At 56.6% G+C, this 116,862-nt stretch overlaps 2 protein-coding genes and 1 pseudogene across 46 annotated transcripts; 2 read left to right on the forward strand and 1 right to left on the reverse strand.

The window, feature by feature from the left end:
• Positions 1–11,889: 11,889 nt before the first annotated feature.
• On the reverse strand, positions 11,890–64,852 carry SLX9 (SLX9 ribosome biogenesis factor). Of its 38 annotated transcripts, none has more exons than XR_012431899.1 (10): positions 51,194–51,382; positions 47,032–47,140; positions 35,063–35,253; positions 33,659–33,770; positions 30,940–31,008; positions 24,151–24,298; positions 17,987–18,055; positions 13,839–14,011; positions 13,052–13,695; positions 11,890–12,641 (listed from the first exon to the last, which is right to left on the reverse strand). XR_012431899.1 is itself a non-coding variant. In XM_074033909.1 (10 exons), exons 5-9 carry the CDS (start codon positions 33,717–33,719, stop codon positions 13,888–13,890), a joined length of 471 nt encoding a protein of 156 aa, XP_073890010.1. In that variant the 5' UTR covers positions 33,720–33,770; positions 34,389–34,441; positions 35,063–35,253; positions 47,032–47,140; positions 51,194–51,382; the 3' UTR covers positions 11,890–13,695; positions 13,839–13,887. The 38 variants fall into 37 exon arrangements, 24 of the variants coding, with proteins under 24 accessions (XP_073890010.1, XP_073889998.1, XP_065397356.1 ...); XR_012431908.1 differs by adding an exon at positions 34,389–34,441 and having other exon boundaries at positions 11,890–13,695; positions 17,987–18,052; XR_012431907.1 differs by adding an exon at positions 34,389–34,441 and having other exon boundaries at positions 13,052–14,011.
• Positions 53,786–56,796, forward strand: LOC102117221 (uncharacterized protein encoded by LINC01547-like; annotated as a pseudogene).
• ITGB2 (integrin subunit beta 2) lies at positions 59,524–106,040 on the forward strand. Of its 8 annotated transcripts, none has more exons than XM_074033894.1 (17): positions 73,732–73,810; positions 83,587–83,647; positions 84,032–84,120; positions 86,257–87,336; positions 87,445–87,625; positions 91,024–91,194; positions 92,785–93,026; positions 94,030–94,185; positions 95,328–95,423; positions 96,839–96,928; positions 98,319–98,459; positions 99,767–99,954; positions 101,772–102,016; positions 102,501–102,720; positions 103,101–103,303; positions 105,096–105,262; positions 105,566–106,040. In XM_074033894.1, the coding sequence occupies exons 5-17, from the start codon at positions 87,505–87,507 to the stop codon at positions 105,626–105,628; spliced, it is 2,103 nt and encodes a 700-aa protein (XP_073889995.1). In that variant the 5' UTR covers positions 73,732–73,810; positions 83,587–83,647; positions 84,032–84,120; positions 86,257–87,336; positions 87,445–87,504; the 3' UTR covers positions 105,629–106,040. The 8 variants fall into 8 exon arrangements, with proteins under 8 accessions (XP_005548577.3, XP_073889995.1, XP_005548575.3 ...); XM_065541278.1 differs by lacking the exons at positions 73,732–73,810; positions 86,257–87,336 and adding exons at positions 80,560–80,661; positions 80,958–81,048; XM_065541281.1 differs by lacking the exon at positions 73,732–73,810 and adding an exon at positions 82,823–82,981.
• The last annotated feature ends 10,822 nt before the right edge of the window (positions 106,041–116,862 follow it).

The raw sequence follows: 116,862 nt of genomic DNA on the forward strand, positions 1-116,862 counted from the left end.
CGTGGCAGCCCCAGGCTGCCAAGTCTCCTCCAGGTGCCAGAAGCCACAGTCTAACCCCCAGGTCTGGAAGTGGCCTCCCTTGTGCCTGCCGTAGGCTGTGGTCACACGGTCACCCTAAGACCACATGGGCGGGGCTGCACCAAAAATGTCTACACGGGGTCAGGGCGTCCGGGCTGCCACAATGCCGGCTCCTGCAGTGCTGGCCACGTGCCCGGCAAGGAACCCTGTACACAGACCCTGCTCTGCCCATTCCCCAGGGGCCACACCTTCCATGGCAGGCCCAGGGTCAGGGGTGCAGCAGGAACTGTGGCCTTGAACCCAGAGGCTCCGCCACATCTGGGGCTGCTCTCGCCAGCCGTGCAGCCTGGGTGACTCCATGGCTCCGGGTCGTGGGCCGTGCTCCATGCCTGGGGGGCCTGGCCTTCTGTGTCTCAGTTTCCCCTAACCCTCCGTACATCAGGCTAAGGACGCCTGATCCGTGGGACTCAGGGAGCTGAGTGGGATAATTTTTGGAAAGCACAGCCAGGGCTGGCATCAGTGAGGGCATGAGCTTCTGGCCGCCTCTGCCCTTCCCATTCACAGCTGCCTTGCTGGTGCCTGCCGTGGCCTGGAGATGCGGCTGTGGACGCTGTCTGCTTGCGGTTTTTCCCTTTTTTAGCCCAAGGCTGAGCGGTCCTTCCGGACTGAGGTGTGTGGAGCCTGGCTCTTGACTGGCAAGGGAGACGCTCTCCTAAAGCTCCTGGAATGTTACTGACGGCCGGGCTGGGATGGCGCTCACATTCTTCTAGGTGTGGATAGTGGAACAAAACCAAAATATTAGCACAAGGCTAAGTTTGTTTTACAGCATCCCGTAACATATGAGGTACTTGTTTGGATTTTATCTAAACAACTTTCCCTGCACACGCAGCAGCTGCTGAGTTTCAGCTCCCGGCCCTTGGAGCCCCTGTGGCTGAGGCTGGGATGGGGGCTCCAGAGGTCACTCCTCCCCTGGAAGACATACGTTGGCCTCGGGCCAGGGGACCCTCAGCGACGGGGTCACCCCAACGTACTGGAGGCTGTGGCTCTGCTTCCTCCTGGGTCTGAGCTGAGCAAGCTTTAGCTCTCGGGCCGAGTGCAAGGAGGGCAGGAGCGACGTCTCCGACGGTGCTGAGGTCTGCCCCGGGTGCAAGGGACCTGTGTTTTCAGCGCTACTGTGCAGCCCATGGATGCCCCAGGCCCTTGGACAATTGATATCTGGGGTCCACACTCCTGGACAGGGCTGAGGAGGTGATGTCCCCAGACTTGCCCCAGCACCGCTGTGGAGGGCACCCCGGACACCCGCCCCGGCCTCAGGCTCCCACCCCAGCTGGCCCTGACATGGGTATACGTGACACCTCCTGGCCTTGGCCTCTCAGGCCCAGCTCAGCCACGGCCATCCAGACCCTTGGGCTCTGGTGTCTTCCAAAAGCTCTGAGACGCGCCCCCTTGGGGCAGCCGGGGCCCTGACTACCCTCCGACCCTCAGCTGGACTCCCTGTGGCCCAGTCCGGAAGGTTCTCCTTAGAACAGAGGGCAGATGAGGCAAGAGTTGGCTCTGAGCTCTGCCCTCCGGCACCAGCAGCGCTGTGAAGGCCCACAGGGCGGGTCAGTGGTCCCCAGGGACCTCGGCCTCAGGGGAAGTGCAGCAGAGGCCTCAAGTCCCCAGGCGCTCAACTAACGTTGCCCTCGCTCCTCCAGGGCACAGCCCGAGCTGCAGGAGGGCAGATGCTCCGCCTCTCGGCCAGTGTCCGTAACACCCGTGTGGAGAAAACAGCAAAGGCCGGTGCGGGACGGAAAGGATGTGAACGGTGTCGCCAGCAGTGAGCCCAGGGGGACCAGTCCAACAGCCAGTGCTCCCAGACACCGGCCAACAGCAATGCCCCATCCTCACCACAAACGCCGCTGTGATGCGCTGACAGTGGACACGAATGCGTGACAGACAGCGAGTGCCAGTGTGACCGTCACGGCTGATGCTGAGCACTGCACCCACACACCACGGAACCCGCAGGCCCAGGGCTCCGCTCCTGCTCGCAGGGTGAAGGCCGGGCCTCACCGTCCTACATACACAGCAGCATGGGCACTTCAGGCTTCTCCAGCCTCCTCCGTGCAGAGCCTGCCACCATCCGTGTTGCACAAGGGACAGGTGCTGCACAGAGAGGCCACGTGCCTTGCCCCGGGCTGCCAGCTCCAGAGAACGGTCCGGGGATGCCAGGGTCACCCGGCCCCAGGGCTGCTCCTGACCCTCCTGGGACGAATCCTCCGGGCAGAGACAGGATGAATCACATTCCGGACGGTGGCTCCAGGTCAGAAAGCTGCCAGGTCACCCAGGTGCCATGCGAGCCGCTCCCCGGGGACAGTTTTCAGCCTTGGATTTATCACGGCGGCTGTTCTCCGTCTGCCAGGCCAAGCCCAGCTTTCATCTCCCATTGCACAACCCTCTGCTTCCTCAGGCTCTGGGCTGATCGTGGTTTTCTTTTTCTCCTGTCTGGAACTGAATGTTTAGTTCATCTATTTTGTATTCTCTCTTGTTTATATTAAAAACATTTTAGATGAGAAGTTTTCCTCCCAGTAAGTGTGTTTCTGGCCACCTTCTGAAGCCACGGCAGCATCAGCTCCTCTCTGACCTCACAGTGGCTCTGGAGGGCATCGGTTGAGTGTCCAAGCACCTCTCACCTCAGTGCAACACAGGGTCTGTTTCCAGCCTTCCTGCGTGCCTAGGGGTGCCTCACGTGTGCATATCACAGCTGCAGTGCGCCGTTCCCGGGGGGCCGACCTCGGCTGCACGCTCGCCCACCAGGGCGTGGAATCCCACGAACAGGGTTTCGTCAAACAGTGACAAGGAGACATGAGTAGACCCCACGGTAGTATGGGAGGGGCCTGTCTAGTGAGAAACTCAAGGGAACAACCTTGCCAGAGGCCCACAAACCCAGAGAGCACAGGGACTGGGCTCATCCTGCAATGTCAGGAGCAGGACAGTGGCCCGAACATCAGGACATCCAAGGGCCAGACCAGTGCTGGGACTCCCGGGAGTAGCAGGAAGTAGTGGGCAGCAGCCTCAAAGAACCCCAGGACCCCCACCCAGGGGGCAGTTCCGGGTGGGGACAAGGACAGACAGGACACCTGGTCAGTCCTGAGAAGCCACACAGAAGCCTTGCTCTCAGACAGGCCTCCCTCAGGCCTGGGCTGCCTGGCTCTGAGCCCCCAGCAAGGTTTGCAGTGCGGGGAGGGGAGAAGTTAGGGGTCTTGACCTCTATGCGGCACCAGGTCGGGGAGCAGCAGGGCAGGCAGGGTGGGGTCCCACCTTGGAGGACCACCTGCCAAGGACGAGGCGGGGCAGGGAGGTGGCCGGCAAGCACGTCCCCCTCCCTACCAGCTGCAGCTTGGGGTAACGCTGCTGAAAACCGCAACCCCAAGGCCTCAGAGACACGACCTGCAGGACGGGCCTCTGTTCAGCCAGGCTGGACACCAGCCAGGAGGAAACCTCTGCTGCCCCGAAACACGAAACTGGAACATAAGGTTACGGGCCAGTTCACTCATGGGCAGAGGACAACTCCAAAACGAGGCCCTGGCAGGCAAAATACAGCCCGGCCCAGGAATTCCCGTCCCTGAGCTCGGACTTCAGAAACACAAGGCCGTGCGGCACACCTGCCCCCAGGAAAACCAACACCCAGTTTTCTCAAAGGGCACCGAGAGGGAAGTCAGTAAAAGCTCCTGATAAAAGTGTTGCAATGACAGGTTTCATTCCTACTTGACACAAGTGAGCATATAAAAGCAAATGCCTACGTACTTGTTGAGAATGCTTGGGTTTGCCCCTAAAACCACACACACACACACACACGTGTGCACACGCTCAAGTGTGCGCACACCCCCAGCTCTGCCCCGGAGAGCCAGGGCGAGGCCGTGTGTCTTGACTTTCCAGGTGCAATGGTGCTTGTCAGCCGGCTTTCCCCTGAGGACTTCAGGACACCCTGGGGCTTCCTCCGTTGGGCTGCAGGAAGGACTAGGCCCCTCGGGTGCCCCCTCGGCAGGGGTCAGTGGCGTGTGCCCATCTTCTGCAGCTGCAGCACCTCCCCTGGGTCCCACCTGCCTCATCTAAATCTGGATGCCACCCCACCCCCGAAGCTTGAGTGGGAAGTATGGGGCCCCCCGGCCTAGGCAGACAGTGGTCAGCACGGTCACTGCCCCGGCCCCTGGAATCACCCCCAGGCAGGGCCTTGTCTGAGTGGACCCAAGTGCCCACTGGGCTCAGCTGTCCCCTGGCCTGAGTCCTTGGCCACTTCTCACTGAGCCCAGGGCAGCCAGGATGCTTCTGGGGAGGAGGAACATGACCCAGCATGGCGCCCCGGAGCCTGGGGTCCACGGGCTGGGTCCTAGGGATCCCAGAGCTCTGTGCCACCCCGAGCAGAGGCGGGCGCTGCCTCGTGGCTGCAGGCCTGGAGCCCCAACCCTCCCCGCGCACCAGGTCACAGAGGTTGGCTGACACTGACCAGCAGCAGTGCCCGTTGGAAAGGATTTTGGGTTTTCGAGACACCCATGCACAGATACCTCCTGGTGGCACTTTCAGCAGTGCCCTGAGGGTCAGTCTGGCTGGGCTTGGCCATGGGCCCACTGCCCAGGGCAGGGAGGCCCAGGCTGGCTGGCAGCGGAAGGGTCCAGTGGAAACAGGTGGGGAGCAGCAGCCACCAAAGGTTGGGGGTGGGGCCAAGGCAGCCCATCCATTACAGGGGCACAGAAGCCCCAGAACAGAGCTGCCGGGAGGGGCTCAGGGGTCCACTCCAGCTCCCCTGTCTTATAGGGTCGACTGAGGCCCATAGAGGGAGCACGACCTCCCCAAAGCCTCAGCCACCAAGTCTGAGGCCAAGCCAAGAGCAAATCACTCACTGGGCCTCATGCTGGGGCAGAGACCTCGCCCTGGGTCCTCTCTCCAGCAGGCTGCGATCGTGGCATGTGGTCGGCGGACACAGGAACCCAGGACCGCAGGCTGCAGAGCTGCCAACGGGAACAGAGAGGTCCCAGGGCTCCCTCCCAGCTCTGTGGAGGGCTCCCCTGAGTCCAGGCCTTCCTGAGGCTTCGATGGTGTCCCCAGAGGCCAGCGATGTCCTGCTGGCATGGGTTTTGGCCACCCCTGCCCAGGCTGGCCTGGGCCCCTGGCTGAGGTGCCCACTCTCTCCCAGAGGGGTGGGGGCATCTCCCAGGGGCACAATGGGGTGCAGGTGAGCAGCTGTCTTCTAACAGACACCAGGGTGTGCCTGTGTTTCTGCAGTAAACAGGGCACCATCCCTGCTCCTTGGGACAGGCACCCTCTCGCTCTAGAGTGCTCCAGCAGCACCAGACCACAAGGGCCTGACACAGGATCAGCCCTGGTACGCCTTTCACCCCCCACCCGCTCTGGACTTTGTCTCTCTCTGGAAAATGCGAGCTGCTGCCTGCAGGGCTGGGCTCGTCTGTGACATGGGGCCCCTGCCCGAGCCCAGCCAGCCCCGGAGGATTTGCAAGCTGCTTTCCTGTCCCTGTCCGTGGTCTGGGTAACAGAGGACAGATACTTTCCCCGGACGGCAGGGAGCTTCCTGCCAGCTTCCCTGCTGCCTCCACGCTCAGTAGCTGTAAGCAAAAGCGCCAGCCTTGTGGGGCCCACAGCCTCATCTGGGAGACTGGGATGCAGACGTGATAGCTGGGGCTCTGGCAGCTGCTCTGGCATGAGAACGAGGGGAAGGGTGGTGGCCCCTGGGCTACCGATGGCATTGCAGAGGCTGGGACTGCCGTGCCCAGACTTCTCACTTTGAGACGGAAAGGCCCACCGCGTTTTAAACACAACCTGCCAGGACTTGGGTCTTTTCTTAACAAGCAGCCTGCCATGAGACTAGGAGGCCAGCAGGCCCTGCTTATTCCCAGGACCGGTGAGCCCGTCCCCGCCTGTTCCACGTGGGCCTGAGTTCTGCCTACCCCTGGGCCCCACCTGGCAGAGCTCGTCCTAAAGCAGCAGAGTCGGGAGTGGGGAGCCTGGTCCCCGAGCACCTCCTGGCCGGAAGCTGCCTGCTGCCTGCCTAGCCTGGCCTCCACCCTCCTCAGTCCCCACTGGGGCTGTCTCTCCAGGGCCCAGGCCTGACCACCCTCCACTTGGAACTCTCCCACCTCCCAGAGGTGCCCCTTTCCCTCCCGGGAGACTTCAGGGCCCGCCCAAGGGGACAGGGGACAGGGGACAGGGGACAGGGAACCGAACTTCCTGTGGCCGTCCTATGCCCCCGTGGCTGAGCTCCGAGGGGGCGGGCTGGAGCAGGGATCACAGCTGTCGCACAAATGAGACAGAGCTCGTGGGCCCTGCCAGGGACAGGCTTCAGGCAGCGGGAGCCAGGCCCTGTGTGGGCAGGGGCAGTTTCGCCGGGGATGGAGGGGTCGTGGGGCAAAGGCCAGGTCCAGTCAAACCCCAGGCCACCCAGGAGCCATGCAGAGTCCCAGAGGGGAGAGACAGGAGGCTGCCCCCATCCCATAGGAGCTGCACAGACAGGCCCGGCCGCCTTCTCCAATTAAACATCAGGGTTAATTAGAGTCTTCCGGGCCCAGGGGAGGGGACCGAGATGGAGTAATCACGGCTGTGCCAAGAAATCCAGAGCTAAGGCTGGGGGAAGCGGAGAGCATGCTGCCCACTGGGAAGGCGGGAAAGCCAGGGCTCTGCCACCCACGAGGGGTGCTCCGGCCACGCCAGCTCTGGGCTGGAGCACACACAGGTCACACTCGGCTCAGCGGGGCCCTCAAGCCACCTGTCCTCACGGCTGTGTGTGGTCACCACCACCATCGGGGCCGGTGGGGGATGCCAGAGCCCGAGAGGCCACAGGCTCAGCATGGCGGCTTCTCCTGAGACAGCAGGGTGGGGTGTTTGAGGGGGTGTGTGGGGTGTGTGTGGAGGGGTGTGTGTGGGGCTGTGTGGGGTATGGGGGTGTGTGTAGGGGTGTATGTGGGGTGTATGGGGGGTGTGGGTGTGGGGGGGGTGTAGGGAGGGGTGTGGGGGGTGTGTGTGGGGTGTGTGTGAGGGGTGTGTGTGGGGGGTTGTGTGGGGTATGGGGGTGTGTAGGGGTGTATGAGGGGTATATGAGGGGTGTGGGTGTGTGGGCGGGTGTGTGGGATGTGGGGAGGGGTGTGTGTGGGGGGTGTGTGGAGGGGTGTGTGTGTGGGGTGTGTGGGGTATGGGGGTGTGTGTAGGGGTGTATGTGGGGTGTATGGGGGGTGTGGGTGTGTGGGGGGTGTAGGGAGTGGTGTGGGGGATGTGAGTGTGGGGTGTGTGTGTGGGGTGTGTGGGGTGTGGAGGGGTGTGTGTGGGGTTGTGTGGGGTATGGGGGTGTGTGTAGGGGTGTATGTGGGGTGTATGAGGGGTGTGGGTGTGTGGGGGGGTGTGTAGGGGGTGTGGGGGATGTGTGTGTGGGGTGTGTGTGTGGGGGGATGTGTGGGGTGTGTGAAGGGGGGTGTGAGTGTGGGGTGTGTGGGGGGTGTGAGGGGTGTGTGGGGTGATGTGTGGGGTATGTGAAGGGGGGGTGTGAGTGTGCGAATTCCACCCCTGAACTTGGAGTTTGGGAGGGAGGGGCTCAAATGGAAAACATCCGGTCTCGGACCCTGCCTCCGGCCCCGTGACGCCTGGGGTGCTGCTCCTCCCGGGACACCGGAGTGTGTGCCACAGTCCCCCTCACACAGACCGGAGCACGGTGGGAGGTTCAGCAAGTAAGATGGGGTCTCGGGTGGACGCTGACCTTGAGAATGGAGGGGAGAGCCGGAAGCTCCGTGCTCCTAAATGTCAGCGCCCATCACCTGGCTGGCTGGGGAGGGAGGCTCTCTCCTCTCAGGCCTCAGTTTCCCCACTCAGGGCTCCAGGGCTTTTTGTCCTAAGTGGCTCGGGCCACCGGGAGATGAGGCCTGTGCTCCACGGCCTTGCAGGGACTCTCAGGCCCCAGGCGCCTCTGCATCTGTGTCACCAGGAAGAAGTATTTGGAATCAGAAAACATGTCATCACCGGTTTTCTCTAAGTAACATCCCACCAAACATTTTTAAATGAAAACTCCTTAATCTTCAGGAAGACTGAAACAACCCAGGAAGAGGCCTGTCGTTATCATCCTGGCCCACAGTATTTTAACATCTCTGGAAAAAACGCTTTAATTTGGTCTGTTTGACTTTAAAAAAACGGAGCTTTCCGTACAGACCCGAGGGTCTCAGCGCCAGGAGGCAGGACCTGGCATGGAAGCCCCAGGACGGCAACTTCAAAGGGGAAAAGGCAAGACCAGCATCCTGCCTCCCCACCCGCCAGGGGCCACCCCGGCATCCTGGAAGCACTGGCTGATAGTGGCGCCCCTGGAAAACCCTGGTCACCGTGGCAGCTGAGAACCCACCAGGCTGGAGGGGCCGCCAGGGGCTGCAGGCAGACAAGGCCTGGGCGGCAGCCAGCACCCACCAGCGTCTCGGAGCAATGACAGTGGCTGCCGTCACCGGCTTTATCGCCACACAGGGAACATTCCAGAAGCAACACGCCTGGTGTTTGTACAACACTTGGCTTCCAAGCAGCACAGAACCCTGACTCACCAGCTTGGGGGCCGCGGCTGTGCCTTGCCTCTGCCCGATGCGGCCCCAGCCACCACCCTCCCTCCCCACGCAAGACAAAGGTCAAAGACCTGATGTAACCCTCATGGACAAACTCATGCTGGCGCAAGGGCGCTGTGGGGCCTGGACAAGCCAGGTGCAGGCCTCATCTAGACAAATCCCTCGTGTGGGACGCTCTCAGAGCCCAGCGATCCGGGCAGTGGAGCAAAGGACCCGAATGCAAGCCAGCCCTCAGGGCCAGCACAGGGTCCCGCCGCCTCCCACAGCAATGCCGCACGGACACACCCCTTGCCGGGAGCTGACCCACCCACACGTCTGGGGTGATCCGGGTGGACCCCATAGTGCTTGCCCGCAGGGGAAGGTGGAATGGGCAGGCTGAGATGGACAGTTCAGGGAGAGGCCCACCAGCACGCTGGAGTCGGCTCTGTGTGCAGGGCCCGTCCAGGCCCCGCTGTCTCCTGCCTCCCATTCGTTCGGTGACACTCATCTGTGCACAGTCCTGGAGCTGACCACACCGCACAGAGCAAAGACCCTGCTCTCAGGAGCTTTCCTTCTGATGAGGAAAGAAGGAAAACCAGGGCCCCAAAGTGTCCAGGAGCATCGTGGCCAGGCCAGGAGGGTGCGGACAAAGGCACGGGCCGGGTACTTCTCTTTGAACTGGGAGATCAGACCCTGAGAAGGGGCCAGAGGTCCGGCTGGGCAAGGGGAGCCGGCGTGGATGCCCCCAAGGGCCCTGGAACAGCCTCCACCTTCCTTCCCTCATGGTCCCATCCCAGCCTCAGCCCACTCGTGGCCATCAGCAGCCACCCTACGGCCGCCCAGGCCCCCGCTTCTGGCCATGAGGCCCACACCACCTCTGCAGCCCCCATCACACCCACGGTGCTCAGCTCCAGCTCCAGCTGCAGGCCCCCTCCCACCTGCAGCAGGGGCATCTAAAACCCTGGTGCCCGAGGGTTTAGTCCACCCCCTAGATCGGAGATTTCCCAAAACTCACGTCCCCCAGAACCTCAGAGTATTTGGAGCCAGTCAAGGTAAGGCCACATCGGAGTAGAGAGGGCCCTAGCCCAACGTGGCCTGTGTCCTCATAGGACGTCACAGACACAGGGACGGGAGCGACGTGGCCACAAGCCAGGACGCCAAGGGCTGCTGGCATTTGTGGCACCAGGAGGAAGTGTCTGGAATCAGAAACACAAGTAATCACCAGCAGCCGGACAGGCAAAGAGGACCCTGCCCTGCAGCCCGAGGGAGCGCAGCTCTCGACACCGAGTGCAGACCACCGGCCTGTGGGACACACACAACGTGCTGCTGTCTGACGACCCCACTGTGTGCCAGTTAGCGCAGCTCTCGACACCGAGTGCAGACCACCGGCCTGCGGGACACACACAACGTGCTGCTGTCTGACGACCCCACTGTGTGCCAGTTAGCGCAGCTCTCCACACCCTGAGTGCAGACCACCGGCCTGTGGGACACACACAACGTGCTGCTGTCTGACGACCCCACTGTGTGCCAGTTAGCGCAGCTCTCCACACCCTGAGTGCAGACCACCGGCCTGTGGGACACACACAATGTGCTGCTGTCTGACGACCCCACTGTGTGCCAGTTAGCGCAGCTCTCGACACCGAGTGCAGACCACCGGCCTGCGGGACACACACAACGTGCTGCTGTCTGACGACCCCACTGTGTGCCAGTTAGCGCAGCTCTCCACACCCTGAGTGCAGACCACCGGCCTGTGGGACACACACAACGTGCTGCTGTCTGACGACCCCACTGTGTGCCAGTTAGCGCAGCTCTCCACACCCTGAGTGCAGACCACCGGCCTGCGGGACACACACAACGTGCTGCTGTCTGACGACCCCACTGTGTGCCAGTTTGTCACGGCAGCTCCAGGAAAGGAACTGTTCAGCCAGCGAGGCTGGTCAGGGTGTGCGGAGCCTGGCCCGGAGCAGTGGGGATGGTCCCTGCTTGCATGAGGACCAGGGCGGCAGCTGGTGACAGACACACAGCTCCCGGGAATAGGGACTGCTCACTCAGCGAGGGGCCCGAGAGGAACGGGAGGAGGGCCGGGGGCTTTCTTGGGGAAAGGCGGATCCAACAGCTGCTGGGTGTGGGCATTGCAGAAGCCTGGTGGGTGCTGCGAGGGGTTTCCTCAGTCCCCCTTGGAGTGGCCACACTAAGTGCAGACTGAGGGCAGCCAGGGACAAAGGAGACCCTGGGCCCCTGGAAGGAGGACCTGGGCCTGCCCGGGGCTGAGGACTGAGGACAGCCAGGGACAAAGGAGATCCCAGGCGTCTGGAAGGAAGACCCGGGCCTGCCCGGGGCTGAGGGAGGGTGACCCCGCAGGGCCTGCTGCTGTCCCAGCCAGGAGCCCTTCACCCTGGACCTGGCATTTGCTGTTCCTTTGGCCAACACCCCACACCCCGGGCAACCAGACACTGCCCTTCCTGCGGGACTGGCGGCGGTGGGGGGAGGGGCGCTACTCCCACTGCCTCTGCTGTCTCCCACTGTGCCCCACAGCCCCCCATATGCCAACACTGGGTCTGGGGCTGAGGCACCCAGGATGTGCCCAGGCTGGGTCTGTGGGCCTCGAGCCCGACATCCACCGTCCCAGCCCAGAGCTTCTCAAAGGGTCATGCAGGCCAGCGTCAGGCACCTCCAGGCCCCAGGAGGCTTTGACCTGCTGTGTTAACCCTTTAACTCCGAAAAACGCACCGAGGGCCCCAGGGTCTAAAAGGCATGAAAGCCCAGTCAACTGTAGAACTTGTTTAAATCGATGACTGGGGGATTCATGTTCCTTCTCCTGAAGCTCCTACAGTCATCCTCTCTGACCTGCTGATGCAGGGGCTCTACCCCAGGTGTCTGTCCAGAGAACACACATGCCCCATCCTCTGCCTCGAGCCTCCCTCTCAATGGTGGCCGGGAGAACTCAGCTGACAGCCACGGCGAACCCCACACTTGGACGCTCTTCTGTCACGGGACGACCCCGTCCCAGCTGCCGCCATGGCTGAGGGTCGGGCTCTCTGCACCTGCAAAGAATGCTGGGGTGGCACCCGTGGGAATACCATCAAGGGCTACTTCCCTGGGACAATCTGCGTCCATCTCAGCCGATGGGACACCTGCTGCCACTCCTGCCCGTCGCTGTCCTTCCACAGCACCCTCCTCCACGCGACTCTCAGGCACCGCCAGGGGCTGCTCGCCCAGGGAGGAGTTAGAGGCCCCTGAGCCCGCAAGGATCCCTAGAAGAGGGGCTACGAGCCACAACCAGACAGGAGTAATTTCAAAACCAGGAAGCAAGAAGGTTTTTAAATTTTTATTTTTTAGAGACAGGATCGCTCTGTCACCCAGGCTGGAGTGTGTGGCGCAATCTTGGCTCACTATAGCCATGGCTTCCTAGGCTCAAGCAATCCTCCCACCTCAGCCTCCCCAGTAGCTAGAACTACAGGCACGCACCACCACGCCTGGCTAATTTTTGTATTTTTTTCGTCGAGATGGGGTCTCACTATGTTGGCTGGTCTTGAACTCCTGGCCTCAAGTGATACACCTGCCTTGGCCTCCCAAAGTGCTGGGACTGCAGGTGTATGTCACTGCGCCCGGCCAGGTTTTTCACAAGAAACCCAGACCATGGGATGAGGATGTTGGAGAAAGTGGAAGCCGCCCCCGCCCGCCTCCCCACCACGCTGCCCTGCCTGCATCCCACAGACGTTGTTCCCAGCACTCGCTCTACCACAAAAATGGTTTTGTTGCAAGCACTGGTTTGTGACCAGCTCCTCTGAAGCGAGAAGCCCGTTCTCTAAGGAGCTGGAGCTGGGGCTGGGCAGCCAAGCCGGCCCCACCCGAGGGAGTGTGGGATCCGCTGCCTGTGGCTCCTGTACGCCCGTCTGTCCCATCATCGGGGCCTCGGAGGGTGTCCAGGCTGTGTCTGTGGATGCTGTGTCTGCTCGTGTCAGGGAAGGGCCAGGACACTGAACAGAAGGGATGCAGGCTCCAAGTCGTCTCGGCCACCCACTCGCCAGGAAGCCTTTGGTGGGGCTGCTGGGGCTCTGAACCCTGAGCAGGCGGCAGGGCCGGGGAGGTTGGACCACGGGCGCTCACGACAAGAGGGGCCATGCACACAGGGGCCACCCACATGTCCTGGAGCCAGAAGGCCATGGAGCCCCTGGGACTACCCCCACCCCAGGCAGCCTGGGAAGGCTAAGGGTGCTGGGCCCCTGCCTGGGAGCTGAGAGTGGTCCTGCTCTGTACTTCCCAGACCCCCCGAGTGGGGTACACCACCACGCCCAGCCTGCCCAGCCCTGCTGCAGGACATGGGCCAGCGAGGTCCCACAGAGCACTGGGGTGGGGGAGCAGGGGCAGGGGGAGCCCAGCTGGGCCTCAGGGGCCTGGGGACGCACCACCCCCTTGCTTTCCACACCCTGAAAACAAGGACTGATCAGTCACTGATTCACAGTCCAACAAACCTTCAAATACCAGGGCTTCCAGCAACAAAAGAGGCCCTCTCCTGCTTCTGGGTCAGCAAGAGCTTCAGGGCTGGGCCCACTCCGCGTCTCCTCTCTGCAGAAGAACCCTCTGCTCTCCGCCCCCAGAGCAAGGCAGTGGGCTGCCTGGGTTTGGAGCAGCTGGGAAGGGCGAGGGCAATGGTTGGGGTTGGGGGCACAGCCCAGGGGGTGCATACACAGGCAAAGAGCAGGCTGGGGCCTTGCCAGGGCCATCTGTGTCCCTGGTCACTGAGGGTGGCAAGGGAGACTGGAAGGGAAACAGACCCCCAGGTGCGGAGGGCCCCAAGCCAGCCCCCATGGCAGCCCCTGCAGGCCTCAGTGCTCCTGGATCCCACCAGGGCCACAGCAGGAACCGAGGCTGAAGCAAATCAGGGTGGCTGGTGGCACAGCTGGGGCCACACCCAGGCACAATTCCCTCCCAGGGGGCTAGCTTGGGGGCACCGGTGCCAGTTCAGGGACGGATTTAGGGCCTCCACAACTACAGTCCCCACAAACCCTGTGCACGGCCCGCCCTGACTCAGCGTGGGGGCCGCAGCTGCCAGCGGAGGGATGTGGCTTGTCGTCCTGAGCAGAGCAGGGGCAGCTGTCCCAGGGTGGGCCCAGCCCTGTGAATCAGGGAGCAGCTCATGGCAACGGCCCTGGGGGTGCAGGGTAAGTTCACAGAGCCCTTTATTGAGTCCCACAACCGACCAGAGGGAAGGGCGTCCACCAGGCTCAGATCATGGTCCTCAAGGAGCTGGCGCTCTACCTGGCCCACACGTGTGTCCTGAGGAGTTGGGGCATGCCCACTGCCCTGGTCAGAGCTGGCCGCCACCTTCCAGCTGCATCTGCCGGGCCAGCGTCTGCCCGATCGCCACCAGGGGTCTGGCTCTGTAGGCCGGACTAGCCAGCAGCTCCCGAAACCGGGTCCTTTCTTCTTCACTGAAAGAATGGAGACCACAGATCAGCAGGCAGGAACCCCCAGGCCCCTCAGCACCCCCAGGATCCGACACAGCTCAGCCCCTCAACACCCAGGCACGTCGGACACCGGAATGAATGGCAGAGGCCTGGGGCCACCGCTGGACTGAATGTCGGGGCCTTGGAAACTTCCAGCAGGAGGGGAGAGGCTGCCCCGGGCCCGCAGGGCCACATGCGTCCCAGAGCCCTGGCAGTGCCCACTGTGGGGTGTGCCGTGGAGGTGTCACCCGGCCCTGGCAGTGCCCACTGTGGAGTGTGCCGTGGAGGTGTCACCCGGCCCTGGCAGTGCCCACTGTGGAGTGTGCCGTGGAGTCACATGCGTCCCAGAGCCCTGGCAGTGCCCACTGTGGGGTGTGCCATGGTGTCACCCGGCCCTGGCAGTGCCCACTGTGGAGTGTGCCGTGGAGCCACATGCGTCCCAGAGCCCTGGCAGTGCCCACTGTGGGGTGTGCCGTGGAGGTGTCACCCGGCCCTGGCAGTGCCCACTGTGGAGTGTGCCGTGGAGCCACATGCGTCCCAGAGCCCTGGCAGTGCCCACTGTGGAGTGTGCCGTGGAGGTGTCACCCGGCCCCGGCAGCAAGTCTGGGGCTGATGGGGCTGCTATGAAGGCTGAGAAACGGGACGGCAACTCACAAGCCCTGCAGACCACACCTTACATAAGAGACGGCTCCCTCCACGGGCGACCAAAATAGACGCACACGGAGGAGAGCTGAGAGCTGGACAGCCTGAGCTGGCACAGGCCTGCAGCAGAGGGGGGCACGGCAGCCCCAGATGGGTGCCACGGCGATGACCCAGTACAGCACCAGCTCACCCCAGCCACCACCCAGCCTGGCAGCCATTCAGCTCCTGCTGTAAACACAGAGCAGCTGCCGGCATCCCAGAGGGGTGCCCGGTGGAACACAAAGGTGACATGGGTCCCATCTCAGGCACAGAAGCCTCGGGGGCAGCTAACAAGGCTCCTTCACACCCCACTGGATGACCGCCTGGGCAGGGTGCCCACACACCAGAGCCACCGAGGACAGCGGGGCTGGGGCCATCTCCACAGCAGGAGGCAGTCAGGGCTCTGCTAGTCACTGACCACCGCCTCCTCCTGCCACTGCCACCCTAGCCCCAGCATGGCAGCTGAGACACTCCCCGTAAAGTCAGGGTGAAATGCCTTAGTCACAGCCTGGACATCACTAGTGAGCTCTGGGGCTATCAGGACCCAACAAGGCCCCACCAGGGGCAAATGAGGAGCCGAGGCCAGGGAAGGCCCAGGCCAGGTTCTTAGCACTATAGTCCATTGGGCAGAGTCCTGGGTCAGAGCTCGGGGGGAAAGGAGCCATGACAGTGACGCTTGGAAGCGAAGCTGCACAGGGAGGGGTTGCAGGGGGAGCCTGTGCCTGTGCCCGAGTTTGGACACGGTATGGGACACGGGCTCAGAGCCCCTGGCACTGTGTGACTGCCACGCTGGGCCAGGCCTCCAGGTGCCATCCTGGACAACCGTAAACACAGACTCACAGACAGGGCCCTCCCACCTGAGAGAACAGCCCTTTCCTTGGTTTGGTACACATGGGAGCAGCCGTGGGGCACAGACCACCAGCCCCAGGAGCTACAAGGCTCACGCCCAACACGGAGCCCCCAGGGGAGCACGACCCAGGGAGGGGCCACTGTTGCTTCCCACTGGAATCTTGGGATTAAAGGATCCAAAGCCACTCAAACACCTGAGCCCTGTCCACACATGCCAGAAAGTACCACGGACACAGAACACGGAGTGAACAAGGGGCCTCCCGCTCTCCTCTCAGAAGCAACAAGAAACCAAACTCAATCTTTCATGAAACCAGGAGACCTGTTAACCTGAGCTGCTTCGAAATGCAGCGACCCCAAGGACGTGGGGGCACCAAGGGGTGCGGGCCACAGATACTCTGCGAGAGGAAAACCCGTCGCCCTGTCCGGGCGGGGAGGGGCTCCCTGGACCAGGCTGTACACTGGGGAGAGGTGGAGAGGGAGGCCAGGCAGGAGGATGGCCACAGGGAGAGGGCTCTGCCGTTTCCAAACTGTCTCCAGACAAGACTGACCTGGGAAGAACTCAGTTCATAAACAGAGAAGCACAAACCAAAGAGGACAAACATAAAGATCTACAGGAAGACCCCGCTCCTGAGGAGGCCGAGGCAGGAGGATCACTGCAGCCCAGGAGGCGGAGGCTTCAGTGAGCCTTGATCACACCTCTGCACTCCAGCCTGGGCCACAGAGCAAGTAACTGTCTCTAAAAAATAAATACAAAAACATTTTAAAAAACTAAAAAGACAGTTTACTATACTGTCTATACTTCACTCTAGACACGACGAAGTGTCTAGAGTTAAAATGGATTAGAGAACACGAGATGGAAGACAGATTAGAGAGATGCAGTAAATTCGTAATTGGTGCCCCTGAAGAAAAGCCAAGACAATAAAGAAATCTTTGGAGCTACCATTCGACACCAGCTTCTAAACACAACCGTACTCACGAAACAGACTTCAGATTCTACACTGGAAGGGCACAATGGGCCTCAGTAGAAACTGACACGGAATGTTCCCTACTGAGAACTATCTTAGCAAAGTTAGTTCGAAAACAAAGAAAAAAATCATTCCAGTAGCTTAACTAAAACCATCTTATAAGGGCGTAAAACGTCCCTCAGTGGAAACTGGAGCTGAGTCTACAAAGAGGCAAGAGCGTGGTCTGCAGGTTTCTGTACCCCAAGAGGACAACTAAGTACAAATTTCTGCCAATTACAGGGTCCTAGCCCTGCTAACTGGGGGCCGCAGTGCCCAGTCACAGAACCAAACATGACCATCCGGGGTTCAACCAGCCAGGGGAGGGGAGGGGCGGAGCGGGGGCTGCGTCCACCCGTCATTTTAGATCCATGACTCTCCTTGGAAGCCTTCCTGGGAGGCGGGCCTTGCCCCAGGGCCACAGGACCTGACTGCACTCAAGAGCCCCCCTGGAGTGGATAGGCAGGAGCTAGTGGAGCAGCATGGAGGGGACTGGGGGGGACGGGGGCGGGGTTCTCAGCCGCTGAACCCCTGAGAGGGCAGGCCGAAGGCACTCAGGACCCTTGGAGAGGGCAGGATGGGGGCACACAGGAGCTGAACCCCTGGAGATGGTGGGCAGGGTGAGGGCACTCAGGAGCTGAACCCCGGGGAAGTGGATGGGGTGGGGGCACTCGGGAGCTGAACCCCGGGGAGGTGGGCGGGGTGGGGGCACACGGGAGCTGAACCCCGGGGAGGTGGGCAGGGTGGGGGCACTCGGGAGCTGAACCCCGGGGAGGTGGGTGGGGTGGGGGCACTCGGGAGCTGAACCCCGGGGAGGTGGGTGGGGTGGGGAGGTGGGCGGGGTGGGGGCACTCGGGAGCTGAACCCCGGGGAGGTGGGCGGGGTGGGGAGGTGGGCGGGGTGGGGAGGTGGGCGGGGTGGGGGCACTCGGGAGCTGAACCCCGGGGAGGTGGGCGGGGTGGGGAGGTGGGCGGGGTGGGGAGGTGGGCAGGGTGGGGGCACTCGGGAGCTGAACCCCGGGGAGGTGGGTGGGGTGGGGAGGTGGGCGGGGTGGGGAGGTGGGCAGGGTGGGGGCACTCGGGAGCTGAACCCCGGGGAGGTGGGTGGGGTGGGGGCACACGGGAGCTGAACCCCGGGGAGGTGGGTGGGGTGGGGAGGTGGGCGGGGTGGGGAGGTGGGCAGGGTGGGGGCACTCGGGAGCTGAACCCCGGGGAGGTGGGTGGGGTGGGGAGGTGGGCGGGGTGGGAGCACTCGGGAGCTGAACCCCGGGGAGGTGGGCGGGGTGGGGAGGTGGGCGGGGTGGGAGCACTCGGGAGCTGAACCCCGGGGAGGTGGGCGGGGTGGGGAGGTGGGCGGGGTGGGGGCACTCGGGAGCTGAACCCCGGGGAGGTGGGTGGGGTGGGGAGGTGGGCGGGGTGGGGGCACTCACAGAAGCTGCTGTCTCTGGGCTGTGCTCATCCGGCTGAGCTCTGAGGGCCGGGGCTTGTTGCTCTCCCTGCTGTGGACACAGAGAAGCCACGTCAGTCAGCACCCAGCATCCCCTGAACACCTTCCCGTGGGCAGAGGTTGGCTCCTCCCTTCCTGGAGCAGACATCGTGGTGGCCGAGGTGACCAAACCGCTGCAGAACCACAAGTTCCATGCTGCACTGTGGCTGTGGAGGCGGGACCCGGACAAGCAGTACAGCTGCCTGACAGTCCTGTGACCGCCGGCCCCAAGCTGCTGTGCATGGAACCTGGTGACTCCTGCAGCTCCTCCTGGCTCCGTGAGGCATGGAGGGAGTGGTCAGCCAGGAACACGTCTCACGACACACAGCATCTCCACCCCACCTGCCTGGCCAGGGCAGGCTGCACAGACACCTCACGCTTCGGGCCAGATGACCCTGGCAGGCGGAGCCGGTCCCACTCCCACAGCACAGGCCACTTCCCAGGAAGGCTGAGTCACCCACCCATGCCGACATGTCCCCAAGTCCTCTCTCTAGAAAGCACATGCTATTCTACAGTGGGGAGCTGCACCTGCCCTCCTGATGACTGAACTTGGGGACAGGGACACAGACCCCCCATAGATTCTGCCCTGCCTGCATCTATGGGGAGGGGGTACCAGCGAGCGCTGCGGTCCCCCATGGACAGGTGGAGGAACTGAGGTTTCCTGAGTGCTGCTGGTTATTCCCTTTAGTTCTGGGATCTCCAAACCACCAAGCTGGGCCCTGACTCAGGGCGCAGGCGGGCCAGGACACTCTCATCTCTGACGTCTACCCCAGGCAGGCTCTGGCTCCCTGCGGAAATTCTCACCCTCAGGTAACCGCGGGAATCTCTGGGAGCTCACTTGCACTCCCTGTGGTCAGCTGGCCAAGGCAGCTGCCCACCTGGCTGAACGTTCAGATGGGACAGCGACCTGGGCCTTGAAAGGAAGAGAAAACCTTCAGGGCCACACCAGGTGCCTTCCCAGACCTGCCGTCCACACAGTGAGGTGGGACCCAGAGGACGGCGGGAAGGTGGAGCCGCGGAGTCCTCAGGCCAGGAGACTTGATCTTTTATTCATGGATCTCTTAAAATATGAATGACAGACATTTTGTGTCTGCCCAAAATAGCCCTCAGCGCCCGCTTTCTTTTAACCCTGGCTCTGTGCTGACTTGGGGAAGGACTCAGTCCCCATCCCTTCCTGCTCACACCGGCAGATGACAGCCCCTCGCGTCTCCCGTCCCCTCCGCCCGCTCAAAGCCACAGCTCCATTCATCCCAGGGGCTCTGCCAGGGCCGATGACATCTCCCCACAGCCTCTCCTGGGCCAGCCTTGCCCCGACGCGGAAGCTCTGCCCCTCTGGCCGGCTGACCCCCTCCCTGAGTCCACCCCTGAGCAGCAGCTCCCTCAGCGACTGCCCAGAGCTGTCCTGGGTCCCCACCCTTGCAGAAGCCATCAGCGTGGGGCCCCCTCCTCTAGGTGCACCCCTGGTGCCAGGACAGAGCCCTCAGTGGGGGCAGCCACGTGCTGGTGTCAGGAGACCTGAGCTCAGGCCCAGGGCAGCCTTCCTGGTTGGGGAAACCTTGGGCCCCGGAGCTGCACCCTCACTTTAAGAGATGAAATAGCAGTGGGGGCAGGACCAATGCCTCCCAAGGTCGCAAAGCAGAGGAGCTGCACCCAGGGTGGCTGCAGTGCCCACAGGGCCAGGCGCAGCACCTCCTTCTCCCCACTGCAGGGACCGCCCCCCATCCACACGTCCCACACGCTATCCTCCCAGGCGGGACGCACAGCCTCCCAGTGGGGTTTCCCGAGTTCAGGGTCCTGGGAACAGAGTGCTGGGCAGTCACTGTCACGGGCCAAGGTGACCCGTAGGGCAGCACCGGCAGTGACGCGACTCTGAGAGGCCTAACAGCAGGAAGCCGTGGAGGAATTCCAGCCTAGCTCTGCCCAGTGTGGACCCTCGCCAGTCCCCACAGCACTCCCTCCAGGCAGGAGCAGCGACATCACCACCATCCCCCTCCCGACAATCGCCCACAAAGCGCACACAGGAGGCCGAGGTCCAGAGCTTGGGGGGTCACCGGGGTCAAGTGTCACTCGATGCCTGCTTCCCAGCCAGGAGCGACGTGATCCCCAAACACGGGCCCTGCCCTGGCCTCTGAGATTCCAGCTCTGCACCCCGCACCCCAGGAGCATGAGGCCCTCAGGGCAGGGTGCCAGGACGGGATTGAGAGGACTGAGGGTAGGGAGGGGCTGCGGGGCAAGGACCCAATGCTTGGGTTCCACAAGGACGGCTCTGCCAGCCCAAGCCAGATATTCTCCCCGCTAGGTGGGAAGGGGAGAAGTGGGAGACAGGGCTCCAGGCTGCGAAGGAAGGGCTGTCCACCCTCCAGCCTCCCAGGCCACTGGTGCTCGCCTGCTGACCCCTCAAGCCCAGAGCACATCAGAGTCCATGAGTGGTGGTCAGTGGGGCAGAGATCTGCCTGCTGGGACCTAGGTGCAGTTCCCAGAGACATGGCCCACCGCCCAGGCACGCCGCGCCCCAGAACCCAGGGTCTCACACCTCCTGCAATACCAGGGTCAGAGCTCCCTAGAGAAACAGCAGGACTGGCAGGAGATGTCCAAGACGCACCTGGCGTACCTGCTGGTGCTGGGCAGTGGGAAAGAGCTAAAAACACAATCCCCACCTCAATGGGGCTAAAGGGAGCCGGAGGCAACTGCAAGAACTCCCAGCGGCCAACGCTGGAACAGTTTCAGCACCGAAATCAATAGTGCTGGATGACAACCCCGAGTGTAAACTAAACATCCATCTGTCCAGACCAACACCAAGGCATGACCGATACATATTCGGGGAGGACAGACAAAGCTCCTTTCCCAGCAGAATTCCAAGCAATCTTTGTCACTGCTCTGTCTTCCAGGAGGTGGAGCACAACCCCCACTCCAAGCCCGGGCTGCAGAGTGACTTCCTTCCAGAGAGGACAGCATGGAGGGGGGGCCTCAACCCACCAGGGGTCAGCTCAGCCTCACAGTGGTCAGTCACGGTGACAGGGTGTGCCCGATACAGTGGAGTGACAGTGGGCCTCCACCTCTGGGGGCTTCGTCCCCACACTCAGTCCCTTCCTGTACCATGAGAAAAACATCAGACAGCTCCCAGCTGAGGGACAGCTTCCTCAGAACAGTCAAGGTCACCAAACTAAGAGGAGTCTGAGAAACTCACAGCCAAGAGGGGCCTAGGAGCCGTGACGTCTGTCACCTGGGATCCTGGACAGATCCTGAGGCAGAAAGGGGTCGTTAGGGAAAAATGAAGGAAACCTAAGGTATGGGCTTTAGTTAACTATTAATTACTTACAGCTCACTGTTTCTCTTTTGATACTGGTTCCTTACGTGACAAACACACCACACTCACGTCACAGGAAAAGCACGCGGGGATGCCGGAGCTCCACGGAGCTCTCGGTACCATCCTTGCCATTTTCTTTTCTTTTTTTTTTTTTTTGAGACGGAGTCTCACGCTGTTGCCCAGGCTGGAGTGCAGTGGCGCGATCTCGGCTCACTGCAAGCTCCGCCTCCCGGGTTCCCGCCATTCTCCTGCCTCAGCCTCCTGAGTAGCTGGGACTACAGGCGCCCGCCACCGCGCCCGGCTAATTTTTTTTTTTTGTATTTTTAGTAGAGATGGGGTTTCACTGTGGTCTCGATCTCCTGACCTTGTGATCCGCCCGCCTCGGCCTCCCAAACGAGTCTAAAGCCTGTCTAAAACAGGGCCCATTCCATGAGCTCCACCAGGGTCAGGAGGCACTGCTTCCTGAGCCGCATCTGAGGAGGGACAGGGACTTCCGGCGACAGGAGGCTCTCAGGGCTGAGAGCAGCCCCGCACAGAGCCGCAGACAGCCCTGAGGCAGGGGCACATCCTCCTCGGCCTGGGGGCTGGGTGTTTACACAGCTCTCTCCCTTCTGCGAGCCCCAAGCACATTTTTCAGATGAGAAAACTGAAAACAGGGAAACGATACTTGACCAGGGTCACATTTTTGTCCAAGAACCAGGAATGTTCGGTCGTCACATCTCCACTTCGGGCGGCCGCTCCTAGTCTGGACCCAGTGCTCCACCGTGGGATGCCAGCTGGAGCTGCCTGGGCCTGCAGCGCGTGACCTACCACCCCCGGGCCTGGGCAGCTGGGCCATGAAAGGATGGACCCCAGGTTTGACATTGCACACAGCCCCTGCTTCCTTCTCAGATGGAAAGTTAGTAGGAGAAAGAAAATTATTTTTAAAAAGGCAAAATAAGACCAGGTGCGGGGGCTCACGCCTGTAATCCCAGCACTTTGGGAGGCTGAGGCAGGCAGATCATAAGGTCAAGAGATCGAGACCATCCTGGCTAACACGGTGAAACCCCATCTCTACTAAAAACACAAAAAATTAGCCGGGCACGGTGGCGGGCGCCTGTAGTCCCAGCTACTTGGGAGGCTGAGGCGGGAGAATGGCGTGAACCTGGGAGGCGGAGCTTGCAGTGAGCTGAGATCGAGCCACTGCACTCCAGCCTGGGCAAAAGAGCAAGACTCTGTCAAAAGAAAAAAAGAAAAGAAAGGAAAAGAAAGGAAAAGAAAAGGAAAGGAAAGGAAAAGGAAAGAAGGAAAGGAGGAAAGGAAGAAAGGAAGAAAGGAAGAAAGGAAGAAAGAAAAAGAAAAAGAAAAAGAAAAAGAAAAAGAAAAGAAAAGAAAGAAAGAAAAGGCAAAATTAGAGATGCACAAATGAATGAGGAAGGCCCGGAAGCTGAGACAGAACAGAGCAGCCCGGCCTCTTTCCAGCCAGCTCTGAAAGCTGGGCTGTGACTACACAGCTCCTGCCTGAGCCCGAAGCCTCAGCACCCACACCTGGGCGGTGCCTCCCACCCCCTGGGGAAGGGCGGAGGCTGCTCTCCTTTCGCCGGCATGTCACCCAGGCACAAAGAGCCGGAAAGAAAAGCTGCCGGGAGAGAGGCGCCACAGGCAGCAGCTTATCGGCAGGCTGCATCCCCTGCAAGGTGACAGCGAGGGTCACGCAGCCGCCGCCCTCCTGGTTGAGCTGTCCTGGGTCGCACACACCACAGCAGGCTGGCAGGGCCACATCCACATTGCCAGGGCACAAGGAACCTGCCACTGGCAAATGGCTCACTGGGTGACAGGGTTCTGGAGGGAGCATCTCAGTGCGTCAGGAGGGCTCATGCTGGGGACCAACCAGGCCTTGCCCAGGGCAGGAGGGCGGAGGGGCCTCACTGAGGCCCAGGCCTGCTGGCTCGGCCGTTCACGCACTAAGGGTCCAGAATCCACCACCCCAGCTCTCAGCAGGGGGCAGGGGAGGGGCACTGTGACGCCAGCAGCCAAGGGTGGGGCAGGGGCCTGCCTCTTCCCTGAAGAACAAACCACATCCAGACCGGAGGTGAGGCTGGGCAGCATGTGCCTCCCACACAAGTAGGTACAGCTCGGGAGAGCAGCCGCACTCACACCAGGCCCCGGCCCTCCTGGGGAGGATGCACGAGGCAGCTCCCACCCCAAGGGGACAAGCTCCAGGGATGTGTGTCCCAGGGGCCTGCATGTGTGGGTCCCACACCCTCAACACGCCTGACAGCAGGCCTGAGCCATCCCCACGGGCCACCCTCTGTGGGACGGAGTAAGGGGCAGGGTAGGGTGTGCAGCATTAGGCGGGCGTCAGGGAAAGGTCCACTCCAGAGGGGAGACGGGAGCCCCCGTTAGAGGCACGGGAAGAGCATGGTAGGTGCTCAGGCGCCTCGGCTGAGCACAGCGGGGTTTCTGCAGGACGGAGGCTGTGGCAGAACAGGGAGCTGCGGGGACCCCCAGTGGGGCCTGGCAGGAGCTGTGGCCAGTGTGGGGGGAGGGGCACTCGAGGGAGCTCGGCATCAGCAGAGTCACCAGGCTCCTCCCAAGGGTGGGCCTGGGTGCCCCCGAAACATCCCCCACAGCCCCCGCCAGCCTCACGAACTCACGCCCTGGGAACGGGGTACCTGCGTGGAGCACCAGCTGAAGCCCCAGCTCCTGGCCTCTGCAGGGTCAGGAGCCACCGTGGCCCACAGGTCCGGCTCATATCCCTCCACCTTTGGACCCGGGTCAGCCCCACAGCTCAGACAAGGCCACCCCTCCCAGACACTCACCTGTGGGCTTGGCGTCGGCTGCTAGCCTTGAGCCCCAGCAGCTCGGGCAGGGCGTCCCTGAGCGGGTGCAGGTCCCCCACCACCACCGTGGCCCTCCGCCTCCGCTCCTCCCTGTGCTTCTGCTCAGCCAGTTTTATGGCTTCGATTTCTAAGGAAGGAGAAACGACGTTAGAGGCAAGCAAGAGGCGGAGGGAGGAGCCCAGGCCCAGAGCCCCTGGCCCACGAGAGACCTGGCGGGGTGCCCAGCCCTGCTGCCTCTCTCCTTCCCGCTGTCGCCCCCATTCCGCCCCGGGAACCTGCAGGGTGGGCAGGCTTGAGTTATTTTTTTTCCCCTTAATGACAGAGCTGTGCTTTTTAATCGCAGGGCTGACAATGAGGTGGAGCTGCAGCCACTGAGGATTTCTCCTGCAAAGGGATGCTGGCAGCCGAGGCCGGAGCACGCATGGGGGAGTGCACACAGCTACCGAGCAGAGGGGAAAATGAGGAAAGGGGTCCTCAACTTAAGATGGCAAGTCACAGCCTGGGAGGCTCAGCTTTGTTCCCAGGAGGAAGAGGGCTCCTCAGAGGGAAGAGGAGGAGCCCCAGGACAGACCTGAGGGCTTGGGGCCATGGGGGGTGGCAGGCAGGGCTGAGGCCTCCACACTACAGAAGGGATTTGGGCAGGGTCTGGAGAGAAGGGGCATGGCCTTGGGATTTGATTAATTTAAAAATTTATTTATTTCAAAATTGCTAAGAGAACACATGCTCGGACATGCTGCTCGCTGCACGTGGCTCCTGGAGGCTGTGGAGTGCGGACAAAGCCTGCTCTCTTCAGGGCAACCCAGTGGGACAGGCCTGCAGCTCAAACACTGCCAGCTCGTGACACAGGCCCGGGCATGGCAGCACCTGTGCCCCCCGGGAGGAGTGCCCAGGTTTCCAGAGGTGCCAAGAGCCAGCTCCTCTCCAATCCCGCTGTCTGGGACGGCGGTGCCCCCTCTCAGCCCCCAGGGCAGGTGACTCACGGAGCAAGGACTGAAGGGCCCACCCTGACCAACCCAAAGTCAGGGATGCCACCCTGCCCTGGGTCCCTGTAGCAGGGAGTGTTTACCTGGCTCCAAATCGCTGACAAGAACCTGGGACAAAGACCGCCCTTCCTCTGGGCCCTCAGCCCCCAGTGCAGCTTGAGAGCTTGGAAGGTGTACACCAGCTCTCCACAGCCTCGGGAATCATAAACATAAAGTAAGAATCCAGCACTTCTCAATCCTGCCGGGACTGTGGCAGACACGTTACACGGCACCTCATCCAAAAGAGCCAGGGCACCCTGGAAACCTGGGGTAGGGAGGGGCGGGCCAGGCCAGGTGGCTCCTTCACAGGCTGCAGACCCAGGCCAGGGAAAGCAAAGCAGATGCGTGTGGCTCCCGTGAGGACAGACACAAAGGCCTGCACCTCTGCAAGTCAAAGCCAGAAGCCTTTCAAAAGAATGATACTTGTGCCCAAGCAGGGTGAGCCTCAGGCATGCAAGGATGGTTCTCCCGGGAAATGCCTCAGGGTGACCCTCCACAGTGGCCACTCAAGAGGCAAGAAAGCCTATGGTCACCACCACCAGTGTCCAGAGGATTCTGCACAATTCACTGCCCACGAATGAGAAAAATTACAAAACCACAAACGGAAGGAAGCTCCTTGACAGAGATGAGCTGCTAGAAACCCACAGTGAGTATCGCATTTCAGGGCAAAACATTAGACACTCAATGATAAATCAGAGCAAGGAAAGGACGACCACAATATCGACAGTCCCACCTGGCCCACTCCATTCTGAGAGGGGAGGGAGGTAGCGAGGCAGTGGCGGGCGGGACCCACGCCCTGGGAACACTCAGCACTGCTCTCATCTGCGGCACCTGGGGGAGGGGAGGCCCCACACAAACACCAGCTTCCATGCAGCCAGGAGAACCCACGGGAGAGTGCAGTTCTTCTCTGTCAGCTACTCCAGAAAAATCTGATGCTGCCTCAATTAAAATTTCAACAGGATTTTTAGTCAAAACTGTGCAGCTAATTCTAAATTTTATTTTTTAAAAACAATTAAATGCATAAGAATAGTAAAGACATTTTTTAAAAAGAACAAGCAATAAGAAAGTAGGACTATCGGATATTAAAGCAAATGATGCCGCCTAGGAGGACAACCAAGGGTTGGGAAAGTCAACTGGGACATGTGTGTGATTCCAACTACCCACCCTCCCGCCCACGGGACGTGGGGAGCCACTGCCTGCGGCATGGTTGGGGCACAGGCTGTGTGGTGAAGCATGGAGGCACTACCCGGGCACCGGGCAGGTGTGTGGACAAGACAAAACAAGGGACACAGAGTGACTAGGGGAGGCCTCCAGGAATGGGAAGGCCCTGCAAGGCGGAGGAACAGCAAGGATAGTTTGTGAGCTTGTCCTCACAAAGACAACGGGGGGTGACACGTGCAGATCTACAGCAAAAATTTCAACATATGTTGGGGAAAAAAAAGCAAACTGAATGAAAAAATCCACACATAGAGAAACTCTGCATTTCTAAAGATCCTAAGGAATCTACCAAATGACTACCAGACCTAATCATGATATTAGTAAATTCATAGGATACAAGATCAATATTTTAAAAAAACAATTGTGTTTTAATATACTAGCAGACAGCTGACAAAAAACTGCATTTATGATAGCATAAAAAACTATAAAAATACTTAGCAATAAGCTTATTACAAGATGTAAGACCTCGACACTGCAACTATGTAACACTGATGATGAAAATTAAACAGAGAGATACCCGCGTTCACGAACCTGAAGATCTGCTTTGCTAAGATGGTAATTCTGAACTGATCTATACATTCAATGAAATCCCAATCACAGCCCCACTAGGTTTTTGTTGTTTTTAAAGAAATAGACAAGCTAATAATAATTTATGTGGAAATGCCAAGGACCTAGAATATCCAAAGCAACCTTAAGACAGACAAACCAACAGAAAGGACTTGTGTTATCTGACTTCCAGACTAACGCTAAAGCTCTAGTAATCAAGACAGCCTGGTATTTGCTAAGGTGCAACAAACAGATCAGTGGAACAGAAACAGCCCAGAAGCAGATCCACACTCAGGAGACTTCCTGATTTTTCAAAAAGGCACCAAAACAATCCAATAAGGAAAAAAAGTATTTATAACAAATGGTGCTGGAACAACTGAATATCCACATTAGGGGAGACAAAGGAGCTTAACCACTAACATCACACAGACAAACAATTCAACATAGAAAAAAAAAAAAAAACTCTAAATATGAAAGTTCAAAGTATAAAGTTTTAAAAGAGGAATAATATCTTCATGGCTTGGGATTAGCCAAAGTTTTCTCAAACAGGACACACATACACATACATACACACACACAGTAACTAATATAAATTAAACTTCTCAAAATTAAACCCCCGTTTATTAAAAAAAGAAAGTTCTCACGCCTGTAATCCCAGCACTTAGGGAGGCTGAGGTGGGCAGATCACGAGGTCAAGAGATCGAGACCATCCTGGCTAACACGGTGAAACCCCATCTCTACTAAAAATACAAAAAAAAAAGCCAGGTGTGGTGGTGTGGGCCTGTGGTCCCAGCTACTCAGGAGACTGAGGCAGGAGAATCTCTTGAACATGGGAGGCAGAGGTTGCAGTGAGCTGAGATCGCACCACTGCACTCCAGCCTGGGCAACAGAGCACGACTCTGTCTTAAAAAAAAAAAAAAAAAAAGTTAAGAAAATGAACAGGCAAGTCAGAGTCTGGGAGAAAACATCTGTAAAACACATATCCAACCAAAGACTGGACTCTAGCACAAAGAATTCTTAGAGCTCAATAATAAAAAGGCAAAAAGCCTCATGAAAAATGAATTTCACTGACGCTGAAACACAAACGGGCAGGGAGTACATGAAAATGCTCTTTTGGTGGCAATGAAAACGAGCACCACCGTGAGACACCATTTCACGGTCACCAGACGGCCAAGGCTGAGGAGACAGCGCGCCACGCACCACCGTGAGACACCATTTCACGGTCACCAGACGGCCAAGGCTGAGGAGACGGTGCGCCACGCACCACCGTGAGACACCATTTCACAGTCACCAGACGGCCAAGGCTGAGGAGACGGAGTGCCACGTGTTGGCAAAGCTGCAGGGCACGGACTCTCACAGGCTTCTGGTGGGAGCGTGAACGTACAACCGCTCTAGAAAAGCGTCTGGCAGCTGCTTATAAAACTAAACATACACCTACCCTATGACCCAGCATTCCATTCCTCAGCATTTACCCAAGAGAAACGAAAACATGTCCACAAAAAGACTTGTGAAGAATGTTCAGAGCAGCCTTATTCATAGTAGCTAAAAATGGAAAAAAGCCCAGGTGCCCATCAGTAGGAAAGTGAATAACCAATGGTGTATTCACACAATGAAATACTTCTCAGCAATCAAAAGGCATGGACTGCTGCTACACGCAGCCTGGATGGCTTTCAAAACTATCACGCTGAGCAAAAGCAGCCAGACCCAGAAAGAGTGCATCCTACATGATTCCACTTATATGAAGTCTAAGGCAAGAGAAACTCAACTGTGGACGAGAAAGGACGACACAGTGGTTATTACCTCTGGGGCAGGCGGAAGAGGTAACTGACTGGGAGGGCGCGGGACTGCCAGGGAATGGTGGTGACGGACCGTAACATGAACGGGATTTCAGCTGCACAGGTGTCTACAACATTTGTCAGAAATCACTGAATGGCACACTTAAGATCTGCATCTCATTTTATGTAAATACAATCTTCAAAAGAAAAAGAAAAAAAAGCACCATAAATTCTAGCAGAATTATTTGGGGTGGAGTGTACTGATGTCTGCAATTTACTTTGAAACGCATTTTAAAAAACCCATGTTGGTACATGGACAGAAATTGCTAGATGAACAGTTATGTAATAAAGATTGTAAAATCTGTATGGTGGGTACAGGGTATTCACTATAAAATTCTTCCCACTTTCCTAAATAAAATTTTTCATAATAAAATACAAAGTAAAAGTAACTCGGGAAATGTAGCTAAGGCTGTATTTAAAGACAACTTACAGCCTTTCATTCCTGAACAAAACATATACAAACAGATGAGCAGAGCAACTGAAACCCAAAAAAAGCTAGAATGGGAGAATGATCAAAATAAAAACAAGTAATTTTGAAGACAAAAGAGTAGAACTGACCATTAAACATTAATTATTAAACGGAAGAGACATAACTTCTTAATCAGAAATGAAAGGGGGATACAAATAAAGAACGATAAATAGAATATTTAATAAGAAAGCAACTAACACATAAAGACTGAGCTCTGACTAAATTTGATTATTAATATTACTTACAGACAGGGACCCACTCTGCCGCCCAGGCTGGAGTGCACTAGTGCAATTATGGCTCCCTGCAGCCTCAAACTCCTGGGCTCACGCGATCCTCCCACCTCAGCCTCCTAAATCACTAGGACTAGAGGCTCAGAGGCACGCACCACCTAATCTGCCTAATTTTTACATTTTCTGTAGAGACAAGGTCTCGCCATGTTGCCCAGGCTAGTCTGAAACTCCTCGGCGTAGGTGATCCTTCCACCTCAACCTCCCAAGGTGCTGGGATTACAGGCATAAGGCACCATCCCCAGACAAATTTGATCATTTCGTGAGTGGCCAAAATTGACTCAAGTCGTGAAAAAAGAAAAAAAAGGACCAAGAGCCGTGGAATAAAATTTACACATCATCAAAGAATTATGGCCTAGAAAATCAGGGTCCAAATGGCCACAGTCCAGGAGTCCATCCAAATCCACTTTCACAGCTATGCTAGGAACTGTGAAAAAGAAAATGGAAGAATGAATCATTTCCCTAAGAAATATCCAAAAAGGGACAGAAATCATAAAACTAATAATCACGAAATAAACCGACAAAGTTTTCTAGGTCCTACCTCTGAAAAACATAACCTCCAAAGAAAAAATAAAGCAGATCATACACTAACGTATAAGAACATAAAAAAGAAAATATTTCAAATTAATTTCACAAAGTCAGCAGAATCACACACAAAAAAATAACCAAAAAATACAAAATAATTTTGACGAGAAACAATCTTAGAACAACAATGGCAAATATCCAGCATCATGAAAAATAAGGAGATATTCAAAACAACCTGAGTGGGAAGTGTGGCTTTCAGCCCTCAGAGACATGCGGCTGCGAGCACGTGGCAAGGCTGACCTCCTACGTGGAGCCTCAGAAAAGAGGGAGCCACAGGCCTGAAAGGGTCTGGGGACCCCAGGAGCCCCGCCCACACCCACATCGCTATGCGCAGACACTGGTTTTCACCGCGGGCAAGGCCTGAAAGGATTTCACACACCACCACAGGCACTTCTGAACCATAAAGACTCCACAAGCACAGGTTACTTCCATAACAAAAAATTTCACAGTGGGGAACAAAAATAGGTAATTTTTACAAACAAGGAGCCAAGAGCAGCAGCTTCCCAAGGCCGTCCTCCAAAGGGAGGCAGCCCAGCTCTGCAGGTACCCACAGGGATGGGGTGGCAGTGCCACCCGTAACAGGCCAGACCCATTTGGCTGTGCTACCCAGTCTCCATGGCACCCTCTCTGTGCCTCCACTGTCCTTTGACCCCCACAGCTGCCTCTAAAGGGTCTTGGGAGATCCCCTTGGGCACCCTGGAGGGAGTGTGGCTGGTGTAGGCCAGACGGTGCGGCTGTGGGAACAGGAGGGCCCACGGGATGGGACCTGGGCCGGCAGCTGCCTTGAGATGCAGGCATGGACTTACTCTGCAACCATTGCTCACGCCTTAGCTTCATTTTCTCCTTCTTGGGCAAAATGGTCTTGGCCTCTGCACCTGAGGAAAGAGAACATGGGAGTGAGAAAATGTGTCCAGGTGGCACCCCCATGACCTGAGAATGGGCTGGGGAAGGTTCTGACGGTGGAGCCACCGCAGTCACTGCAACTGGTCTGGCCTGTGCCAGCCTCTCAGGCTCCAGAGCTCTGGGCAGCACCAGGGGCACCTGCAGCCTCAACCCGGCCTTGGGAGGCTCTCTCAGCAGCGGCCCCCCGCAGCGATGGCCTGGCCACTTACTCCTGACCTGCCCCGGAAAGCAGGTGTCCCAACACGGAGGCCTCCTCCCCACCCATGCCCCGAATGACTGTCAGGGCAGGCCACAGCAAAGCCATGCAGGAACACCCAACGGCTCATGAAGGGGGCCACGAACAGGGCAGAGGCCCCTACGGGGACATCCCCAAGATCCTGCACGGTCACGTGAGGCCCAGCGATGTACCTGCTCCCTGCCCCCTGCCAGGCCCGATGACGTGCTCAGTGGACCAGAGGCTCCATCCCTGGACCCCACAAAGCGGCCCTCTCAGGGAGCCCCCAAAAGTGAACTCCACAGGTGCCCCTGTGCTTGGTCCACACGGAGCTCAGGCACCTGCCCGGCAGGTGGGGAAAGGAGCCTCATTTGCTCGGGGAACGGGGCAGGGGCGGGACGAGCCTGCAGGGCCATGCAGGTGGGGACAGCTGGAGAGGGCTCTGGCCGCTGTGTCTCTGACTCTAGTCTGCTCTAAAATAGAGGGGACTCAAGGGCATCCCCGTTTCCTCGGCCAGAACTGATTTCCAGGACGGTTCAGTCTCCGCCGCATTCTCCCCAGAACACACCTCCCAATTTCTCTTCTAATGCATGCAGACCTTCCCGGCTTGTCCAACAAATCCGCCACGCAACAAATCCGCCACGCAACAAATCCGCCACGCAACAAATCCGCCACGCAACAAATCCGCCACGCAACAAATCCACCATGTCGAAGGAAAAACAAAGCAGAAGCAAGCCCTGCCTGGAGAAAGGCAGTCACTGCGCTCAGCATTTCAGACTTCACTTTGGGAGCTGGTGTGAAACCTCCAAGGCCCAGGGCTCCTTCCTGCAGGATCTGATCCCCTCCCACAGCTTCCCGGTGTGCCTGGGCTGACCTACTTTCCTCCACTGCATCCCCGACCTCTCGCTCCCGACCACAAAGGGGAGGGGCTGATTCTGCAGCTTTTCTGTAGTTCTGAAATTGTTTCAAAAGAAAAATGAATCTAAGACCAGTGGAAACTGACCCGGACAGTGACCTGTGTTGTGTCGGAATGAAGAAAACGAGGCCCGGGCGCAGGCCAGGTCGGGAACGCAGCACAGTGACCCTTCCCGGCTCTGGCCCCAGGGAGCTCCCCAGCCCCATTGCCATGGCACCACGAAAACAGGAACCAAACACGCTACTCCTGCAGGAGGAGAGGGCCTGGAATGCTGCAGCCAGAGCAGAGGCTGCCTGGAACTGCTGGCGGCGGCCCCACGACCCCCAGCTCCCCCTGCTTTCTGGGCCCAAGGCGCCCTCACTGAAGTGCCCTGGCACAGGTTCATGCCTCCTCCCCTTCCAGCCTCTGGACGGGCTGACGGGTGTTCACGAGCTACGGAGGGGGCTCGCCCTGTGAGTCCCGCTTCTCTCTCCTCCGTGGGCCCAGGGCCACAAGGACAGGGCAGGTGGGTGCACCCCCACCTGTGAAGGGGACAGTGTGAAGTCAGCTCGAGCTGCTCCGATTTCTAAATTTACCCACGACAAGGCCAGCACACCACAGCTCCCACAGGTCGGCAGAAGCACAGGAGTGTCCTGTGGGTACAGCAGAAATGCCAGCTCGGAGGAGGGCCGGGCTGGGAGTGCAGATGCTGGGCCTCAAGCAAGGGTGTCTGGAGCCACCGCTGTCCTGGGCCTTGCCCCCAAACCCAGATCCCAGCAGCGCCAGCAGTACAGTCCCAGTGGCTATGCGGAGGGGAAGGTCACCAAATACGTCTGATTAGTGACAAAATGACAGCAGCAGGGGCCACCCCTGAGGCACGTCATCCCAGCCTGAGCTTCTCACATGGGGCCTAGCAGTCTGAGCGGGCACCAGGAATACCAAGGCAGAGCTGACGGTAAAATGCGACTTCACAGAAGCAACCGGCCAGCCGAGCTGAGGCCGCAGAACGGTGCACCCTTGGAAGGGCTGTGACCTCGGCTTCCCGCTCTGGGCAGAGAGGCTTCTTCCTCCGCGCCCTGTGCCGTCTGCTTCACACACTAGGCCGCCTGCTGCACGGGCGGCCCAGACACTGCCACTCCTTCTGGCCCGCTCAGTCCCTGACTCAAACGCGTCAGGGAAGATGGGCAAGTCCCCATTAAACTGAAACTCAAAGAACCCCAGCCAGTGGCTGAGGCAAGGCTAGAGGAGGTGCTCAAACCCTCATTCCCCCCAAAGCCGAGACGGGATCCCCCCAAGACAGAGCCCAGGCCTCCTTGTGGGGAAATATGCTGCAGGTGCCACCCACTCCCCCTCACACTCGGCAGAACCCTCTGGGGCCACCCGTTGCTACTGGCAGTGAACAAGCCCAAAGGGTGACAGACAAGGCCTCAGGGCACGGGGTGGCTCCTGCGATCTGGGTCCTGGGGCCACCCAGTGGTACCCAGGGTGCTCCTGGCTGCCATAGCGCCTGTACCTGAGCTGGACTGCAAGGCAGATGGATGGTGGAGATGAAGAGGAGGAGGATGAGAAGCCATGCCCTCGCCTGAGTCTTCAGGAGCCCAGGATGCAGCTGCCACGGAGCCGACCTGCAAAGAGGCGCCCGGCTCACACGCAGCGTGCGGGGACGGACCGTGCGGGACAGCCCCTCCAGTCCAGTGGGAGGCACTCTGAGGAGGACTCGAGGGCCATTCGAGGAACAGCCTCTCTAACCCTTGACTCTGGAAGATCCCGCCTGGGCCCTGCCCTTGGGGAGTGACTAGAAACCAGCCCTGAGCTGACTCGCCACGGAGCCCTGGGGGTGGCTTTGGTCCCCGAGCGCTGGCCAGCCCAGCAGAAATCTGCAGCATGAGCTGAATGGCTCCGCAGAGAGAGAGGGATGGGCACGCACTCAGGCACAGGCTGCCTAAAAACCATGACAAGAAAAGGGAAGGTGAGGTGCTGCCATGCAGGAGCCAGGACACGTGCTCTGGAAGTGCAATTCTGGGGACCCCGGGCCAGCCAGCCGCCCCGCCAGACCACGCCTTCTCAGCTGCCACGGTGCTGCCTGCGCTCTCTCATCTGAAAAAGGGGTCCCGGGAACAGATGCAGTAAACCAGGCACAGGGGAGGATGCCACATGTGGCAGCCACACAGCAAGCCTGTGCTGCAGGCAGCTCACCTGGTTCCCAGCCCTCACCAGGTCAGCAGACACAGAACCAGGCTCACCAGAGTTGGGCTGTAGGGTGACGCGGTTCACGGAGCACGTGTTCTGACGGACCCTAAGGAAAATCAGCATGAGACTGGCTTTTCCGTGCACGACATCAACAAGCCATGGTTCTCACCCCACAAAGATCTGTATGAGGCTCAGGCACAGAACACAAGACGCGATGCTGCTGGCACGTGCTGCTTCATCTCGGGCTCGGGTGCCGGGAGATGCTGTGGCCTACAGAGCCGCTCAGATGCTGCCACCACCACCCAGGTCACAAGATGAAGCAGCACGTGCCAGCAGCATCTCATGGTGCTGAGGTTCTCCTCACCACGGCTTCTGGGTGAATGCAAGCTGAAATGCATTGCGGGACAGGCCGTTTGGAGAAAAATGAAGTGGGAATCATCCGTCTCACTCTAGACACAAAAATAAAGTCCTGATGGACTAAATACATTAAAAAGGCACTACAAAAGCACTGCAGAGAACACAAAGGGGCCACAAAACACACAGAAAACACAGAATTTGCTACAGAGAAACTTTAAACCTCCGCAGAGAAAAAAATAACATGAACAAATTCAAAAGAACTACCAATGAGGGGGAGATGTGTGCAGTTAACAAAAGAGATTGCTTCCTTCCTACACAGCTTTCTCAAACCAATAAACAGCCGAAAAGAAAAACAGGAAAAGGCACATACAGACAGCTCACAGCAATGAAGGCTGAATGCAGCCTTGCGGACGAAGAGCCGCACGTTCCACGAGGCAGGCACCGCCGGCTGGGTCCGCGTCGCAGACACCTCGTCCGTATCCTCCACAGGTACTGGCTGCAGGTGGAGGCCGACTTGGGTTCTGCTCCCGGCGGTGCCTGCAGTAGGCAGCCTGGCAACCCCTGTCAAGTGTCAGATGTTCATCAAGCTGGATCAGCAACTCCACCGCTGCGGTCTGATCTACAAATGTCTTTACTCACATTCACAAGGACGGCCCACACTCCCTACAGAGCTGGGTACACCGGACAACAAAACCTCAGCAGCCGTGACGTGAGGCTGCCCCAGAACACAGCCCAGGGAAGCAGCAGGGGCAGACACACACCCACTTGTAAAAACATAGGGGGCTGGGAGCAGCAGCGTGTGCCTGTGGTCCCAGCTGCTCCGGAGGCCGAAGTGGTGGGGAGGACTGCCTGAGCCCAGGAGGTCAAACCTGTAGTGAGCCCAGATTGCACCACAGAGCAAGACACTGACCCCCGCCTCTGAAAAGAAAAAAAAAAAAAAGGAGAGGAGCAGATAGACCAAGACGTCTGCAGCGGGGAGGCTGTCACTCAATGGTAGTGTGCATTGAGTTTTTCACAATATCTATCATTCGCCACTTTGCACAACTTCACGAAGAGGCGGTGCTGCCGGAATACGCTGGAGAAAGCACAGCTTTCCCTGGGAGCACTGGTGGGCAAGCATCCAAGGGGGTGCATGCACCCAGCACCGCGGCAGCGGGGAGAAGCGGCAGGAGCACAGGGGACCGGGAGTGGGGCAGTGGGAGGGCCGGGTTCCCCTGCCTCTCTGTTTTCCAGCTTTCTTCCTTTTTTTTTTTGAGACGAAGTCTCACTCTGTCACCCAGGCTGGAGGGCAGTGGCACAATCTTGCAATCTCCGCCTCCCAGGTTCAAGCCATTCTCCTGCCTCAGCCTCCGGAGCAGCTGGAATTACAGGCACGCACCACCACACCAAGATAATTTTTGTATTTTTACTAGAGACGGGGTTTTTCACGACGTTGGCCAGGCCGGTCTCGAACCCCTGACCTCAAGTGATCTACCTGTCACCTGTCTCTGCCTCCCAAAGTGCTAGGATTACAGGTGTGAGCCACCGTCCCCGGCCTCTTCCTTCTTTATACTACACGTTTGTCATCAGGTGTCCATTTTAAAGAAAAACTCAAAGATCTTTTTAAATATTGGTGACAAATTGTCCCGGTCAAAGACAGCGTCCTGGAACAAAACTGGAACAAACCAGGCACTGCCATCCAGGGTCCGCATCCGCAGACACCCCCGGCCGAGGTTTGCAGCGAGGAAAGGACCGGCAGCACAGCAGGGAAGAGCAGTCACAGCCAAGAGCGCCTAGGGGGTGGCGCTACCCATGGACATTGAAATGCACAGCACCAAGGTCATGCTGCTGCACTGAGGAACCCAGGCTGCAGGGCCGGAGTATGCTTCCACCGCTGGTCCCTGTGCCCCCTCTGCTGTTCTGAGGAAAGGCAAATGGCTCACCTCAACTCCCTTCTCCCAGGACCTGAGGGTGGGCATTCAAAACCACAGACAAATCTGTCGACGGCCAGAGTTCCCGAAGTACCGTGTCGGGCAGCCCCCACCCTCCAGCCAACACCATCCACCCCAGCCACACACTCCCCCCGAGAGAAGGTGGCCTGGGAGACAGGGCCTCTGAGAGAAGGGTCCTCAGGAGCACCGGAGACAGCCTGCGCACGGCGCCCACAGAACGCTCGGCCCCTCTGATCCTCTCAGCAACCCACCGACCACAAGATGCGAAGTCTATGGGATCTGGTCTTGCAAGTGTCACGGAGCTGACACAAATAAGAAACGTGGGCTCCACACCCCACAGGATTCTCTCCACAGACACGGCAGCAGGCTCCCGGCACACCCCATACCCACCCCAATGTCAGCTCACCCCACAAGGACCCTCCAGAACTCCCCACGGGCAGCGCAGCCAACGATGGATGCGGCGTGCACTCCGGGAGCAGTGTGGCTTCTTGCTGTCTTGTGAGCTCCCAGCCAGGGTAACCAGGCAAGAGAAACATGTCAAAGGCCTAAGAACGGAGAAGCCAGAGACAGAACTACCACCGTCCCCATACATGGCACGGTCGTGATGCAGAAAATGCCAAAGGATCCACAGCTACCGGGACTGAGGGCTTCAGCAAGGCCTTGGGGTGCGGCCGAGGTCTGCAGCGAGGAAAGTACCACAGCGCTGCAGGGAAGAGCAGTCACGGCCAAGAGTTCCCCGAGGGGTGGCGCTACCCAGGGACACTGAAACGCAGAGTGCCAAGGTCACGCGACTGCATTGAGGAACCTGGGCTGCGGGGCCAGAGGGCTCTCTTGGCCTCCTGCAGCCACATCTGGCCTGTGTCCTCGGCATCTGCCCAAACTACCCGTCCCACCTGGAAAGGAGGGAGCCCCAGAGGACTGCTTCAGTCCTAAGTCAACACACGACAGGCTCCCGAGGACACAGGGCCCCACCGCCGGGGATGGTGCCCGAAGGAGTGGCTGTCCTGCTCACCTAGAGGCGTCCTGTCCCAGGAGGTACAGCCACTCGTAGCATTTGGTAGGTTCAGCTGGTTTGGGGGCCCCACCTAGGGAATCTCACAAGAGAGCCTCCACGATCTGCCTATTCCTCAGACAAGCACATCAGAAAACCACAGTGCCCAGGCCTCGGCTGCCCACGGGTCCTACCCACAGCTGCACAGGGCCCCTGACCGTGACAGGCCGGCCACACGCCCAAAGGGGAAGGGATAGCACTGTAGCCAGGAGGGCATTCACTGCCACCTCCCATTAGGAGTAGGGTCTGAGAAGTGAACCAGGAGAGCCTGCTGCACGGGCTCGGCTTGGGCCTTCCCAGGTGGGGTTTGGAAAACACACCAGGTGGGGTACCAAGGGGGAGGCTGCCAGAGGCAGGGCCCTGGGGACCTCCTAGCCTCAGGACAGTGCCTGCAAGTCAGAATGAGTGCCATGCCCAGATTACAGTGGCATCCAGGGCCCCAGCCCTTCTCTGCTCACTCCTAAGTTTCCATTTGAAAACACTCAGCTGCCTCCCACCCCAGCTGTCGAGGAGGACAGTGATGCGCAGGACGCCTTAGCAGGATGCTGCCGCCAGGCCCCACCAACAGAACATGTCGAGAGCCTTAAATAGCTCCAGCCACCAAGCTCCAAGTGCCAGGTTTAGAAATAGCAACCCACATGCTCAGACACCACCCCGTCGTCTCCTAGCAGGAGGGCGCCCGGAGCACATGACACAGACACCCACATAGCAGCACCCCAAATGAGGGAGGGTCCCACGGGGCCACATAACCCCAACTGTCCACCCAGACAAAAGACCTTTGCTGGGCATAGCATCCCCCTTGGGAGGGCGGTCCTGAAGCAGCTGGGGCCAGACCTGCAGGGGAGAAGGAGGGCCCTGGGGCCAACCTTCTAGTGATGGAAGGCGGCTTCTGGGAACCCCCAGCCAGGTCCAAGGTGATCAGGTCACACACTCTGATGTGAAAGTTCCAGAAACAACTTAAACATTAGCCCTGACAGCAGACAGCTCTGATGAGAGGAGTCACTCCCTGAGTGGCCAGGAAAGCTGCCGATTGCTGTCTAGCAAACAGAAAAAGGCAGTGGCCGAGCTTCCCGGGTGGCGAGCAGCGCAAGCCCAAGACGGCGGCCCAGGGACCTCGGTGAGTCAGTGAGATCCAGACGGGCCCGGCCCACAACGGCCACACACGGCCGGCGAACCCTGCTCAGACACAGGGCAGCAAGGGCTCCTGAAGATGCTGCTAGCTAAGGCAAGGGCCTTTCCTGAGACGCCCTGCCCCAGTTAGTGATCAGCACGGGCAGCAGGCCTGGGCAAGAACACGAGATGGTGCCCACACAGCGCCCTCGGGCGGCGAGAGATGGTGCCCACACGGCGCGCTCGGGCGGCTCTAGGGGCAGGGCCTGGCTTTTATCTCCCAATGGTGCGAATTTGCCTATTCTGCAATGTGTGCGTATGCGCTACTTTTTCAATGATGAAATGTTATTTTCTACAAAAATAATTTTAGATAAAGATTGATCCCTAACCTTTAAATCTCAGCCACAGGCATGACGGTGAGTGGGGCACGGTGGGCAAGGACACGGCTGTTCACCCTGTGCATTGAGGACTCAGCCCCTGGATCCAGATGGTAGAGCCAGGACTTGAACACGACGGGCAAGGGGCCACATCCACAGCCTGTCCCTTTGCTTCTTCCGGGGCTGTGCGGCAAGCCAGGGCCACCCATGCCCACTCTCCCTGCCTCTCTCCTGTCTCCCTGCGCGATGCCACGAGGTTCTGGCCCCGTGGATGGCTGTGAGCTTCAGTGCCACCAGGCAATGGGAGCTCCTCTGCGCCCAGTATGGCAGTGGCCACGGTTTCATCTCAAGCTGAGTGAACAGGAGCCAGGCCACGAGACGCAGGCACAGGAGAGACTGGCCGAGCCCAGGGGCATCTTCTCCTGTGTGTTCTGCTGCTGCTGTGTGTTTAAACCATTTTTAAGGCCTTTAAATCCAACTGGCAACTTTAATCCGACGAAGGCTTAGCTGGCTGCACCGTGCCCATGACACGTGTGCCCAGTCGCCGTCACGTGCTCCAGGACAGGCACCAGCTGGAGTCCCTGTGATCCTCAGGCAGGTGCCACCCACACTTGCCTGGGACGGTCTCTGTGCCCCAAGTTCTACGAGGATAAACCCATCGCAGTTCTATAGTAGTCCCCAACACCTTTCTTCCGCAGGTGAAGGAGCTGATCGCAGAAACCCTGAGGACACCGGCAAGGAGGCGCAGGAGGCTGGAACCCCCGAGGCCCTGGCTGGCTCCTGACTCCCACTAAGATGGGAGGAAACAGCACTATGTCTGGTCCAAGTCAAACGCCTCAGCATGGCACCATGTGGCTGCGTGACCGTGGACCTGAGAAGCGCCACCAACAGGGCCACACTCCCGGCTGGACTGGCGTGGGCCACGCCTCCAAACCCTGATCTAGCATCTCAACAACACGTGGCTCACGAGGATGCCCAGCTTAAGAAACAAGTCACTGGGCTCCCAACATACCGGTCGGCACGGCCACACCCTCCACAGGAGCGCAGGAAAGAAGGTGCCCCACTCCCAGCCACCGCACCCACCCCACTCCCAGCCACCGCACCCACCCCACTCCCAGCCACCGCACCCACCCCACTCCCAGCCACCGCACCGCGCAGCCAAGGTAGACGACACACAGGGAGCTGCGGCCGAGCCGAGGCCATCCGACCCCAAGCCTCACTTCGACGGAGCCATCTCCAACGTAACCTCCCCGTCGGTTTGTTCTTATTTTAACTTGGGAGGAGATATAAGGAACAAGTATGTTCTGCATGGTTTCTGTCATACCCTTGACTTCACAATTGTAGAAAAAGGTCTTAAAAAAAGGAATTTTTTTTTTTTTAGATACTGGAAAATAGCAGAAAACGAGCCCATCCTGTTGTCAGACAGGCACCTGGGACTCAAGCTCAGAGACACAGGCAGGGTGGGGCAAGGTTCATTTCCTGCCATTTTCCAGTTATCTTAAAAAAAAAAAAAAAAATCCCTGAAGACACCCCTGTAACCCCAGAGTCTAAGGCACTCTGCACTGTCTGATGAGGAGCTGGGACTTCCCAAGTCTCCACTGTGCAAGGCAGGAGGGAGAGCCTGCATCTCTATCCCGGGACCGACCCACACCTGGGCTGACCTGACAAGGACACAGCTCTGCTGCCCTCTGCTGGGCAGATCACCAGTGCAGAGGGACGCCCAGGAAGCCAAGGTGGCTCCCTCCACCGCAGGTGCCTGGAGGTGGAGTGGGGTCTAAGCTGGTATGATCGCCTGGGCATCACTCTGTGCTGACTGGAGAGCCAGCCCTGCCCGAGGGCCGGGTGCAGGAGCTCCGGGTGTCCTTGCACCACAGCCTGGTGGCCTCGTCACCCAGTCCAACACGCCTGCAGATGTTCCACTGACCACAGGAGCAGCTGTACACAGCGGGGAGGCGCAGGCGGAGGTGGCAGGAGTGGCTGCCAGAGCAGCAGTGGTGGTGGGTGTCCTGTGCCCGGCATCTAAGAGCAGGCCTCTGCGGCTTCAGGTCTGGCCCCGCGGTGCGCTCTGGCCTGCTGCTGCTGCACAGAGGGTTCTGGGGAGTAGGTGGGGCTGGGGCCACACTCTGGGGACCCGGACAGCAGTGTGTCCACCCGGCCAAGGGTGCCGGGTTCCTCTGGAGGAGCCTACGTGCAGGACCGCCTGGGCTGTGTCCCTAGGGTCCACCCCACATCGGAGTGACTGCCGGGCCTGACACTCCTGACAGCTAGGTCCAGGGCCCACGGCCCACGGCCCACAATCTGCTCCCAGATCAGGAGCAGCCCTGGGCAAGACCACAGGCCGTGCAAGGGGAGCCAGAGCTGCATGCTCCAGAGCCAGCAGGAGCGGGAGCAAGCAGCAGCCCACCTCGAGGCTGGGGACCCAGCCTCTCTGCACTCTCACTCTTGCAGGCTCAGAGATGCCTGCTTCTGCTGCTTGGCCTCTCCCTGCTTCCAACACCCACTCCAATCTCAAAATGGGGTTGGGGCCGAGCCCAGGCGCTGTCACGGCCCGGCTGGGTGTGCACACACCCAGGCCCTGCCACCTTGGGCTCCTCTGGACCTTGGGCACCAACAAGCTCTGGGAGGAAGCCAAGGCAGGGGCTGAGGGTGGCTTGGCGCTGGCCTGCAACGGCCGGACCCTATGCTTGCTCACACACACCCTTTGCCACTCCACGCCCGACTCCAGTCTCCCTTGGAGCCATGGGATCCAGGCCAGTAGCACGAGCTTAGCACAGCCTGCCAGGCCAAGTGGGTGAAACGAGCCCAGCGGCCCTGGGCAAAACTCAAGCAAAGGTGCCACCGGCCACAGGTATCTGGCCAGAAAAGCAACACCTCCAAAATCCTGTAACCCCACCGGCGCCTCTCATGGCCCTCACGCCCCCAAGCCGTCCACCGTGCTTTGAGCTCCCTCTCCAGCAATGGTGACAGGCCTCCCTCCACCCTCTGCTCCAGGGGCCCCCAGGCCCACCTGGCTCTGAGTCCACGCCAGGCCTCGCCCCACCCTGCCTGTGTCTCTGGGCTTGAGTGCCGAGTGCCTGTCTGAAAACAGGTGGGTTCATTTTCTGGTATGAAGGAACACAGAACTAGAAATCCAATTCTAAGCGTGCTCCACGACAAGCTCCCTGGACCACATGATGCTGCACGACCAGCTCCCCCGGACCACCTGATGCCAAGGATTGGCACTGTGTCCAAGGCTGCACAACCAGCTCCCCGGACTGCCTGATGCCAAGGACTGGCGCCATGCCCAAGGCTGGAGGATGCAGCCACCACTGGACACCCGGCCGGCTGCCAGGCTCTGGTGTTGCACAAGCTCACTGCGCCAGCTAGAGTGGGCTGCACAGCACGCACAGCAGGTGGCACTGTGTGGGGGGAGGCTCAGGAGACGGGTGCTCACCCCAGGTCTGCCACAGGTCCCTCGCCACCCCCAGAGCAGACACGGAGGAGCTGTAGCCTCGATATGGGGTCCACGGGCTGCCACAAAGCCCCTGCATACACAACCTGGCCCACAGGCAAAGCGGAGTCCTGCTGGGGAGGTGCAGAGGGTCTTAAGAGAGCTGGGGCAGGAGGGGACTCTGGGCCAGCCTCAGCCTTGCACCCATGCCCTCCTCCTCTCATGGCAGGAGGCTGCAGAGCTCAGAGGGTCCCTCTCAGGATGCAGGGCCCACCTGTAATGGTAAGGCAGGCCCCAGGGCATAGGAAGGGAACTTGGGGCAGATATGGCTTCCGGGCAAGCTGGGATCCCAATTTCAAAAAAACATAGAGGAGGGGCGCAGGTGGGCACATGGATGTCCACCAAGTGATGGGCCACAGCCTAGACCCCTCCCCTGGGCCACCCGGCTCCTTGGCCAGAGATGCAGCATGCAGTGCTATTTCCAACTCAGGCCAGGGCAAGGACGATGAGACACATCTTGGGAAGTTGGTGTTGCACTAATCCAGACAGACAGGCACCCACAGGCCGCCACCTCACCTCCATAGCCAGGAGGGTCACTGAGGGGTGGCGGCCAAGTCACAGGATGCAGTATCTGCACGACATGGGCCTGCCCCGGGCCCAGGCCCCAGCACAAGCCCAGGGTGGGGTGGGGGTGGGGCGGTAGGGACCCAGGGCACCAGCCAATGAGGAGCTGAGGAGACCACACCAAAAAAACAGAACTGTTCCTGGAGAGAGGGAGGAACATGGTGAGGAGCAGCCAAGATGCAAAGGAGCCCAGTGAGGCGCCTGGATACCTCGGAAGCCCGAAGAAAAGGGGCTGGGGCCCCCAGACCAGGGCAAGCCCCTCCGCCTGTGGGGCTGCTCCTCTGAGGGTCTGCGGGCCCCACCCATGGGGCCAGGCACCCCTGCCACCCTGCCAAGCTGGCACTTCACATCCCAGGGGAAGTGGAGGCTTGTCCCTCCGTCTGAGCCCTCTGTGAGGTCCAATGGTCCCCTTCATCCAGCCCAGGACTCTTCAGTGCAGAGAACCCACAGCAGGCGGTGGAAGGAACATGCACCAGAACCCTGGGCCGAGAGCCACAGACAAAGATGGCTGGCCAGAGGCCTCGCTCCAGGAAGGCTGTGATGGGGGCCCGCAGCGATGAGCTCAGAACACCCCCTTCCACAGGATGGCCACCTGGAACGCACCTCAAGGACAACCTCCAAGGGACCATTTTGGAGCACCTTCTCCTGAATCCCCCTGGGGCACCGAGGCAGAAATCACAGCTATGGGCAGTGCACGAAACCACCGGCTCCTGGCCAGAGCCACTAAGTGCATCCCCAGGCCAAGGCCCCAACACCCAAAACCCTGACCCTGCCACCCAGCTCAAATAATTCCCATCCTTGTGCCCCTCCAGGAGAGCTATGGGAGACACTGCACACAAGCAGGAAGCGCCAGCATGGACCAAGCTACAGTCCAAACAACACGAGCTCAGGGCTGGGGAGCGCAGAACGGGCCACGCTCCAGTCGGCACAAGCTCAGGGCTGGGGAGCACCAGAACGGGCCACGCTACAGTCCGGTCGGCACAAGCTTTAAGGTTTTTATGCACGCTGGGCGCGGTGGCTCAAGCCTGTAATCCCAGCACTTTGGGAGGCCGAGATGGGTGGATCACGAGGTCAAGAGATCGAGACCATCCTGGCTAACACGGTGAAACCCCGTCTCTACTAAGAAATACAAAAAATAGCCGGGTGAGGTGGCGGGCACCTGTAGTCCCAGCTACTCTGGAGGCTGAGGCCGGAGAATGGCGTGAACCCGGGAGGCGGAGCTTGCAGTGAGCTGAGATCCGGCCACTGCACTCCAGCCTGGGCGACAGAGCGAGACTCCGTCTCAAAAAAAAAAAAAAAAAAAAAAAAAAAAAAAGGTTTTTATGCACAAATAAGGGTATATGAATTAAGAAAAAAATTAATTACCCAATGAACTCGCAATCAACAGAATCTTCAAATTTTTTCAACTTATGGTTCAATTACTTCAAGAAAACATTTCTGTGCTCTACTCTCATAAGGTGGTTCTGAAATTTGAAATCAATCTTTGACACCATAAAGTTCAAGCTTCTACCCTCTCCCACCAGTTACTCTAAATTAATGAGGTTTGAGCTTACAGAAAACAAAGACCTGGCCAGGCGTGGTGGCTCACGCCTGTAATCCCAGCACCTAGAGGCCAAGGCGGGCAGATCACGAGGTCAAGAGATCGAGATCATCCCGGCCAACGTGGTGCAACCCCATCTCTACTAAAAATACAAAAATCAGCTGGGCGTGGTGGCATGTGCCTGTAGTCCCAACTACTCGGGAGGCTAAGGCAGGGGAATCACTAGAACCCAGGAGGCGGAGGTTGCAGTGAGCCAAGATCACGCCACTGCACTCCAGCCTGGTGACAGAGCAAATCTCCGTCTCCAAACAAACAAACAAACAAACAAAACCAGAAGATCCAGGGTGGCTCAAAGGAAAGGCCACAGGGCTGCTGGGCGTGACCTCAGCCCAAGAACACTGCGAGGCCAGATGCTGCTAATGAGGAGTTTCCCTGGTAGGCAAGAGGGGTCGTGAGCGTGACGCCTCCCTCAATTAGGAGGGGAAGAGGGGACGTGAGGGTCAGTGCAGCAGGTGGCCTTGGGGACCAGATGAGTCACAGGGGTTGAAGGGAGAGGGCCAAGAAAAGGCAGAGGAAAGAGGCCGCTGTGTGAAAGAGAAGCTTTCTCTGAGAAGCTCAGGCCAGAGCCAGGTCAGTGAGACCCATGACTCCCCTCCCTTTGGGGACAGCCTCAGTGGCCTCATCGGCAATCAGGGAGCGCACAGCTCGGGTGGACCACCCACAACATCGAGGCTTCTGGCTGGAAGGCACAGCTTCTCTCTGGAGTTACCTGGCCTGGTCACCTCACCAGGTCCTCCTCGGAGAGAAGGCGCAGGAAACCAGCACTGGCTAAATGTACCTGGATCTTTCCAGAGGCACAGTGAAGCCCTCAGCACCCATGAGCTATGTCTGTCGCCGCTTTGTGGACAATGGAGCTAAGGGTCAGAGAGCAACCACAATCACACGACACGCCCAAGGAATTAAGGTTGGCCACCTCTGGGCAGCTGCAAAACCCACTCATCCCCAGCCTTGCCGCCAGACCAGCCTCACTCAACAGATGCGGAGCGGACACCTCCACGGCCTTCACTGCACTGTTTTAAACGTTTCACACCAACTAACTCATCTCAACCTCAAAACTGCCAGAACTTAGGAGATAAATATTGTTACCACCTTTGACAGATGCAAAACCCAGGCCCAGAGTGATCAAGTGTGCAGCCAGAGGCTACCAGGCGGTGAGGAGCAGAGGCCCAGAGCCACGCTCTCAAGGGGCTGCCTACAGGCCCCAGACCTGGCTCGTGCCCTGTCCTGGCACTCCCAGCTCTGCAGACTGTGAAGTCAAGTGCAGTCTTCACTGTCACACTGGTGTCCCCAGCTCTGCACCCACAGCCAGGCCCTCTCCCTCCCCAACCCGTGGCTCTCCAAGGCTGTCAAGATGTAAAAAGTTGAGCTCTGCACCCACAGCCAGGCCCTCTCCCTCCCCAACCCATGGCTCTCTGAGGCTGTCAAGATGTAAAAAGTATTCCTTGTGGCCTTCATGGACTCCCTTAGATGAGTGAAGGAAGCTCTTTCCTGGATTTATCCCTGGGAGTGACACTGTGTCACCATCCTCCAGCCAGAAAGTCAACACTCCTGGCATTGAGCATGGAGGCCTGGAACTCTCTAGAACACCTCAGGCTCAGTAGGAGGTGCAGGGGACTGCATTCCCTGCTAAGCTCCAGACACTGGAGTGAGTGCGAATTCCCGGGCCTCTCCCTGGCCAGGCTGACGTGTGTGCTGCAGGGCTGCAAGGAGTATAATCAGGAGATAGGGAAGGGCTGCGCGTGGCTCTGATGAAACTGACAAGACCCCACTTGGGCTTCAGGATCTAAACCCTAACGAGTTATTTGTACAAAATGATAAACAGCTAACCTCTGCAACACATAAAGCACTTGTTTAAGAAAAGGGACCAAAACTGCCCCAAACATAGAGACAGACCATGAGAATCAGCACACACGGAGAAAAGAGTTTAAACCCTGTTGGTCACCAAAGAAGCCCAAGTTCCTGTGGCTTTAGCACTGCTGCCAGGATGCAGGGCAGTCCCTGCATAGCTGGGGGGACAAGATGCAGCCCAGGGGCAAAACCACCGCTGCAATCTACTCTGGGGAATCACCCCAACAAACAGCCAGGGGCATCCCTTGCTCAAGGACATTGTCAGGTACAGGTTAGCTGGAAAGCTGCTGAGACCTTGGGTGTGTGAGTGAGTGATCCCAGATCTGCTGGGCATCAGCATGGCAACCCACGCACTTAAGACTGCTCACCTCTCCTGACGGAAGTGACACTCCTCACGTCCAGCTCCAGCTTCTGCACCAAGGCACTGGGGTCTATCTTGGTCCTGGCAAAGATGTTGGTGTTGATGAACGCCCAGTCCTAATGTCCCCAACAAAAAAGGAAGGAAAAAAACGGTGTGAGACTTGCTCTGTGGTTTCAGAGGGAAGTTAAAGGTGAGGAGAAGACGGAGGACAAGAACCCGGATTCCCCAGCTTCTCTGCCTGGGAGGACCTGGGGGAAACAGCCCTCACCTCCCAGAGCAGGAGCCTCCGGCCCCAGAGCTCCAGGGCAGACCCGCAGCGCCCAGGCCCACCTGCTCCCTGCCTGAAATCACCAGATGGGCTTCAGGAGTCAGGACCAGTATCTCAAGAACCAAATTTCTTGCCCAACCGTTTCGTCTTACTCTTTCTACAACATCCTCCTGTGTCGCAGAAGAAACCTGCAGCTGAGCAGATGAAGGATAGGCAGCTCCCAGCCTGCCAGCCCCTTCAGCTCAGAATGACCACACCCCATCAGAACCAGTCATCTCAGCGGCCTCTCTGCCAGGTCTGTTTCTGAGCCACACTCATCCCTACATGAAGATTTCAGCTCCTCCAAGTCAGCTGTCGACCACACTGCGAGAAGACAGAACCCCCAGTCCCTGACCCCCGTGCTGCCTGGCCCATTCACGTGCAAGCCTCACTGACCTTGGCAGGGAAGGCAGCACCGACCCCAACAGAGGTTTCTGAAGGGCGTCAGAATACGCCACCCCCATGCCGGGTGCGGTGGCTCACGCCTGTAATCCCAGCACTTTGGGAGGCCAAGGCGGGCGGATCACAAGGTCAGGAGATCGAGACCACGGTGAAACCCCGTTTCTACTAAAAATACAAAAAATTAGCCGGGCGCGGTGGCGGGCGCCTGTAGTCCCAGCTACTCAGGAGGCTGAGGCAGGAGAATGGCGTGAACCCGGGAGGCGGAGCTTGCAGTGAGCCGAGATTGCGCCACTGCACTCCAGCCTGGGCGACAAAGCGAGACTCTGTCTCAAAAAAAAAAAAAAAAAAAAAAGAATACGCCACCCCAAAACATGTCACTTTGGCAAAAGAATTATTTTGAGCTAAAGGCACTCAAAAATATAGCAGGTACCAAGAGGGCACATTAACCCCCTCCGTTTTTCCTGAAAGAAGATAAAATCCCCATGTGGAAAATGCCCTCCTACACCAGAAGGAAAGCGACATTCTTATCATCGGGGACGGATGAGAGGAGCCAAAAGCACTCTGTACAGACACACCTGGTGAACACAACCCCTCCCGTCCTGCAGCCTGCCTCCCCGCGTGGTTTAGTTTTCCACAACCACCTCCATTCAACCTCTCACCCTCTCACAGAAGCACGAAGGTCTCCCACTTCCTTGTCTTCATTTCCTTATGAGGCTCCCATGTCACATAAAACTTCGACAAATGTGTATGCTTTTCTCCTGTTTACCTGTTTTACGTGAGTCTAAATCTCAGGCCCAACCTGAAAACCCTGAAGGTAGAGGTAAAATGTGGCCTCTCTCACATTACAGAGGAGACAGGATGCAGGTGAGGCAGAAGGCAGCTAGGGCACCAAGAGGTGCCGGGCTGGACTGCATCTCCCAGGCGCCCTCACCCACAGCACCTGAGGGAAAAGCCCTTGGTCTTGGGGGGTCACGTGGCAGGGACAGAAAAGTCGGTACATGGGAAAATATCAGACTCGAAGGGCAACAGTGCTGGAGACCAGGGCAGCCTTCAAATGGGTGGGCAGGTGGCTGAGGCAGCACAGGTAGGCTGAGGCCTCACAGGCAAACAAGGCCCAGGTGGGGGCAAGGGTTGGAGCGTGCAGCCTTCCAGATCATGAATGTACGCTGGTATATGGCATACGACTGCTTTTCCCACCGTACCCGGGACATTCTCCATGGTGGCACTTTATACCTCATTAATGCATATTTCTGGAGCTTCATATAAAAAATGCTGTTACATCATTTGAACGTCTTTCAAAGATTACAATGTCATTGTCTGATTAGACACTACAAATCCTTTTTACCTGTCTATTCCATATGCAAGTTCAATGACTGTATTTTCCATATATACAAGTTCTATCTGTTGCTTTTATCTTCAAATTTGCCAAGTCTTTTGAACGGCTCTTTGTTCCTTTCTATGATTCCTGAATTATGTCTTCCACATTTTCAGACACACTTGTTTTTTAGTTTCTGTCTGATAATTCTATTTTCTAATTTCCACCCCAGGCAGGGTCCCGATCAGCCCCACCTCAGCCACCAGCACGGCGCAGGTTTCAATGAGCCAAGACGACTAGGGGCACACCCCTCTCCTGCTAGTAGAGAGAGATGTCACCTGAGAAGCTGAAGCTGCTCCTGCCCCATCTCTGGTGTCCGGATATGGAGCTCCTGCCCAGGAGAGGTGGACCGTAAAAAGGAAGAACTCCACAGCTCTGCCAGAGGGGACTCACTTTGTCTGCAGCTCGTGTGAGGGCCCTCACGCCTAAGGGTGTTGTTGACCAGGAAGGAGCTCTGGGTGGTGACGGGTGCAGAGGGCAGGGTGCCCAAGGCTCCTGGGTAGACGGTAAGCCCCTCTGACCCAGGAACAACTCCCAGGAAGTCGCATCCCTGGCAGTCTGGAGGCTGTGCGCGTGTTCACCGATGCGCCCTCCCAGGAGTGAGCAGAGGGACTCCGTAAGCTACCAGGCCTTGGCTGTGCCTCTCTGAGGGCAGAAGGGAGGTCAAAAATACGAACACGCTGAACCTGACAGCCCCTCCAAGCCAGAGGTATCCAGTGGTAAAGGGCAAAAACCCACTGGCCAAGGAGGTGTTAAGAACAATTGCTGACCAGTAAGGAACTTAAGCAGATCCAAGTAGCCAGGCTAAAAGATAAACAGAGGAAGGAGAAAAACAACAACAACAAGGGGGCACATCAGAGGCTACACACAGCTGGAAGGGGACAAGGAGAGAGGTCACATAGCTCAGTGCCAGATCAATAAACAAAGTAATCAAGCAAATACTAATCCCTGGTTGCTACAAGACTATCCAAAACGCCCAATTTTCCACAAAAAGTGATACATTCAAAGAACTAGGAAAGCATGAGCCAGGCAACAGAAACTGCTTTGAGGAGCCCACATGTAAACAATTCAGAGTAGCCATTATAAATATTTCCAAGCACTAAAAGAGACCATTGTCTAAAAAACTAAAAGAAGGTATAATGACATTCTCACATCAAAAAGAAAACATCAGTAAAGAGAAACTATTTTTAAAAGGAGGAGGAACAGGAGGAGAGAAATAAAGTAAATTCTGGGGTCCAAAAAAAATGAAAAATTTCACTGGAGGGGTTCAAAAGTATCTCTGGGTTGGGAGAACATGTAAACTTGAATTAAGAGAGAGATTATGCCATCTGAAGAAAAGAGAAAAACTGAATGAACAGCGCCTTAGAGCACTGTGGGACACCGTCAAGCACGACGTACGTATTTATAATGGAAGCATCTGAGAGGAGTGACAGAAAAGGGCAGAAAAAATTGTCAAGGAAATAATGGTTGAAAACTTGTCAATGTAATGAAAAACATTAACGTACACATGCAAGAAGCTCAGTAAACTCCACGCAAAACAAAGAGATCTACACCAAGACACATCGGTCAAAATATTTAAGGCAAAAGTTAAGAAAAAAAATCCTGAAAGCAGTAATTCCTTTCACGTGCAGTGTCTGGAACAAAGACAGAAGGTAGATTCGTGCTTGCCTAGGGCTGAGTGGGATGGGGAAACAGGCAGCTGACTGCTAAAGGGAACGGGGTCTCTCTTGAGTCTGCTCTCCGTCCTTCTCTAACCCTGGGAACGTCCTTTCCTTTGCTAGGAGCTCAGTGCGATTCAGGAACCTCTGGGGTCGGCGTGGCAACCCTGGACCGCAGCGGGAGGGTCCCGGCTCTCTCCCCGCCCCGGGAGCGGCGCGAGGCCGTGTGCCCAGGACTGCAGCGCAGAGCGGAGCCTCGGAGGTCGCGACGCTTTGCGAAGCAAGAAGGTCGCGTCTGTCGCGCAGCAAACGCCCGCAGGGCCCGAGGGTGGGCCTGGGTCGCGGATCCCTGCCGGAGGCGAAGCCCCGCAGCTCACCCGCCCTCGGACCCACGCGGCGGCCCCCGGCCTGCGCCTCCCCTACTCACCTTCCCCGCGGCCGAGGCCGGCGGAGGGGCCGCCTCCGGAGCAGGGGGCGCGGGGCCGGGGGCGGCCTCCCCCTTGGGCCTCACGGCAGCCTGGTGCACTCTGGCGCGCAGCCCCCTCACTTTCCCCATCTTCTCCGCAGAGATCGGCGAACTCGCGGAGCACCTCCCGGAAGCTGGTCCTGCGCTCTCGCCGTCCGACGGAAACAGGAGCGGCGGCTGCCGGGATCCGGGCGGGCGCCGGAAGTACCCGGAAGCAGCTCGGGCGGGCGCAGGGTCGGGGGTGTAGGGTTGCGGCGCTCTGAGGACGGGGATGGCGCGGAGCACTAGAAACAGTGAGTTTCTGTCTAGATCGTGGGGTACCCAGGGGGGTGGGTCCGAGGTCGGGGATGGAGAGGACGTGACCCCCGCGGCAGTCGAGCTGGCCTTTTTAAAATTCTATGTTTGAGAAAGAGTCTCCCGCTGTCGCCCAGGGTGGAGCGCAATGGCGCGAAATCGACTCACTGCAGCCTCGACCGCCAGGACTCGAGCGATCCTCCCGCCTCAGCGTCTCGAGAAGGTGGGACCACCGGTGGGCACCGCCACGCCCGACTAATTTTTATTAATGTTTTGCTAGAGCCAGGATCTTGCTGTGTAGTCCAGACTGGTCTTGAACTCCTGGACTTCAGCGATCCTCCCTCCTCGGCCCCCAAAGCGCTGGGATTGAGAGCATGAGCCACACTGCGCCTGGCCAAGCTAGTCCATTTTGATTGACCTTCACTTCATGTCAATTTATTTTTTACTTTTCAATTTGTTTATTTTTACTAAATTTATTTTTATTTTTAATTATTTATAAATTTAATTTAATTATATATTAATATATTATAATTATATATTAATACAAAAATAATTTAATATTTATATTTAAAACTATTAAAAATAAATTTAAATTTATTTTTACTATTCAATTTAGTCCTCAGAACAGTTCCTTAGAATTGGGTATTGCCCAGTTTACATGGGAAACATAGCATCCAGGTAACGGGCTGGGTCCCGTGCTGGTAATGGGAGCCCTGCTTGTCTGACTGCTTGCACCCCCTGTTGTCTATGCTGGGCGCCGTGGGGTGCATTAGGGAAGAGACCTGAAGATGCAATGCCTGTCCTCAAGGAGCCCATTGTTCTCACGGGGACACAAAGCTGACACATCAGGAACAAACTATGGAACTGGCTGTGGTTGGGGGCCATGAAGGAAGGCTGCCAAGTCTGGGCCCAGCCAGGTAGCGGCCACACCTCTACCCTGCTCCCCAACACTGGGCACCAGCACTTGCCTGCCCAGGACCCACAGTGAAAACCCACCCATACAAAATGCACTTTGAAGAAGAGTAACGGGTCCCAGGCAGAGCCAGGGCCACCTCTCAGAAAGGACCTCAAGTTTCTCGCCCAACTGAGAGATGGACAGATGACCGCACAAGCCACTCGCAGCCCAAGGTGATAGACTAGGATATATTCAAGGCTGTGCAACTGGCTTGAAGTCGTGTCTACTAACATATTCGAAGACCTATGGAGCATTCACAAGTTGTTCTTTTTACCCTCCAACTGGATGTGTTCACAGCCAGTCTACCTAGGAATGCTGTTGGCTGTGAAAACTCCAGAGATGAAAACTCCAGAGGCTGGTGTCTTTAGAGTTCCATCAGGGTGCTTTCAGCATCTGGGCCCAGCAACTCTTGAGGTGAAAGTGCTCATCCTTTTTTTTTTTTTTTTTTTTTTTGTGAGACAGTCTCGCTTTGTCGCCCGGGCTGGAGTGCAGTGGCGCGATCTCAAAGTACTCATCTTTATGTACTTTGGATGCCAGCGAATGTCTATTGTTTTAGCCACCTGGATCACTTTACCTGTTAACTATTCCAATGTGAGTTTACTTCATGGGATTGTCCCTGTTTTTAAAGAACATTCTGGCCAGGCATGGTGGCTCACGCCTGTAATCCCAGCACTTTGGGAGGCCGAGGCGGGCGGATCACCTGAGGTCGGGAGTCTGAGACCAGCCTGACCAATGTGGAGAAACCCTGTCTGTGTTAAAAATGCAAAATTAGCCAGGTGTGGCGGCGCATGCCTGTAATGCCAGCTACTCGGAGGCTGAGGCAGGAGAGTCACTTGAACCCAGAAGGCGGAGATTGCGGTGACCTGAGATTGCACCATTGCACTCTAGCCTGGGCAACAAGAGCAAAACTCTGTCTCAAAAAAAAAAAAAAAGAAAAAAATCTATGTGATTTAAAGATCAGCCTCCTCTTCCACGGCCAGCCCAGTATTTGAGACTGCTATGGTTTGAATGCCGGTCCCCTCTGAAACTCATGTTGAAATTTAATTGCCGTCATACCAGTATTAAGATGTAGCACCTTTAAGAGGTGATTAGGCCATGAGGACTCTACCGTCAGGAATGGGTTAATGTTGTTATCATGGGACTGGGTTTGTTATTCAAGTATTTTTTATGAAAGGACTAGTCTGTCCCCCTTTTGGCACGCTCTTGCCCTCTCTTTGCTGTTCCACCAGGGGATGACACAGCAAGAAGGCCCTTGCCAGTTGTCAGCCCTTCAGTCTTGGACTTCCCAGTCTCCAGAACCATGAGCCAATACATTTCTGTTCATTATATAAATTACCTAGTCTGTGGTATTCTGTTATGGCAGCACAAAGCAGGGTAAGACAGAGACAAAGACTCACCTGTACAAAGGTGGAAGCTTCAAAAGAAGCCATTCATGTATGGGGTGGCGCTGCGGAAGGACCACTGTAGAGAATCCCTCACCAGTAAGGAACTGTGTTAATCAGGTAACTAATTAATTTTTAAAAAGTTTTTTAAGAGACGGGGTCTCACTCTATTGCCCAGGCTGGAACAGTGGTGCAATCATAGCTCACTAACGGTGACCTCCTGGGCTCAAGTGATCCTCCCACCTCAGCTTCCTGAATAGCTGGGAACACAGGCATGTGCCACCACACCTGGCTAATTTATTTATTTATTTACTTATTATTATTATTATTTTTTGCAGAGACAGTCTCCCTATGTTGCCCAGGCTGGTCTTAAACTCCTGGGCTCAAGCAGTCCTCCCACTTCAGCCTCCCAAAATGCTGAGATGACAGGCATGAGCCACTGCATCTGGCCCCAGATTTTCTTTTTTAAAAAAGCAACATGTGTATGATACTGTAGGGGAGGGAAATATCTACTTCCTCCTTTTAGGGTCCTGGCTGGGCCTGGGAACTAAGTTGAAATCAGATGGATTAACAGGAGAAATGTATACAAATTTAATGTCGCCTTCATGTGACACAGAACCCTCCTAAGGAAACAAAGACCCAGAGAAGCGACGAAACCTATGTGTTTTTGCAGGAGGTTGAACAAAGAGGCAGTTGTGGAAAAGTAAACCATGTGGGGAGGCTTGAGAACAACAGGAATTACTTTAATTACTTCAATGTCTGTACAGAATTCTGTCGGCTATGATGTGCTTCCCTGTAAAGGAATATTTCTTTGCCCGGTACGGGAAAGGAATCTTTCTTTTCTTTTCTTTTCTTTCTTTTTTTTTTTTTAAAGACAGTCTCACTCTGTCACCCAGGCTTGAGTGCAGTGATGCAATCTCGGCTCACTGCAACCTCTGCTGCCCAGGTTCAAGCGATTCTCGTGCCTCAGGAGAATCGCTTGAGATTATAGGCACCTGCCACCGCGCTCGGCTAATTTTTGTATTTTTAGTAGAGACAGGGTTTCACCATATTGGTCAGGCTGGTCTTGAACTCCTGACCTCATGATCCACCCGCCTTGGTCTCCCAAAGTGCTGGGATTACAGGTGTGAGCCACTGCACCTGGCCGGGAAGGCATCTTTCACATGGGCATTTTTATCTCCTGTCTTCACGAGGAAAAGGAGAGATTCAATGATGCTCTTGCCAGTGCCGTCTTTCAAGTGCCTGAGGTAGAAGTGATTCTCACGTCAAAGTCACAGAGTCAGCCACCCTTCGATCCCAATGGAAACGTCCTAAAAGCTGTTTACAGCAAACAGTTTCCCTTCCTCCCCTGACCCCAGACCCTAGTTCCCTGCCCACTTGAAATCATGATTACGGGTTTCCTGTCGCCATTCTAGAGACTTTTATACAAAGAGAGTTTTATCTATGAGAAAATATTTTATAGTGATCCTGTTCTTCATACCAATTAAACCAACTTCCCTGATCCACACCTGGCTTCTCTCACATCATAAAGATCTTACTGTTTGCCCCTCACTCCCCCTGGCACTCCATAGCGGCTGCAGAGGACACTGGATGTGGCCGTGGCTCCATCAGTTCCCATGTGGCTTGTTCCCTGTCTCCTGCTGTAGCTGACATGGTGGCATGCGCATTGCCTAATACATACAAACAGAAGCTTTCCAAAGAGAGAAGTCTCAGGAAATTCACGGTGAAATGTTTGGCAGTTGGTGTATATAAAAAGCTCAGGCCTGCTGCTCCTTTCCTGTTGTACCCAGGAGTGGCCAGAAGCCTCCTCTCCAGGCCTCATGGGGGAAACACTGGTCTCATGAGAGACCTGGGTCCTGCGCATCAGGACCAAAGCGGCATGTGCGAGAACCCTGCGGGCCAAGAGATGACAGCGATTACAAACCCCAGCCCCAGCCTTGCAGCTGACCTTGCAGGAGACACCCTGCCCGGCTGTCCCGGTACAGCTGAACATCAGGGGCCTCTGCTGGACAGAAGCTCCGAGTCCACACTCTAACCCCAGGGGCTGGGGCTGGTAGGTGACATGTTGCATTCTCATTCTGGATTCTGTTGCCTCTTTCTGATCAACAAGGTGAAGCCTCAGCACGCAGAGAGGGGGCTAGGAGAGGCCCCTGCAGACATGCTGGGCCTCGTGGTGCCTCAGCTGTCCAGAACCAAAGCACATGGTGCTGCTTTGCCCCAGCCATGGCCAGTGGTGAAAGGGACAGAGGGAATCACTGACGCCTGCAGGGATGCTCGGACCCCTCAGGAAGGCCGCCCAGGTGCCCACCTTCAGGGAGACCCACAGATGCCCCATGCTAGAGGGGCACAGTATGAGTGGCCAGATCCTTGCAGAGCCAGTGCTGGGCTTGGACCCTGCAGATGCAGGGGTTGCCCCAGGGAGGCTCTCCATGGACTCCGAGCCTGCCTCTGCCCTGGACTGTCTCCTGCTCTCTCCTCTCTGTCCCTGGAGTGGTGTGTGCTGGCTCTAGGTCAGTAGGAGGCGTCATTCAGAAATGGCTTTCAGCTTGCCCCCCGACCACATCTCTGTTTCAGGACCACTTCTACGAGAGGGGATGCTGCCATGGCTGCATCAGTTTCAGCCCTTTCCCTGCCCCGAGACGTCCCAGAGAGCGGCTGGGTGCTCACAGTTCCTGTTAGGCCATCAGAGGAAGATCAAAGATCAACCCTCCCCCATGGGCCTCTGCCTGCCAGGTGGGCTCCCTGCCTGTCTCCCGGCCCCCAAGAGCTCCACGGACTCTGCCAATAGCTGCTTTAAAGGAGGGAGGGAGTTTTCTGATCCTCTGGATATCCCTGGGGCTGGGGCTGTGGGCTGAGCCATGGGAGAACCAGCCCAGTTCCCTGGGGGTTGGGGGCTGTGTCCCTCCATCCCTTAGTAAAAATACAGCAACTCCTAACTCAGAGTCAAGGGTCAATAGTCAGAAAACCTTGGTGCAGCCTGGGACAGGCGTAGAGGTCTCAGCAGAGCTGCCCAAGAGCAAGACCTGGGATCTAGCAGGGAACTATGCAGTCACCCCTGAGAGGCCGGGCTCTCTTCCTGAGCTCTGGGCCTAGGGTGGGGGTGGTTGTGGGTTCTGCACACGCTGTTCCCCTACGTGATGGGTCTATCCCACTTGGCTACTCCCACTCACTTCCCACCTGTGGAGAAGCCTGTCCAGGTATCACCGCCTCCAGGAAGCTGTCTCTGATTTCTCCAGTTGAACAGTGAGACTTGCCACACCTCACATGCTCGCTCTTGTCACTGGAATTATAACCACAGGTTTTCCTGTATCCTGGAGGACAAGGATGAGGGCTTTCCACTTGAGCCTCCCTGGTGGAGTCCAGCTCCTGACATACCTGGTGAAAGTTCTCAAAAAGAAGAACATGGAGGAGGAATGTGGATAATAACCCTGGCTGCCTGCATATTCTGAGCTAGGAAGATGTAATGGTGAATGGCCTGCCTGTGTCACAGCTCTGACTCAAGGCCAGGCTCTGGGCTCCGACCTGAGCTGGAGGACTAGGTCAGAGCCACACAGCGCCGGGCCACATCTGCCTCACCTGGGACCCTGCGTGGGGTACAGTCTCGGGCCCCACCCAGACCTGCTGAGTGAGAGACCCCATGGCAGGACTCAGCCACCTGTGGTTTCACAAGCCTCCAGTGGGTTCCTAGGCATGAAGACCAGCGGTTAGAGGCTGAACTGGCAGGAGCCTGTCTCTAGCCCCTCGTCGCCCCAGCCTGGCCCTGCCTCAGAGGCGACACCCAGGACATGGCCATGACCCGTGGACTCCACTCAATCCCTCTTCTCCAGGAGCCATGCAAAGTGTCAGCCAGCCAGGCCTCCAGAAGACAGTTGTCACCTGTGAGGCATTGCGGTGTCAGTCATGTAACTGCCAAGTGCCAGCACATGGCCCATGTCCAGTGCTCGGTAGCAGGGAGCCATGACCTGGCAAAGATTCCAGGCTCAAAGGCGCACCTGGGGGCCCTAGCGTCCGGGTGGCTCAACTTTGCCGGCACATCTGCCTCCTTCCAGATCTCCCATGCTCACCTCTGCGACAGGGAGGGAAGGCTCTGCCCGGCCCGGCCTTCATTCCGTCAGCTCCGCCAGTGCAGGCTGGGCAGCCTGGGCTTTACAGCTGGCTTCTGCCCACACTTTCTCCTTGAAAGAAGAACAACACTGAGGCTGCCAAATGCATCTCAGATGCGTTTTAAAAATCCTGGCCCCCTCTCTCTGTCCCATCATCCGCCTCGGGGACCTCCTCTCTCCTGGTTCTCTCCCCACACTCTGTCACTGCCACATTTTCACCTGGGCCTGGCCTTTGTCTCCACCTGAAACTCCTGAAAATCTTGAAATGGATTTCTAGGTCCCTGGGGACTCGGACAGCACATTCCCCTTCAGAATAAAGGGCACCCACGGTCCCCCAGCACCTGCCCAAGCCACACTCCTAGCTCCCCTCCCTATCCCTGCAGCCCAAGGGTCCCTTCAGCCACCCCCAAGTCCCCACCTGGGCTCCTGCCCCGCCCCTGGCTGTCAGCGCCTTCTCCACCCGGCCCCTCTGCTCACAGAGCCCCCCTCGCTTCCCCTGGGATGGGGGGCCAGGCCATGACCCTGAAAGGCTAGCGGTGGTCTTGACCTCCCCTGAGCGCCCTCCCCTCCCTCTCTGTCCTCCCCTGACCCTGGCCCCGTCCTCTGCTGCTGGCCTCTGGGTCGCGCCCGCAGACTGAGCTGTGCGTGGGGGTCCTGGTGGCCTGGGCCGTCCCGCACCGAACGCAGACGGTCGGAGCCCAGCGGGGATGCGCGAGGTCCTTCTCGGGGCTCCTCAGACCCTTTCTCGAGTCGCCTGAGGGCGCTGCTTCCCCGCGGCCGCCCCTGGTTTCTGCGGAGCCGGGGCTTCAGACTCCGCGCCCGGGAGACCCAGTGAGACCCCGGGGAGGCGCGGGCTCTGCTCCCGGGTACCAAACGCACCGGCTGCCCCTTAGGAGGGGCGGCGACCTGCACCCACGGCGCTGGCGCCCGCACGGCCGCTCCTTCGGCTCCCGCAGCATGGACGCCTTCCGAGGCCGCCCAGCCGGGTCCCACGCGTGGCCCCATCCACAGGCCAGGACTGCCTTCCCGGAGCTCGCGGCCCCCAGCCTGGAGGACCCGGCCCCAGACGCCCTCCCAGCCCTCCCCAGCCCACTATCGCCCCGCAACCCCCGACGGGTCTGCGTGCGGGTCTCTGGCCCCAGCCTTTCCCGGGGAAGGAAAGCTCCCTTCACGCGCCCCAGGGAGCGGCCAGGCTCGGAGCGTGGAAACCCTGCCCGCCTCGGGCCGCAGGTTTTAGGCAAGCTCTGGTCTTTCTGAGCCTCAGTTTCCCCGTCTCTACAATGGGGACGCCATGGGGTTTTTTTGAGGACCCACAGGAAAAGCTCCAGGAAGCGCCTACTCACAGCACTTGCTCAGTGGTGGCCCCGGAGCTGGCAGGGAGCAAATGCAACGGAATACGGCCGGGGTCGGGGTCAGGGTGGGGGAAGGATCACGGTGTCCGCGGCGGGGGAGGCTCCGAGCAGCTCCGGGCAGCGGGGGAGGGGAGGCGGCTTCCTCCTTGGAGACTCACCCTCGTGCCCGGGGGGCACTTCAGGGAAGGAGGCGCCACGCTCCAGTGCACTGGGCTGGGACCTGCCGCAGCCTCTGCACGCAGCGGGCTCCATCCCCCGGGCCACGGATTGGGAGACTGAAGCAGGCGCGAAGCCCACCGCCCAGCCTCTGCCAGGCCTGAGACCCCGGCCACCTCCGGGCAGTTTTCCTGAAGCCCGGGGCCAGGAGAAGGTGAGCGGCTGCCCGTCGGGCGTCGGGGGTCGCCTGCACCGGGTGGACGCGGTGGCACTTGGGTGCGGTTGACTCCCAACCTCACCGTCCGACCAAGGGATTGCCCCGGCCGGGCGGGGACCTGGCGCGCCTAGGCCGGGAGGGGACAGCTGGTTTCGGGCGGCCTCTGCCCCAGTGATTGTAGACTTTGGCTTTGGTTCAGGGATGTATGGGGTTAAAAATGATCGTTTGGGTTCCTGCAGTACTGTTCGCGGTCTGAGCATCTCCAGAACCCGCACATTCCCATAATGAATTTCCGAGAACGGTTACCGAGAACTGGGACGGCGAGGCCGGATCCCACCTGTGCACCTCTGTGCGTAGGGACGGCAGATGGCCCGGTTCCGCCTGTCCGTGCCCCCGGATGCTGCAGGAAGCTCAGATGCAAACTCTTTGGGGCTGTGGAGTTCCCGCATTGGGAAACTCTTGCGATAAAAATAATCGTGCTGTAATCCCCAGGGACCATTGAGAGGAAGTGGTGAGGGCGGGGGAGGGGCGGGAGGAAGCGGCTGGGGGCTGAGGTTGCCAAGTCTAGATTTCAGCAAGCACTGTACTGGGGTGAGTGGGAGACCGGCTGCGCCCAGCACGGAGCCGCTTCCTGATAGCCCTGGCGGCATCACCCTTGGGTCGGATTCCAGAGCCCGGAGGTCCTTTCAGCTTTCCGTTCCTTTTCCTTACACTTCGTCCCTCTCTCCAGCTAGAGAGAGGCAGGCTTCTGGGGTCTGGGTGCTTTTGTTTTGGAGCCATTTAACTTGATTTATAATAACATGCTTTTCTGATTATAAAATTAATGCATGGCTACTATAAGCAATTTGGCAAAGTCAGAAAACAAGTTAACACGTTAAAATCTCCTGGATCCTGTCTTGTGGGGACTGCAGGGAAGCCCAGCCGGCCACCCCTTCCGGGGGCCTCAGTTCTCCCTGGGGACTTGCAGCCTTTCTGGGCTTGGCATTGCTGTGGCTAAAGTGTGAAAGGGTCAGGGAAGGCTGTCACCCTTGCATCCCCCACGTGTGACTGCATGGGGTCCCACCCAAATCCGCGTAATAGACCCACTCAACCTCACCCCTGCTCTACTGGCCCCAGGGAGGAAATGCTCATCATTGCATCCGCCCACCCCGCCCCTGTGGTGCCACATTCACCAGCCTCGCTGGGCATGTTCCCCCTCCCCGCCCCTGCGGTGCCACATTCACCAGCCTCGCTGGGCATGTTCTCCCTCCCCACCCCTGCGGTGCCACATTCACCAGCCTCGATGGGCATGTTCCCATACCCCGCCCTCTGCCCCTGCCACTTTCACCAGCCTCGCTGCCCGTATGCCTTCCCTCACTCAGCAACCTCTGGGCCCCGGTCCCCACTGCCACTCCATGTACCCAAGCTCTGCAGTCCCAACCCTTTGTCTGCTCATCCCTGGGAGGCAGACCTGTCGCCCCATTTACAAATGGAAAAAGGTGCCTTTCAGGAACTGAACTGAGGCTGTGCAGCCCCCTGCCTAGCAGGTGCCTTGGGCTGCACCCCAGGCTTTCTGGGGCCCAGCCATGCGGGCCACCTGCCTGCCCAGCTCCTGTGTGTGTGAGAGGCCAGCTCGGTGGGGCCCAGCCATGCGGGCCACCTGCCTGCCCAGCTCCTCTGTGTGTGAGAGGCCAGCTCGGTGGGGCCCAGCCATGAGGGCCACCTGCCTGCCCAGCTCCTGTGTGTGTGAGAGGCCAGCTCGGTGGGGCCCAGCCATGCGGGCCACCTGCCTGCCCAGCTCCTGTGTGTGTGAGAGGCCACCTCGGTGGGGCCCAGCCATGCGGGCCACCTGCCTGCCCAGCTCCTCTGTGTGTGAGAGGCCAGCTCGGTGGGGCCCAGCCATGAGGGCCACCTGCCTGCCCAGCTCCTGTGTGTGTGAGAGGCCAGCTCGGTGGGGCCCAGCCATGCGGGCCACCTGCCTGCCCAGCTCCTGTGTGTGTGAGAGGCCACCTCGGTGGGGCCCAGCCATGCGGGCCACCTGCCTGCCCAGCTCCTCTGTGTGTGAGAGGCCATCTCGGTCCCTGGGGCCCAGTGGAAAGAATTGCTGCTGTTTCTATCAGAAAGAAAAACTCACAGGGGAGGGAGGGAGAGGAGGGAGGGCTGCCCTCCAGCCCGCAGGGACTTCCTCGGTGGAAGGGGCCGGACCTTTCTGGTCAGGTCCCTCTGGGTTGAGAGGTCATCTCTGGGCCAGGACCCAGAACTGGAGGAGGGAGGGGCAGGGAGGAAAGGTCCCTGCCTGGCGGTGCTGCCTTCCAGCGGGGCCTGGTGGGGCAGAGGCTGGAACACCCACTCGGGGTTTCCGGTGGGAACTGGGGAGCCGGGTGGGGAGCCTGAGTCCCCTCAGAGGAGGAGTCGTTTTGAAACTGGAGGGAGAGGCTAAGAGAGGAGGCTGTGGGGAGACCTAGGGTCGCCCAGGGTCCAGCATCAGTGTTTAGGTTCTCTGGCTCTTCCCTGCCTCCACTGTCCTCCATGTCCACACCATTCCCATGTGCCTGTGTCCCACCCCTTCTCCCACACACTGTCTCCACTCCCCACGCCTCATTCCTCTCCAGAGAATCACTGGTCTAGAATAGAGACCTACAAACTTGGGCCCTTAGGCTGGCCCTCCACCTGATTTTGTCAATGAAGTTTTATTGGAAAACAGTCATACTCATTCACTTTCAGAAGGTCTATGGCCACTCTGCAGCCACAATGGCAGAGCTGAGCAGTCGTGGCAGAGACCATTTGGCCAGCGAAGCGTAAAACACATACTGTCTGCAGGGGCTTCCTGGGTGGAGGGGGGTGAACCTTTCTGGTCAGATCCCTCTGGATTGAGAGCTCTTCCTCCCCCAGGGAAGAGCTTGCCCACCTCCTCCCTAGCGGGGACATCGAAGCTCACCTTTACAGAGCACTTTCTCTGTGTTCTGTGCCACCCAAGCCCATACCCAGGCCCAGTGAGCTCTGTGCATTGGTCATCCCCCTCACTGCAGGGGGAGGCCCCAGATACCACCCACGGGACACATTCGTGTGTGAAGTGCCACACTAGGGCCCAGAAGGGACAGCTCCCCACCAGGTAGGGACAAAGCAGGGGTGAAGGGAACGCATGGGCTGGCCTAAGGGCTGGACCCTTCAGTATGGGAAATGTGTGGGCGGGGTTGCGGAGGGGGTTGGTAAGGGGCTCAGGAACAACACAGATGTGTTCAGAGACAGGGCGGGTCATTAGATTTGATGGAGGCTTGGGGTCCCTGAGCTTAGAAAGCCCCCATGGAAACCAAGTCACAGGAATCCAGGGTAATGAAGACTGCCCAGACTTTTCTAGGAGATACATCCCCAAAGACGTCCTCTCGTGGCTCCATTTGGGCGGAAAGCATGAATTGAACAGGAAAGGAAAAATGTCAAGTATCAGAAAGAAGAGTGGCATGCTTTGAGGGCAAGTGGACCCCCAGTCTGGGGCAGAGCCTCGGTTAGGGTAAAGGGCACCCACCCGATCTGACCCAACCTGACCCTCGGGAGCCCTGCTCTCTGGTCAGCCAGCCTTCACCTTCGTAGGGTGGGGAGGTGGGTGGAGGAAGAAGGTTTAGTGGTCTGTGAAGGTGGCACACCTCGTTTTGGTAGATGAGGGCATTACCTCCCATTGCCCCACCGCATTCGAGCTGCTTTCAATCGGCTTGGTGCTTTTGCTCTGACCATGAACTGTCGTTCACTGCTAGGCCATGTGGACGGACTGGAATTATAGTTTCTTCCCCTCTGGTTTTCCCCCGGAGTCCATCATTGCTTAACTGTTTTCCTTGCTCCATCTCCTTTGAACAATGAACATCTTCCCACACCCAGGGGGCCTGGAAGACCCTTCCCAGCATAACTCCCCCCCAAGCATAACTCCCCCCCAGCATAACTCTCCCCCAGCATAACTCCCCCCCAGCATAACTTCCCCCCCAGCATAACTCCCCCCCAGCATAACTCCGCCCCCAGCATAACTCCCCCCCAGCATAACTCCCCCTGCCCCAGCATAACTCCCCCCCAGCATAACTCCCCCCCAGCATAACTCCTCCCCCAGCATAACTCCCCCGCCACAGCATAACTACCCCCCAGCATAACTCCCCCTGCCCCAGCATAACTCCCCCCCAGCATAACTCCCCCTGCCCCAGCATAACTCCCCCGCCAGCATAACTCCACCCCCAGCATAACTCCCCCCCAGCATAACCCCCCCAGCATAACTTCCCCCGCCCCAGCATAACTCCCTCCGAACCAGCATAACTCCCCCCCAGCATAACTCCCCCCCAGCATAACTCTCCCCCAGCATAACTCCCCCCCAGCATAACTCCCCCTGCCCCAGCATAACTCCCCCTGCCCCAGCATAACTGCCCCCCAGCATAACTCCCCCCCAGCATAACCCCCCCAGCATAACTCCCCCCCCAGCATAACTCCCCCCCAGCATAACTCCTCCCCAGCATAACTCCCCCCAGCATAACTCCCCCCCAGCATAACTACCCCCCAGCATAACTCCCCCTGCCCCAGCATAACTCCCACCGCCCAGCATAACTCCCCCCCCAGCATAACTCCTCCCCCACCATAACTCTCCCCCCACCATAACTCCCCCCCCACCATAACTCCCCCTGCCCCAGCATAACTCCTCCCCCAGCATAACTCCCCCCCAGCATAACTCCCCCCCAGCATAACTCCCCCCCCACCACCCAGCCAAGGCTACCAGTCAGTCTGTCCCTGGGCAGGGGATGACAGGTGAGCCTGTCTGGCAGCCCTTGCCAGGGGCTGTGAAATCTTCCTTTGGGTGAGTCAGGGAAGCAAGAATGCCACATCCTCATCTCCCTCTCTCAAGGAGGAGCCACGCCACGCAGAGGAAGGCAGAGGAGGGAGGAACTGTGATCCCAGCGTGGGAAGCTGCATCAGGGGGAGCACAGGCCCACCCAGGCCACAGGGGGATGGAGGCTGCCCCCAGCTTCTTGCACCCCTGCCTCCTTCCTACACTCACCTGGCTGCCCAGGGCAGATCTCCATTTCTGCAATGAACCCAGTCGGGTGGCCTGAGACCAGCCCTGGTGGTCGGCCTGTTTGTATGAATCTGTGGAGGATCCCGTGAGAAAGAGCTCGTTGGAGCACCCCACCTGGGGCACCCAACTCCATTTCCTGCCCCATGCCCTCCCCACTCGCCTCCAGGGAGTGTGTGTCACCTCCTCCCCTCCGCCAGCACTGCCTGCAGCCCTCTCCCTGCCCCCGCCCCCGGCCCCCACCTGCAAAGGGCCTCACTCGCCTGCAAAGGGCCTCACTCGCCTGCAAAGGGAGCTGAATCAACACTGTAGAAGGAAGTCACTGGGGGGAAGAAGTGAAAAAGAAAAAATAGGCCTACGTGGGGGCAGGGATGGGAGGAGACCAGAGTTGGGTTGCAGGGGAATTTGCAGGCAGGTTGGAGGGTGGGCGGGAGAGAGAAGTGTGGTGAGTGACTGGGAGGGAGCAGCTGTGGCCCAGTGGTGCCCAGGGTCCTCACGGGGGTGCTCTCCAGGCAGGAAGGCGCTTTCTGCCACTTGGACATCTGCTGGGGCCAGACCCCAGGGGTCTTCACGGCTGGTGTAGACCCCATTCTCATCATCTCAGTTATGAACTCCACTGACCTGACCCTCTTCCCTCGGTGTTGTCAAAATACTGCAGCTCCCCTAGCACCTCTGTGAAGTGAGCCTGGAACCACCCCTTCCCCACTGGCCCTCTCCATCCTTAGCATCTTTCTTAACCTTCAAACCCTGCTCCTATGGGGTCTCCTCCGTGGAGACTTCCAGAATCCCACCTGTCACAGAGAGCCCTCCTTCCCAAGCTCTGGGGCTACATGTTATGGGGATGGAAGCTGGGTGAAGGGAAACTGGGGGCCCAGGCCAGCGTCCAGGATGGGAGGGCAGGAGAGCAACCCTCAGGTTCTGAATCTCCTTCCCCGCCTGTGCTTGCCGGCTGCCCCCGCTGCCTCCACGGGTGGACACTGGGGGTCCCTCTCATCCACCCTGTGTCATGGCTGACGTGCTTGTCTCCTGAACTCAATGGACTGTTCTGGAGTGCCAGGGTTGGCAGCCTCAGAGCACGCAGCTCTGCCAGGCCAGCACAGGGAACGGCTCAACCAACCCCTGATGACATCAGGTGGTTTTCTGGAAGATGTAAGTGAAGGCGACTGCAAATGGAATTTCTGGGCTGACTCGAGGGAAAAGATTGTTCTCAGAATCCTGTTCCAGTTCTGCTCACTCACACCCGGCTTCAGAACCTCGTTCAGTGGTTGAGCAGATGAGAAACCCTGAGCAGTTGTACCCGGACATGTGGCTAGTTTCACCCACCTGACTCCCTCAGCCCTTAGGGCTGGACTCCTCATTCCTAGCTTGGGATCAGCATCCACCCGCTCCTGCAGCCGCTCAGCTGGCAGGGCCCTGGGAAGCAGCCCGGCGTGGCCCCACGGGTGCCGGTGCTGCTACGCTTCCTTCTGCGGTCGCCATTTCCTCATCAAAGCAAGAGGGCAGGGCAGCAGGCCTCCCTGCTCCTTGGAGCCTGTGATTTTCACTCCGTGCAGCCACACCTGATATTTTTACAGTAAATGCACCAATTACTCCCTTGTCTCCACAAAGAAGAACGTGCACAGCCTCTGACTTCCAGCCGTGTGCGATAGGCACATCAGATGGGTGACAGTGAGAGGAGTGCTGAGTCCCCAGAATGGAGGCCTGGTCCTCCCACAGCAAGGTCACGGCTCTGGGAAGCCCCAGAGTCCCTACCCTCCCCTCCACTCCCTCCACCAGCCTCTTTTCATTTATTTATTTATTTATTATATTTTGAGATGGAGTCTCACTCTGTCGCCCAGGATGGGGTGCAGTGGTGCCATCTCGGCTCACTGCAAGCTCCGCCTCCCGGGTTCACGCCATTCTCCTGCCTCAGCCTTCGGAGTAGCTGGGACTACTGGCACCTTTTTTTTTTTACTTATTTATTTTTACTTATTTATGTTTACTTATTTTTTTTTACTTATTTATTTGTACTTATTTATTAATTTTTACTTATTTTTTTTTTGTTGTTGTATTTTTAGTAGAGACAGGGTTTCACTGTGTTAGCCAGGATGGTCTCGAACTCCTGACCTCATGATCCACCCGCCTCGGCCTCCCAAAGTGCTGGGATTACAGGCATGAGCCACCACGCCCGGCCTCCCTCCACCGGCCTGTTTTTATATCGGGCTTCAGCGATTGCTCTGGGAATTACAATAGACATATGAAACACTTCATTGTCTACTTATAATAAAATTAGTATTTTACCACTCCAAGTAAAACGTAGAGAAATGTCACAACTGTAGAAATTCCAACCGCCGTTGCTTTCTGCTGTAGCTGTCACATATTTTGCATTTATGTACATTGAAAACCCCACCAATGATATAATTTTTGTTCTCAACATATTTTAAAGAATACAAGAGGAGGAAAGTAATCTGTTCTATTTACCCAGATATTTACCATTTCTGTTGCTCTTTCTTCATTTCTGAATTTCCAAGTTGCCCTCTGGTATTATTTCCCTTCTGCCTCAGATTCCTTTTAGAGCATGTTTCCTGGGGTCTAATGTTCTTAGTTTCTCTTCATTTGAGAATGTCTTTATTTTTCCTTAATTCGTGAGGAACACTTTCACTGGATATAGAATTATGGGTGGGCATTTCTTGTCCTTAAGCACTTTAAAATGTTGTTCTATTGTATTCTGGCCACCATGGTTTCTGATGGGAAATGTGCAGTTCAAATGGGTGTTTCTCTCTATGGAATATCATTTTTTGTTGAAGCTTTTCAGGTGTTTTACTTTTGGTTTTCAGCAGTTTTAACGTGGTGCATATAGGCTTGGTTTATTTTGAGTTTATCTTTTGGAAATTCACTGAGTGTCTTGAATCTATAAATTCATGTTTTTACCAAATTTGGGAAGTTTTCGGTCATTATTTCTTTGAATACTTCTTTCTGTGCCAATCTTTTACTCTTCCTCTTCTGGGACTCCAGTGAACAAATGTTATACCTTCTGATATGATTCCACAGGTCTCTGAGGTGCTGTTCTTGTTTGTTTGTCTATTTTTTCCCTCTCTGTCATGTATATTGAATAATTTCTATTGGTCTTCAAGTTCACTCACCCTTTCCTCTGTCTTCACCGTTCTCCTATTGAGCCCATCCCATTCACTGAATTTTTGTTTAATTTCTGTTACTGTATTTATCATTTTTAATTTTTTGTAGCTTCTATAGTTTTACTAAACATTTTTACCTTTGCATTTGTTTCAAGAGTTGTTGCCTTTACTTCATGGAACATGTTTATAACAGCTGTTTTAAATGCTCCATGTGATCATTTCAGCATTGGGATTATCTCAGAGTTGGCATCTGTTAGTTATCTTTTCTCTTACAAGTTCTCAAGGTTTTCTTTGTTGCTGTTTGAGTACTTTTCGGTTGTATCATGGACATTTTGAATATTATTTAATAAGACTCTGGATTCTACTAAAATCCTCTGGACAGCAATGATCTTTTTGTTTTGCTAGCAGTCAGTCTGGTTAGAGTTAGATGACAAGTCCAGACCTGCCTCTTGTGGGCTGTGGTTCCCATGTGAGTTCAGTTTTTATTTTTTTATTTTTCCTTCCTTCCTTCCTTCCTTCCTTCCTTCCTTCCTTCCTTCCTTCCTTCCTTCCTCCCTCCCTTCCCTCCCTCCCTCCGTCCTTCCTTCTATCTCTCTCTTTCTCTCTTCCTCTCTCTCTTTCTCTCTCTCTTTCTCTCTTTCTCTCCTTCTCTCCTTCTCTCCTTCTCTCCTTCTCTTCTTTCTTTTCTTTCTTTCTTTCTTTCTTTCTTTCTTTCTTTCTTTCTTTCTTTCTTTCTTTCTTTCTTTCTTCCTTCCTTCCTTCCTTCCTTCCTTCCTTCCTTTCTTCCTTTCTTCCTTTCTTCCTTTCTTCCTTTCTTTCTTCTTTCGACAGGATCTTACTCTGTCACCCAGGCTGGAGTGCAGTGGCATGATCTTGGCTCACCATACCCTGAACTCCTGGGCTCAAGTTATCCTCCCACATCAGCCTCCTGAGTAGCTGGGACCACAGGCATGCACCACCACACCTGACTAATTTTTGTATTTTTTGTAGAGACGGGATTTTGCCATGTTTTCCAGGCTGGTCTTGAACTCCTGAGCTCAAGCAATCTGCCCACCTCAGCCTCCCAAAGTGTTGAGTTACAGACGTGAGCCATGAGTTCAGTTTTCAAAGTCTGTGTGTCATATTTGCATCTGGCTCACACTCGCATCCCCGAGGCCAGTCTGCGACCTTGGCAGTCAGTGGTCTACCCCATGGTTCAATTCTCAAAGCCTTCGATTTGCTCTTTGGGGTCATTTCCACACAGGTTTGGTTCAGGGCTGAGTCTGGAACTTTGTACACAGCTTTATGGGATGCCTCTCTTGAGCCCCTCCTTATTGGTTTCTCATACTCTGTGGCTTTCCAGGAGCCCCCTTTCCTGGTCCTCGCCTCCAGGCATGTCACATGCTTCCTCTGGACACTGTCATATGCTTCCTGCTGGCTCCTGCAGTTGCTTCTGCTGCTGTGGCTGCTGCTATCGCCACTTTGGGAGTGCAGTTTCAGGACAGGGGTTTGCTTCTGGGACAAGAGCAGGAGAAGGAAAACAGCACATCTCCCCCAACTCTCTTCATCCTCTGGGGCAACCCCTTTCCAGACCACTGACCAGAAAGGATGGTTTCTCTTGGCCGTACTCACTGTGCTACTTTGAGGTTCAGACTGCTGCACATCAAAGCCAGGAGACAGGGAAGGGCAAGAGGCAGGACACTGATCACGACCACGCTGTCAGTCCGCCCTCACATTTTGATTTCTCTCCACAGTCTGTCTGCTATTGTTTTATTCCGTGTGGTGTCTTAGCTGTGCTTGGTGACAGACATAGAGTGCACTCCACTTACTCTGTCTTAGCTGGGACTAGAAGCTACTGGAGCTTTTTGTTCTTCTAAATATCTTGAATTTAATTTTATTGTTTAACAGCATAATCAAAGTAGAAGTTACATGCCAATACTCACTCTTTTTCAGTGTACAATTTTATGATGATTTTTAGAAAATTTACAGAGCTGTGGGCTGGGGGTGGTGGCTCATGCCTATAATCCCAGCACTTTGGGAGGCTCAGGGGAAAGGATTGTTTGAGCTTAGCCCAGGCAACATAGCGAGACCTAGTCTCTGTTAAAAAAAAAAAAAGAGAGAAAGAAACAACAACAAAAAGAAAATTTACGGAGTTGTGCAATCATCACCACAATCTAATTTCAGAGCATCTCCACCCCCTAAAAGATCCTTCTGCTCATTTGCAGTCACTTCCTTCTAGTTCCTTTAAAAAAAAAAAGATATAAACTATTTTAAGAACACAGAAAAGCATGGAGAGCGCTAGTACCAATGCCTAGACTCCTACCTCTCATCTTGTCAAATCTTAACATGTTGCCTGACTTTGCCCATAACTTTTTCTTCCTTTTTAGTAAAGAAAACTCTTTAATAGAACACTGAAGCCCTCTGCTTCCATCTCCCAGGCCTGTAACCTTCTCTGTCTTCAGAGGTAACCACTGTCCCAGGTTCAAGTGATTCTCCTGCCTCAGCCTCCCAAGTAGCTGGGATTACAGGCACCCACCACCACGCCCAGCTAATTTCTGTATTTTTAGTAGAGACAGGGTTTCACCATGTTGGCCAGGCTGGTCTCGAACTCCTGACCTCAGGTGATCCACCCACCTCAGCCTCCCAAAGTGCTGGGATTGCAGGTGTGAGCCACCGCGACTGGCCTGATGTGTTTATTTCTGAGAGAGATGTGTTAAAGATATTTGCCGTTTGGGGCTGTGTTGGTTTGCTCATATATTTGTCAGTCTTTGTTTTATGTATTTTGAAGTTCGGTACATAAAGGTTTATGACTGCTGAACTGTCTTTGTGGATGGTAACTCTTGTTCGTTACATCTTCCTTTGTTCATTGGATGCATTTTGCTTTGATTTATATCTTTTTGACGTTATGTGATATCTTCGTTAGTATTTTCTAGCACATATGTGTATTTTCCATTTCTTTATTTTCAGCCTTCAGTGTTGTTCTCTTTTAACCATGTATCTGATAGAGAGCCTTTTTTACACTTTTTACTTTTTAATTGGGATAAAATATACATAACATAAAATTCACCATTTTAACCATTAGAAGTATGCATTTCTGTGGCATTAAGGACACTTATTACTGTGTGACCATCACCACCAACTGTCTCCAAAACCATTTCGTCTTACAAAACGGAAACTTTATACCCGTGAAATAATAACTTTGCACTTCCTTGAAATGTTTTTTTTAATCTTACTACAAAAAATTTCACACATCTACAAAAGTAGAGAGAACAGTTTAGTGAAGCCCCATGTCCCCAACAGTGGCTTCGATAATAATCAACTCACAGGTGACCTTGTTGTATCAACACCTCTCTCCCCGCACCCAACCCACCACTCTTTATTTGGAAATAAATCTGAAACATCCTACTGCACCATCTGCAAATATTTCAACATGTAACTCTAAAAGATGGGCACTTTTAAACATAACCACAAACCATTGTCACACCTAAAACGATTAACAATTATTTCAAAACATGCTCCTTGCATGGCAATTGGTTCATATTGAAATTAAATCTCCTAATCCAAAGGGTCTCTCTCCCTTCCTCTCTCCTCTTGTACTTTGCCGTTTGCCTCGTGGGGGTTTCTTCAGCTTGGATTTTGCTAACTGCATCCCTACGATGTCATCTCACACATCCCCCCTGACGCTTCTTTGTAGATCTAAAAGCCTCGACCTGATTCAGCCTCAATAGTCACCATTGTTCTTTCTATTTATCTTAATTTCTATTGTTATTTCATTAAGACTAACTCATTAAAGGTGTGTGCATAACGTCTGGTGCATCTGTGATGTTCCCAGCGATGGTCATTGACGACTTGAAGTCATCAGCGGGTGTAGTAGAATGATACTCTCTTTCTGTCCTTCTTCATTATTTTCTAGACTAAGTCTGTAATGAGAAGATGCCCTTGACAGAGAACATTTAATTGGAACTTGTTTTGTCTCTTTATTTCTAAAACCCAATGCAAGACCTTGTTGATTTAAAACGAGAAAATGTAACCCATTCATAGGTGCTGTGATTCCTGCTGGGTTTGACATTATTCCCAATGTCTAATTGTTTGGTTTTTATTTACCTTTCTTGTTTGTTCTATTTTCCCTTACTTTTTTCTTTTAAAGGATTTGTCTCTTTTTTTTTTTTTTTTTTTTTTTTTTGCTCAGTTGCCCAGGCTGGAGTGCAGTGGTGCAATCATGGTTCACTGTACCCTCAACCTCTTGGGTTCAAGAGATTCTCCCACCTCAGCCTCCCTGGGACCATATTGGATGCCACCATGCCTAGCTAATTTTCAGAGCATTTTTTTGTAGAGATGAGGGTCTGGGTCTCCAAATGTTGCCTAGGCTGGTCTCGAACTCCCGGGCTCAAGTGATCCTCCCACCTTGGCCTCCCAAAGTGCTAGGATTACAGGTGTGAGCCACCACGACCAAAATAAAGATTTGTCATATTTTTTTCAGGTATATACATTTTATTTTTATTCCTAAGGAGACTCTTGAATTGTTATCATATATACTTGGAATTTTTTTTAGCAAAATGCCCACTGACGAGCATCTGTATTCCTCCCCAGATAGGATGGAATGACAGTGTGCTCTCTGGCCCCTCCCAACCCAGCCCTCTAGGCATTTTGTTTCATAGTGTTAATATTTTTACCACTATTTTTAAATCAATGGGTTATGATATCATAATTTTTACTTATTTCTTTGCCCAACTTTGTATCATCTGCTCTTGTATTTCTCATGGATTTCTTCATGTCTATTTCTGCAAGACATCTTTAAAACAGAGTTTGGGGGCCAGGTGCCGTGGCTCATGCCAGTAATCCCAGCACTTTGGAAAGCAGAGGTGGATGGATCACTTAAGGCCAGGAGTTGAGACCAGACTGGCCAACATGGTAAAACCCTGTCTCTACTAAGAATACAAAAATTAGCTGGGTGTGATGGTACACGTGCCTGTAATCCCAGCTACTTGGGAGGCTGAGGCAGGAGAATTGCTTGAACCCGGGAGGTGGAGGTTGCAGTGAGCCGAGATTATGCTGCTGCCCTCCAGCCTGGGTGACAAGAGCAAAACTCCGTCTCAAAAAAAATTGAAAACAAAAAATAAATACATAAATAAAACAGAGCTTAGGGTAGTAATGTGTCTGAGTCCTTGCTCTGAAGATGTCTGATTTGGGGTTTTTTTTCTAGGTATAATCTCTTTCCCTCCTCTTCCTCTTCCTCCTTCTCTCCCTTCTCTCTCTCTCTGAGCCTGTAGTATTTTAGTGTTCTGTGGTATCATCCTCACGTTCCTAGTTACGGGACCTCATTGATCCATCCCTGAGGGGTTCAGTGGCCTCGCAATCCACGTCCCCGCCCAGATCTGCAGCCTTCCTCCTGTGACCTGAGCGTCTCCTCCTCACTGTCCCTGTTCCCTCCCCTCCCACCCCCGCGTGCAGGTGGATGTCAGTGCGTGCACGCAGCCACATTTTCTTGCCTGTTCCCATCTCTTTATCCTCCTTGGCTGGTTCCTCTTCTCTGTTCTCTGGCTCAGGAATTTGCTCTCCAGGGTTTTTCATTCTGCTCTTTAGCAGAATGTGTTACTGTTGCTTTCCATCATCAAACTTTTCACTCCCATGGCCTCTGTGTTCTTCTTCCTGATGCATGCCCTCTCCTCTGCCTGGCGCTCCTGGAGGCCAGGCCCCTCTCCCAAGTGCGAATCTGATGGGGGCAGGTCCTTCTTACGGGGACCTCGTGAGAAATGACATGTCCCACCTGTCTCGACGGGTTGTTCTCTGACATTGGAGCAGCTGTAGAGCAGAGAGGGGCAGGGGTGAAGGGCCACGGTGGTGCAACCCACCACTTCCTCCAGCGAGGAGCTGAGAGGAACAGGAAGTGTCGGGACTTTAGGACCCACGCCTCCAGCTGAGGTTTTTAGACGTGATCCAGGGCAGACTGATAGTGAAGCCCCCACGCCCAGCCAGGAGCACCGCCGAGGCCTCCAGCGCACCGAGGGTGAGTGTGCAGAGGACCCGCCATGTCCACGGTGATTTTTGGAGGGAAGCACCTTCCTGCCCTGGCCTGCAGTGACCCTGGTGACCCTGCTCATGGCCCCGGCCCAGGGGGTCTGGCGGGAAGGGGTCTCCAGACCATCTGCTCCACGGTCCCCTTTAAGACCCAGCAAAGGAAAGTGCCTGCCACTACGCGCAGAGTCACACGGGGTGCTGGGAGCGATTGTGACTGAGGGTGGCGCCGGCATGGGAGGACAAGGGACTGTGAGGCCGGCGAGGCCAGGAGAAGGCTGGGCCCACAAGCGCCTAGGGGGTGGCTGGGGGGTCCTGGCGCTCCGGGCTGGGCAGGAAGAGGGTTCCTGGGGCCTCCTCTGTGAACCTGCTGCGCCTGCCTGTGTTAGGCCCTCCTGTCTGCCTGCCGCCCCGCCAGGCTACAGTGATTCCATCTCCAGATCAACTCGCAGTGTGTGGTGTGGTTTGTGGTGTGTGGTGTGTAGTGTGGCATGGCGTGCATGTACGTGTGTTCATGTGTGGTTCTTGTGTGTAGCATAGCGTAGTGTGGTGTGTGTGTGTATGTATGGTGTGCGAGTGTGTGTGTGATGTGGTGTGGTGTCTGTTGTATGTACATGTGTGATGCACACGTGTGTAGTGTAGCATGGTGTGGTGTGGCACATGCTCCATGCTCCTCTGGGACCCTCAAGCTTCCCTGCCTCCTCTGTGGGGACCCCTGGGTGAGGTCTTGCTGTAGGGTAGCGGGCGCTGCTGTGCGATTCTAGTCCAGATGTTTCAGCTGGTGACCCTGGCCTCCCCACGACAGGCTCCTGGAGGCCGTTCCCAAGGTCCTGGTGGGAGGGGGATTGAAGCCATGCCCCTGGGTCCCGGGCCTACCTGATCCCCTTCTCCCAATACTGCACTCTTGGGGCCAGCCCTCCCTACGCATCCTCCGCCCTGTCACCCCTTACACCACCACACCCACACACAATCCCCTCTCCCCCGGATCTGGGGGCCGGGATCCTGCCCTGCTGTCCCCGTCCGTCCATCTGGGGCCCCTCTCCTCTGTCAGTTCCTGGGTGGGGAGAAGGAGGGATGGCACGGCTGCAATGGGGAAGCGGGGGATGGCCTGAGAGCACAGCCTGGGAGCGAGCTGTGGGGACACAGGGGACACTCACTGTCACTCAACTTCCCCGTGACGGTGGCGCGACGCCCACGGGTTTGGGGGCTGAGGCTGGATTCTGGAGGCTTCACAGAAACGAGCTGCTAGAAGCTCTGGGCCGTCCACCGTCACTGTAGCGCTTCACCATGAGCGGCTTCGCAACTCCACGCCCAGTTCACTGCAGAATCCCGGGGGCCAGCGCCTCACTGAGAGTGGCCTCCAGACTCCACATTTTAGGAAGGAACTCCCACCCCACCCAGTTGACTGCAGAGTCCCCGGGTCCCTGCCGGCCTGGCACCCAGTGTTCCCCTTGGTATTCGGGGATGAGTGGGGGAGTCCCTTTGCTGGGAAGAGGTCCCTAGCTGGACCCCTGCAGGCGATGGCTGAGCCTTGGCCCCAGGGCCAGTCCCCACTGGGTGTGCCATCCTGAGCAGGGTCACAGGGCAGATTCCCCAAATGGCCAGGACCCCTGTGGCCGCCTGACCCCGGAGGGCTGAGGCCCTCGGTGAAGCAGGTGACCGGGCGGGTGTGGGGTTTGGTTTCAGCTCCACAGCGTCATTGCCACTCAGCATATGAGTTTCCACTCCCAGCAGTAAATGAACAGACGAGCAACTGAAGGCGCCTCCAGTGCTGGGAGAGGAGACGCTCAGCCACCCAAGGGCCTTTGCCCCAGGGGAATAAATCCGGGCATTTCCTGGTGGGCATGGGCTGGGCTGGAGAAGCTGGGCCTCCTGGCAGGGGCTGGCATGAGATCCAAACACTGCACAGGCAGCTGGACAGTCCTCCCCTAGGCCTCGGGCTTCTCACCTGAACCACCGGGTGGTAACCCCTGCCCCTCAGGCAGCATCAGTGTGACCTGCCTAGTGCACAGTGAGCCTGAGGCAATACGGTCACCACCGGGGGACTCCCTGGGGAAGAGGCCCCCACACTGCGAGGTGCCCATGAAGGGACCACCGCCACCCAGGAGATGGGAGGGACCCTGTCTGCACCCTGTCTGGAAGGGACGTGGGGTGAGCAGGCTATTTGGTCCCCTGGGACTCAGTTTCCCCATCTGTGAAACAGGAGGGGTGGTCTGGCCAATTGTGCACGCTCCAGCTGTCTCTATAGTCAATCATGTAATTTGAACTCACTCCCCAGGGCTCCTGCCAGGCCCAGCTCTGTCCACTCCGGCCCAGGCCAGGCCCCACCAGGTACCAGGGCTGTGGGGCATTTGCCTCTGTGGATGGAGCAGCATGGCGCCTGTGGCGGTTCCATGGAACAGGTCCTGTGTGGCCCCCCTTGCTGCACTCTTGTCCTGTGTTAGAGAACCATGGTTCTGCCTGAGGCCATGTCACCGGAGGCTGGCTCCTGTTCCCGGAGGAGAATGCCAGCAGCCACAGGGATCAGTAACACAGGCATTCACCAGCGGGTACAGACCAGGTCGCTGGGAAGCCCCAACTCAGGGGGCTCTGCAGTGGGCGCCTGGCAATTATGGTGATGTGGGTGACACCCACCCCAAGGCGGACCTGGTGCCAGCAATGATCCCTCATATCCTACTTGGCACAAACTGGCACTAACATGGGACATTGATTAGGTAGTTGCACTCCTCGACTCTGAGCCCATGTGTGTGGAACCCAGGCCCTGAGTGAGCACAGAGGGCCCTGGTGCTATCCTGAGCAGAGGCTCCTGCCCACCCCCTGCCCACCCGGGGCTGCGTGTTCTCTCTGGCCATCTAGGGACCGAGAGTGCAGAAGAGTTAGCCGCAGGGGAACAGCTTCCTGCCTCGCTGATTGGTAAACAGCCTTGCTGGGAACACATGTTGGTGTTAGGAGTGGTGGAGGTTTCTGTGAGTGATGGAAACTCGGGGTAGGGGTTGGGGAGAAAGAGGTGCTGAGAGTCTCAGCAGAGGGCAGAGTCCAGGAGTTCTGGAGCGCAGCTTGGAGCCCATGTGCCGTGCCCAGAGGAGAGGCTGGCAAGCCCATCCCATGGATGGGTGAATGGGTGAGTGACAGTGGCGACAAGCCCATGCCAGCAGGGAGGTCCCACCGCCGTGAAGCAGTGTCCTCAGCAACGTCACAGTGGGAACAAGAAAGCCAGTGGCTTTGGAATCTGGAGGAGCAATTTCAGCACAATGCATCGGCCACCATGAAATTCAGTTTTTTTTGGTTTTTTTTTTTGAGACAGAGTCTCGCTCTGTCGCCCGGGCTGGAGTACAGTGGCCGGATCTCAGCTCACTGCAAGCTCCGCCTCCCGGGTTTACGCCATTCTCCTGCCTCAGCCTCCCGAGTTGCTGGGACTACAGGCGCCCGCCACCTCGCCCGGCTAGTTTTTTGTATTTTTTAGTAGAGACGGGGTTTCACCGTGTTAGCCAGGATGGTCTCGATCTCCTGACCTCGTGATCCGCCCGTCTTGGCCTCCCAAAGTGCTGGGATTACAGGCTTGAGCCACCGCGCCCGGCCGAAATTCAGTTTTTAAAATGTCCTTTTTTCATTTATCACAGAAAGGGTGGAAAATACAAACAGGAATAATGAAAATTGAAAATACTCATAGTGCCACCACCCAGAGAAACACAGAATATTTTGGTACTGTCTCTCTTCCTCTTTCCCACAAATTCACTTTCACCACAAAGCCAAGCTGCCCTGAGTAGCCGTTCGCATGTTTTTGTTGCTGTGTGGGACTCCACAGTGCGGGCATCAAAACTGCCAAAGCGTCTTCCAGGTTGATGGCTACACAGGGAATCAAGATATTTTGGCTGAAATCCCTGGTTCTTTCCTAGCGTGACTCGTATGTTTCTTAGGCAGTTTTCTTTCTTCAGTTTTCTTTTTTCTTTTGTGAATTACCTGTTCAGGGTGCCACAGCCTTGAAACATCCTTGAATGGAGTATTTACCTTTTTGTTATTAATTTCTAAGATATCTTTAGAGGGGAAGATTACCAGTTACCTTTTGCACTAGAGAGATATTAGGTATTTTCTCTATGCAATTTGTTATGTACAACATGTGTCATTTTCAGAGTCTGTCTTCTTGTTATTTTCCCCCTTAGCTTTTCTTTTCTTTTTTTTTTTTCTTTTGAGACAGAGTTTCACTCTTGCTGCCCAGGCTGGAGCACAGAGGTGTGATCTCAGCTCACTGCACCCTCCGCCTCCCGGGCTCAAGTGATTCTCCTGCCTCAGCCTCCCGAGTAGCTGGGATTACAGGTGCCCGCCGTCAGGCCCAGCTAATTTTTGTATTTTTAGTAGAGACGGGGTTTCACTATGTTGCCCAGGCTGGTCTCAAACTCCTGACCTCAGGTGATCCACCTGCCTCAGCCTCCCAAAGTGCTGGGATTACAGGCGTGAGCCACCACGCCCGGCCTCCCCTTAGCTTTCATGCTGAGGTTTCCTTAGTCTTAGATACCTATTCTTCTATTTCCTTTATTGTTTTATTCCCTAAAACCGAAGTCCTACACATTTGTGGCCATTCTTTTACGTCCACAACAAGAGCGTCCAGGGCCTCAGCCTCACGTTGCCACCCGGGAACAGACAGTCTCCTTCGTGTTAGACGGAAGAGTGGTGTCCCCTGGTCTAAAATGCTGTAAATATCATTGGATTTCCCTTTGACTTGAGGTATTTAGCGGAGTACTTTAGCATTCTTTATTAATATGTGTGTGTGTGCGGGACGGGGTGTCTTGTTTTATTTCATTTGGCCAGAAATTGTGGCCTTTAAAAGTTGTGCTATCAGGCCGGGCGCAGTGGCTCATACCTGTAATCCCTGCACTTTGGGAGGCCGAGGCGGGTGGATCACGACGTCAGGAGTTCAAGACCAGCCTGGCCGATATGGTGAAACTCCATCTCTACTAAAGATACAGAAATTAGCCGGGCCTAGTGGTACGCACCTATAGTCCCAGCTACTCAGGAGGCTGAGGCAGAAGAATTCCTTGAACCTGGGAGGCGGAGGTTGCAATGAGCTGAGATCGCACCACTGCACTCCAGCCTGGGCAACAGAGCGAGATTCCGTCTCAAAAAAAAAAAAAAAAACAACAGTGCTATCAAACTTCACAGATAGTAAAACGAACGGTAGGAACGCATCTCCCTGACCCTTGGGGAAATACACGTTTGCAGGGTTGGAGGGTCAGAGGAGACATGGGCTGGGGGTTCCTGCATCCTCTCCGCTCCGACTTGTTCCGATCTGATTTGACCTGTCTTTGTCCCTGGATTTCCTGGAGCCTCTGTGATCCAAGAACAGCGTTCCAGCCCGCACCTGAATGGCTCTTCTCTCCAGTTCTTTATCATGTTCCTACGAAGCAGAGATGAGTCCATCTTGATGCTCTGGGTTTTGGCTTAGAAGGTGGATGCCTAGTTTGTAATCATCCCTTGAGCCTTCAGTTCCCTCCCACTTCCTCTTCCTTCCAACCTCGTCCCCCACCGGCATCGTCCATCGCTTCCTGTGTACCTCCGAGTCACTTTGATGTGAGCGTGTCTCCTCTAAGAAGCATAAAGTGGGTTTTATTCCCTGACCCCAGCACAGGCAGGAGCAAGCTCTGATGCAAAGTTCTAATGGGTCTGTGGGGCCTCTGGCTTCTCAGGCAGTCTCATCTTAGGGTTTTACGGGGTTGCAAAAAGGAAGCCTGACCCTGCTGATTCCTCTCCCAGCATAGGCTCTGCCCTCTCTCTGCTGTCTCACTTTAAAGTTTCTTTTCTTTTCTTTTTTTTTTTTTTTTTTTTTTTTTGAGACAGAGTCTCGCTTAGTCGCCCAGGCTGGAGTGCAGTGGCGCGATCTCGGCTCACTGCAAGCTCCGCCTCCCGGGTTCACGCCATTCTCCTGCCTCAGCCTCCCGAGTAGCTGGGACTACAGGCGCCCGCCACCGCGCCCGGCTAATTTTTTTGCATTTTTAGTAGAGACGGGGTTTCACAGTGTTAGCCAGGATGGTCTCGATCTCCTGACCTTGTGATCCGCCCGCCTCAGCCTCCCAAAGTGCTGGGATTACAGGCGTGAGCCACCGCGTCCGGCCTTCTTTTCTTTTTTGAGACAGAGCCTCCTTCTGTCACCCAAGCTGGAGTTCAGTAGTGCCATTAAGCTCACTGCAGCCTCCCCATCCTGGGCTCCAGTGATCCTCCCGCCTCAGCCTCCCGAGTAGCTAGGACTAGAGATGCATACCACCATGTATGGCTAGCTTATTTTCTATTTTTATTTTTCGTAGAGATAGGGGTCTCACTATGTTGCCCAGGCTGCTCTCAAACTCCTGGCCTCAAGTGATCCTCCTGCCTTGGCCTCCCAAAACACTGGGATTGCAGGCATCAGCCACCACGCCGGCCTGTTCGTTTCCCGTGTTTGCTCCTGTTCTCCTGTCTTTGACTTCTGTGAAAGGGTGCGTGTGATTTGGCCTGGATCTGCTGCAGGTCTCTTCCGACGCCGCTTTTGTGTCTCAGAGCCGGAATGTTCAGAGCTTTGCTCGCCGTGAAGTAGGGTTCATCTGGTGCCCGGGAGGGAAGGGCGCCCGGCCCCCGAGGGGTTCTCCGGGGAAAGATGACCCCATCCCCCGGGTCCCGCCCCTCAGCCCCCCGCTTCCCCTGTGCAGGGGACTTGGTGACAGATACCACTTCCTGCAGCTGGGCTGGGGTTGCACCAGCACTTCCCTCTCGGGCAGGGTTGAGGTCAAGGGCGACTCTGATGCAAGGTTCTGAGAGGCCCGTGGGGCTGTGGATTCCTGAGCAGCCTCAGCTTTGGGTTTTGCACCTTAGGTCTTGGTAAGGGGACCCGCCTGCCCTTAGACATGGGAAGTCCAGGAGCTGGAGGACGAGGAGGGCGCCCGCCCCCAGTGTGGGGCAGCAGGGAGGGCAGCAGGGTCATCAGGCTCCAGGCTGGAGCTCTGGGGCCTGCTCGGGGGGGGGTGCGGGACGGGGGGTTCTGTGCTCTTCCTCCCTGCTTGCCCTGCAGCTCTGTCGGCTTAGCTTCAGGGCACCAGAGGTGACAGTGGCCAGGTACCTGCCTGTTTGCCTGAATGCTGTCCTACATCTGTGCCTTACCCATTCCCGTCCCCCAGGGAGCTGGCACAGGCCCTTCGACCACCTCCAGGCACACGGAGGAAACGGACGCAGAGAGGCCAGATGCGGTCTTGGTTTCTTAGGCCTCAGGTGAGGCCCTGGACCTCCGTGGGCCATCCTGGCTACTGGGTGGAGGGGCTGCCCTGCCCTGTTCTCCCACAGAAGGGAGGCCGGCTGCCAGGCTCAGTGCACTGCCTTACCTCCCGGAGCCGACCTTCGTCCCCAGCTGTTTGTCTGGGCTCAGCCACTGGCATCGGGGGGTGGGGCAGGGCCTGGCTTCTCTTATGCCCCCAGCTCCGAGCCCCCCAGGGCTGTTCATGGAGGAGCAACAGTGGGGAGAGGTTGGCTCCCCGCCCGCCCCCTTGCTGTGGTCATGGTCAGGGCACTGTGGTCTCTGAGCCAATCCTGCTGGAATCAATGTGCACCCCATCTCCCTAGGGGCAGGGGTTTTGCTCAGGGTAACTGGGCTCCAGGTCCATATCTTGCTGCTGCTGGGGGCCTCAATTTCCCCATCTGAGGGTACAAAGTGTTTGCATGCCGCTGGTCATGACTGTGTTAGGGGCGGAGATATCAAGTCTGCGGCCCCAGGGAAAGCGTGGAGCTGGGGTGTGGGTCCTTACCAGCCTGGCTGAGGCTGCCGGGGGAAGGCTGCACCCCCTCCCCACTTGGCACAGCTGCGAACTGGGGGTGTCCTGAGGCCAGCTGGACCCTGCACCCTGGGGTGGCTCCAGCATGCACAGGGTCTCCGGTCAGCTGAGGGGTTGGTGGGCACTCATGGCACCGAGGTCTGTCCAGGCGCGGGACTTTGGGGGGGCGCAGATGGAGAGCTGGAACTGGCCTTGGCCTGAACCACAACCCCCAAGGATCAGAGACACAGGGGCTTTCAGACACAGGGTAGGCCCGGTGTGAACCCAAACCACCTCCTCCAGGAAGTTAGAGCAGGTGCAGGTTCTGTTTTTGACCCCAGAATGGGAAGGATCAAGGGTTCCCTTTTGACATTTTGGAATTCTGACTGTAATTTTGCTGGGAACCAGGAAACGAGGTCACCTCCAAAACGACAGGACCTTGGGGCTGGTTGGGGCCTCTAAGCTGTGGGATGCTCAGATGGGCCCGGGTGGGTGTTCCGTCGGCCTCAGAGCCCCCGGCACAGGTGCAGGGGTTTTGGGGGATGGAGGGGAACCAGGGCCTGTGGCTGAGGGCACCCAAGCCTCCCCGGCCACAGCACAGCACCCAGCACTGTCTTCAAAGTGAGCAGGCCCTAGTTTGGGGTTCTGCTGGCTTGGGTCTGCCCACTGAACCTTGGGTGACCCTGCCAGCACCACCCGAGGGCAGTGGGTGGGACAGAAACGCCCCAGACGCCTGGGAGGCCGCGAGAGGAACCGGCGTTTGCTGGGGGAGGTGTGTTCATCTTTGCTTCTGATAACAGCCCCAGGGTAACAGAAGCGTCTTCCTGCCCACTATGGCAGGAAGGCTCCTGGGTACCCCTTCTCAGAACCTCTCCACCTCTTGGTGCCAGATAAAAGGGTCCCAGCGAGGACCCAACGTTCTCAGGTCCTGGAGGTCAGACCCAGAGGCCCACCCCACCTAGGAAGCCCTAAGACCTCCCAAGGAGCCGACCTAGGGCTGCTTTGGGCACCTCCAGGATGGAGGGAAGGGAGCCCAGGCTGAGGCCTGGTTCTGTCATTTTGCCTCTGGGGCCGAGGGCCTGTGAGTGACCACAGAGCTGCCCCAGCTGTGGATGACTGGGTTAAGGACGGGGTGGGTGTGTATCTGGAAACAAAAGGGCAAGAGCCCGGCAGCTGGTGGCTTGGGCAAGTCAGGTGACTTTTTTTCCCACCTGGCAGGGACCGCAAGGCTCCTGGGCAGGCCTTGCACACAGCCTGGCACTCGCGGACATCAAGCCAGCTTTCTCTTCCTGGCCCTGTTTCTGCCACAGAGAGACAGGGCAAGCCCGGCTCTGCTCCAAGCACAGGCTCTGCTCACGGAGGACTTGGGGTGCACAGGGGCAGAGTGCACACACCGGGTGTGTGGGGTTGTGGTGTGCGTGTGCGTGCACATTTGCACGTGTGTATGGTATGTGTGTGTGGTGTGTGTGCCTGTGTGGTGTGTGCGTGTGTGTACGTGTGCATGTATATTTGTGTGTGGTGTGTAGTGTCTTGTGGGGAGTACGGTGTGGGTAAGGGGTGTATACATCTCTCTGTGTACATATGTGTGGCGTGACACATACATGTGTATGTGTGGTGTGTGCGTGCATGTGGTGTGTACATGCGGTTAGGCATGCATCTGTATGCGTGTACACGTGCATGTGTGGTGTGTGGTGTGTGGTGTGTGTATTGTCTGCATGTGTGTGTGCCTGTGTTGTGTGTCTCTGCAGGGACCTGCTGCAGCTGTCCTGGGTGCCTGGCTGCTGAGCAGGTGTGCTGCCCGCACTGCTGGGCCCGACCTCCCTCCCTCCCTGGCTATTGGAAGCTGGGCCCAGCGCAGCTGTGCTGGCCTGACTCTAACCCACCCCTGCAGGGGGGACAGGAACCCAGCTCCTTGTCCCAGGCCAGCTGGAGGCGGGCTTTGTGGGTGGTCAGCCCCAGGGGCTGGGCCTGAGACCGTCACCAAAACCCCTTCCCTCCACAGGACATGCTGGGCCTGCGCCCCGCTCTGCTCGCCCTGGTGGGGCTGCTCTCCCTCGGGTGTGGTGAGTTCTGTGTTCCACGGAGGGGACTCCACACGTGACATTCCGGTCAGGGAGAGCAGGGCCTGCCCTCATGTTCCCACAGATAGAAGTTCCCGGGAGGCTGGGGAAGGATCATGCCCCTGGGGGCAGGTCGGGGACTCAGGCCTCGTCCCCCCACACGCCAGGAAGCTGTGGCTGTGCTGTTTCCCCAGGGCCCCCCTCTGCACCTGGGGGTGGTGGCTGATGCGGGGTCTCCTGGAGGCTGCCTCCCTGTCTCTCTGGGCCTCCTCTGACCCTCCTGCTCTACTCCCCCTTGGGTGCGGGCCTGTGGTCACTCACAGGCCCCCTTGGGTGTGGGCCAGGGCGGCCCAGAGCACCCACTCACCTGCCGGCCTCGTCCCTCAGTCCTCTCTCAGGAGTGCACGAAGTTCAAGGTCAGCAGCTGCCGGGAGTGCATCGAGTCGGGGCCCGGCTGCACCTGGTGCCAGAAGCTGGTAAGTGCCTCCTGGGTCCCTCCCCACCTGCCCAGCTCCTGGGTGGGGGCCCTTTCCTGCCCCTGAAGCCAGTGGCACCCAGAGGACCAACAACTCCATTCCTCTTGGGGGGTCCCCAGACCCTGGCCTCGCCCTCCCCTCAAGGGGCCCCTGAGGTTCTGATGTGTGGTGTATTTGGAAACACACACAGAACACATACTTTTAGTTTTTCTCAGCCATTTCAGAGAGGTTGTAGACATGGAGCCCTTTGTTTCGTAGTACTTCAAGGGAGGTCTTTCTTAAGAACCAGGTTTTCACTTACAAAACCATGTGAGCAAGTGCAGAAACACACGCGCTTCTGGCCGGCATCGCCAGCACGCTTTCCCGTAGAGGCAGCAGGCTCGGGGCCAGCGACGGGACCTACCAAACAGCCCTCATCAGAATCCAGGGGCTTTGCAGGGACAAGGTGGCCGAGAGGAAATGTATTTTGATGTAAATGTGTGAATGTGTTTTGATACATGTATATCTATATTTGATAAATACATGTACCAAAACCAGGAAATTCAGCATTGGTATCTCATTATGATCAAACCGACACACTGTACACATATTTTATTGGTTGTCCCAGTGATGTCTTCGTGAGCATATTTTCCTGGTGGATCTTGTAACTCAGGCTCACTCTGTGCTCAGCCGTCTCAGGCCCCGAACCTCCTAACCCAGGCTCACCCTACACTCAGCCGTCTCAGGCCCCGAACCTCCTAACCCAGGCTCACCCTACACTCAGCCGTCTCAGGCCCCGAACCTCCTAACCCAGGCTCACCCTACACTCAGCCGTCTCAGGCCCCGAACCTCCTAACCCAGGCTCACCCTACACTCAGCCGTCTCAGGCCCCGAACCTCCTAACCCAGGCTCACCCTACACTCAGCCGTCTCAGGCCCCGAACCTCCTAACCCAGGCTCACCCTACACTCAGCCGTCTCAGGCCCCGAACCTCCTAACCCAGGCTCACCCTACACTCAGCCGTCTCCTTGGGCTTCTTGAATCTGGACCGGTCTTCAGCTTTCTTTGTCTTTCCTGTCCTTGGGCATTTCCGAGGAGTTCGGGGAGCAGCTTTGTAGCATGACTCGGGGGTCTTGTCTGGAGTTTCCTCTTCCTGGACTCAGGTGCGCTTTGGCAGGAGCCCCTCAGTGACGGTGTCCTAAATGCCTGTGAGAGGCACTGCTGTTGCCCCGTCCCAGTCCTGGTGAGGTCAGTGTGGACGGCTCTGCTGAGATGGCATCCGCCCGGCCTCCCCACCCCGCTGCACAGTCCCCTGTGGGCTGGTGACGTTCCGCTCCCATCAAATCACATGGGCAGGCTCAGCATCCGCAGATGTCCCCACCTGAAGCCGCCATCACTACAATGGCTGCGGCTGGGTGCAGTGCTGGTCCCTGCCTGCCTCTCACGGCTCCCAACCTGAGGAAGGGTCCCTCCTTCTCCACAGTTTTATTTTGTTCAGTAGTGCATCATCTGTGACTGTCCTTTCTTCCCCGAGATGCCCAAATCCACTGGGTTTGGCTCCGCGTCCTGTCCATGGGTCCCCATCCTATTTTTCTGAGCACTTTCTTGCTTTCTGGAGCAACATGACACCGCAGGCCCATCTTCGTGTCCCTTGCCCTAGCCTGGAATCGGATGTTTTTCTGAAGGCTCTGGTTCTTTTCCCTGTGAGTCCGGGTTCCAGCACTGTTGTAGCAGGACAAGCCACAGACAGAATTCCTCAGACACCCAGTTAAAGAAGAAAGGGCTTTATTTGGCTGGGCGCATCGGCAGACTTGCGTCTTAAGAGCCAAGTTCCCCAGAAAAGAAATTCCTGGCCCTTTTAAGGGTTTACAGCTCTAAGGGGTCCATGTGAAAGGGTTGTGATAAATCAAGCAAGCGTGGGGAACGTGACTGGGGGCTACACGCATCAGCTGACAGAACAGAAAGTTTTACAATGCTTTTTCATGCCATGTCTGGAATTTACAGCTAGCACAAGTAGTTTTGGTCAAGGGTTAATATTATTGTTATTATTTTAACCACCAGGGCCAGGAGGTGATGCCAAGGTGCTCTGGCTATTTATCTTACTCCTGTTTCTTTCCAACTTTTCGCTTTCTCCCATCTCTCCTGTCTTATGAACTAGGGAAGGGGAGCGGGAGGAGAAGAAGGGAAGGGCAGCAGGAGAAGTGGTGTCTCATTTCTTACCGTCAGCGGCTTCCTCGTTTCTCAAGTTTGCGGCCCACGGGGAGTGGCTTCGGGGCCTCCAGCCCACGCCACTGCGGTGAGCAGCCCGCGGATGAGAAGCTGGGTGGCTCCTGTCTGTCCTCGGACTGAGCAGGGTGGCCAGGCCCCAGGTGACACCACCTTGCTCAGGTTGGGTTTTTCTCCCTCCCCTTTCTGGAGGTTGTCAGCTCATCTGAAATAAATACCCTCCAGTGAGATTTGTTTGTTTCTGTGTGGGTTACATTTAGGCTTTCTTTTCCTTCTAGCCGGGATGCTTGCTGATGTAGTTTAATTTCTGGAGGACTTTAAAACTTCTGTGGTTTCAAAAGTCAGAGCCATACAAAGAGGCAGCCTGGGGACTGTCGCCCTCCCCTCCCACCTGCCCCCCTGCCCGCGGGACACCAGCCCTGGGGTGGGGGCGGGCTTATCCTCCTGAGCTTCCCTCTGTGAAAGCAAGTAGAGAAACACGTGCGCTTCTGGCCCCGCATCGCCAGCACGCTTTCCCGTAGAGGCAGCAGGCTCGGGGCCAGTGACGGGACCCACCAAACACAGCCCTCCTCAGAATCCAGGGGCTTTGCAGGGACAAGGTGGCTGAGAGGAAAGCACCCGGGGCCCAGGCCTCCCAGGCTCCCCTCCAGCTTCCGTTCTTCTAAACTTTGAGGGGCTTGGCCCAGAACCCTGCCCATGTTCTGGGTTCCTTGGGGGCCTAGGGACTGCCACATTCCTTCGGGACAGAACAACTCCGTTGGACAAAGGTTCTGCTGATGAAGGGCTTGAAGCCCCTGGGCCAGCTGCTAGAGGACGCGGAGGCCTCTCCTCTCGGGTCAGCCTTGGGCTGGAGAGCGGGTCCTGAGTCCTTTCTGCTGCTAGAGGCAGAGGACAAGGGGATACCCCACCCCCCAGGGCTCTGCTGCGGCCGGGAGCCTTCAGCGAGGGGCTGTCTGGGAGGCCAGAGGAGCTCCCTGTCTCTGTCCACAGGGACTTCTGTCCCAAATTCCAGGTACAGAGGAGGAGGGGACAGGGTGGGTCCTCAGTCCCTGATGGCCAGTCAGCCTCCTGCAGGTCCTGCAGTGTGGCCCCCTCCTGACCCCTGACTCCCCCTCCCCAGAACTTCACAGGGCCAGGGGATCCTGACTCCATTCGCTGTGACACCCGGCCACAGCTGCTCATGAGGGGCTGTCCCGCGGACGACATCATGGACCCCAGGAGCCTCGCCGAAACCCAGGAAGACCACGATGGGGGCCAGACGCAGCTGTCCCCACAAAAAGTGACTCTTTACCTGCGACCAGGTAGGCTTGGCCTCTATGGGGGTGCCAGGCACCCTCTGTGCTGGTTATTGGCTCTGGCTAGGAGCCTGGCCCTGCTCTGGGGTGTCAGGGCTGCCCAGAAGGGGCATGTGTCCAGGTTGGACGGCTGGGTGGGCCAGTGAAGCCCCAAGGCTGCTGGAAAGCTGAGCTCCTCAGCGCCCTTCCGCTCCGTCCCCAGGTGGAGCTGCCCCAGCCCTCACCATCGGCTCTCTCACAGCCCGACATTCTGCATCTTTTTTTTTTTTTTAAAGGGAGACCAAGCCATTTGGAAAACACTATTCCATTACACACTCAGAAGGCCACGGTACTCTTAGAAGAGTAGAGGGTCTGATAAGTCTTGCAGCCAAGAGACCTGAGTCACTGTTTAAATGAGTGTTGTCCAAACTGACTTGACCAGAGCACAGTTTCAGAACACGACTAGTCCCCTGTCAGCACTTTAGAAACGTCCACCTTATCGGTGGCTCACACCTGTAATCCCAGCACTTTGGGAGGCCAAGGCGGTGGATCATTTGAGGTCGGGGGTTTGAGACCAGTCTGGCCAACATGGTGAAACCCCATCTACTAAAAATACAAAAAAAAAAAAAAAGATGAGCCGGGCGTGGTGATGTGCACTTGTAATCTCAGCTGGCAGGAGAATCACTTGAACCCGGGAGGCAGAGGTTGCAGTGAGCCAAGATTGTGCTACTGCACTTTAGCCTGGGCGACAGGGCAAGACTCTGTCTCAAAATGAAAAGGAAGGAAGGAGGGGAGGGGAAGGGGAAGGGGAAGGGGAAGGGGAAGGGAGGGGAGGGGAGGGAAAGGGGAAGGGGAAGAGAGCGCCCTCCTTGCTCCAGGAAGGCGGGTGTGTGGTGGTGCAGCAGACAGGAGAAGAAGGCCTAGTGTGGCCACCGACCTGTGACCTCCCAGGCCACAGTGAGGCCAGGGAAGGAAGGGGAAGCCATCTTCCAGGGAGGGGGTGCAGACAGAGCCGGGGTGACTTTAGAGGAACCAACTGGTGTTGGACAGGCTGGGACTCAGAGCTCTGCCCTCAGGGGAAGCCCAGGTCAGCGGCCACTGAGTTAGCCTTGGGGCAGAATGGCCCAGGGTGCAGGCGGCCAGGTGAGAGCCAGCAGCAGCCAGGCGAGAGGTGGCTGGGAGAGAGTGAGGGACGGGGCCAAACCAGTGGGGAGGTCCTACACGAGCAGGGGCCAGGTGTCCCTGGGGGCAGCAGCGGACAAAACCCCACCTTGGTGGGGGGATCAGGCCGGCCCCTCATTGCCCCGTGAGCAGGCACAAGCCCCTTCGCCTTGGAACCTCCACCTCTGACCTCAAACTCGAGGGCCTGGCCCTGTGGCCCCTGGAGGCAGCTCTGATGTGTTTTCCCCGTGTCCCACCTCACAGTGAGGAACAGGCTGGCAGGGGTGTTGCCTGTGGCCAGAGTTTGTGCAGCTCTGTGGTGCTGGAGGTGTCAGGAAGGATCGTCCTGGAGGGTGGGGGTGCGCCCGAACGGGGGCATCCTTGTGCCGTGGGGAAGGGTCAGGGTGTGGCTGACCACGGCCTGGCATGCATCTCCACTGTGCAGGCGGCAAATGCTGTTGCCTCTGGGGGGGCACAGGTGAGCTCAGGTGGGCACAGGTGAGCTTAGGCAGGCTCAGGTGAGCACCAGGGACAGATCCTACAGCACCCCGGGGCCACAGGCTCCCAGAGCAAGGTGGTAGGATCTGGGAGGGGAACGTCCTCTCACGGGGTCCCGGCCCTACCCCCGCAGCCCGCGGCCCTTCGCTGAGCCTGGCACTCTGGAAGGGAAGGGACGGGGCCCCTTGGTCAGCCACCAAAGGCCTATGTCTGTGCCCTTTGACTGCAGCACAGCCACAACGCTTGTGGGCGCATGGTCTTGGTTGCCTCCTCCATGTCGCTGCAGACGCCGCAAGGTCCCCGAAGCCGCACACATTTACTGTCTGCCCTCCGCAGAGAGTGTTTGCTGGTCCCCGGCCCAGAGGCCAAGTGACGCCTCCGAGGGCTAAAAGGCACAGCAGGGCCAGGGCCAGGATCGCCGGGTGTGAATGTGGGTGAGTGTGTGTGTGTGTGTGTGAGAGTGCATGTGTGTGGGGTGTGTGTGTATGTATGGTGTGTGTTGTGTGTGTGTGTTTAGCATTCTGTGTGGAGTGTGTGTGTATATGTGTGGCATGTGTGTGTATGGGTGTGAGTGCATGTGTGTGTGGTGTGTGTATATGTGTGTGGCATGCATGTGTGTGTGGTGTGTGTATATGTGTGTGGCATGCATGTGTGTGTGTTTGGTGTATGTGTGTGTGAGTGCGTGTGTGTGCATGTGGTGTATTTGTGTATATGAGCACGTACATGTAGTATGTGTGCTATGTGTCTGGTGTTGTGTATGAGTGTGTGGTGTGTGTGTATGTGTGCATGTGTGGTGTTTGGTATTTGTGGTGTGTGTATGCATATTTGTCTGTGGTGTGTTTGCTGTGTGCGGGTGCTACGTGCGTGTATTTGTGGGTGTGTGTGTGTGCTATGTGTGACTGTGTGTACATGAGGTATATTTGTGTGTGAGTATTGTCTGTGTGCATATATGTGGGTGTGTATGCCATGTGTGACTGTGTGCATGTGGTGTATTTATGTGTAGGGGTGTGTGTGTGTTTGGGGGGGGCGCACATACCCTTTCTCTCAGGGCGTGGCAGCAGGCATGTTGGGGATGGGGTAGGCCCTGCACTTGTCCCAGGGCTGAAGGCTGGAGGGTTGGGCAGAGGGGACAGGTCTGGTTACCCTCCCTCCTTGCTCAATCATTAACGTGATGTGTGTTTATGGAAAGCTGACTTGTGCTAGGCACGGTTCTGGGAGGCGGGGACACAGGCTGGTTGCGGTGACGCGTAAACACAACCGCAGGTGTGACTGAGATGCAGGCGAGCGGAGTCCAGGGCTGGGATAGAGAAAGGGGCATCCTGGGGACGGCCTGCGTGGGCCTTGCTGGAAAGTGCCAGGTTTGTGTGATGCCTGTCTACGTGGCTGCTGATGAGGGTGCCCGTGAGACTGCAGGCACGGGGCCGGGTTACGTGTGAGCCCAGGTGAGCCACTGGCACTCTCAATGAAAGGCGTCCCCGATGTCACTGACGTCAACTCTATGCACCCCAGGCAAGGGTTTCAGTGTCACTGCGTGGCACGTGCCTGCGTCCTAGAGCCATGTCCTTCCTCTGAAAGGACATGGACGCCTGCCTGGACGTCCTGTGTCTGGTCCTCAGCTCTTCTGCCAGGTGGGGAGAGGAGAGATCAGGAGGATTTAGGGGCTGGAGAAAAGGGTGCCAGTGCACAGCCCGCTCGGGGCCACACGCCCCCAGACACCCTGTGTGAGACGTGAGGTGTGGCTCATGGTGTTCTGTCCCTACCGGCAGGCCAGGCAGCAGAGTTCACCGTGACCTTCCGGCGGGCCAAGGGCTACCCCATCGACCTGTACTACCTGATGGACCTCTCCTACTCCATGCTCGACGACCTCAGGAACGTCAAGAAGCTGGGTGGCGACCTGCTCCAGGCCCTCAACGAGATCACCGAGTCCGGCCGCATTGGTGAGGCTCAGGCGCTGCAGGATGAGACACAGTCCTTTCCCAGACCCTGGCCACTCCTGCCTGTGGCCCACGCACCTCCTCATGCACAGGTCCCCAGGGCAGATCGGGGGGCCCCAGATGCAGGTCCCCTCAGGGCATCCACAGAGCTGCAGTCGGCCTTCCTCCCTGCCAGGAGCCACACCCAGTCCCTGGCTCCCCAAGACTTGTAGACATCATCCAGTCCTCCACTTCCCCTTCCACCTTCTACTTCCTTTATTTATTTCTTGGTATGTTTAAAAGACAAAAGTCTGACAGTGCCAATTATTAGACATTAAAGACCACAACGCACATAGATGGTACAGCAACAGCACCACTGAAGAAACCACACAGCAAGCTCTGCTGAGCCAGGGGCTCCACTCTCCACCAGCACTGCCTCGCCACAGAGCAAGTCTCCAGCACACGTGTGTGTCAGTCACAGCACATGTCTTCCCCGCCAGGCGTGGCTCCTCCCATCAGCACTCTGCCAACTTCCCTACATGCAGGGATGCACACATGCATGCTTACACACACACACACATGCACACACGCAAATGCATGCTCACAAAAATACACGCTCACACACAAATGGACACTCATACAAGCAAATACACGCTCACGCACGTGAATGCATGCTCAAACATGCAACGCACAAACACAAATGCACATTCACACATGCAAATGCACTCTCACGCATGTGAATGCACGCTCACACACAAATGCATGCTCACACATGCAAATGCACACACACAAATGCATGCTCAAACTTGCAAATGCATGCTCACACATGCAAATGCACACTCGCACATGAATGTATCCTCACACGCACAAATGGATGCTCACACATGTGAATGCATGCTCACGCAAATACATGCTCACACACACGCATACTCACACAAATGCATGCTCTCACATGTGAATGTATGCTCACACGAATGTATGCTTACGCGCCATTGCATGCTTACACACGCGAATGTATGCTCACGTAAAAATGCACACTCAGACATGCAAATGCATGCGCACACACTTACATGTGCACACACATGCACACACAGACATGCTCACATGCACACTCCTGATCACCCATGTATGTCTTCACTCACATATACAAATCATATGCAAACACACATGTCCACATATGTACCTGGTCACCTATGTGAACTAGGTGTGTCCACACCTGAACATGCTCACATGCATACAGGAATATGTGCACACACAGTTGTGCTACACATGTACACACTCATGTTCACATATGCAGATGGCTGCACACGCACAGATACGCATACGCACATGTCCACATGCCCACACTTATACCTGGTCACACACATACATGCAGGAACTCACATGCATACACTTGTGCTCACACATGTACATGATTGCACACACACACCCACAGACATTCACATGCACGCTTGCACAACACACATGCTCACACACACTCCACATGTGCCATCTTGCTTTCTCCCCTTCCCTGCTAGGACAGAGGAAACAGGCTCGCCCTCGTGCCCCTTTGAAGCTGGCCCTCCCACCTGGGGCCAGCCTGCCGCCTCCCTAGCCCCTCCGTGTGCCCTGCAGGCTTCGGGTCCTTCGTGGACAAAACCGTGCTGCCGTTCGTGAACACACACCCCGATAAGCTGCGAAACCCATGTCCTGACAAGGAGAAAGAGTGCCAGGCCCCGTTTGCCTTCAGGCACGTGCTGAAGTTGACCAGCAACTCCAACCAGTTTCAGAGAGAGGTCGGGAAGCAGCTGATTTCAGGAAACCTGGATGCACCCGAGGGTGGGCTGGACGCCATGATGCAGGTCGCCGCCTGCCTGGTGAGGCCGCTGCCCCTGCTTGGGTCCCCGGCTTCCCCCAGTGTTGGGGGCTCTGTCAGGCACTGTGGGGGAGCAGTGGGGTACCCTGGCTAGCAGGTCATCTAAGGGACTGGGCCTGGGGAGGGCAGCGCCTCACCCTGCTGCTGCCCATGCAGGAAAGGGCAGGAGGAAGGGAGTGGCCATGGGGGCTTAAAAACCATGCGCAGATTTCATTGTTTGCTGTGAACTAAATTTGTGACCCTGGGCAAATCTTTTGAAGCCTAAACATTTTGCGAGTGGCCAAGGGTAGAACAGGGCCACTAGGCAGCTGGTCCCGTGGTTCCTGGGGTGGAACCGCCCTCCTCCCTCCAGGCCGGGTGGGCCCTGGCTGCCCAGTGCATGTCTCTCCACGTCCTGCCCACTCAGTCTGTGACTGTGAGCCTAACGGAGCAGCCACGGTCCCTGGGCTGTGTTGAGGCTGCGCACCGTCCTCCTCTCACAACCCACCTTAGCTCTCCAGCTTCCCTGCAGGCCCAGCGTAGACACACTGCTCACGGGTGTGGGGTCACGGCCTAGGACATGCACAGCCCACAAACGCGCCTGCCAGAGGCTGTCCATGGTGGGCTCAAGGCCTGCCAGGCCCCTCGGGCTCGTCTTCCTCTGTGTTGCGCTGGTTCTGCACGTGGTTCACGTGTCTACCAGGGTTTTCCCCCTTGGGGATGGTTTCCTGAGGGTTTGTTCCCAGCTCTGAAGTGCAGGGACCACAACCATGTGACTCTCCTTGCCTTTCCATACATGCCTGCGCTCCCTGCGCCTCACACACGCACGGGGTATTTGAGGGCCCTTGTCTCCTCCTGGGCGTGGCGTCTGGGGGAACACGGCTGGGTCCCTGAGACCCAAGGGAAAGGGGCACCAGTGCCAGCCTCCGGGCCACCCCGCCAGCTCTGCGTTGTCTCCTCTGCTCCAGAGGGCGCAGTTTGGGAAACCGAGGCAGGTAACCCCGCCCCCCACGTTTTCCTCTCAGGAGGAAATCGGCTGGCGCAACGTCACACGGCTGCTGGTGTTCGCCACCGACGACGGCTTCCACTTCGCGGGCGACGGGAAGCTGGGTGCCATCCTGACCCCCAATGACGGCCGCTGTCACCTGGAGGACAACATGTACAAGAGGAGCAACGAGTTCGTAAGTGCCCACCCCAGGCACCCAGGCACCGCCTGGCAGGACACCATTGACGGAGGGAACGAGGCGGGGTCTCCACCTTACAGAGCCTCCTTCCAACCCAAGGAGCAGATTCCCGAGGAAACTTCTGGAAGCCCCAAGTGGCAGTGTGGGGTCTCCCAGGACTGGCCTCAGGCCAGGGGAGGGTGGGGTTGGTGGGGGCAGCCAGGCTGAGCCCCGGCCTCGCCCTTGTGGCACTCCCAGGCCCTGTTGGTCTCCAGCCCCACTGCCCCCGCACCTGGGCTGTCAGCGGCTGTGGAGGTACAGTAACCGCCCCCAGGCTACAGCCGCGCCCTGTTGTCCCCGCCGCTGGCCAGAGTCCCATCCTGGAGCATCCGCCTCCTCCTCCTCCTGGCCTCCTCTGTGGTTTCTCTGCTGCCCCTGAGTCCGCCTCCTCCAGTGCGGCCCCTCCCTGTCCCCAGCGCCTGAGCTGGGTGAGGGAATGCGGGGACCATGAGGAAAATGCGGGGAGGGACCCAGGATGCACAGGGTTAGGACGAGCGTCTCTCTGCAGAGGCATTTCAATGGCTCAGAGGGGCCACGACCTCTGGCTGGGATCAGCCGTGGGCCCAGAGGCCACCACCGGTCACAGGGGCTTGTCCTCGCTGGCCATGGTGCAATGCTCTTGCAGCCTAACATCATAGGCTCTGGGGGCGGCAAAGGACTTTAGAGATGCAAAACTCAGGTCCTCTGCCGAAGCCACAGACAGGGGAGGGACGGCCGTCGGGTCCTGGAACTTGGGTAGGGAGAGCCGCACCTGACCCTCATGGCCTCTGCTGAAACTGAGCGCCTCTCAGTGCGAAAGCAGGTCCACCGTGTGGCGCAGGCTGGGATTCTGCCCCGTGGACATCCCCAGTCCCACGGTGAGACGCCTCAAATGCTGCTCTTGCCTGGACTCTGAAAGCCCAAGTCTATGCACACGTTGCCCAGAGGCCATGGCGGCTCTCTGCACTGCACTCCTGCGCGGCAGCCTCTGCCTCTCCAGCCTTCCCCCGAGAGGGTCCGAAGCACAGGCAGGGCTAAGGCTGAGTGGGGCAGACAGGGGCGGGCACCTGGAAGGCTTGTCTCAGACTCGGGGCCAGCTGAGCAGGACCTCCTTTCTCCAGGACTACCCATCGGTGGGCCAGCTGGCGCACAAACTGGCCGAAAACAACATCCAGCCCATCTTCGCGGTGACCAGGAAGATGGTGAAGACCTACGAGGTGAGTGCTGTTGGGTCCTGAGCATCTGTTGGGCAGGGGCACGTTTCAGCCGCAGGCCACACCCAGCGCCACTGCAGGTCTGAGTGCCACCTCCACATGCTGGGCACGTGAGGGCCAGCCGGCCCGGGTCACAGATGCCTGTGGGTGAGGAGCCTGAGGCTTCCCGTCCAGGACAGGACACCTGCGTGTCGATAGAAGGAGGAATTCCTCCCTGTCCCTGAAACTCAGCTGTGTTAACAGCGTGTCTTGGCATTGGTGATATTTTCTGTTCTTTTCTGGAATATAGCACAATTCTTTATTTTATGGAAACATGCTTATTTTATGCTCACATACATTTGAATATCAACACTCTCCACGAAGATAAAATTACACAAAAACGTTCACAAGCTTGGAGCGTGGGGTGGGATGAGTTTTACAAAGGAAGCACAGCCGATAACCAGCTCTGCTCCTAGAAGCAGAAGCCCCCAATGAAATACGTTCATCCCGAATTTCCACCGCCCGTGCCATGTGTTCAGCCTGGCCTGAGCAGGTTCGTGCGTTCAAGTCGCTCAGGTGCTGTCGGGGTTCCCAAGACCACTCTCAGGGTCAGTGATTTGCTGGAAGGACTTGCAGAGCTCAGGAACCAGTAAACTCACAGTTACGGTTTATTGCGAAGCAAACCCTCCTGGGTGCCCGAGGTGGGAGGATACAGACAAAAGTCACTAAAGGTCAAAGGTGCACAGGAGAGAAACCAGGCCACCTCCTGAGGGAAACCACCGCTTGTGCACACAGAGAACACACCCTTCTGCCATATGTTGATGGAGACAAGCCTTCCATAAATGCCTCAAATGGGAGGAGCCAAACCAAACAAATGGAGCCCTGGGATTCAGCACTGGCTTTGGATCTTCCCACATAGGCCTCCTGAGTGCTGGGATTCCAGGCATGGCCCCGGGCAGCTCAGGGCTTTTTACCCCCCCTTACCACATATCGCTGACCACACACTCTGGGGACCAAGCGAGAAACTGCATTAAGGACCGTCCCAGCCATTTTGCAGGTGCAGAAGCCCCTGGGGTGAGCCCGGTGCGTGGAGACGCCATGGCACAGGTCCTCAGGGTGAGCCCGGTGCATGGAGACGCCATGGCACAGGTCCTCAGGGTGAGCCCGGTGCGTGGAGACGCCATGGCACAGGTCCTCAGGGTGAGCCCGGTGCGTGGAGACGCCATGGCACAGGTCCTCAGGGTGAGCCCGGTGCGTGGAGACGCCATGGCACAGGTCCTCAGGGTGAGCCCGGTGCGTGGAGATTCCATGGCACAGGTCCTCAGGGTGAGCCCGGTGCGTGGAGATGCCATGGCACAGGTCCTCAGGGTGAGCCTGGTGCGTGGAGATGCCATGGCACAGGTCCTAGCCATGCCGTGTCTGGTCTTCTTGCCCAACAGAAACTCACTGAGATCATCCCGAAGTCAGCGGTGGGGGAGCTGTCTGACGACTCCAGCAATGTGGTCCAGCTCATTAAGAATGCTTACAATGTGAGTCTCCCACACCGCTCAGCCGGGACCCATGGGGTGGCCAGCAACCTCCCCACTGCAGGTCAGCTCCTGCTGCAGGTCAGCAGGAGGGTGATCTGGGAGGAGAGCCACTGCCCTGTGGGCTGGTTGCAGCCTCCAGGACACCCTGGCCTGGCAGTTCCACGGGGAGCTCCATGTCCTCTCTCATTGATGGTGTGGGCGATGCTCCTTGAAACCCAAGCTCAGGCCCTCTTCATGCCGGACTCTTCTCTGTGGGTCTCTATGGGGAAGGGGGGTGGACACTCTGGTGGTAGACAGGGCACCTGGGGCTGGAGGAGGCCACAGGAAACCCCCACGGTGGACTTGGGCCCTGGGAAGACACCCTGGGGGATGGAATTCCTCTTGCTCTGTACACCTGTCCTGGGCAAGCCCCAGAGAAGCCCTCACCCACTGAATTTCTTCCTGGTGCATGGCCCAGCTGCACCCTGGGCTGCTCCCCGGGGAAGCCCGGGGCCCTGGTGGGCATAGGTAGGCACAAGTGCACACTAGGCACCGCTCAGGGCCCCAGGCACCAGAGGTCCCAGACTGCTCTGGAAATCTACCCCCCGGTGAGAGATGTTCTCAGAATTCTGGCCTGGATCCTTCTAGGCCAAAGGTCCTGCTGGCTTGAGGGAGCCCAATACGGTAGCGCCTCTGACAAACGCTGGGTCATTGAATTAAACTGAAGGTCTGTGGAGGAGGTGCCATTGGCTTCTTGTAGCCTCCTGTGAGCCCCAAACCCCCAGAGCAGACCCTCCTGGGTACCAGCCACTGCCCGAGGTGTTTCTGTCCTTATACAGAGGATGCAGGTGACACCACCGCCCTGGCCATTATGAACCTGATGCCCCTATGAACCTGTCCCTCTGCCTCCTCTCAATTTCCTTCTGTCTCTCAGTCTTTGTCTCTCTTTCTCTGTCTCTCTCTGTCTCTGCCCCATCTGTCTCTGTCTCTGCCTCTCTCTGTTTTTCTGCGTCTCTCTGTCTCTGTCTCTGGCTCTGGCTCTGCTCATCTCTGTCTGTCTCTGCCTCTCTGTTTCTCCCCATCTCTCTTATCGCTTGAACAATTTATCCAGCTCCTGCCCTGTGCTAGGTCCTGGGGACTCAAGGCTGAGGAGCAGCAGAAGCTCCCACTTCTGAGGCTCACACCCTGGCTCCATGCTGGTCCCTGTGGTCGGGCTGTTTTGGGGTCAGGACTGTGGCCCTGGCAGCCCCGCCATCCTCGGCACATCCTGCCATTCTCTCCTCTGTGTCATTAGCTGACACTGGGGACTTGCAGGGAGAGGAGACGTGGAGACGGGTCTAAACCACTGGGCCAGGCAGGGCCAGGACAGCAGAAAGACTTGCCCCTAAGAGTGGCCGCTCTCTGCCCGCAGAAACTCTCCTCCAGGGTCTTCCTGGATCACAACGCCCTCCCCGACACCCTGAAAGTCACCTATGACTCCTTCTGCAGCAATGGAGTGACCCTCAAGGACCAGTCCAGAGGTGACTGTGACGGCGTGCAGATCAATGTCCCGGTGAGCCTGACCACAAGAGTCCCTATCCCAGCACACGGAGGGGCTCCGGGGACAGCCAGAAGGAGCCAAGGTCCCCATCCCAGCACTCTGACGGGGGCAAGGAGGGGCACACAGGCATCAGATGCTGTCTGGGGGCAGGCGGCATCCACTGGCAGGTCCCCGTTTCCTTCCTTCACCCCCTGTCTGCTGAGGCCAGACACTTTCCTTGTGGAGCTGGTGTCATGAATGTCAGCGAGAGGGCGCCGAGAAGGCGCTTCACACACGCCTTGGCCCAAGAGTCCTACTCATCAACCTGGAACCCCAAATCCCTGGGTCAGGCCAGTGTAGACTGAGGGATGGAGTGATGGCTGCACCCCCTGGGGGCAGACACCGGATGCACAGAACAGGCACAAATGGCAAACCGGGTTGGGTTCGTTCTCATGATTTTCTGCGTGTTTCATTTTGTTTTTTGACAGACACATTAAGGCATGGGCCACACAGGTGATTAGAAATGGACACTGAGTTCCTTCCCTAATCTTTCAGGTTGAAGTTTATTATCCAATCATTTGTTTTTTGTTTTTGTTTTTGTTTTGCTAGCTGCGAACTAATATTCAGTAAGACACTTGCTTTCATTGCACTTTTTTAATATGACTTTGGAATTCCTTCAAACACATTTCTCCCTAAATGTTGCCCGTGGATTTTTTTTTTTTTTTTTTTGTGAGATGGAGTCTCACTCTGTCGCCCAGGCTGGAGTGCAGTGGCGCCATCTCGGCTCACTACAATCCAAGTGATTCTCCTGATTCAGCCGCGTGAGTAGCTGGGACTATAGGCGTACGCCACCACACCCAGCGACTTTTTGTATTTTTAGTAGAGACAGACTTTCACCATGTTGGTCAGGCTGGTCTCGAACTCCTGACCTCAGGTGATCTGCCCGCCTTAGCCTACAACAGTGCTGGGATTACAGGCGTGAGCTCCGGCGCCTGGCCTGCCTGTGGCTTCTCACCAGAACATTCCCTCATGCTGGGTGGTCTGAGTGGGAGTGTGCTCAGCTTATCTTGATTTGCTGTCTGCGTGTCACATGTCTCTGCCGATGTGCGGCCTGGGAGATCCTGGTGCCGGTCACAGCGGGAGTGCGGGCAGAGCACCTCCTTGCCAGCTGACTTTGGCTTCTCGGATCTGAGCATCAGCTCTTCCCTGCTCCCAGTCATCCCCTCCTCGCCACGCTGAACCCCCCACGACCCCTGCAGAGGCCAGCAGGTGAGGGCTGGAAGCCGGGCTGTGACCCTGGCCGCCGAAGGTCCCCACCTGAGCCCAGCACTGCCCTGCAGGTCACCTTCCGGGTGAAGGTCACGGCCACAGAGTGTATCCAGGAGCAGTCGTTTGTCATCCGGGCACTGGGCTTCACGGACACAGTGACCGTACGGGTCCTTCCCCAGTGTGAGTGCCGGTGCCGGGACCAGAGCAGAGACCGCGGCTTCTGCCATGGCAAGGGCTTCTTGGAGTGTGGCATCTGCAGGTGAGGCGGGCACAGGTCCCCGTGAAGCCTCCCCCAGCCCCACCCCACAGGGCAGGTGTCTGCAGGTGAGGCGGGCACAGGTCCCCACCCCACAGGGCAGGTGTCTGCAGGTGAGGTGGGCCCTGGTCCCTGTGAATGCTCCCCCAGTCCCACCCCACAGGGCAGGTGTCTGCAGGTGAGGCGGGCACAGGTCCCCGTGAAGCCTCCCCCAGCCCCACCCCACAGGGCAGGTGTCTGCAGGTGAGGTGGGTGCAGGTTCCCATGAAGCCTCCCCCAGCCCCACCCCACAGGGCAGGTGTAAGCAGGTAAGGTGGGCACAGGTGGCTCCATCCCCACCCCCACTCCACAGATCGGGCGTCCTGGGGGCCCCCTTCTGCAGGAGGTGGGGAGATTTGGGATTGGAACCCAGAAACCCTCGGCAAGCCCTCCCCCGTGCTCCTGAGCCAGGGCACCAGCGATGCCAGCCTGTACTCTACACTCTCTGGCCATGGAGGACCCAAGGCAGGGGACTGGTGGGCAGGAGGACCCCCTCACCAGAGGATAGAGGCCCATGTCAGGGGCACAAGGAGTCCCCACTGGGCGTGCCCATGGCCTTGAGTAGGTCACTTTCTCTGCCTGACCTTCCTTGACCCTCGGAGCTGGCTTCTTTCTGTCCTTGGGGACCCAAGGCTATCAGGCTGGCAGCCCTGGGGCATGAGAGGCCAGAGAGCCTCCTGGGACAGGTGACTGCTTCTGGCAGCCTGGGCCCCATAGGCCTCCCTTCGGGAGTGCACACCCCCTGCCAGGCGTGGGCACCCCACCTCAGGGAGAAGCTGGGGACAGGTGGACCCAGCGGGGAGGTTCACATGGCATTCAGCCAGGAGGCTTACCCTGGGGCTGGATGGCTCTCCCCCTTTCCTTGCCTGCCTGGCGGAGCTGCTGGGCTGACCTCCCAGGGCTCTGCCCCGTTTGCTCTGGCCACCTCCTCCCCTCTCCAGACTGCTGTGCCAGTCCACGCCCTGGTGGCAGTGGACCTGCAGGTCCCTGCTGCCCCCAGCCTCCTCCCATTTCTCAGGACAGTGATGGTCTCTGTGGTCTTGGTGGTCTCTGGCTGTCCCCGTGCCTCAGTGCCCACCCTGCCCACTATCCTGGGTGTGCAGTCCTGGGGCGGCCTCTTCACGGGACTGTAGGGGTGACTCAGTCGAAACACTTGGCAGGTGTCGCGGGGTGCCCTGCCGCAGGTAATCAGATGCTCGGTCCTGTGGCTTCCTCCTCTGGGGAGCAAGACAGCCCATGGCAGGGCTGTCCCTGAGGATGCCTCAGGGGCTCCTGTCTGCCCGCGTCTTGGTGACAGCTTCCACATCTGACAAAACCACTTGTCCCTGAGTTCTCCCACAACCTGGCCGGTCAGTGCACAAACGCAGGCGGCAGCTGGCTGGAGAGAGGGCGGGGCTGTGGCAGGTGGCAGTGCCAAGTCCCCGCTGGCCACCACGTGGGGCATGCAGGAGCAGACACCAGCCACTCACAGGGCACCAGTGTCGCAGCACAGGCCATGTGCATGGCAGCAACACAGCTGCACAGTGAGCCTGCCGAGCCGCTGCATGCTCAGGCCGAGGCCAGGTGTCTGCTTTCCCCTCGGGACATCCTGGGGAGGGAGCCCAGGGCCCCCGCACGTTTTGAGCACATTTAGTACATGGCAGGTCCTCAGTAGGCCTCGAGGAAGGCACAGACAGTGTGCCACAGGGGTGTTCTCCACCAAGGGCAAGGGGCCTGGAGGACGGGGCGGCCGTCTCACATCACTGTGGGGAGCCTGACCTTGGAGCTCCTCCTGTCCCCAGGTGTGACACTGGCTACATTGGGAAAACCTGTGAGTGCCAGACGCAGGGCCGGAGCAGCCAGGAGCTGGAAGGAAGCTGCCGGAAGGACAACAACTCCGTCATCTGCTCAGGGCTGGGGGACTGCGTCTGCGGGCAGTGTCTGTGCCACACCAGCGACGTCCCCGGCAAGATGATATACGGGCAGTACTGCGAATGTGACACCGTCAACTGTGAGCGCTACAACGGCCAGGTCTGCGGCGGCCCGGGTGAGCCCGTAGGTCCCTGCTGTACAACAGCCGTCCTGCGGCACAGACTCGGCGTTGGGGGGTGCATTCTGGAACACGCAACGAGTGGAACAAAAAGGGGGGATCCTGAGGACAGACAGCGCAAGTCTCGCCCGGCCACTGGGCGTCAGCAGGAACTTGGACGACCCTGCACCCCGCCCTGCCTCAGTTTCTGTCTCCATGAGGGCAAGGGGTCCTTGTGGGGAGGGTCCACAGGAGGAACGATCACAGCCCTACCGAGGTCCCATTCACAGCAGGGCAGGGGCAGGCCCAGACTGGCCAGGAGGTGGCCACGTGGCTGACAGGGGCTGGAAGGCCTGGCTAGTGGCCCGGTGCCTTTTGCTCAGGCACATCCCCCAAGCTGGAGGGGGCAGGTGGGCCGGAGGGAGCGACAGCAGTGGGGTTTCGGGCGGGTCTCGGTCCCCAGGCCAAGCAGGAGCTTAGTCGTGCTGCCCCCGTCTTCCAGCGAGGGGGCTTTGCTTCTGCGGGAAGTGCCGCTGCCTCCAGGGCTTCGAAGGCTCAGCGTGCCAGTGCGAGAGGACCACCGAGGGCTGCCTGAACGCGCGGCGCGTCGAGTGCAGCGGCCGTGGCCGGTGCCGCTGCAACGTGTGTGAGTGCGAAAGGAATTACCAGCCTCCTTTGTGCCAGGAGTGCCCCGGCTGCCCCTCGCCCTGCGGCGAGCACATGTGAGTGCAGGTGGAGCAGGCAGGGTGGGCAGGGATCCCTGCTCCCCGGCCACCTCCCCAGCAGCTGGGCTCACTCAGGGTCCCCAGTGAGCACCTCTGCACCTCAGGGTTCTCTGCGGGTGCATTTGGACTGAGGAGCCCTCAGCGGCCGCTGCACCCCTGTGCCCCCCTCCCTCCTGTGCGCACCTGCCATGGGCCCTGGGATCAGGCTCCCAGTTCACCCACTGCACCCCGCATCTGCCCCACTCGGGCCCCCTCCTTGGCCTGAGGACACCCCAACCCCACCTGCCCCACCTGGTGGACACACACCCAAGCCCAAGCCCCTGATGCCTGAGCCCCCGCACGCCCTGGCACCCACGCTCACGCCTGGCTCCCCACAGCTCCTGTGCTGAGTGCCTGAAGTTCGACAAAGGCCCTTTCGGGAAGAACTGCAGCGCGGCGTGTCGGCGCCTGCAGCTGTCGAACAACCCCGTGAAGGGCAGGACCTGCAAGGAGAGGGACTCAGAGGGCTGCTGGGTGACGTACATGCTGGAGCAGCAGGACGGGTGGGATCACTACATCATCTATGTGGATGAGAGCCGAGGTGAGGCCACTGGGGTGTAGCGGGGACCGGCTCCAGAGCTCCGACTGCGGGGTCTCTGCAGAGGCGAGGGTGGTGCAGAAGCAGGGTCTCACCTCCAGTGGTGTGGGCCTAGCAGGGTGGGTGAGCCATGCGGGATGCCCTTGGTGGCATTGCAAGGAGGCCAGAGGCCAGTTCCCCCAACCCCGAGCAGCCTCCCTTTTCCATCCCCTCCTCACCTGACCCCGCATCAAGCTGGGCAGCAGATGGCCTGTTCCCTGGGGCACCGCTGCTCCACACCGGGCAGGCCCACCAGCATGCCACACTGCCCGGGCCAGGTCATCTCCCACTGGATGCCTCATGGGGCCAGGCTTGGAGTTGCAGGTCCCTAGGGGTGGCCTGAGGTCAGGCTGCTGAGTGAAGCTCCCCTGAGGGGATTGAAAGATCCTGGTGCTCGGCTTTCAGCCCTGGAAGGGCCCAGGGGCACCAGGCACTGCCATCCCCCAACACTCTCTGCTCGTCACTCATTTGGCTCCAGTCGGAACCAGGCCCAGCCCCACGGTGACCTTGGTGGCACTGACCCTGTCTTTTCAGGTCTCATGTTCCACAGGCTCCCGAGAGGCAGAGGGGCTGGGACTGGGGGGCCGCTGGCGGACTCCATCAGGCATGGCCAGCAGCCAGCCAGAACTCTTGCAGGACTGAGACCTGGGAGCTCCTCCCTCCCCAGGAGGGGACCCAAGGCAGGCAGTGGGGTGCTCTGAGCCCAGTGCTCTGACATGCCTGGAGCTCACAACCCACACGTGGGCCTGGGGCTGCAGACCCCCGTCTGCCAGGGCAGGAACCCCTGCAGGCCACTTTGAGGGACAGACCTGGGTCATGTCTGGTTTGTGCAATCCCGGTCAAGTCACTTCACCTTTGAGGACAGGTGAAGGAAGGCAGACCCCCCACCAGGAAAGACAGGATGGCAGGAGGGGGCCCGGGGAGTGAGGGTGCGGGTCAGGATGGCAGGAGGGGCACAGGGAGTGAGGGTACGGGTCAGGATGGCAGGAGGGGCATGGGGAGTGAGGGTGCGGGTTAGGATGGCAGGAGGGGGCACGGGGAATGAGGGTGCGGGTTAGGATGGCAGGAGGGGACCCGGGGAGTGAGGGTGCGGGTCGGGACGGCAGGAGGGGGCCCAAGGAGTGAGGGTGCAGGTCAGGATGGCAGGAAGGGGCATGGGGAGTGAGGGTGCCAGGTCAGGCCAGGGACTGCCTGTCTGTCCCAGGGTCAGCAGCTGTGGGCCTGGTCCACTATGGCCACAGTCCCCATGCTCAGGAGGTGAGCACAGCTGCTGCGGGAACCAGGACCTCACGCTGCTTATCCTGGTAGCGGCCTCACCTGCTGAGCTCAGATCTGGGCCTGTCCTTGACGACCATAAATCACCTTCGCAGTAGGGGGAGCGAACGCCAGCAGGGACCCTGAGCCTTATTCTGAACTCTGATGTAGAACAGTGGGGTCCCTCACACTGTCTCCTACCTCCCAGTATTAGCGCTCTGCCCTGGCTGCCCAGTACCCTGGCCCTGCCTTCTTCTCTGTGAGCAGGGGTGGTGGCAGTGGCCCTTAGATTTCATTTGGAACCATGGGGCCTGGCATTGAATCCGGCAGGGGCTCGGCCAGGTTCTCACTGACCCCTGGCCGTGGTGATGGACGGTGAGCCAGGGCCCTGGGAACCTCCGTCTCTCTAAGTGCTGTGTTGTGCGGTGACCTCGGACCTGTGGGCACACACGGCCCAGTGAGATGGGGCTGGACTGATGCTCGGTGCGCTGCTTCTTCCTAGAGTGCGTGGCGGGCCCCAACATCGCCGCCATCGTCGGGGGCACTGTGGCAGGCATCGTGCTGATCGGCGTCCTCCTGCTGGTCATCTGGAAGGCCCTGACCCACCTGAGCGACCTCCGGGAGTACAGGCGTTTTGAGAAGGAGAAGCTCAAGTCCCAGTGGAACAACGTAAGCTGCCATCCTCCGGGGTCCCACGCAGAGGGGCGTGTACGTCCCACACTCTGCGACCTCCTGCTGCGGGAGGCCATGGACACCCACGCATGGCTGCACCTCGGCCTCCCCGGGCAGCTTGTCCTCTGGGCATCCGCCGCTGTGGGTGAGCTTGGCCGCCGGTGCTGGGACCCTGGGAGGGCTGCCCCACCTCCAGCTCTTCCTCAAAGCGACGGCTTCCATGCGGGGAGTATCTTCAGGTATAAAGATTCTGCTCTGAAAACCTCCCACACTCACAAGCCTGTTTGCGTTTCCCACCAGGATAATCCCCTTTTCAAGAGCGCCACCACGACGGTCATGAACCCCAAGTTTGCTGAGAGTTAGGAGCACTTGGTGAAGACAAGGCCATCGGGCCCACCACGTCTGCCCCGTCACGCGGCCGAGACATGGCTTGCAACAGCTCTCGAGGATGTCACCAATTAACCAGAAATCCAGTTATTTTCTGCCCTCAAAATGACAGCCATGGCCAGCCAGGTGCTTCTAGGGGCTCATCAGGGGGGACAGCCCTGCTCTGACCTGCACAGTCCTTGCATGGAGACGTGAGAAGGGAGGGCTTGAGGCTGCTGAGGTGAGGAGCGTGTCTCCTGTGCAAGGCAGGACAGTCCGGTTAAAGGTGGTGCCAATTTATTTACATTTAAACTTGTCAGGGTATAAAATGACATCCCATTCATTAAATTGTTAATCAATCATGTGTATAGAAAAAAAATAAAACTTCAACACAGGCTGTCCATGGAAACTGGCCACTGTGTCTGCTGTGTTCCCCCGACTGGCAAGGTGGCCAGGCGCACGGGGGCCCTGTCCTGCCTGCTGACCTTGGCCACACAGGCTGGCTTCAGACCATGGGCAGATTCTGTTTGCCCCTTTTCCTTCCTCACCTGCTGGTCTGTACAGAGCCCCATCCTGAGCCCCGTCCCAAATCCTAGGGCATTTCCAGAAATGGTGTGGTGGCCCCATCAAGGAGGCACCTGTGGCAGAGCCTGGCCAGGGCAGAAGCAAAGCAGGAAAGTGAGTGTCTGTCTGCCCTCCCGTCCAGCGGTCTACACCTCCCCTCCAGCCGTCTACACCTCCCCTCCAGCGGTCTACGCCTCCCCTCCAGCCGTCTACGCCTCCCCTCCAGCCGTCTACGCCTCCCCTCCAGCCGTCTACGCCTCCTCTCCAGCCGTCTACACCTCCCCTTCAGCGGTCTACACCTCCCCTCCAGCCGTCTACGCCTCCCCTCCAGCCGTCTACGCCTCCTCTCCAGCCGTCTACGCCTCCTCTCCAGTCGTCTACGCCTCCCCTCCAGCTGTCTACGCCTCCTCTCCAGCCGTCTACACCTCCTCCTCCACCCATCTACACCTCCTTTCCAGCTGTCTATACCTCCTCTCCAGCTATCTACACCTCCCCTCTGGCTGTGTCTACATCTCCCCTACAGCTATGTCTACACCTCCCCTCCGGCTGTGTCTATACCTCTCCTCCAGCTGTCTATACCTCCCTTCCAACTATGTCTACACCTCCCCTCTGGCTGTATCTACACTTCCCCTCCAGCTGTGCCTATACCTTCCATCCTTCCAGCTGTCTGAACCTTCCCTCCAGCCATCTACACCTCCCCTCTAGCTGTCTACACCTCCCCTCCAGCCATCTACACCTCCCCTCTGACTGCCTACACTTCCCCTCCAGCTGTGTCTACACCTTCCCTTCAGTCATCTACTCCTTCCCTCCAGCTGTCTACATCTCCCCCAGCAAGCTGTCTACACCTCTCCTCCAACTGTGTCTACACCTGCCCTCTGGCTGTCTACAGAGCCCCCTCTGCCTCCCACTGGGGTACTCAGAGGGGAGGGAGCCAGTACCGCTTTAGGGGAAGTGTAGAAACAACCCTGGGCTGTGCTAAAGCTGCTCACAGCCCCAGAGCAGAATTCAGCACCAAGCTCCACACAGACCCTGCCTGAGAGCTCTGGACACAAGCAGGCTGCCGGCCACGGCTGCAGTTGGTGAACGTCTCGGTGTTAGCACAGGAAGGCCCTTGTCCTGGGAAACCCCTCAGTTTGTCTGGGCAAGCCACACAACTGGCCACACTGCCAGGGCCACTGCAGACCTGCAAATGGGCACATGTGGTCAGCATCTGCTTTAGGTCCCCTACTTTAAAATTCTAACTGTGGCCAGACACGGTGGTTCACACCTGTAATCCCAGCACTTTGGGAGGCCAAGGTGGGAGGATTGGTTGAGCTTAGCAGTTCGAGGTCAGCCTGGAACCTGAGGCTGTTAAGTTAGCAGCTGCTGACTTAACAAGAGTCACACGGCACACCTGGTGACCCAGCTGTGAACATTGAGACTTCATCTCTACTAAACATTAAACAAAATTAGTAGTGTGGTGGCATGTACCTGTAGTTCCAGCTACTCGGGAGGCTGAGTTAGGAGGACGGCTTAGGCCTGGGAGTTGGGGGTTGCAGTGAGCTGTGATTGCACCACTGCCCTCCAGCCTGGGTGACAGAGAAAGATCCTAGCTTAAAAAAAAAAAAGCAAACAAACAAACAAAAAACAAGCTACTAACTGCGTGATAACCTTTTACTGCACATGCCTGGGAGCCTTTACCTGGGCAGGTGGGAGGAGCTAGAAATGGCCAGATGCTCCATCACTGCCCACTTCCCAGCTCAGGTGACCTCTACCCAGCCTGCGCCTGGGGCTTTAAATGCACCTTCCCTGCTGGAGAAGGGCTGCCGTGGCTGGTGTTCAGTGTTCCTTGGGGAGGCTGCTGTGTAGCCAAGGTGGAGACCCGCTGGCCTCGAGCCTCAGTTCCCCAAGGCTGGCCTGGGCAGCAGAACAAGCCTTATCTAGGAGCCTGTCAGAGACGCATTCTCAGCCTGGCCCCAGACCAGCTAGTCAGCGGCGCTCTGGGTGGGCCCAACAATCTGGGCTTTGTGGGTCTTCCAGGGATACCAATGCACGCTGTAGATTGGGCAAAGCTAGGAGATGGAGATCAAATTGTTGACACTGACTGGGCGCAGTGGCTCACACCTGTAATCCCAGCACTTTGGGAGGCTAAAGTGAGCAGATCAAGAGGTCAGGAGATCAAGACTACCCTGGCCAACATGGTGAAACCCCATCTGCACTAAAAACACAAAAATTAGCTGGGCACGGCGGCGCATGCCTGTAATCCCAGCTACTCGGGAGGCTGAGGCAGGAGAATCGCTTGAACCCGGGAGGCAGAGGTTGTGGTGAGCTGAGACTGCGCCACGGCACTCCAACCTGGACAACAAAGCTAGATTCTATCTCAAAAAAAAAAAAAAAATTGTCGACATCAAGGAATGGTCAACAGGGGTGTGTGCAGTGTGGTGATGCCCTCTCAGGAAGGAGGGATGGGGGAGGGTGACCCCAGGTGACCAGGCAACCAAAGGGCCTGGCCTGGAGCACGTCCGGCCGAGATCAGATACCAGCCCTGCATGAAACCCTCCTCACAGTGTTACTGAGAATTCCGTCAGGCTTTGGGCAGAATTGGAGCTGGGCACTGACCAGGGTGTGGCAGGCACCATCACCCGCCTCACTGCAGCTGCTAACTTAACAAGAATCACCCGGCACATGGACCACCTGCTCCCCTGTTCCTGGAGGTGGAATCTCTGAGCCTGGACTTTGTAAGCAAAGAATTGCTTAAGGTGTTTTCCACACCCCGAATCCCAGCAAAACAGCCGACGCCAACTGGTCTGAAGGCCCCCACCAAGGAACCAACTCAGCTCAGGAATGTGCTTTCTTCATCCCCCATCCCGTGATTTCACCCCTCATACTCACCAATCAGTGATCCCCATGCTTCAGACCCCATCACCTGCCCAGATCCCTGAAAAACACCATCCCCAAGCCCCTCAGTAGGCGGGTTTGAGGTTTCCTCCCATCTCCTCGCTTGGCTGCCCCATGCGTCTTAGACTTTCTCTGCGGCAACTCCCTCTGTTTCGGTGGGTTGGTATATCACCGCGCAGTGGGCAATAGGCCCTGATCCAGGGTCCTAGGACACACGTGCCCCTGCTCGAGATCCATCTTGGTGATTGCAGCAAGGGCCTGGATCACCCCCCACGATGTGCCTCTAGCAAGACAAACTGTCAGATGCCTCAATCCATTCTGTGGTTTTTCTGACATCTTCCTGCCAGTTTTCAGGTCTTTTTGACATTCCAACCTTGTTCCAGGGAACTGAGGGGAGCTCCTGAGACATGGGAAAGAAGCACGGACTCCAGGGGTGAGCCCCCAGTCCACGTCCAGCTCTCCTTCTTACTGGCTGCCTGACCTGGAACAAGCTGTGTTTTGTCTTGTCAAAAGTACAGGTGGAGGGATCACTAAAGCCTGGCCCTGGGAGGATGCAGAGAGGCTGGCACAGGAAGTGCTTTGAGAATCGTAACTGCTTGCAAGGGATAGGCAACCGGAACTGTCTGTGCCTTGGTCAAGGACAAATTCCTGAGCACAAGAGACCCCGCATGGCACAGACCAGCTCTGAAGCCGTGAAGCTGCCGACCGTGTGCAGTCCTCCCACATACCAGGAGTGCAGGTTCCGCATCATTGCTTGGTCCCGTCATGGGACATGGGCTCTGGCCTGTGAGCACAGCCCTCTCTCCCTCCCTCGATGCCTCACCCCAGACCCTGCTGACTGTTGCCTGTCCAAGGGCTCCCACAGACCCAGGCTCCACACTGTCTAGCCCCTTCCAAAGTGAGTCTAAAGTCTGGGACCTTCAGGTGCTCTCCTTGTTCTCCCCAGTGTTAAGCATCTGGTGGTTTAATGTGCTGCCAGAAGGTTCACTCTTTCTATGCAGCCTCTCTGGAAGTAACTCTTTCACCCACTAAGGAATGTACTCATAATGACCAAAAAAGCAAAAATCCAACTGCACAGACACTTAACCACCAAATAAAAACTCTGGTGGAAATCCCCAGCAGGTGACTCCAATATGCACAGTTGGGTGGGGGCCCTGGAATTTCCCCTTTCTGGCCCCAGCCCACTGTGGCTATCTGTGCCTGTGGACAGTCTTTTCCATGGCTCTGGGGCTCAGCTGTCATTTCTCCTAAGTTGGTACCATTGTGATTCTATCAGTTTAATTCTGTAACCATCTTTCTTCATGGAAAGACATATGCACTTTTAATTCCAGACTGCTCTAAGTAATCATCCTGTTTCTCTAAAGAATCATTATGGTTGTACTGGCCGGTGGCAGTGGCTCAAGCCTGTAATCCCAGCACTTTGGGAGGCCGAGACGGGGGGATCACGAGGTCAGAAGATCGAGACCATCCTGGCTAACACCGTGAAACCCCGTCTCTACTAAAAAATACAAAAAAAAAACTAGCCGGGCGTGGTGGCGGGCGCCTGTAGTCCCAGCTACTCCAGAGGCTGAGGCAGGAGAATGGCCTAAAACCGGGGAGGCGGAGCTTGCAGTGAGCTGAGATCCGGCCACTGCACTCCAGCCTGGGCGACAGAGCAAGACTCCGTCTCAAAAAAAAAAAGAATCATTATGGTTGTACTTCCTGTACAATGTGCCGTTGGGTCATTCCTCTGAGCTTGAAGCTCTTTGACAATTGAATATGTATCTTTGGATTCCAAACATGTTAAATTACACAATGCCCCCCATTTCCTCTTTTTAAATCTTGACTTCTATGCGGTTAAAACAGGAACTTGGGTTATACCACGTATTTTTTGAACTTCTGAATTGTTAAATTGTCCCAAAACTTAGCTATATTTTAAAATGCCATTGTGGATGGCACTGTTTAAAATGTGGTGGTATTCACTGAGTTTCGGTTAATGTTTACATGTCCCTACGTGTTTAATGTCCTTCAAATACCATTAAATTAGCTTTGTGTGGTTGTATTGTTAGGATGGAAAAAAAAAGTTGCTTCAGGGGCATAGTTCTAAATTAGATTTTTGTTTATTCTGTTTCTGCAAATTGATTTTTGTTTGTTTGTTTGTTTGAGACGTAGTCTCACTCTGTCTCCCAGGCCGGAGTGCAGTGGTGCGATCTCAGCTCACTGCAACCTCTGCCTCCCGGGTTCAAGAGATTCTCCTGCCTTGGACTCCCGAGTAGCTGAGACTACAGATGTGCACCACCATATCCGGCTAATTTTTGGATTTTTAATAGACACAGGGTTTCACCATGTTGGCCATGCTGGTCTCCTGACCTCAAGTGATCCATCTGCCTTGGCCTCGCACTGTTGGGATTACAAGCATGAGCCACCACGCCTGGCCTGCAAATGGATTTTTTTTTTTTTTTTTTGAGACGGAGTCTCGCTCTGTAGCCCAGGCTGGAGTGCAGTGGCCGGATCTCAGCTCACTGCAAGCTCCGCCTCCCGGGTTCACGCCATTCTCCGGCTTCAGCCTCCTGAGTAGCTGGGACTACAGGCGCTGCCACCTCGCCCGGCTATTTTTTGTATTTCTTAGTAGAGACGGGGTTTCACCGTGTTAGCCAGGATGGTCTCGATCTCCTGACCTCGTGATCCGCCCATCTCGGCCTCCCAAAGTGCTGGGATTACAGGCTTGAGCCACCACGCCCGGCCTGCAAATGGATTTTTAAACATCTTTGATACAATAGAAGATCCCAATGAAGATGTAAAGTCTTCAAACTGGAAGACGTGGGTCAGAGACAGTTTGCTGTCACTAAGGACCCTGTGCAGCCACTTTATCCCTTTATGCTGAGCCCAAGCAAACAGGACAAACATAAAAAATGATTGTAATTTCTAGAATAAGTTAACATTTTTTGTCGCTAAGTTTGCCAAGATCCCAACCAGCTATTTAGCCAGTTGGTTAGAGGAGGTTTTGGCTCTGAAATGTTGGTTTATGTGGGTTTCTTATCAGCTATGAATTTAGTGATATCATTTGGCTTATCTGGGATATAGACACAGCTTTCAGTTTTATGATAGCACAGGTTACCCTCGAGCTGCAGTGAGTATGTCTAAAGCCACATGGTTTTATAATACAGATTTTCTCAGGTAAGTTTGTCATTTAATAATGAGATACCCATCTGGCTATAACTTAAGGCCTTTTGTGTATAACTGGTGAGGGCCTTCACATGTCAAGTAACACCTTCGATACTCAGTTCTGGAAGAAAGACAGAAGCTAAATGATGATACCAGTGAAATACAGAATGAATCTGACAAGACTGTAGATGAGGAAGATTGGGGAGTGTGAAACGGTATGACATATTTGACCTTGTGACTGGGCACAACCCAAAGAACACTGTCCTAGCTGTCCCAGGGTATCACCTTCCAGTACAACAATCCATTTAGGAGGCACAGCTTTCTTTTTTTTTTGAGACGGGGTCTCACTCTGTCACTAGACTGGAGTGCAGTGGCGCAATCTCGGCTCACTGCAAGCTCTGCTTCCCGGGTTCAAGCAATTCTCCTGCCTCTGAGTAGCTAGGATTACAGGCGTGCACCACCAAGCCTGGCTAATTTTTATATTTGTAATAGAGATGGGGTTTCACCATGTTGGCCAGGCTGGTCTTGAACTCCTGACCTCAGGTGATCCACCCACCTTGGCCTCCCAAAGTGGTGGGATTACAGGAGTGAGCCACCGTGCCCAGCCGAGCCTCAGATTTCTTTAGCTGGGAGATGTGAATTCAAGAGTCATCTTCTAATGTTACGGTGAAGGCTGGTCAGAAGTACCTGATAAGGTCCATAGCTGGTTGCAGAGACTTTTTAAAAAATGTCATTTCCGGCCGGGCGCGGTGGCTCAAGCCTGTAATCCCAGCACTTTGGGAGGCCGAGACGGGCGGATCACGAGGTCAGGAGATCGAGACCATCCTGGCTAACACCGTGAAACCCCGTCTCTACTAAAAATACAAAAAACTAGCCGGGCGAGGTGGCGGGCGCCTGTAGTCCCAGCTACTCCGGAGGCTGAGGCAGGAGAATGGCCTAAACCCGGGAGGCGGAGCTTGCAGTGAGCTGAGATCCGGCCACTGCACTCCAGCCCGGGCGACAGAGCAAGACTCCGTCTCAAAAAAAAAAAAAAAAAAAAAATGTCATTTCCAATAGACAAAATCTCCTGGCTGAAGTCTGTGGTCCTTCAAATTTTTGTTTCCCGGGAGCTCACTGTGAAAAGATTATTTTTGTCAATTATAATTTTTGTTAATTATTTTGCAAGGGCACTGCAATAGCTTAATATGTCTCCCTTTAATATCATAGATGTACAATTCCTTGGAGATAATTTCATGGGTCTGCCTAATTTCGAACAGAGATAACTGGTGTTTACCTAAAGGTGTCGACCTCAGATTAAGCAGAACCAGCAGAAGAACTTCTGACCAAGGAATTTAAAAAGGGTTGGTTAATTTTGCCAATTGAGTTTTGATTATTCCATTGGTGCATTTCACTAACCCAGATGATTGGGTGTGATAAGCGCAATGGAAATGCTGGAGGATGGGCCAAAGTTTACATACCTATTGAATCATCCACCCCGTGAAGTGAGTTCCTCTGTTGCTACAGGTTCCAGAGGAATTCCCCAGATTGCAATACGTTTTTCTACAGCAATTTTACTCACTGCTGAGGCCACTGCTCTTCTGTATGGAAATGCCTCTGCCCAGTGAGAAAAACACGTAAATCATTACCAGAACATGTTTGCATGTTTCTGAGGCTAGCAATAGCATGGAATCTAATGGTCATACCTCACAAGGGCCTCAGGTAAAGGGAAATGTCCTTATAATGGTTTTCCTGGATTATATTTTAGGCAACTGTGGCAATGACTGTCTATTTCGATCTTTGTGTTTGTAGAAAGTGAAAAGTTCCTCTTCAAAGTTTCCCTCCTTGTTAAAGAATAAATCGTAAGTGTTAAAAATAATAGTTTCTTTTAAAAACTAACTTCCTGGCTGGGTGTAGTGGCTCAAGCCTGTAATCCCAGCACTTTGGGAGGCCGAGACAGGCGGATCACGAGGTCAGGAGATCGAGACCATCCTGGCTAACACGGTGAAACCCCGTCTCTACTAAAAAATACAAAAAACTAGCCGGGTGAGGTGGCAGGCACCTGTAGTCCCAGGTACTCGGGAGGCTGAGGCAGGAGAATGGCCTAAATCCGGGAGGCGGAGCTTGCAGCGAGCTGAGATCCGGCCACTGCACTCCAGCCTGGGCGACAGAGCGAGACTCCGTCTCAAAAAAAAACAAAAAAACCCCAAAAAACTAACTTCCTTCAAGCCTCCTGGCTTTGTGCTAATAACTCTTTTTAAGCCCTGTCCTATGTGGCTATTAAACATGCTCACAGGCATGTAGTACATTCTATGTCCCAGAACCTTAACCAAGGTATCTGTGCTGGACCTGCTCACAGGCACGCTCCAGCTCGCAGCCTATGCCCCTTCCCTATTTGGCATAAGCAACTTCCTCTTTCTTTTGTCTTTCCATTACTTTTACCTATTGAGAAAAGTTTTAAACTGTTAGCCAATCAAATTTTAGTTTCGATTGTGAGGTCTGGCTCCAGCCAATGGAGACAGAACACAGTAGCAGGGACAAACTACATCAGGGATAAAAATTGCTTCCCTCTTTTGTTCAGGTGTGCTTTCGCCATTGTTCCATCTGCGATGAGCACGCTTTCTGCAGAAAGTAAAAATGGCCTTGCTGAGAGGATTAAATTTATGTTCGAATGCTGTTTCTTTGCAGCACCAGGGAACAAGCATTCTGTTTCTAAATAAACATTTTTACATGGTGTTTTAGGAACCCCTAAAGCATCTCCACCACTTTCATGTATTATACAAATAATAATGGAAGGTTATAATTTGTACGTCCCAAAGGCGGAGCATTAGCAAGGTCACATTTGATCATTTCGAATGTTGGTGGATTTTCTTCTGCCGACTCTAAAGTCCTGGCATGTTCTGTTTTAAGCGCGCACATAAGGACTGAGCTTTAAAGAAAAGTTTGGAATCCAATTTCTATAATATCCTGCCAGTCCCCCAAACCCTTTTGTTTACTGGTTATTGGTGGTGGAAAGCTAAAATTCCTTTCAGTCTATCTAGATTAATAGAAAGTCCTTCTTTAGATAATAAGTGGCCCAAGTACTTTGTTTTTTATAAAACTGAAGTTTTTCTTTAGAAATTTTATGTCCCCTTAGGCTGTTGTAATGAATGTATCCCGTCTTCTATAAAAGCTTGCTCATCTTCTGAGCAGAGGAGTAAACTGCCCATGTATTGTAATACTTTTTTTTTTTTTTAAGAACAAGTCAAAAGACCAGGCCCAGTGCCTCAGGCCTGTAATTCCAACATGTTGAGAGGCCGAGATGGGCGGATCACTTGGGGTTAGGAGTTCAAGACCAGCCTGACCAACATGGAGAAACTCTTGTCTCCACTAAAAATACAAAATTAGCCAGGTGTGGTGGCGCATGCCTGTAATCCCAGCTACTCAGGAGGCTGAAGCGGGAGAATCCCTTGAACCCAGGAGGCAGAGGTTGCAGTGAGGCACTCCAGCCTGGGCAACAAGAGCAAAACTCCATCAAAAAAAAAAAAAAAAAAAAAAAGCCGGGTGCGGTGGCTCAAGCCTGTAATCCCAGCACTTTGGGAGGCCGAGATAGGCGGATCACGAGGTCAGGAGATCGAGACCATCCTGGCTAACACGGTGAAACCCCGTCTCTACTAAAAAATACAAAAAACTAGCCGGGCGAGGTGGCGGGCGCCTATAGTCCCAGCTACTCGGGAGGCTGAGGCAGGAGAATGGCATAAACCCGGGAGGTGGGGCTTGCGGTGAGCTGAGATCCGGCCACTGTACTCCAGCCTGGGCGACACAGCGAGACTCCGTCTCAAAAAAAAAATAATAATAAAATAAAAATAAAAGGAACAAGTCAGTATCTAAAAGAACAGTTTTTGCGTCAGTTGGGCTCTCAGTGTGGCCCTGGGTATAGCTGTCTGTGTGTATCGTCTGCCTTCCCAAGTAAAGGTAAAGAGAAATCAATACTTTCATCCACAGAACTACTAAAGGATGTGCTACAAAAGTCCACTACAGTAAAATACTTTGATCAGGGTAGCCAAGAGGATTCTTCCAGTATCAGTGGAAGACTCTGATCATATTTGATTAAGTACTGCCTTTAGTAGGTTTTGTAATTCTTCATTATTCAATAATTCAGTGTCTTCTAGGGCAATATGGATTGCAAATGGGTTAGATTTTGAAACTTTTTTTATGTCTAGTAACTCAGCTTTCTCATCTAATTCTAAATACGTTGTCCCCCTTCGGGAGAAAAAAAATGTGGGTATTATAATTCTAAGAAGTCTCTTTTTATAAGATGGATGGTAGCTGAGAGAACCAGAAGGAAAATGTGAGTCCCTTGTAAAGGACCTAGTTGAAAAGTTATAGGCTGAGATTTACTTGCCATTACAGGAGTATTAGTGATACCTACCCTTTGAATTTTTTTTGACTCCAAGGAATGGAACCTTGTAACAAGGTGGAATTTATTACAGACAATGCGGCTGCTGTATCAGCAAGAGCTTATGTCAGCAATGAGAACTTGTGTTAACTATTTAAAATAATTTTTATGGCCCAGCGCAGTCGCTCACGCCTGTAATCCCCGCACTTTGGGAGGCCGAGGCAGGCGGATCACAAGGTCAGGAGTTCGAGACCAGCCTGGCCAATATGGCGAGACCCCGTCTCTACTAAAA

This window comes from Macaca fascicularis, chromosome 3 (assembly GCF_037993035.2).
Source record: "Macaca fascicularis isolate 582-1 chromosome 3, T2T-MFA8v1.1".
In the NCBI taxonomy this organism is placed as follows: domain Eukaryota; kingdom Metazoa; phylum Chordata; class Mammalia; order Primates; family Cercopithecidae; genus Macaca; species Macaca fascicularis.

What these genes read in the sequence shown, in the direction of transcription:
- ITGB2 (XM_065541278.1), top strand. Translation starts at nt 80,585, where the DNA reads ATGCAAGGTTCTGAGAGGCCCGTGGGGCTGTGGATTCCTGAGCAGCCT. An exon ending in GCGTGCAGATCAATGTCCCG is followed by an intron (nt 98,460 to 99,766) that starts GTGAGCCTGACC and finishes ACTGCCCTGCAG; the next exon opens with GTCACCTTCCGGGTGAAGGT. An exon ending in CTATGTGGATGAGAGCCGAG is followed by an intron (nt 103,304 to 105,095) that starts GTGAGGCCACTG and finishes GCTTCTTCCTAG; the next exon opens with AGTGCGTGGCGGGCCCCAAC.
- SLX9 (XM_065541284.1), bottom strand. Translation starts at nt 51,322, where the DNA reads ATGGGGAAAGTGAGGGGGCTGCGCGCCAGAGTGCACCAGGCTGCCGTG. An exon ending in TTCATTGCTGTGAGCTGTCT is followed by an intron (nt 33,771 to 35,062) that starts GTATGTGCCTTT and finishes GCCTCTTTGCAG; the next exon opens with GTCGGCTCCGTGGCAGCTGC. An exon ending in GCGTGAGCAATGGTTGCAGA is followed by an intron (nt 24,299 to 30,939) that starts GTAAGTCCATGC and finishes CTCCTTCCTTAG; the next exon opens with AAATCGAAGCCATAAAACTG.